The sequence below is a fragment of the Nerophis ophidion genome, linkage group LG16, assembly GCF_033978795.1.
Source record: "Nerophis ophidion isolate RoL-2023_Sa linkage group LG16, RoL_Noph_v1.0, whole genome shotgun sequence".
Lineage (NCBI taxonomy): Eukaryota > Metazoa > Chordata > Actinopteri > Syngnathiformes > Syngnathidae > Nerophis > Nerophis ophidion.
The window spans coordinates 21,800,226-21,931,552 of record NC_084626.1 but is presented as its reverse complement, the minus strand read 5'-3'; the positions used below and the strand labels follow the sequence as shown (position 1 = coordinate 21,931,552).

Genomic DNA, 131,327 nt, shown 5'->3' with positions numbered 1-131,327 from the left:
ATGGATCGTAACAGTACTTGAGACAAGAGCTACAGTGATGCATAGTTGGTTATATTTTGAACTCATATCCAACAATTGCGAGAACAACTTTTTATCTTCAATAAAATGGTACTAGGGACGGCGTGGCGCAGTGGGTGAGTGGCCGTGCGCAATCCGAGGGTTCCTGGTTCAAATCCCACCTAGTACCAACCTCGTCACGTCTGTTGTGTCCTGAGCAAGACACTTCACCCTTGCTCCTGATGGGTCGTGGTTAGGGCCTTGCATGGCAGCTCCCTCCATCAGTGTGTGAATGTGTGTGTGAATGTGGAAGTAGTGTCAAAGCGCTTTGAGTACCTTGAAGGTAGAAAAGCGCTATACAAGTACAACCCATTCATTTATTTAATATCGGCTTCATTTTTTTGGTTTTCTGCTGGTGGTGTGCCTCAAGATTTTTTCAATGAAAAAAATGTGCCTTGACTCAAAAAAGGTTGAAAAACACTGCCATAGTGCAGTGGTTCTCAACATTTTTTTTCACCAAGTACCACCTCAGAAAACAGTTGGCTCTCCACATACCACCATACTGTCCAACATTAAAACACAGTAGGCCTAAGTATTCATCAACACAAGGCAAAGGTTGTGTTTAACATTTGTAGCCACTGTACCAATACACAAATTTGGACTGTAACTCTGTGCTTGAATATAGGGAAATAAAACCCTAATTTATTTATGACTTCTAAAGTTTGGGAATAATAGATATGATCAAAATAGTATAAATCTCACAGAGATTCCCAGGCCAATTTGAGAGATTATGAGCAAACCAGTCACATGTTCGAATGACGTAGAATTAGGAACCAAAAATCCTTCCCCATCAACAACAGCGCTAATCAAGCTGACGTTTTGAGAGCCAACAACAATTACTTTGGGGGAAATTATGATCCAGAACCTTAGATTTTTGAGCCCGAGCACAAAGAGGATGAACAATAAGTATTAGAAGCTGAGTGCAAAAGAGATTAAGCTTTATTGTGACATTATATAGCATCAGCCGGGTGCTAAAATACGCACAAATGATAATAAAACAAACACTTGCGGTACTATCTCCACTCTTGCTGGGATGCCGACCGACGGGACGCTCCCATAATCCCGTTTGGATGAAGATTCAATCGCAATCCTCACGAAGGGTTGAAAAAAAGTTGCAGCAACTCTTGTCTTTTTCACCATCTCGGGAGATGTCAAATGGACCAGCCTCTTGGACCATGGCCACATTTGTCCACGACCAGGTGAGAGATGCATGAATTACAATCTCGAATTTACTTTTAGCGAGTTTGGGACGAAGGAGCCACCGGCTTAGTGTGTCATCAATGGCAGTGTAAGCTAGCATTAGCTCGCCGCTAAAATGGGCCGCCTGCATTGGCGCTTATAATAGGAATATCACTCATATTTGGTTAATTTACAGGTCTCAACATGTAAATGGGGTATCGTTGGGGGTTTCTGGATGTTTTAAGAGGCTATATAATGGGCACAGGAGGGTAACCTCGATCTGTTGACTCAGTTGTTAGCTCTTAACAATTTAGAATGCATAAAAAAGCCAAGCATATGTGTGCTTGTCTTACATAAGGATTGTGAATGACAAACAGCACATATCTTTCCAATTTTTTCGTATTTCCAGTATGATTGATCTGAAACTATGGTCAGAGTGCAGAAAGCAGAAGCGATACCAATGTGACGTAGAATCTTCGGAAATTGCCATAGATACCTAGTGTGGAATATTTTAGATTTTAGATTTAAGTTTATTAGTCCCCGTTGGGGAAATTCATTTTCACTGCCGTACATTTAAACATGGGCTTCACGGTGGCCAGAGGGGTTAATGCGTCTGCCTCACAATACGAAGGTCCTGCAGTCCTGGGTTCAAATCCACGCTCGGGATCTTTCTGTGTGGAGTTTGCATGTTCTCCCCGTGAATGCGTGGGTTCCCTCCGGGTACTCCGGCTTCCTCCCACCTCCAAAAACATGCACCTGGGGATAGGTTGATTGGCAACACTAAATCGGCCCTAGTGTGTGAATGTTGTCTGTCTATCTGTGTTGGCCCTGCGATGAGTTGGCGACTTGTCCAGGGTGTACCCTGCCTTCCGCCCGATTGTAGCTGAGATAGGCGCCAGCGCCCCCCGCGACCCCGAAAGGGAATAAGCGGTAGAAAATGGATGGATGGATGGACATTTAAACATATAGACTTTACACATCACAAAACAAAAATATATCATACATTACCAACACATTTACAAGCTATATCAGACGAGACGGGCCTGCTTAAGGGCGGCTATAGCTGCAGGGATAAGGCTTTTCCTGAGGCGGGCCCTCCGGTATTTGATGGTTCTGTACCTGCACCCTGATGGTAGTGGGATTATGTATTTGTGTAGTGGGTGACTGATATCCTGGACTATCATTTTTGCCAGTTGAATGATGGACCTGTTGTTTAAATCTGAAATGTTGGGTGTGGGTAGGCTGATGATTTTAGCTGCTATGTTTGTAATGCGTGTGAGTTTGGTCCGGTTGGTTACAGAAAGCATGGTGAAAAAACACATGGAACAGTACAGAAGGATGGCTTGAACAATGCTTTGGTAAAGTAATAACCGGAGATGAGGTGCAACGTATAGTCCTTTAAGTTTTCGGATGGCTGACAGTCTTTGTTGACTTCTTTTTTGAATGTCCGTGGTGTGCCGATCAAAGGTGAGTTTATTGTCCAAAGTTACGCCCAGGTATTTAAAGGTGTCATATTCAAAATGGCGAACTGAATGTGTGGCATTTTGTGATGTTTAGACGGTATTTTTACATACTCTGCAGATTAAAAATACGAAAGTATATGGTCTAATAAATACAATTAAGTATATACAGTCAACTTGTTTTTCCACTCTACTGCTACTTTAAGTCAGGGGTCCCAAACTTTTTTTCCACCAGGGGCCGGTTTAATGTATGCATTATTTTCATAGACAGGCTTTCCATGTGTGGCGGATAAAAACAGCAAAAGTAATTACAATTAAAAATCAATTCACTATAATGCTGAAGTTGTGGGAGCCTTACGCGTGTTTTTTTGCCAAGAAATGGCCCCCCGCATGTTGATGGTGTATACTGAATAGCAGTGGTTCTTAACCATAAGGCCGGGGCCCAGTGCTGGGCCGCGAGTGCCCCCTAGAATGTAATAAATGTGTTTTTTCAGCTGTGATCTGCATAGGCATTAGCGGTACTCAGGTGTAATACACGTTACCACCACTTGTGGCAATAATGACAATATCAATCAATCAATGTTTACTTATATAGCCCTAAATCACTAGTGTCTCAAAGGGCTGCACAAACCACTAATCCTCGGTAGGCCCACATAAGGGCAAGGAAAACTCACACCCAGTGGGACATCGGTGACAATAATGACCCAGTGGGACGTCGGTGACAATGATGACTATGAGAACATGATACTGTGATACTGATGATACTGATGACTATGAGAACATATGAGAACATGATACTGTGAAAGATCAATCCATAATGGATCCAACACAGTCGCGAGAGTCCAGTCCAAAGCGGATCCTACACAGCAGCGAGAGTCCCGTTCACAGCGGAGCCAGCAGGAAACCATCCCAAGCGGAGGCTGATCAGCAGCGCAGAGATGTCCCCAGCCGATACACAGGCGAGCAGTACATGGCCACCGGATCGGACCGGACTCCCTCCACAAAGGAGAGTGGGACATAGAAGAAAAAGAAAAGAAACGGCAGATCAACTGGTCTAAAAAGGGAGTCTATTTAAAGGCTAGAGTATACAAATGAGTTTTAAGGTGAGACTTAAATGCTTCTACTGAGGTGGCATCTCGAACTGTTACCGGGAGGGCATTCCAGAGTACTGGAGCCCGAAATGAAAAAGCTCTACAGCCCGCAGACTTTTTTTGGGCTTTGGGGATCACTAATAAGCCGGAGTCCTTTGAACGCAGATTTCTTGCCGGGACATATGGTACAATACAATCGGCAAGATAGGATGGAGCTAGACCGTGTAGTATTTTATACGTAAGTAGTAAAACCTTAAAGTCCCATCTTAAGTGCACAGGAAGCCAGTGCAGGTGAGCCAGTACAGGCGTAATGTGATCAAACTTTCTTGTTCTTGTCAAAAGTCTAGCAGCCGCATTTTGTACCAACTGTAATCTTTTAATGCTAGACATGGGGAGACCCGAAAATAATACGTTACAGTAGTCGAGGCGAGACGTAACAAACGCATGGATAATGATCTCAGCGTCTTTAGTGGACAGAATGGAGCGAATTTTAGCGATATTGCGGAGATGAAAGAAGGCCGTTTTAGTAACGCTTTTAATGTGTGCCTCAAAGGAGAGAGTTGGGTCGAAGATAATACCCAGATTCTAATATAAAACAAACAGATAACGTTTGGCGCTAATGTCATATAGAAATTTCTTCAGCGGAAAAATTATGACTAAAGTGGTGAAGCTGTATTTTCAGTTGCATTTTAATTTGATTGACAGTTTAAGTAAGAAATATATGTATTATTAATTTATTTTTAAGTAAGAAATATATGTGTTTTTCTAGCACATGTCCCATTCAAGGTAACGGGGGGTAGCTAGAACCTATCTCAGCTGCATTCGGGCAAGGTACACCCTGAACAAGTCGCCACCTCATCACAGGGCCAACACAGATAGGTAGACAACATTCACACTCACATTCACACACTAGGGCCGATTTAGTGTTGCCAATCAACCTATCCCCAGGTGCATGTCTTTGGAAGTGGGAGGAAGCCGGAGTACCCGGAGGGAACCCATGCAGTCACGGGGAGACATTGCGGTGGCCCCGCCCGGGAATCATTTTTGGTGATTAAACCCCCAATTCCAACCCTTGATGCTGTGTGAAAAACAGGAAGAAAATGGGTCCCATTTTTATAGTCTTTACTGAGCCAGGGTTTGAACTCACGACCTACCAATCTCAGAAACCATCCATCCATCAGCAACTAAATGGTATCAATTGTCTTTAAAATTGTTCAAATATACACCTGCATAACATTGTACTGTTGTTAACATTTAAGTCAACAAAAAAAGAAAGGGGGGGGGTTCTTTTTTGGTGCACTAATTGTAAGTGTATCTTGTGTTTTTTATTTTGATTTAATAAAAGATAAAAAATAAATTAATAAAAAATTCTTCTGCGGCCCAATACCAATCGTTGGTTGGGGACCACTGGTCTATAGCATATTTCAAGTCAATCAATTTGCCTGAAATTTAAAAATGATTGAAACCATAAAAAAAATTAACCATTTGATGCTGAAAAAACCCAATAATAAAACTCAATAAATATTCATAAATTCAAATTGATCAACAATATCATATATATATATATATATGTATATATATATATATATATATGTATATATATATATATATATATATGTATATATATATATATATACATATGTATATATATATATATATATACATATGTATGTATATATATGTATGTATGTATAAATATATATATATATATATATATATATATATATATATATATATATATATATATATATATATATATTAGGGCTGTGGATCTTTGGGTGTCCCACGATTCGATTCAATATCGATTCTTGGGGTCACGATTCTATAATATATCGATTTTTTTTTATTCGATTCTCGATTCAAAAACAATATTTTTCTGATTCAAAACGATTCTGTATTCATTCAATACATCGGATTTCAGCAGGATCTACCCCAGTCTGCTGACATGCTAGCAGAGTAGTAGATTTTTTTTTTAAAAAGCTTTTATAATTGTAAAGGACAATGTTTTATCAACTGATTGCAATAATGTAAATTTGTTTTAACTATTAAACGAACCAAAAATATGACTTATTTTATCTTTGTGAAAACATTGGACACAGTGTGTTGTCAAGCTTATGAGATGCGATGCAAGTGTAAGCCACTGTGACACTATTGTTCTTTTTTTTTTTTTTTATAAATGTCTAATGATAATGTCACTGAGGGATTTTTAATCACTGCTATGCTGAAATTATAACCAATATTGATACTGTTGTTGATAATATTTATTTTTTTCCCACTACTTTTGGTTTGTTCTGTGTCATGTTTGTGTCTCCTCAATTGCTTTGTTTATTGCAGTTCTGAGTGTTGCTGGGTCAGGTTTGGTTTTGGAATTGGATTGCATTGTTATGGTATTGCTGTGTAGTGGTTTGTTGGATTGATTAAAAAAAAATTGTAAAAATTGAAAAAAAAATTGAGAAAAAAAAATCGATTTTTAAAAAAAATGAGAATCGATTCTGAATCGCACAACAGAAACGATTCGATTCGTATTCAAATCGATTTTTTTCCCACACCCCTAATATATATATATATATATATATATATATATATATATATATATATATATATATATATATATATATATATTTACTTAATTTCTGTAGTTTAAAACAATTTAAACTACAAAATAAACATTTTGTGCTGTTTGTTTTTTGGTTGTTGTTTTTTTATGAAAATGAGGAAGTCAGTCTAAATAGCCACAATGAGCACTGAGTGCACACATTTTTTTAAAACATTTTTATTTGAATCAGGACAATGTATATTCATCAACATAGAGCATCAATAGCTATTTATTTATTTCTTTGCACAATAGCTACTAATAATAGCTAATATTCTTCCGTTGTCCTAAGGCAGGTTTATACAGTAAACATTCAACAAAATGATACAAAAGAATACATAAATCACAAGAAATTACACATTATGAGCATACCATAAGCACGGACCATGGACAAAAAAAAAAACAAAAAAAAAAAAAACAAGTGAATAATCTAATTGTGCGTGCATGTCTGATTAGTTTTCAACCACTGTTTCAGTGCAGTTTAAAATGTTAAATAGGTGTCACAATTTCTGACATGGTCTGGCAGCCTGTTCTTTTTTGAAGCGGATTTTTAAAGTTTGAAAGGGTTCCAATATTTTTTTTTTTGATCAAGCACGAATTGAGAAGAACTGTACTAAATTAATTATTTCATAAAAACACACAGAAGGAAATATGGGAGCATACAAGTAAGTAATTGTGTGCGTTATTGACGACCACATTATAAAGATTTTGGATTACTTTGATTACAACCACATTGGATTTGTCACGCCCATGGGATTATGTTTTGTTTTCGTTAGTTCCTGTTCCTGCACTTCCTTGTTTTCTTTGTTACCATGCCAACTCATTAGTTTTCACCTTGTCTTCATGTCACGCCCCTGTCTTCATGTCTCACACCTGTTTGCACTTATCATGTTCATTATTTAAACCTGTATTTGACAGGTGGTCAGCCTGGCGACTTTATTCCTCGACTATTTTCATGCCAAGCCATGCTGTTTAAACATTCTGTCCATGCCACGTAAGTATTTGGTTTGTTTTTAGTTCTGCCTATGTGCTTTGTCTGTGTTCATAGTCTAGTTTTGTACCGCCATTGTGCGCTCCTTTTGTTGTAGTTTGTTAGTGTTAGTAATAAATAAATATATACTTACATTCACGTCTCGCTCGTGCCAACCTTCCTTTGCATCGGAAAAACAATCCAAGTCATAGTCTAAGTCCTGACAGGATTTAGCTCCTGTGAATGTTGTCTTGTTTGGTAAATATGTTTTAACTTGGACATTGTGTTTTCACATCATGCTAACATTATCTGAGTTCCCTGTGGAGAATGTGGTCGTTAAACTGAGGGCGGTTATTGATTTAAAAATAATGAATAGATAAATAAATAAAAAAAATCTCAAGAGTAGATCCAACATTTGTGCCTAAAGCGTCATAACAACATCACAGATTTCATGGCTATCAAGTTTCCGCAGATGTTGGATCTTTCCCACATTTATTCCCACATATAAAGTCAGTGTTTGCACAACATACTCAGACAGCTTGCTATGCAGGAGCGTGCATTCATATTGGAACATAATATTGACATGAGCAAAGTGTTTATTATAAAATATTTCTGTGCCAAAAATCCCTTTCTGACATCTTTAAAGGCTTTCTTTGCATGTCTGTTCTTTTCAAAACTTTATGCATAATAATAATAATTATAATAAAAAGCATGGTAGCTAATCCCATTAGAAAACAAAAACACTGAGCCATGACTTGATTTCTTTTCAAGTTTATTTCTAAGAAAAACATTAAACAATATTAAGAATTTATAAATAAATACAGGACTACTACTGCGGATACTGATACTATTGAATTGAAATGGCAGGATGATTGAATCATTTTCTGAACTGGCTTCTATTTTTGAGAACATGGACTTGCTTATTAACATCACATAGGTGTAAAAAGAAGTTCACCAACAATCTTAAAAAGCAATTCAATGATCCATACTAATAGTAATGGATTATAGAATAATCTATGTAAGAAAAAACAACTAAAATCCGGACAAAAAACGTATCCATATCGCAAGCTCTGTGGCTCATTTTGTACAGTGACACCTAAAACTCACGGATTCAGACACTGCACCATCTATCTAATATAGACGACGGCTTTCGGCGACCCCCGGTCGATACTTTTGACTTAAGATGGCAGGATAATTAAATAATTTTCTGAGAACATGAGAAATTGAATTGAGAACATGGACTTGCTTTACCATGAACTGATTAACATGGACCCCGACTTAAACAAGTTGAAAAACTTATTCGGGTGTTACCATTTAGTGGTCAATTGTACGGAATATGTACTGAACTATGCAATCTACTAATACAAGTTTCAATCAATCAATCAATCTGTAATGAGAAACTGGAAATATGAGAAATTGTTTCAGTTTCACAAATTCCTCAGTGAATTGCCCCAAAACGTCACTGTGGAGTTAGTGAGCCTATTGATTGATTGATCAATTAATTGGAGAGCTAGCTTCCGCAGCAAGTGGGTCCATGACGATGACTTGTGTTTTGTTTCATCAGCTGTTTTACTGCCTTATTACAGGCATTGCTTGGAAACAATTAAGGTACATAAATAAAAATGTAGAGCATATTTCTGTGTAAATACCTCATTTCACAACGTATTCATCTGCGGCTTATAGTCCAGTGCAGGTAATATATAAAAGAAAATGTTCTTCTAATATAGAGTGGTTACAGCTTGTAAGCTCGGAGCGCTCTATAGTCCGTAAAATAGTTTTTTTAAGTGACTTCACTACAAAATAATGAATGTAATGTATATAATTACATGGCACGTAATAATGAGCGGCGTATAAATATATATAATCCATTTGTATTATCATTAATTAATTTCAACCCACAAAAAAGCAACTTTCATCATTAAAAATGTCAAATAATTCCATCCAGCCATCCAGAATGATTGATTGATCGATTAATCCGAGAGCTAGCTTCCGCAGCAAGTGGGTCCATGACTATGACTTCTGTTTTGTTTCATCAGCTGTTTTACTGCCTTGTTACAGGCATCGCTTGGAAACAATTAAGGTACATAAATAAAAATGTACAGCATATTTCTGTGTAAATAACTCATTTCGCAACGTATTTATCTGCGGTGTATAGTCGGGGTGCAGGTACTATATATAAAAAAAATGTTCTTCTAATATAAAGTCGGTACAGCTTGTAAGCTCGGAGCGCTCTATAGTCCGTAAAATATGTTTTTTAAGTGACTTCACTACAAAATAATGAATGTAATGTAATGTATATAATTACATGGCACGTAATAATGGTCGGTGTATAAATAAATCTAATCCATTTGTATTATCATTAATTAATTTCAACCCACAAAAAAAGCAACTTTCATCATTAAAAATGTCAAATAATTCTATCCAGCCATCCAGTTTCTACCGCTCGTCCCTCTTGGGGTCGCGTAGGTGGCTGGAGCCTACCCCAGCTGCAAAGGCGAGCTACACCCTGGACTATTCGCACCTCATCCAAATTTTGACAAGAATAAAGAAAATAGGTTTTTAATATTCCTGCAAAAACATAAGCAATATGCTGTTTTTTAAACTTAATTTTTTTCAAACCAGTTTTTCCCCCATATGAATTAATTTTTGTCATCAAATGAAATTAAAGTTTAATTTAAAAAGTATAAAAATGTTTTTTCCATAACTAAAAACATGTTATAGGGGTTACTACACCAAAAACAAATTGTGCTTGTTCTTGTAAATTCATACCACCTCATCAAATTCCGGGCAGTTTTAAAACTTTGTCTCATGTTAGGTTTTTATTTCATAGGTTTATCCTGTGAAAGTATAAGTAGGTTAGATATAAGTATTGAATATGATTCAAATCCAGAGTAAGATTTCTAATTTAGTCTTGATATTAGAATGGGTCCCGACCCCCTCTGTAGTGGAAAAATGTTGGCCTTCGAGCTCAAAAAGGTTAAGAACTCCCGTATTAATTACTTCCAATTTTATTTTTCTATTTATGTTTATGTTCAACTAATGAATGAAGGAATTTATGTTCATGTATATACTGTATATTACATCACTTTGGCACAAAGTGAACCACCCTAACATTTTTAATCACTTCCCAGACACAACTTTTTCACTTCCGATACAATACCGATATTGAATCTTTGACTATTGGCCAATTCACTGAAGGACACCTATTGTGAATGTCTAGCTTGTGTGCTACTGAGTGCTTAGCTGTTGGGTAGCTGCTGGCTCCTAGTAGCCTATAGCCTACCATGTTCACTTTTTGTAAATGTATTGAGTAAAACAGTAGAAAAGACCTAACTTGTGTGCTTATTGAAGGACTTTTAGATGTTAACTGGGTGTCCAGGACTGCTTGTATCAGACATGATATCACACTTTTTACATGTAAACAATGTCATCCTTACTTGTTTTTTTTCCAATAACATACAGTATTGGGTCAAATGTAATAATTAATTTACATACCAAATAATACATTTTAACATCACACAGGTGTAAAAAGAAGTTCACCGACAATATTGAAAAGCAATGAAATGATCAGTAATAATAGTAATGGATTATAGAATAATTTTAACTAAAAAAAAGAAATAAAATTCAGACAAAAAAACATGTTAGAAGTTTAGGAGTGTTTGGCAAACTTCTGGTCCTGTTTGTTCACCTCTGACCTCACAGCCCGAGGATGTTTTTCATTTGCTTCTTCCCGTCCCAAGCTGGAAAAAGTGAGCAAGTTTGTTTATGTGATAATTACTGGAAGATGCAGCATCTGTGCAGTCAGTGCCACGCTGCATGTCTCATCTTTGCATGTTTCATGTTTTCATGTTTGCATGTTTCATGTTTTCATGTTTGCATGTTTCATGTTTTCATGTTTCATGTGTCATGTTTCATGTGTCATGTTTCATGTGTCATGTTTGCATGTCTCATGTATCATGTTTCATGTTTGCATTTTTCATCTTTAATGTTTGCGTGTTTCATGTATCATGTTTTTATGTTTGGGATGTTTCATGTTTTATGTTTCATGTTTACACGTTTTATGTTTCATGTTTAATGTTCCATGGTAGCATGTTTCATGTTTAGATGTTTGGATGTTTCATGTTTAATGTTTACATGTTTCATGTTCCATGTTACCCCAAAAGGGGATAAGCGGTAGGAAACGGATGGATGGATGGATGTTCCATGTTGGCATGTTTCATGTTTAGATGTTTCATTTTAGCATGTTTTACGTTTCATTTTGGATGTTTCATGTTAGCATGTCTTATGTTTCATTTTTGGATGTTTTTGGAATCATGATCCAAAACCTTAGATATTTGAGCCTGAACAAAAAGAGGATGAGCAAAAACATTTAGAAGCAGGGTGAAAAACAGATTCAGCTTTATTGTGACATTTTATAGCATCAGCAGCATTGCTAGGTGCTAAACATACGAACAAATCATAATAAAATAAAATCTTACTGTACTATCTCCACTCTTGCTGGGATGCCGACTGACGGGACGCTCCCATAATCCTGTTTGGATGAAGATTCAATCGCAATCCTCACAAACGGTTAAAAAAAGTTGCTCAAAAGTAAGACTGAAATTAATTAATTCTCTGAATTGTAAGAAAACTAAGTTTAACAATTAAACAGTAATGTTAAATGTTACATTAAATTATTATTATTATTAAACAAATGACCATATATTAGCACGCAACTACAGAAACAAATATCTAAAATTGGTAGTGTATTGTTTGAAATATGAAAGGTATTATCATATTTCTATCACTGAATAATGTTAGTTATGCAGATGCTCACCAACATCTCTTTCATGTTCATCCAGTATTTGTATGGAATTTGGGCCTCATCCCTTTGTCATATTTTTATGATCAGCATGAGTGTGAACGGAAGAAGTGAAAGGGAGAAAAGTGTCAAAAGTTGTTAGTGTGGCTATGCTAAAATATTACTGCAGTAAACAGAAGAACTGTGTACTATAAACTGTGTATTCACATAAAGCCTGAAAGCAGCTCAATATTTTATATATTCACACTAAAACCTGACTACATAAATGAATACATAAAAATAGCCATTAAAAAAAATTAAAATAAACAAATAAATCCTAAATTGACTAAATAAAAAATGACAAAACTGAATTTCCATCCATTTATTTCTATAGCGCTTATCCTCATAGGGGTATGCTGGAGTTTATCCTAGCTGACTTGGGGCGAGAGGCGGTGTAGACCTTATCCCCTAGAAACCTCAGTCCCTATTCACCCTAGTCCCTGTAGACCTTAGTCCAGAGGTCAGCAACCCGCAGCTCTCGAACTGCATGCATCTTTTTAGTGCCACCTTAGTGGCTCCCTGGAGCATTTTAAAAAAAGGATTAGCTAGGCTCTAGCACCCCCCGCGACCCAAAAAGGGACAAGCAGTATAAAATGGATGAATGGATGGACTACAAATTGAAAAAGATGGGGGGGAAGTTTGATTGGCAACACTAAATTGGCCCTAGTGTGTGAATGTGAGTGTGAATGTTGTCTGTCTATCTGTGTTGGCCCTGCGATGAGGTGGCGACTTGTCCAGGGTGTACCCCGCCTTCCGCCCGATTGTAGCTGAGATAGGCGCCAGCGCCCCCCGCGACCCCGAAAGGGAATAAGCGGTAGAAAATGGATGGATGGATGGGGGGGAAGTATTTTTGTTTTGTTTTAGTATGTTTTTAGTTTGAGGACAAACATGACACAAACCTTCCCAAATGTTAGAAAGCCCACTGTTTAATATGTTTGTGTGTATGCCTCACTGATGAGAGTATTTGGTGAACATCTTTTTGTCCTACTAATTTCGGTATTTTTTTAACTCAGCATAGTGTGGACTGTGACACAACAGTTTGTTTACATGTAAAATCTTCCACTCCTTCTTTGTCTCATTTTGTCCACCAAACGTTTTATACCGTGCGTGAATGCACAAAGGTGCGCTTTGTTGATGTTATTGACTTGTTGGAGTGCTAATCAGGCATATTTGGTCAGGGCATGACTGCAAGCTAATCAATGCTAACATGCTAATAGGCTAGCTGTATGTACATATTGCATCATTATGCCTCGTTTGTAGATATATTTATGCTCATTTCATTTACAATTTATATTTGCATGTCTCAATCCATCCATCCATCCATCTTCCGCTTATCCGAGGTCGGGTCGCGGGGGCAGCAGCCTAAGCAGGGAAGCCCAGACTTAGGCTGCTGCCCCCGCGATTTGCATGTCTCATGACACTTTATCTGTATGTAATGTTGGCTGCATTTCAGAAAGTTGTTTGTGTGCCATGTTGTTCCAGACCACAGCAAACATTACCCAGCTTGGAAAATATTGTAACAAACCTATTAAAAGAAGACAGCCTGCCGTTTTCTTTAACTTGAACACACACATTTATATCCAGTCATTTCCAGGAGTTATCTCACCTTCTGAGTAGCCTCTGATTTACTAATGGTTTTTAATGTTGTAAAATTGTGTAGAATAAATATTACATTTCAACATTTCTGTCAACAAAGATTTGCTTCAGCCTGCGGCGCATAATTACTTTAATAGTAGGCTATTATAGCTGATATGGACACTTACGCCATGTGTTGCCTTCATTATATAAGACTTTTAAAGTAATTTTGATAGTAGGCTAATATAGCTAATATAGACACTTACGGTATGTGTTGTCTTCATTATAACACTTATAAAATACTTTTACAGTCATTTTGATGATAGGCTAATATTGCTAATATAGACACTTACGTCATGTGTTGTCTTCGTTATAACACTTATATAAGATGTTTTAAAGTCATTTTGAAAGTAGGTTTGTTTTTTTGTGTTTTTGGTCCAATATGGCTCTTTCAACGTTTTGGGTTGCCGACCCCTGCCCTAGTCACTCTCCCATAGTCATCCTAAATCCAAGTTCCTAGAAAGTAGTCACCCTAGGCGGATCGTCAGTCAATTGCAAAGAAAAAGGTCAACTTCGAGATGGAATTCTAGAGTTTTAGCGACAAGAGTAATCCACCAGGGACTGAGGAGTTGATGATCAGGTGAAGAAAGACAGGAAGTCAAACAAACACTCAACACGTCATTGAAGTGGGAAAAAAATCAAAACAGGAAAAACCAAAAGTGGATGGTCGAATTTTTTCCTTTGTTTCAAGCTGAACACTTCCCCAAAAGTGATTTTCAACATGTTCTTTGTCATTTCAACATGGAAATTTATGAAACATCTAACACCTTTTTCCCTCATGGCTCTTGGAAAAGACTAAATAACCTCCATGAACCACCGTTCAGCTGCCAAGTGACACAAATACACACAACTATACAGTACATACGTTCACAGAACAAAATACACGCAAATACTAACAAAATGCACGCAAATACACAGAAAAACAATCTGTCAGGACTTTTACTTGGATTTGTTTTGTTTCTTCAATGCAGAGAATATTTGGAACGAGCCAGGCGTGGACGTGAATACATGTTTAATTTTTACGCACTAAAATACAAAACAGGGAAAACAAGGACACTTTCAATGGTGGATAATAAATTAGGCTATGAAATAAAAGACTAAAACCGAGGCTTTAATAAAAACATGAAACCAAAACACTTGCTCAATGGCATGAATAACAATAAACTAGAAACAAAACTAGCACAATGGCATGACTAAAGACATGAACCAAAACTTGCACTGAGGCATAAATATAAAACTTACTTGGACCGAAACAAGGGGCATGGATAGCAAGGTGTTCGAGGACATGAAGGAGGTGCAGCATGGGTAGGTGTGTAAAGTTCCCAGGCCGAGAAACAGAAAACAAATAACTTGAATACTAGCTGTGGTAATTGGAAACAGGTGTGAGAGCTGAGGACCGGGTCGTGACTAGGAGACCAAGTGGAAACTAATGGGTTACTATGGAAACCAAAATAAAACCAGGAAGTGCAAAACAGGAAACAAGAGTCCAAAAAACAAAACATAACATGATCAAACATAAGACCTGCTTCACAGGCATGACACAATCCAAAAACAGCTCCTCACATCTCTTAACATTTTGATCTGAAATGACAAGCAGTAATAGAAACAAAGTAATTGATTTCCAATCAGAATCGTTTGTATCAATTATTGTTTTTGTCTTTCACAACATCAAAAAGTAACACAATAGCTAAGGTCAAAAGGTCACGTTTTTAATGACAAAATGATATTGTTGCTGGTTCAAATTTGTTTTGTTTTTAAAATAACATAGCGATCTTACATGATAATAATTCCTAAAGATGTAAAACTTTTGTTTGTATTTTTTTTATTTCAATGTATTTACAGTGTAATATTTCATTTTCATATGTACTGTTTGGATCCTAAAAGAAGAACCATAATATTAATTCCTAAATCTATAAAAACAAAATCTATCTACATTACATAATACATTTTGATGAGATATTACTGTATGAACCTCTGCTTAATGTAACTCAAATCCACCCAGTGAGCACAAAACACCCTTTTAAAGTCATAACCACCAACTCTTATCTGGGATTAAAATAGTTGAACAGGAAAGGCCTGAAATGTGCTATCATTCATAAAAACAACAGTTTAATTAAAAAAAAACAAAAAAAAAACTTGTGGGAAAATATAAGGCATGGGTTAAGAAAACATAATGTGCTCTTTTTACGGATGTTTACTTTTCTGGCATACGTGCTTTTCAGGAGCCGCTAAGTCACACGACATGACAGATATTACACCCGATTAGCCTCCACGTCCATCTTTTATTTCCAACAAAATTAGAGGAAGTGAACTTTTAAGCAACATTTGTCAAGCAAACACTGCATTTGACTTTTAACCAGCAAACAAGCCATCAGCAAACCTTCTTACTTCACTATTCTTTTTACCGTATTTTTCGGACTATAAGTCGCAGTTTTTTTCATAGTTTGTCCGGGGGTGCGACTTATACTCAGGAGCGACTTATGTGTGAAATTATTAACACATTACCGTAAAACATCAAATAATATTATTTAGCTCATTCACGTAAGAGACTAGACGTATAAGATTTCATGAGATTTATGGATTAGGAGTGACAGATTGTTTGGTAAACGTATAGCATGTTATATATGTTATAGTTATTTGAATGACTCTTACCATAATATGTTACGTTAACATACCAGGCACCTTCTCAGTTGGTTATTTATGTGTCATATAACGTACACTTATTCAGCCTGTTGTTCACTATTCTATATTTATTTTAAATTGCCTTTCAAATTTCTATTCTTGGTGTTGGGTTTTATCAAATAAAATTACCCCAAAAATGCGACTTATACTCCAGTACGACTTATATACATTTTTTTTCCTTCTTTATTATGCATTTTCGGCAGGTGCGACTTATACTCCGGAGCAACTTATACTCCGAAAAATACGATACTACAATAAGTCAGCTTGGATATACTTCAGAGTAGTACAGCTTGTATATTAGTATCGATTTACAAAACCCAAAACCAGTGAAGTTGGCACGTTGTGTAAACGATAAATAAAAACAGAATACTATGATTTGCAAATCCTTTTCCACCTATATATAATTGAATAGACTGCAAAGACAAGATACTTAACACTGAGTGGTCGGTAGTAGTGGGTTTCAGTAGGCCTTTAAGTTCGAACTGGAAAGCTTTTTTTTGCAAATATTATTTTGTTTGGAATTTGATGCTTGCAGCATGTTTTAAAAACGCTGGCAAAAGGATTGAGGGAGTTGAGGAATGCTCATCAAACACTTATTTGGAACATCCCACAGTGAACAGGCTAATTAGGAAAAGGTGGGTACCATGATTGGGTATAAAGGCAGCTTCCAGGAAATGCTCAGTCATTCACAAACAAGGATGGGGCGAGGGTCACCACTTTGTCAACAAATGTTTGAGCAAATTGTTGAACAGTTTAAGAACAATATTTCTCAACAAGCTATTGCAAGGAATTTAGGGATTTCACCAACTACGGTCATTAATACCATCAAAAGATTCAGAGAATCTAGAGAAATCACAGCACGTAACATTGAATGCCCGTGACCTATGATCATCAAAAAGCGACATCAGTGTGTAAAGGATATCACTACATGGGCTCAGGAACACTTCAGAAAACCACTGTCAGTAACTAGAGTTTGTCACTACATCTGTAAGTGCAAGTTAAAACTCTACTATGCAAAGCGAATGCCATTTATCAACAACACCCAGACACGTCACCAGCTTCACTGGGCCCGAGATCATCTAAGATGGATCTTTGGGTGGACATCCAGCCATACTTGCCAACCTTGAGACCTCTGAATTCGGGAGATAGGGTTGGTGGTGGGGGTGGTGGGGGGGTATATTGTAGCGACCCGAAATAGTTAGTGCTGCTAGGGGTTCTGGGTATATGTTCTGTTGTGTTTATGTTGTGTTACGGAGCGGATGTTCTCTCGAAATGTGTTTGTCATTCTTGTTTGGTGTCGGTTCACAGTGTGACACATATTTGTAACAGTGTTAAAATTTTTCATAGTACGGCCACCCCTCAGTGTGACCTGTATGGCTGTTGAGCAAGCATGATTGTGTGTGTGTGTGTGTGTGTGTGTGTGTGTGTGTGTGTGCGTGCGTGCGTGCGTGCGTGAGTGAAAGCCGCATATATTATGTGACTAGGCACGCTGTTTGTATGGAGGAAAAGCTGACATGACGACAGGTTGTAGAGGACGCTGAAGGCAGGGGCTTTAAGGCACGCCCCCAAATTCGGCTAGCCTTGAGAGAATGGTTCGGGAGGGGCACTGAAATTCAGGAGTCTCCCGGGAAAATCGGGAGGGTTGGCAAGTATGCATCCAGCCCCTGTTTTCCAGGCAAGAGTTTCTTTCCACCAGAACCTCCTCTGTTTTCAAGTCAACTGTGTAGGTCTGTGCAAGTTTGTTTACTCAGCTATCATCTGTGCTCGCTTTTCCATGCAACAACATTGTCCTCATGTGTTTGGGCCATTTCATGCTTACTAAAAATGACTAAAGCGTTCTTCCATTTCCACTTTCAACCATTTAGATGTATTGAGTGTTTGTTGTGTAATTGTAATACAGTGCCAAAAAGTTGTGAGCAAAAAGATTTTGCAAGTGCAAAAATTTGTTGGCTCGCACACTTGCATCTAGGAACCTAGAGGGGGCTAAGCCCTCCTGTTCTTTGGACCTAGTGACGCCCCTGTTTCACTTCTGGGAGGCACGGCCCTGACAGACTGACAATCGCTCAGATTAAGTCTAAATACATTGTGTTCTTCAAGGTGTTTTTGAAACGGAACCTATTTTTTCCTCAGAGGTGTTTTATCAAGAGGATTATTTGTGATTTGTACATTTTCAGAATGTGCTTGTTTTATTTTGGGCCAAACTAAAACAAAGAAAAACAATCTGAAGTTGTGGTAGTTGTATTTTTAAAGGGGAACATTATCACCAGACTTATGTAAGCGTCAATATAAACCTTGATGTTGCAGAAAAAAGACCATATATTTTTTAACCGATTTCCAAACTCTAAATGGGTGAATTTTGGCTGATTAAACGCCTTTCTATTTATCGTTCTCGGAGCCATAACGTCAGAACGTGACGTCACCTAGGTAGTCAAAGCCATTTTCTCCACCACATTACAGGCAGCAAGTCGAATCAGCTCTGTTATTTTCCGTTTTTTTCGACTGTTTTCCAGTACCTTGGAGACATCATGACTTGTCGGTGTGTTGTCGAAGGGTGTAACAACACGATCAGGGATGGATTCAACTTGATTTACGTAGAATGTGCATCGATTAGCACGGCATCCTAATCGATGCTAACATGCTATTTAGGCTAGCTGTATGTACATATTGCATCGTTATGCCTCATTTGTAGCTATATTTGCATCCAGCCTTTCCCTCCATCCACATTTAATGCCAAACAAACAGTTACCAATTGACGGATTTAAGGTGCTCCAGTGTCAAGAAATGTGAAAGTCCCTCGTTTGGTTTTTACCGGCAATTCTACGACAGATATGGCAAGAATGTCTGGATATCCTGCGACACTCATTTTGTATGTCACTTTGTATGTCTTTACTTGAAAAGAAATTGACAAATAAAGCTGACTTGACTTGACTTGACACTCAAAGCAGATGCATTCCAACGATAAAGTCAACAAAATCACAAAAGTGAGTTTTGTTGATGTTGTTGACTTATGTGCTAATCAGACATATTTGGTCGCGGCATGACTGCCAGCTAATTGATGCTAACATGCTATTTAGGCTAGCTGTATGTACATTTATAGCTGTATTTGCATCCAGCGTTTCCTTCCACCCACATTTAATGCCAAACAAACACTTACCAATCGACTGACTTAAGTTGATCCGGTGTCACAAGATGCGAAACTTCCGATCGTTGGTCTGCACATTTTACCGGTGATGCTAAGGCAAACATGGCCGAATAGCGTCAATAACTATTCGCTCAATAGCTTCAGTTTTTTCTTCAATTTTGTTTTCGCTATCTGCCTCCATACTCCAACCATCCGTTTCAATACATGCATAAACTGTTGAATCCCTTCAGCCGCTGAAATCCGAGTCTGAATACGAGCTAATGTCGCTATATCTTGCTGTGCTATCCACCAGTTGTTTGTATTGGCATCGCTATGTGACGTCGCAGGGAAATGGATAGTGGCTTCGTAGATAGCAAAAATCAGGCACTTTAAAGCTTTTTTTAGGGATATTCCGGGAAGGGTAACATTTTGAAAAAAACTTCGAAAAATTAAATAAGCCACTGGGAACTGATTTTTATTGGTTTTAACCCTTCTGAAATTGTGATAATGTTCCCCTTTACGTTTTAATGCCATGATGTTAACCGTCCGGCCCACGCCGGAATAGATTTTCCTCCAAGCATCACCTGAGCTAAAAAGAGTTTGAAACCCCTTGTTGTACACTGACTACTTTCAAACTCTCTATCCAAGTTGACATCCTCTAGTAGTGTCCACGGGGAAGACATACAAAGATGTTAGTGGCCTGTGGTCATGTGACAAGAGACATGCTGTGAATGGCTCAGTAAATACAAGTCAATTAGATTTTAGCCTCTTACATCATATTTATATAAATATATCAGATCAAATGTTTACTCTTGGGGACTGCAGCTGTAATTGAAATCAGATGTTTTCACATGGTATACATTACAAACAATGCACTGATGTAAACAATCCTCATACACGACACGTTGAAGTGAAGGTCGCTGCTCATGCTGACATGACTAACATGACCCCAGTTTGCAGCACACATGCTTCAGTTTACACCCACTGCTGCTTCATTCTTGTGCAAGCTGTTCTGCTTTTTCTCATTCAACTTGTGACTTATAATATATATATATATATATATATATATATATATATATATATATATATATATATGTATATATATATATATATGTATATATTGTGGTGTCTCACTCAAGCACAGCCTGACAGGTAAGAACCTCACAGGGGAGGAGCCAGGGCATAGAGGCAGAGTGAAACATGGAAGACAACGCCCCACCCTTGGCCGCATCTTCGAGGGGCGGTACATTCCCCTCTACCTGTTCAATCAGCCTGAAGGGCCACCAGCTGTGGGGCCAGGTGGGGCCAAGCAAACCTTCCTTAACTCTGCCTCACTCAGGTCTGGCTCTCCATCGTGTCAAGGCAGGTGCATCAGGTGGTAAGTGAGACATCCACTAGTTCCCCAGTAAAAACATTACTAGTTCAGCACTGAGGATTTGTTCCACCTGTGACTTGTCCTTGCCGGATACCAGCAGGGCCAGATCATCCGCAAACTTTAACAATTCACAGTCGCATGCTGATGACATGTCATTTACATTTATTAGGAACAGTAAAGGTCCTAGTATACTGCCTTGGGGACTCCACAGCTTACTGAGAGGGGAGGGGACACGGTGCCGTTCACCTCTGCCACCTGTTTCCTCTTCTCCAAGTAAGATTGCATCCAGCTCGATGAGGTTTCATCGAATCCGATTGCTCGGAGCTTATCCAACACTATAGCGTGGTTAACGGTGTCAAAGGCCTTCTGAATGTCCAGCATGACCATGCCGCAGTATTTTCCCGCGTCCACCTCATGTTTGATGTGGTCAGTCAGATAGAAAAGGCATGTGTCAGTGGAGTGGTTAGTTCTGAAGCCAGATTGGAATTTGTACATTAGTTTATTAGTAGAAAGGTATCTATCAACCTGTTCATAAACTATTTTTTCCACATACTTTCGAAATGGAACTGAGAATAGAAACAGGTCGGTAGTTACCAGGTTCTAATTTGCTTCCTTTTTTATAAAGGGGGGTTACTCTTGCTATCTTGAAATCCTTGGGTACTTGACCTTGTTTGATTGAGAGGCGTATTATATGTGTGATTATTGGGGCAATGGTGGTGGCAGAGTCCATGAGGAATCTGGAGGGGATATTGTCAAGGCTGGTGGCCTTGTTTGGGTGGAGCGCGCTCAATTTATTAAGCACCTCGTCAGCTGAGACCATTTCTAATTTTAAATTGTTGTAGTTTTCAGTTGAAGGCTTTCATGTTATTTACACCAAAGCGACCAGAGTGATGGGACAGCTTGTTAACGAGATTGTGGCTATGCTGGTGAAAAAGGTGTTAAGTCTGCTTGCTACCTCCATTTTGTCTGTAATGAGGGAGTCACCCTCCTTGATGTTGATGTTGGTGAATCTGGTTTTAAGTTTCTGGCTGCATCCAGGAAGCTGGTTGTTGAGAATTTTCCAGAGCTCACGTGGCTTTCTTGTGTTTTCCTCTATTTTGTCGTTGATGTAATTTTTTTTAAGGATTTAGTCAGGTTGTTTGTCTTATTTCTTAATTTATTGCATTGCTTTTTGAGTGTTGAAAGGGGTGATTTGAGGTTATTATTATTGGGTTGTTTATCTACTTCGGTTTTACACTTTCGGTATTCAAAGTATTTTTTGTCTCTGTCTTTTATGGCAGCTAATAGGTCTGGATTGATCCATGGTTCAGAGCGGGCTTTGATCCTGACTGTTCTCACAGGAGCCATATCATTTAGTATCGCTAGGAACGCTGTTTTGAAGCGATCCCAAGAGTCTTCAACCAGGTTGCTTTTGAGCACAAGGGACCAGTCCCACTCACCTAATTTAATCAATCAATCAATCAATGTTTACTTATATAGCCCTAAATCACTAGTGTCTCAAAGGGCTGCACAAACCACTACGACATCCTCGGTAGGCCCACATAAGGGCAAGGAAAACTCACACCCAGTGGGACGTCGGTGACAATGATGACTATGAGAACCTTGGAGAGGAGGAAAGCAATGGATGTCGAGCGGGTCTAACATGATTTAATTTAAGGTTGAAATGATCACTGGAGTATGTTTTAAGGGATGTTTTAAAGACAATATACTCTTCATTGCACATGTAGTATATCACTATACCCATGATTAAATGCTTTATGATTCCACGAGAGTTTTGCAGCTGAACACGCACGTCCGCGTGCGTTATGTAGGCACTTAAACATGCAACATGGTTTTCTTGGCTCGTTAGTGCGTGCTGATTTTAGAGATAATGTACACTTCACTGCACATGTAATACATCACCATGTTGCTAAATATGTTATAATTCTATCAGTGTTGGGTTTCAGCAGCACAGGCGTGCATGCGCGCTTTAAACATTGGAAAAAAAAAGAGATAATAATGTTCCCAGGGCTCTGTGTATGTGCAGGTCAGTTTTAAAGATAATGTACAGGTCATTGTACATCCAGTACGGGGGTCAGCAACACGTGGCTCTCGAACCGCATGCAGCTCTCTAGCGCCGCCCGAATGGCTCCCTAGGATTGAAAAGTGAATAAGATGGGGAAAAATATATTATTTTTTCAGTATTGTTTTTGTTTGAGGACAAAAATTACACAAAACATTCCCAATTGTTAGAAAGCCCACTGTTTAATATGTTTAAAATGAGTATTTGGTGAACATCGTTTTGTCCTACTAATTTCGGCGGTTTTTGAACCCACCATAGTGTGGACTGTGGCGCAACAGTTTGTTTACATGTAAAATCTTCCACTCTTTCTTTGTCTCATTTTGTCCACCAAAAGTTTTATACTGTGCTTGAATGCACAACGATGCGCTTCGTTGAAGTTATTGACTTGTTGGAGTGCCGATCTGGCTATTTAGGTTAGCTGTATGTACATATTGCATCATTATGCCTCATTGTAGGTATATTTGAGCTCATTTGATTTACTTTACTGTTATCGTCTTTGTGTATAATGTGGTTTCGCATGTCTCATGGCATATTATTTGTATGTAATGTTGGCTGCATTTCAGATAGTTGTTAGTGTGCCATGTTGTTCCAGACCACATTTATACCTTTAGTGAAGTGAAGAGAATTATATTTATGTAGCGCTTTTCTCTAGTGACTCAAAGCACTTTACATAGTGACCCCCAATATCTAAGTTACATTTAAACCAGTGTGGGTGGCACTGGGGGCAGGTGGGTAAAGTGTCTTGCCCAAGGACACAACAGCAGCGACTAGGATGGCGGAAGCGGGAATCGAACCTGCAACCCTCAGGTTGCTGGCACGGCCACTTTACCAACCGAGCTATACCGCCCCATTGAACCATTAAAAGCAAGTAATTTCCAGGAGTTATCTCCCCTTCTAAGTAGCCTCTGATTTACAATTTTTTTCCAATGTTGTAAAAATGTGTAGAATAAATAAAACATTTCAACATTTTTGTCAACGAAGATCTGCTTCAGCCTGCGAAACATAGTTATTTTGAGAGTAGGCTTTTATAGCTAATATAGACACTTATGTCATGTGTTGCCTTCATTATAAGACTTATATAAGGCTTTTGATTTTTTGCGGCTCCAGACAGATTTGTTTTTTGTATTTTTGGTCCAATATGGCTCTTTTAACGTTTTGGGTTGCCGACCTTTGAGCTAGTATATCAAAATAAACATAATATAGGTATAATTCCAACAAGATAGCTGCGGGTGTTTTTTTCAGACTTCTGATTGAACAAATTGTGCATGACAGCAGGTGTATGCGTTTATGTGTAGACATAGGCAGTTTTGAAACTGCACGTGTGTGGATGTAGATCGTTTTAATCCCAAATATGCGTTTTTGAGACTGTCTGTGTTTGTGTGGACATGGCCTAGGTCGGCCGACCCCAGACACTAACTAAGTTGATGATTAAAAGGTTTACCAGTCACTTCCACTTGAATCAGCCGACTACGAGCGCTACCACTCTCTTATCAGCGTCGGATGGGTGCTACAAATTTTCAGTTCAAATACTTTATTTCTTAATTTTTTTCACATTAAATATGTTTTTTCACAATCATGTTAATTCTGACAGTACCATGTAAGATATGTTTTAATTGCTGATTAAGGTTTATTGATTTTTAAATGTGCCCTTATCATTACATGGTCACTACTGCCTAGTTTCTCCTGTTATATTCTTATTGTACTGTTATATTCTTATTCTCATCGTTACTTTTTATTTTTATTCTTATGGTAATATCATTCAATGTTTCAATGTTTATTTATATAGCCCTAAATCACAAGTGTCTCAAAGGGCTGCACAAACCACAACGACATCCTCGGTAGAGCCCACATAAGGGCAATGAAAAACTCACACCCAATGGGGACCGAAAGCAATGGATGTCAAGTGGGTCTAACATAATTCTAACATGATATTGTGAAAGTCCAATCCATAGTGGATCTAACATAACAGTGATGAGAGTTCAGTACAAAGTGGATCAAATATAGTAGCAAGAGTCCCGTCCATAGTGGAGCCACCAGGAAACCATCCCAAGCGGAGGCAGATCAGCAGTGCAGAGATGTCCCCAACCGATACACAGGCGAGCGGTCCATCCTGAGTCCCGACTCTGGACAGCCAGTACTTCATCCATGGCCACCGGACCTGTGTCCCCCCGCTTTCCCTTAGAGCGGGACGGATTCTATTTTGTTTCTATTTATACCCCCATTATTTACTTTTTACTTTTTAAATTTGATCTCAATTCTGGATGTAACCTGGTTGACAAAACCCCATTAAATAACCTCATTTAAATATCCTTTTAAAACCCCATTGAATATTATTTCTAATTAAATATCTTTCTATTTAAATATCATTTTACTTAAATATCCTTTCTATTTAAATAACCTTTCAAACCCCATTAAATATCCTATTTATTTTCGGTTTCTTAGCGGTCCGTGCGTGCGTCATTACGTCACCTGGTCACATGACCACGTGCGTCATTGCGTCACGTGGTCACGTGACCTATTGCGGGAAGCATAAAATCCAGTAGTGGGCTGCTTCCAGGAAGAGCGCGAGGGACGTTGCTGCAGGTATGTGACTCGGTTTTGATGCCTTAGTTGTTAACTAAGCTCTTAACTGAAATGTAATGTCGAACTGCAGGAGCCAACTACTAAAGCCGTGGGTCGTCTTGCGAGAGTGTTAAGTGTGATTTATCTGCGGAATTGGTTTTGAATGGAGCTGTTAGCATCTACTTATATGCCTTTTTCTTTGAATATAGTAAACTGAATGAAACGTTAGCACCGTTAACAATTGTCTGATTTGTTTCTGGGTTGTGTTGTTTGATGGATGTCAATGCTATGCACCCAATGCATTTTATGATGCAGTCCAGTGAACCACTGTCTGCTATGCACTTTATTTGTGGATGCAATTGGTAGATTTTGATATTAGAAAATCAATATTTCGATATAACAATTATTATATTATTTATTCTAATTGGATTCATGTATTATTTATTGTACAGTATTAAGAAATATACTTGCTATTTGAATACAGTAGTATTATTTAGTAGTTAGTATTTGAATGTATTTTGTGTGTGCGCACTAGAAAATTGACTGGTCCTGCCCTTGTTGTACAGGCCATGTTGAATGGTGAGCTAGAGCCTGAACTAGAGTCTGAAGCTTTATGCCTGGAACCAAACCAACCGAACTGAATCCACCCAACCGAGCCCCGGGCGGGTAGGAGGCTCCTCAGCAGCCGCTCTGTTTTTTCCCTTTGGTTTTTCATAACGCAACGAGTTCATTTATGTCATCCTGAACTTTCACATTTTCCCTGTTACATTCATTAAAACCCCTCTGGACACTGCCACCACAACGTGGACTTTGCGAGGTCATTTAATGAACTGTCGTGTTGCGCTTATACCATTCTTGGTAAAAACAAGGACTGAATAAAGTACTGTATCACATTGTAAATATTGAACGTTCTGTAATTTATGTTGAAAATGTGAATGGCCATTTGAATTTACATGTCTGTTTGTTGTTTATTTTTCCTATAATTCTTTAATATAATTTGGTACCATTTAAACTTAAAACCTGTCTTCAGTCTTCATTACACTCATTCCTAGAGCTGAATTTAGTTTCTTCTGATCTAGCCCAGTTATATAATTCATTGTTTACTTAATACTTGTACACTGCTGCTGGAATTTTTATTTTCCTGAGGGAACTCTACTGAAGGAATCAATAAAGTACAATCTATCTATTTTTGTACACTGTTGAGGTGATTCAATACGAAGTAGTGCGCAAGTGTGTTTTGTTTACTATCTCCAGCCGTGGTCATGTGGTGACATTAATTATCATATTTTGAGAGGTATTTATCGAAGTCGAACAAAGTAGGATAACAGTGAAAGCCTAGGTGGGAAACGCCACTGATCTATCTTTTTCTTCCTGACGCCACCGTTTCTTTTTTATTTCAGCCAGAGTTCAGTTCTCGGAGACAGGGCAATGACATGAATCACTCTGCTGTACACTTGAAACTGGTGACTTTTCCAGGGTGTACTCCGTCTTCCACGCAAGTACAGCTGGGATAGGCTCCAGCACCCCCCCGACCTCAAAGGAAGAAGCGGTAGAAAAAGGATGGATGGATACTGTGTGTGCATATTTACAAACACATTATCAGCTTGTTTTCTTTGTTTTCATTGTTGCTAGTTTGTCTCTATTGTGTCTTTTATTTACATAAAAAGTGATACTTTGTCTTTTTCAGTACTTTTCCTGTCTTTGCTTTAAATTGGACACAAGCTTAATAGTTATTTTTCATTTTTTGGAGCAGCAGTGTTACTGTCATGATTATGTTTATTACTTCCCTGTGCTTTGTGGTTTCCACTTGTGCGCTTTAATTTCCGGAGCGCTGCCTTCCTCACCTGTCCTTGATTACCAATTATCACACACCTTTCCCTGATTGCCAATCAGGGTGTTCTTACCTCTTCAGGTGTTTTTGTGCAGCTACACTAGTTTTCATTTGTACTTGAAAAATGATTATTATACTTGGACGCCGTCTCCCTATCTTTGCACCCTGGGGTCACCATAACAACGCCAAACGAGAATTGTAAATATTTCTGAATGTAGTTAGGTTGCAGTGACGGGCAAACTACTTAGAAAATGTAATCAATCAATCAATGTTTACTTATATAGCCCTAAATCACTAGTGTCTCAAAGGGCTGCACAAACCACTACGACATCCTCGGTAGGCCCACATAAGGGCAAGGAAAACTCACACCCAGTGGGACATCGGTGACAATGATGACTATGAGAACCTTGGAGAGGAGGAAAGCAATGGATGTCTAACATGATACTGTGAAAGTTCAATCCATAATGGATCCAACACAGCAGCGAGAGTCCCGTTCACAGCGGAGCCAGCAGGAAACCATCCCAAGCGGAGGCGGATCAGCAGCGCAGAGAAGTCCCCAGCCGATACACAGGCAAGCAGTACATGGCCACCGGACCGGACCAGACCCCCTCCACAAAGGAGAGTGGGACATAGAAGAAAAAGAAAAGAAACGGCAGATCAACTGGTCTAAAAAGGGAGTCTATTTAAAGGCTAGAGTATACAAATGAGTTTTAAGGTGAGACTTAAATGCTTCTACTGAGGTGGCATCTGGAACTGTTACCGGGAGGGCATTCCAGAGTACTGGAGCCCGAAATGAAAAAGCTCTATAGCCCGCAGACTTTTTTTGGGCTTTGGGAATCACTAATAAGCCGGAGTCCTTTGAACGCAGATTTCTTGCCGGGACATATGGTACAATACAATCGGCAAGATAGGATGGAGCTAGACCGTGTAGTATTTTATACGTAAGTAGTAAAACCTTAAAATCACATCTTAAGTGCACAGGAAGCCAGTGCAGGTGAGCCAGTACAGGCGTAATGTGATCAAACTTTCTTGTTCTTGTCAAAAGTCTAGCAGCCGCATTTTGTACCAACTGTAATCTTTTAATGCTAGACATGGAGAGACCCGAAAATAATACGTTACAGTAATCGAGGCGAGACGTAACAAACGCATGGATAATGATCTCAGCGTCTTTAGTGGACAGAATGGAGCGAATTTTAGCGACATTACGGAGATGAAAGAAGGCCGTTTTAGTAACGCTTTTAATGTGTGACTCAAAGGAGAGAGTTGGGTCGAAGATGACACCCAGATTCTTTGCCGAGTCGCCTTGTTTAATTGTTTGGTTGTCAAATGTTAAAGTTGTATTATTAAATAGAGTTCGGTGTCTAGCAGGACCGATAATCAGCATTTCCGTTTTTTGGGCGTTGAGTTGCAAAAAGTTAGCGGACAACCATTGTTTAATTTCATTAAGACACGCCTCCAGCTGACTACAATCCGGCGTGTTGGTCAGCTTTAGGGGCATGTAGAGTTGGGTGTCATCAGCATAACAGTGAAAGCTAACACCGTATTTGCGTATGATGTCACCTAGCGGCAGCATGTAGATGCTGAAGAGTGCAGGGCCAAGGACCGAACCCTGGGGAACTCCACACGTTACCTTAACATAGTCCGAGGTCACATTGTTATGGGAGACACACTGCATCCTATCAGTAAGATAAGAGTTAAACCAAGACAGGGCTAAGTCTGACATACCAATTGGTGTTTTGATACGTTCTAATAAAATATTATGATCGACAGTATCGAAAGCAGCGCTAAGATCGAGGAGCAGCAACATTGATGACGCATCAGAATCCATCGTTAGCAATAGATCATTAGTCATTTTTGCGAGGGCTGTCTCCGTGGAGTGATTTGCCCTGAAACCGGATTGAAAGGTTTCACATAGATTGTTAGACGCTAAGTGTTCATTTAACTGCTCCGCAACAATTTTTTCGAGGATTTTTGAAATAAAGGGAAGGTGAGACACCGGTCGGTAGTTTACCATGAGGTCAGGATCGAGGTTAGGTCTTTTAAGAAGAGGATGAATAACTGCTTTTTTGAATGCTAGGGGAACAGTGCCCGAGGAAAGTGATAAGTTTATAATATTTAGCACTGATGGACCTAATAATACAAAGAGCTCCTTGATCAGTTTCCCAGGAAGAGAGTCAAGTAAACATGTTGTTTGTTTTATTCCATTTACATGTTGTAACAATTCCTCTAATGTTATTTCCTCAAAACGAGAGAAACTATTTTGGAGGGCAGTATCCGCCGTATATACAATCATGTCAATGTTAATAGAACCCCGTTGTAGTTGGGACGCATTGTCTTTAATCTCCTTTCTAATGACTTCAATTTTCTTACTAAAGAATTGCATAAAGTCATCAGCTGAGTGGGTGGAGCTACTGGAAGGGGTCCCTTGTTGGGTTAGCGATGCTACCGTACTAAACAAAAATTTCAGGATCGTTTCTGTCACGGTGGATGAGATTTGAGTAATATTTAGCTTTAGCTAAGGTAAGCATGCGTTTATAAGTTATTAAACCATCACTCCATGCTTGATGGGGCACCTCAAGTTTAGTCGTGCGCCATTTGCGTTCCAGCTTTCTGCATAATAATTTCTGAGCTCTAGTTTCTTCTGTAAACCACGGGGTGCGCTTTTTTGGAGCCTTTTTTAACTTTAGCGGTGCTATGTTATCAATAGTTTCGCGCAGGGCGTCGTTAAAGTTGTTAGTGAGGTTATCAATAGAGCCCACATATTTTGGGAATGGTGCCATTACCGAGGGCAGTAGGTCAGCAAGAGTTGTCGTTGTAGCTGTATTAATGTTGCGGCTGCTATAGCAGTTATTATTATTATTAGTTTGACGAACATGCGTCTGAACCTCGAATTTTATAAGGTAATGATCAGACAATACTTTAGTACACGGGAGTATCGTAACTTTGGAAACGGTGATACCCCTGACAAGCACTAGGTCTATCGTATTACCGTTGCGATGCGTGGGTTTATTTATTATTTGTGTGAGACCACAGCTATCAATTACAGTCTGGAGCGCTACGCACGGTGGGTCTGATGGGGTATTCATATGGATATTAAAGTCCCCCATTATGATTATATTATCGGCGTGTGTCACTAGATCAGCAACGAACTCTGAGAATTCATTGATAAAGTCCGAACAGGGCCCTGGGGGGCGATAGATAACAGCCAGGTGTAGAGGCAGCGGTGTGACAGACCTCATAGTAAGCACCTCAAACGATTTATATTTATTATTTATGTTAGGACTAAGGTTAAAGTTTTTGTTGTATATTAGTGCGAACCCCCCACCCCTTTTAAGCGGACGGGCAATATGCGCATGTGTAAAGTTAGGAGGACATGCCTCATTTAGCGCAAAAAAGTCGTTTGGTTTAAGCCAGGTTTCGCTGAGACCGATGACATTAAGATTGTTGTCTCTGATGATATCATTAACTAACTTTGGGAGACAATGATCTTATGTTTAAAAAACCTATATTATAGGTAGTGGGCTGTTTTAGGGAATTTTTGATCAAATTGTCCGAAGTAGCAATATTAATAATGTTGTGTTTATTATGCCCAGTGCATTTAGTATAGTTACGACCATATCTAGGAATTGATACGACGGGAATTTTCCGATTGTTTGATTGTTGCTTTGATAAACTGCACGCATCATAGTTTTCCACCTCGGTAGAACACATGTCCAACTCTGAAACACTCAAAGCAGAAAAAACTTGTTCTAATTTAACTGACTCCTTACCCAGACCAGTAGTCTCGCATCTTTTATTTAAATCCGGCTGCAGGATGGAGGGAAGTGGTGTCCTGTGGGGATTAGCCTTCTGCTTTGTTTTAAGCCCCGCTCGACATCCGCGTTTCCGATCACACCACTGGCGTCTGCTCCGTAGACGGCCCCCGCTGCTACTATACTCCCCTGCTTCACAGGCCGCTGGATGTAGCCGCCGACGTATTCCCATGCTAGTTAGCAGGTTTAGCACGCACGCGTCTATCAGTCCAAAACGGCCCGATATGTCCACATCCAGAAGTGTCTGGCGGTCGTACGTGATCACGGAGTGACCACGATGCGAGCCAGCCATGAAGTCTGCAGAACTGTCCGGCATTTCCGCCAAATGTTCCATCTTTAGCAAGAGCTCCGCAATGTCGCAGCCCGTCCGGGCGCCGCCATCTTGGATGTATGCAGATACAAGTTACTCTCAGTTAAATATAGCTGAGCTACAGGGAAGCTATCTAGGAGAATTGTATAGCAAACTGTGCTACAGGCTACATGAAAAAAGTAGCTCGCTACATTTAATGGCATATTTATCTATGAGCCCACATGTATATTATCAATGTTAATGTAGCTGAGAGTGTACGAATGGACCCAATAAGGGTCCAATACTATTAACAGTCATGTAGCTTGGGACTCCACTACAAATACCTGTAGGGGTCCCCACACCCCAGTGAATGTATTTATTTGGCTTGCCTTTTCTTTGTCTCACCCCTTGTAATGTTTTTAATTCTCTCTACCTAAAGTAAAAAAAGCAGCATCCCTCTATAGTTTGACAAAGAAAAAACGAAGACTTATGTGTTGTTAGGGAACAGTTGGTATTGGTTATCTGCAGAAAAACTTTTCATGAACTCAACACATCAATAGATGTGTGTTCCTTAATTTGTGTAGGACATTTTAGATAAAGAGAGCAGTTAAAATTTTGGTTTATAAAGAAAACAACTGAAAACTAAGGTTTTGGGTATTGTCTCTAAACACATACATTTGTCCATCTATGACCAAGGAAACTCATTATTGTGCGTTTCCTGCACGTTATCTTCATTACTAAAGGAAAAATTGAATCCGCGGGAGAGATTTTCTCTGCCATTTTCAAGTATGTTTTTTTTTTATGTGAGTGGTCAGCTTAATATGTCCCTCTGTCTCCGACTTCCTCTTCGTCATGTGACATGAGAGTGTAACACTTTTTTTTTTTTTTTTTTTTGCTTCCTGTCTTCCATGACACGACTTATCGTGCCTCTGATTGGCCAGTCTGTAATGTTTCACCATAACCTTAGCCAATTGTGACTCATCATACGAACACCAAATAATCATCATGGATTTTCTCCTTATATATGGATGTTCTCAGTCTTCCAGGTCATTGTATTTTGTCCATATTTTTTATGGCCTGGATTCACAGTCCATTTTCTTTCTTTGTAGCTTGTAGCTTTGATCTAAGCTACCTAGCTCCATAGGTCTAAAAGTAGCTAAGCTAAAGGAAAAACTACTCATTAAAAAAAGTAGCTCAGCTACCGCCGAGCTACTAATGTAGTTAAGCTACGTAGCCTAGCTAAGCTTGTTACTGCCATCACAATTAGTTAACACATGCCTAAAAATATCTCAAACTAAATTTAAAAGCCTGAATTAAAACTAATTAGGTGTACACATAATAATCTGGGTAGTTTATTGTTAGTTGATTACTAGTCGACTATAAAAATAGTTGTTAGTTGCAGCTGTATACCATTGTGTTAAAGGTGCCATATGTAGTAATGTGGCCAGAGATGGTACTGCAATCACAGTCAAAATTCTGTATTCCTCTCCCACTCGTTATGACTGAGGTTGCCAGATATGCAGCCAAGTCCGAATCCTACTCCAAGGAACTACAAATGGCAATCGACGAGTCCTACGCTGTAGGTTTCTCTTGTTTATGCTTCTTGAAAGATGTAATTATGACATGAATTGATTCACGAGGACCCCGACTTAAACAAGTTGAAAAACTTATTCGGGTGTTACCATTTAGTGGTCAATTGTACGGAATATGTACTGAACTGTGCAATCTAATAATAAAAGTGTCAATCAAGCAATCAAACACATTTTACTGATGTCGTTTAGCCAAATGTATTTGTAAAGTTAAGCAGCAATATTGTCATCGGGAGTCAGGACAGATTTTTGGCATTACCCTGCATCATCAAAATAATTATACATAATATATTTTATATCGAATAGGTCTACTTTGATGGCAAGCCAAGGCCAAAACTAAAATAACTGCCACATTTCATTCAGCGTAACTCCATGTTGCATCCTACCTGATGCACTGCATTCTCTTCCATGTACGCACATCAAAGGAGCATCATACACAAATACAAATGGATGGGGTAGACATTGAAAGGGTAAAATAAACTACATTTTTGGGTGTAATTCTAGATGATAAAATTAACTAGAAATGTCATACACAAAATATGCAACATAAGGTGGCAATTAATATTTTAATAACGAACGAAGCAAAATATGTTTTGGACCAAAAATCTCTCCATATTCTCTACTGCTCGCTAGTGTTTCCATATATGACTTATTGTGCAGAAATATGGGGAAATAACTACAAATGTGCACTTCATTCAGTAATGGTGTTACAAATAAGATAAGTCAGACCAGTGGGCCCCAACCTATTTGTAGCTTTGGACCGATCAACACTTGATAATTTGTCCCACAGCTCTGGGGGGGGCGGTTGTCATGAAAAAAGGAGTTTTTTTGTGTTGGTGCACTAATTGTAAGTGTATCTTGTGTTTTTTATGTTGATTTTAATAAGAAATAAAGAAATAATGTAAATAAAGCCGCGGCCCGGTAATGGGGACCACCGAGTTAGACTTGTACATAATGTTGGCTAAACATTATGTATATGTAAAAACAACATAAAAACTGTTTTTTTTATTGAATCAAAAATATTGAAATTCAACAATTTGGTAAAATTGCAAACAGCTAAAATGATGAACAAAGCAAACTATAACCTACTACCCAAGAATGTACAACGATTCTTCTCAACTAAAGAGGAGAAATATTTCCTTAGAGGAAAAACTAATTTAAAACATTTGTATGCACGTACAACATTTAAGACCTTTAGCATATCAGTATGTGGAATTAAAGTATGGAATGTATTAAGCAAAAAAGTTAATGTACTGATATGATCCAGTTTAAAAGGTTGTTCAAATGAATAGTGCTTACAAAGTACAAGGAAGAAGAATTATGAGAAATACCTTCAGCCTCATTGAAAACAGGATATTCTTCATCTCATGTTTATCATGACTGACTTAATTATATATTGCAAGAACTGCTGTATTAATCATTCACTGATGTAATTGTCTTACAAAAAGAAGACAGTAAATGAACATATGTATTTGTACTCTGAAGTGGGAAAGGGGTAGGATCAAATAAGCTTTGCTTCTCCCTAATCCTCTTCGGACATGATGTAAAGAGAGATGTTTTGAAATTATGTGATATATTATACTGTAATTGTGTTCATGTTGGAAATAAACCATCCATCCATTTTCTACCGCTTATTCCCTTTTGGGTCGTGGGGGGCGCTGGCGCCTATCTCAGCTACAATCAGGCGGAAGGTGGGGTACACCCTGGACAAGTCGCCACCTCATCACAGGCCCAACACTAATCTCAATCAATCACCATCTTTCAGTTCAGATTGGGATTCTGTGAGCCAACCCATGTTACGCATAAATCATATAACCTACTACCATGTCAATACACAAAGTAGAAAATTTTTACATGTAATGCATTATATGAGCAAGTTTGGCGTCAGATGAAAAAAGCTTCACCGCCTTCAATCGTCTCCATCTTTCAAAGGCATCCCTAATACAAATCCACGTTTTGTTCCTGGCTTTGTCGTGAATAAGTTGAGAATTGTAACGACGCCTTTTAGATTTACTAAGGTCTGACATCTTTAGTAACTTTACCAGTGGCATTAGCTAGACAAGATGGCGGAGCATGACCAGCAACCTGGATGTGACACACTCAGATTTTGTAATTGGTCAAACGGGGGACGGGGCATCTAAATAAAAACAAGATTTTGGGGCTGTAAATCAAATTTTGAAATGAGGATATCCTGGCTGAACTACCGTTATTAGTTATAAAGGTATTCCAAAAGAACATGATTTATTAATGCCTTTTGACATATCAGGGCCATTTAAAGGCCTACTGAAATGAGATTTTCTTATTTAAACGGGGATAGCAGGTCCATTCTATGTGTCATACTTGATCATTTTGCGATATTGCCATATTTTTGCTGAAAGGATTTAGTAGAGAACATCGACGATAAGGTTTGCAACTTTTGGTCGCTAATAAAAAAGCATTGCCTTCGCTGGAAGTAGCAGACGATGTGCGCGTGACGTCACGGGTTGTAGGGCTCCTCACATCCTCACATTGTTTACAATCATAGCCAGCAGCAGCTAGAGGTATTCGGACCGAGAAAGCGACAATTTCCCCATTAATTTGAGCGAGGATGAAAGATTTGTGGATCAGGAAATTTAGAGTGGAGGACTAGAAAAAAAAAAGGCGATTGCAGTGGGAGCGATTCAGATGTTATCAGACCCATTTAGTAGGATAATTCTGGAAAATCCCTTATCTACCAATTGTGTTGCTAGTGTATTAGTGAAATAAAATATTAGCTGAAAGTCGGAGGGGTGTGGCCAGGGGTGTGATGACAACAGAGTCTCTGAGGGAAGTCACGAAGCTGCAGCAGGACGGAAGCTCCGCTGATGTCTCTGGTAAGAGGCGACTTATTACCACTATTTTCTCACCGAAACTGCCGGTTGAAATGTCGTCGTGATCCATGTCCGCTTGACCGCTCTGATCCATAGTAAAGCTTCATTTTCGGGAATTTTAAACAAGGAAACACCGGCTATGTTGTGTGGCTAAAGGCTAAAAGCTTCCCACCTCCATCTTTCTACTTTGACTTCACCATTTATAATTGGACAAATTGCAAAAGATTCAGCAACACAGATGTCCAGAATACTGTGTAATTATGCGATTAAAGCAGACTACTTGTAGCTTGGATCGGTCTGGAAAATAATGTCCGCTACAACCCGAGACGTCAAACGCACAAGTCATCATACCGCGACGTTTTCAACACGACAGTTCACGGGAAATTTAAAATTGCAATTTAGTAAACTAAAAAGGCCGTATTGGCGTGTGTTGCAATGTTAATATTTCATCATTGATATATAAACGATCAGACTGCGTGGTCGGTAGTAGTGGGTTTCAGTAGGCCTTTAATGACGACTTGGCATGAAATTATTACATATGGCTCCTTTAACATCCTTTTACACTTGCATCACGCTTAGGAATGTGCCATTTTTACTACTAAATCTTAAATGAAGGTGACAGTTTGACCCTGGAACAGATTGTTTTAAAGCATGAGCAGTGCAGCGAGTGAAACGTGAAGCGCCACAAATTGAGCATGTTTTGTGGGTGTGGGTGACGAAGGAAATGTTTATTTCTTGACTTGTGAGATAAAAGCAACGGCAGTTTTTCCCAGAGGAAGAAAAGGGGCGGACTCTGGCCTGGTTGTCATAAAGTCTCAGAGTCAAGCAGACTGGACTCAGTGAGACATGAGGACACATGATCATCAGCAGCATCAAAGGTCAGTTTCCAGATGTAATCCTACGTCTTCCTGGGTTTATTTTTTTTCTGTCTCTGCTTTGAGCAGCTTCACCATGTGACCCCCCTCCTGGCGCCACCATGGAGGACTTCCTACCTGGTCCCCACAACGTGTCCTGGTCCAACTGCACCAATGCCACCAGGGCCAACCCGTTGAAACGCAACGACGAGGTGGCCAAAGCCGAGGTGGCCGTGCTGGTTCTGGTCCTCCTGCTGGCCCTGGGCGGCAACCTGAGCGTCCTGTGGGCCGTGCACGCCGCCAAACAGCGGCAGTCTCGGATGCTCTACTTCATGTGGCATCTGAGCATCGCCGACTTGGTGGTGGCGGTCTTCCAGGTGCTCCCACAGCTCATTTGGGACATCACGTTCAGGTTCTACGGGCCCGACGTGCTGTGCCGGCTGATTAAGTACTCCCAGGTGGTGGGCATGTTTGCGTCCACCTACATGCTGGTGCTGATGTCCATCGACAGGTGCTTGGCCATTTGTCAGCCGCTCAGACCGGCGCACACCACAAGGGACCGCATATGCGTGGGCATGTCCTGGCTGCTCAGTCTCATCTTCAGCACGCCTCAGGCGTACATCTTCTCCCTGCAGGACGTCGGGGACGGCGTGTACGACTGCTGGGGGGACTTTGTGCAGCCGTGGGGGGCCAAGGCCTACGTGACCTGGATGAGCCTGAGCATCTACATCCTCCCTATGGGCGTCCTCAGCGTCTGCTACGGTCTGATTTGCCTGAAAATATGGCAGAACTTCAACCTCAAGACCAGGAGGGAGCACTTCCTGGCTCGGGCCCCCAAGGGCGCGCACCACCTGTGTCGGGTGAGCAGCGTCAGGCTCATCTCCAAGGCCAAGATACGCACTGTCAAGATGACTTTTGTGGTGGTGCTGGCCTACGTCCTGTGCTGGACTCCTTTTTTCTTTGTCCAGATGTGGTCTGCCTGGGACCCTGCAGCTCCCAGAGAAGGTAGGACACTCTTTACACCAGGGGTCACCAACCTTTTTGAAACCAAGAGCTACTTCTTGGGTACTGATTAATGCGAAGGGCTACCAGTTTAATACACACTTAAATAAATTGCCAGAAATAGCGAATTTGCTCAATTTACCTTTAATAAATAAATCTATATATTAAAAAAAAAAAGGGTATTTCTGTCTGTCATTCCGTCGTACATTTTTTTTCCTTTTACGGAAGGTTATTTGTAGAAAATGAATGATGAAAAACACTTAATTTAACGGTTTAAAAGAGGAGAAAACACGAAAAAAAATTAAAACTAAATTTTGAAACATAGTTTATCTTCAATTTCGACTTTGAAATTCAAAATCCAACCGAAAAAAATGAAGAGAAAAACTAGCTAATTCGAATCATTCTGAATAAGTTCAAAAATGAATTTATGCAACATCATTAGTAATTTTTCCTGATTAAGATTAATTTTAGAATTTTGATGACATGTTTTAAATAGGTTAAAATCCAATCTGCACTTTGTTAGAATATATAAAAAATTGGACTAAGCTATATTTCTAACAAAGACAAATCAATATTTCATCTAGATTTTCCAGAACAAAAATTTTAAAAGAAACTCAAAAGACTTTGAAATAAGATTTAAATTTGATTCTACGGATTTTCTAGATTTGCCAGAATATTTTTTTTGAATTTTAATCATAAGTTTGAAGAAATATTTCACAACTATTTTTCATCGAAAAAAAAGAAGCTAAAATGAAGAATTAAATTGAAATTTATTTATTTTTCTTTACGATAAAAAATAAAAAATACTTGGACATTGATTTAAATTGTCAGGAAAGAAGAGGAAGGAATTTAAAAGGTAAAAAGGTATATGTGTTTAAAAATCCTCAAATAATTTTTAAGGTTATATTTTTTCTCTAAAATTGTATTTCTGAAAGTTTAAGAAGCAAAGTAAAAAAATAAATGAATTTATTTAAACAAGTGAATTTAAATATTTAAAATATTTTCTTGGATTTTCACATTCTATTTGAGTTTTGTCTCTTAGAATTAAAAATGTTGAGCAAAGCGAGACCAGCTTGCGAGTAAATAAATTCAATTAAAAAAAATAGAGGCAGCTCACTGGTAAGTGCTGCTATTTGAGCTATTTTTAGAACAGGCCAGCGGGCTACTCATCTGGTCCTCACTGGCTACCTGGTGCCCGCGGGCACCGCGTTGGTGACCCCTGTTTTACACTCACCTCTAATACATTTTTTACATTCATTATGACAAAAAAGGTTGAACCCTAGATTAATAAAAGTTAAGAAACTAAAAAACTGGCGGTGTCCCTAGACAATACTGATATCGGTCCAATGTCAGAAAAAAAAAGAAGTATGGGTTTATATCCAAGACGCTCAATACAAGAACTACGATACAAGAAGTTTGTTCTGCTCTTGCTAAAATCACTTCTTGCTTGCCTGGCAAACAAAGAACAGCTTTTCTTCATTTGACAACCTTCTAATAGTTTTTCCTTTAAAACACTATGTCAATACAACTTACATGAAATACATAATTATGTGTAACAGTACAATGTAAAATAAATGTATTCAAATAAATGTGCTAGCTCAACGCTAATTGGATATTCCATAGACATTCCACAGATTAGCATTACTGATTTTACATTGTGATTTCAACACCTCCAAATGTGTTGATGAAAACTACACCTAAGATACACATTAAAAGTATAACAGCTGGTATGTATTAAGTACAGTACTTAGAGTACAAACACTTTGTAGTTCTCAACAAAAGACAAGACTGGCATATTCAACTTAATGGCAAAGACTACTTCCTGAATGCGGCAACACTCCTGACAAACTGAAATTAATAAATGCTTGAAAGTTATACTCCAATGTGTATGAAAACAAAATAAAATGACCAAATATACACTAATCACAACAGCGTATCACTTGATATCCAAACCAATCCAATACACTTTTTTTATACAGGACATTTAAAAGTTTCACAAAGTGCTGCACATGAGTTAAAACCCACAATTAGAAGCAGGGTAAAACTAAGGACAGTCAATTGTAAACAAAAACAAAAAAAATAACCTTTTAACTGAAAAGAGATACATAAAAGATAAGAAAAAAGACTAAAATCAATAAAACTCTCATGCTGGTTTAAAAGTCAAAGAGTAAAAATATGTTTTAAGACGGGATTTAAAAGTCATTAAAGATGGAGCGGTCCAAATAGTGAGAGATATACCGTTTCAAAGTTTTGGAGCAACATCAGAAAATGCACACTCTCCTCTGGATTTAACCGGTCGGGTCTTTGGGACGACAAGAAAAAATTGATCAGCTAACCTCAGAGAACTTGTGTTGTTTTGTACAAGGTCTGACATATATGTTGACTTTAGACTTTAATCTATTAGGAGATTTAAAAACAAACAATAATTTCACATGATCTGGAAGCCACACTGAAAAAACTGAAATCCAAGCAAGATTAAATATCTCAAATAAGGGTGATATTTGCTTATTTTCTGTCTGATAAGATAATTCCTCTCACTAAGCAGATTTTGTGTTAGTGTTTTACTTATTTTAAGGGTTTTGGTCCTAAATGATCTCAGTAAGATATTACAACTTGTTGCTGAGATTGGAGATTGTATGACTTATATTAAGTAAAACATGTTTGAAACTAGAATATCAACTGTTGCGAAGCTGTGTCAATCACAAGTGTAAAACTGCTTATTAAAAGTAATGATTTCTTATTTTAAGTATGAAATTAAAAATCATGACTTTGACACAATTGTCTCATAATTAAAAGAGATGCCAGCCAAATGGACTAATATTTTTCAACATACTTATATTTGTTTTTTCTATCAAGAAAAGAGCACTTGTAATTAGTAAAAATATACTTATTTTAAGGTATTTTGGGGTTCATTGAGGTTAGGTAATTTTACTTGTTTCAGAAAACAAGCCAACTTTTCTTGTTCTATTGGCAGATAATTTTTACTAGGTAAAGTAAAATACCCATAATTTTTGTATATTTTTTCCTTTGTTTTGAACACTGAATTTTTGCAGTGCAGTGAAGGGATGCTGAAATGGGGGTAATGTTTTTTTCTGCCAGTTAAAAAGGCGAGCAGGAGCATTTGGGACGAGCTGTAATCAAGCAACTGAAGCCTGGTTCATTCTAACCCAGCGTGAACTGCAGTAGTCCAAACTAACAAATTAAGGCCTGCGGCCACATGCGGCCCATTAAGATTTTCAATCCGGCCCGCCGGACATTCCCAAATCATTTTTTTAGGCCATTAAGATGGAAAGAAACTGTAGCTGCCATTATGATGTGCAGTGATGTTTTCTAATGACCGGAAGTCTTGAACTATACAAAGTATTTTTAAGGCCTACTGAAATGAGATAGGCGCCAGCGCCCCCCGCGACCCCAAAAGGGAATAAGCGGTAGAAATGGATGGATGGATGAAATGAGATTTCCGTTTGGGCGACCCCAAAAGGGAATAAGCGGTAGAAAATGGATGGATGGATGGATGAAATGAGATTTCCTTATTCAAACGGGGATAGCAGGTCCATTCTATGTGCCATACTTGATCATTTCGCGATATTGCCATATTTTTTTGCTGAAAGGATTTAGTAGAGAACATCCACGATAAAGTTCGCAACTTTTGGTCCTTAATAAAAAAGCCTTGCCTTTACCAAAAGTAGCAGACGATGTGCGCGTGACGTCACGGGTTGTGGAGCTTCTCACATCCTCACATTGTTTATAATCATAGCCTCCAGCGGCAAGAGCTATTCGGACCAAGAAAGTGACAATTTCCCCATTTAATTTGAGCGAGGATGAAAGATTCCTGGATGAGGAAATTTAGAGTGAAGGACTAGAAAAAAAAAAGGTAATTGCAGTGGGAGCAATTCAGATGTTATTAGACACATTTACTAGGGATAATTCTGGAAAATCCCTTATCTTTCTATTGTGTTGCTAGTGTTTTAGTGAGATTAAATAGTACCTGAAAGTCGGAGGGGTATGTCCACGAATGTGTTGACCCCGAGTGTCTCTGAGGGAAATCACGCAGCTGCAGGATGACAGAAGCTCCGCTGATGTCTCCGGTAAGCGCAGAGTTATTACCACAATTTTCTCCCCGAAAACTGCCGGTTGACATGTGGTCGGGATCCATGTTCGCTTGACCGCTCTGTTCCATAGTAAAGCTTCAACTTCGAGAATTTTAAACAAGGAAACACCGGCTGTTTGTGTGGCTAAAGGCTAAAACCTTCCCACCTCCATCTTTGTACTTTGATGTCCAGAATACTGTGACGTTCATATGTTGTCAATATTCAGTGTTTTATCGGTCATAGTTAATATTGTAAATCCCACATTGTTTATTTTAATGTACAAACTGGGTGTCTCATTCAGTAAAAAAAAAAACCCTCAATATTATTGTCAGTTTTTGTATTAGTGTTCCTAAAAATCAGATATACCGGCCCCCAGACACATTTTTTTCTCTAATTTTGGCCCCCTGAGGCAAAAAACCTTAACCGCTCAAAGTCGTGAAAAGATCAAACTTATCAGATTTTTGCTAAAAGTCTTTAATGAACAAAATGGATCGAAAAACAAGAGTTAATCTGCTGTTCCAATTTAAAATCACTGTCAAACATAAGATCAAGATTTTAGACTGTGGGTTTAAAATATGGCATCAGGAAGTCCAGGTCACTGGGGTGAGCATCCTGGTTTACTTTTGAGAAAAATAAAATTATAAAGATACTTTTTATAACATTATACACTACAAAAAAAATCAAAAGTATTTATTATGATCGGTATCAGACAATAGTCAAGGTAACGTATCAAAAAGTCATAAAGAAACCCCAATAAAAGCACTGGAGAATAATAGCAACTTTGATGATCAACTTTGTTTTGAAAAATTATCTAATTAAAAAAAATTAAATTTTCCCTAAATAAATAATAAGGATCACAGAAGTTGTTCTCTATTGAAAACAAACAAAGACCAAACGTGTTCAGCTTGACTATTACTCAAACCAATCAATAATAATATTCCCAATAACAATGGACCATGCAGAACATAGTTTATTATTGTAAAGGCTCATGCTATTGGTACTTTGTGTTGATTGTGCGGGTGTCCCTTATGTTGTGGCCAAATGAAGGATATTCCAACAATTTCCCCGGCTCGCATAAGATAAGACCTTCATGTTCCAAAGTATTGTGTAACTTTCTTCCCAAGAGTGAAGGAGTGTTATCACCCAAAGAAGTCCTGCTGAGCCTCTGGGAGAGGAAATGTGTCCGCACATCAAAGTGGGTTTGCTTCCATGAGAACATCACAAAAGAAATATAATATTTACATAGTTGTTGTTGTTGAGAAGCTGGTATTTCATTACAACATTACAGTGTAATATAAAAGAAAAAACGTGAAAAAAATAATATAATTTTGGAGGAATCTTAAACCTAACCTGTGAATTAGGGCAACAACCACAAGGGGGGGTCACATAAACTTAATATTTTTTTTTCCTTTTAATTAAATCAATCAATTATAAAGGATGTCATTAAAAGCTAATAAAAGTCAATTTGTTGTCAAAGTTCAGCATTTTTGTTTGCGTCAAATTATGAATATGTAACATGTCAAATACAAAAACGCTTCATTCCCTCTAGTAGCAGAAAACCCTGCATGAAAACTTAACTGTTCATTTAACACAAACGTCATAACGCCATCAAAGCTCACATTTATGCATTCAACACAGATGTCATAAAGCCATCAAATCTCATACTTATGCATTCAACACGTACAAACCCCGTTTCCATTTGCGTTGGGAAATTGTGTTAGATGTACAAACGTTTGTACAATTTAATAAATCAGAAACTGATTACATAGTGCTGTATTTTACTTCTTTATCTCTTTTTTTCAACCAACGATACTTTGCTCTGATTAGGGGGTACTTCAATTAAAAAAATGTTCACAGGAGGTACATCACTGAAAAAAGGTTGAGAACCATTGGCCTAGTGGTTAGAATGTCCGCCCTGAAATCGGTAGGCTGTGAGTTCACACGCCGGCCGAGTCATACCAAAGACTATAAAAATGGGATCTGTTACCTCCCTGCTTGGCACTCAGCATCAAGGGTTGGAATTGGGGGTTAAATCACCAAATATGATTCCCGGGCGCCGCACAACTGCTGCCCACTGCTCCCCTCACCTCCCAGGGTGTGATAAAGGTTGGGTCAAATGCAGAGGACAAATTTCACCACACGTAGTGTGTGTGTGACAATCATTGGTACTTAAAACTTTAACTTTTATGCATTGAACACAGACGTCATAACGGCATCGAAGCTCACATTAATACTTTCAACACATACCTCATAACGCCATCAAAGCTCACTTTTATGCATTGAACACAGACGTCATAATGCCATTTTGCATTGACCACAGACGTCATTAAGCCATCAGAGCTCTCATCTATGCATTCGACCCAGACATCATAAAGTTATGCATTCAACACATACCTTATAATAACGCCGTCACATTACTTCCGTTTGCACAATTTTTCTTTCTTTTCTTCCTATGTTTTGCATATTTGTAGACTGCAGCACTGATACTGGAGTTGCTTTTAATCTTATTGTACAAACCCCGTTTCCATATGAGTTGGGAAATTGTGTTAGATGTAAATATAAACGGAATACAATGATTTGCAAATCCTTTTCAACCCATATTCAATTGAATGCACAACAAAGACAATATATTTGATGTTCAAACTCATAAACTTAATTTTTTTTTTTGCAAATAATAATTTACTTAGAATTTCATGGCTGCAACACGTGCCAAAGTAGTTGGGAAAGGTCATGTTCACCACTGTGTTACATCACCTTTTCTTTTAACAACACTCAATAAACGTTTGGGAACTGAGAAAGCTAATTGTTGATGCTTTTGAAAGTGGAATTCTTTCCCATTCTTGTTTTATGTAGAGCTTCAGTCGTTCAACAGTCCGGGGTCTCCGCTGTCGTATTTTACGCTTCATAATGCGCCACACATTTTCGATGGGAGACAGGTCTGGACTGCAGGCGGGCCAGGAGAGTACCCGTACTCAGGGGCAGGGGCGTCCATGATAACTTGCTTGGATGACAACATATATACCATTCAGCATAATGGTGCCTTCACAGATGTGTAAGTTACCCATGCCTTGGGCTCTAATACACCCCCATACCATCACAGATGCTGGCTTTTGAACTTTACGCCTATAACAATCCGGAAGGTTATTTTCCTCTTTGTTCCGGAGGACACCACGTCCACAGTTTCCAAACATAATTTGAAATTTGGACTCGTAAGACCACAGAAAACTTTACCACTTTGCATCAGTCCATCTTAGATGAGCTCGGGCCCAGCGAAGCCAGCGGCGTTCCTGGGTGTTGTTGATAAATGGCTTTCGCTTTGCATAGCAGAGTTTTAACTTGCACTTACAGATGTAGCGACCAACTATAGTTACTGACAGTGGTTTTATGAAGGGTTCCTGAGCCCATGTGGTGATATCCTTTACACACTGAAGTCGGTTTTTGATGCAGTACCGCTTGAGGGATCAAAGGTCCGTAGTATCATCGCTTACGTGCAGTGATTATTCCAGATTCTCTGAACCTTTTGATGATTTTACGGACCGTAAATGGTAAAATCCCTAAATTCCTTGCAATAGCCCGTTGACAAATGTTGTTCTAAAAATGTTCGACAATTTGCTTACAAATTGGTGACCCCCGCCCCATCCTTGTTTGTGAATGACTTGGCATATCATGGAAGCTGCTTTTATACCCAATCATGGCACCCACCTGTTCCCAATTAGCTTACACACCTGTGGGATGTTCCAAATAAGTGTTTGATGAGCATTCCTCAACTTTATCAGAATTCATTGACACCTTTCCCAACTTATTTGTCACGTGTTGCTGGCATCAAATTCTAAAGTTAATTATTATTTGCGACAAAAAAAAAGTTTATCAGTTTTAACTTCAAATATGTTGTCTTTGTAGCATATTCAACTGAATATGGGTTGAAAATGATTTGCAAATCATTGTATTCCGTTTATATTTATATCTAACACAATTTCCCAACTCATATGGAAACGGGGTTTGTACCAGTGTATAGTGACAATAAAAGGTATTCTATTCTATTCTAATAAAGCTCACTTTTATGCGTTGAACACAGACGTCATAACGCATCAGAGCTCACTTTTAAGCATTCAACGCATACCTCAATGTTTTCAAAGCTCACTATTATGCATTGAACACAGACGTATTAACGCCATCAATTTGTGAGCCAGTGCAGTTTGGTTGGTTGAGCAGCCGTGCCAGCAACTCAAGGGTTCCAGGTTTGATCCTCGCTTCGGCCATCCGAGTTACTGTGTGTCCATCCTAGTCACTTGTGTCCTTGGGCAAGACATTTCACCCACCTGCTCCCAGTGCCACCCACACAGGTTCAAATGCAACTTAGATGATCTGTTTCACAATGTAAAGTGCATTGAGTCACTAGAGAAAAATGCTACATGAATCTACTTCACTGTACATCAAAGCTCACGTTTACGCATTCAACATAGACGTCATAACGCCATCAATGCGCATGATTGTGCATTCAAAACAAAGCACCAACTTTTGGGATCCAGGAGAAGATGAGTGAAGAAAGTGTGTCAACATCGGACAAAGTCAGGTTTAAGTTTCACTTCCGCATCATTTTATTGTACTTTTTAAATGTAATGACAATACATCCATCCATCCATTTTCTACCTCTTTTTGGGGTCGTGGGGGGTGCTGGAGCCTATCTCACTTGCATTCTGGCGGAAGGCGGGGTACACCCTGGACAAGTCGCCATCTCATCGCAGGGCCAACACAGATAGACAACATTCACACTCATATTCACACAGTTCTATTTTATTTGATTCTATTTATGCGTTCAACACAGACGTCATAACGCCATTAAAGCTCACACACAGCAACACTATTTTGGGTAACAAGGAAGAATAAATGTAAATATATAATATATTATTAAGTAATTACATTTTACTTTTGCATTTCATAGCTCATAACTGTGGTACATTCAAGAACACCTTTTTAAAAAGATAATTCAGCTACTCTCTAAATTGAATAATGAGGTAAAGGAAAACTTGACCTACACTATATCGCCAAAAGTATTTGTCCACCCATCCAGGTGTCTTAATCACCTTGCCCGGCCACAGATTTATAAAATCAAGCACTTAGGCATGGAGACTTTCCGTTCTCAGGAGCTCAGTGATTTCAGCATGGAACTGTCATAGGATACCACCCGTGCAACAAATCCGGTCGTGAAATTTCCTCGCTCCTAAATATTCCAGTCATATAAGAAATATAAGAAAATGGAAGAGTTTGGGAACAACAGCAACTCAGCCACTAAATGGTAGACCACGTAAACTGACAGAGAGGGGTCATCGGATGCTGAAGCACATAGTGCAAAGACTTTCTGCACAGTCAGTTACTATAAAGCTCCAAACTTCATGTGATCTTCCAATTAGCGCACTTACAGAATGCAGAGAGTTTCATTGAATGGGTTTCCATGGCCAAGTCATCACCAAGTCCCGTGCAAAGCGTCAGATGCAGTAATGTAAAGCACGACGCCACTGGACACTAGAGCAGTGGAGACACTCTCTGGAGTGATGAATCACGCATTTCCATCTGGCCATCTGATGGACGAGTCTGGGTTTGGAGGTTGCCAGGAGAACGGTACATTTTGGACTGCATTGTGCCGACTGTGAAATTTGGAGGAGGAGGAATAATATTTTTTCAGGAGTTGGGCTTGGCCCCTTAGTTCCAGTGAAAGGAACGTTGAATGCTCCAAGATACCAAAACATTTAGGACAATTCCATGCTCCCAACCTTGTGAGAACAGTTTGGAGCGGGGGCCTTCCTCTCCCAACATGACTGTGCACCAGTACACAAAGCAAGGTCCATAAGACATGCATGACGGAGTCTGGTGGGGATGAACTTGACTGGCCTGCACAGAGTCCTAACCTGAACCTGATAGAACATCTTTGGGATGAATTAGAACGGAGACTTCTCGACCAACATCAGTGTGTGACCTCACCAATGCGCTTTTGGAAGAATGGTTGAAAATTCCTATAAACACACTCTGCAACCTTGTGGACAGCCTTCCCAGAAGAGTTAAAGCTGTAATAGCTGCAAAAGGTGGATCGACATCATATTGAACCCTATGGGTTAGGAATGGGATGGCACTTCAAGTTCATATGTGAGTCAAGGCAGTTGGCCAAATACTTTTGGGAGTATAGTGTATTTATAATCATATTTAAGTGAACAATAATAACTTGTTTTATGATTATTAAAACTTACATTCTGGCTACTTTATTATTATTATTATTATATTTTGTTGTAAAGATTTTTGTGATACAAAAACAAATAACAAAATATTAAAAAAATAAAACACAAAATAATTTAGGGGGTTTTAAGAATAATTTAAGTTGTTTTTAAACCCCTGAAAAGGTCAAATTACGCCACTGGTTGGATCGCCTAAAGAAAAACATTATTGATTAAATAAATAAATGTTTTTACTTGTTTTAAAAGTGAATTCATTTTTAGAGTCATGGAGCCTGGAAAATGTCTTATAAAAAAACAAACGTTTTCTTCTTTTTAAAATAATTCTCGCAAGTGGATGATGATGCTTTTCATCACAAATATGTGAGTATTAAAAGGCTGTAAAAATAATTGAAAGTAAGTGAGGGTCTGTTAAGAACTCCAGAGGCACTTTTTTGAGTCATCAGTCATCAGCTCTCCTTTTCTCTCCAGTCACACACTTTTGGCCTTCACAATAATTACGCTACACATTACATCCTGTCCAACTTTGCTAACAAAATGATGATCTCCAAAAAATGGCTTACACTTTATTAAATGTTGAGGAATGTTCCTATTAGTTACAGTCAAAGCATTAGATCAGTTTGTATGCTGGTTTCTAACAACATGCTAAATGTTGTTTTTCCAAATATTTTTATTGGATTTTGCAGACAGTACAATATCGTTTCTCATGGCAACAACAAGTTTAGGTATCTGCACATTTTAAGATATGTAACATAATAAACCCAAGAACAATTACATCTCTCCAATACCCTTGCAGTACCCACCCACTCAGTTCCCAAAGTAAGTGCCTATTACAGATATAGATACACATGGATATTTGCAAACATAGATTTAATCCAACAAAATGTATTAAAAACAAATAAATGAATAGATAAGGTAAAATAAATAACTACATTAATAAAATATATAAGATATATAATAAAAGATAAAGTACTGAAAGTTGTTTTTGTTATGTGGAGGGTCTGAATATCTCGGCTTCCCTTGGGTCCCCAAATGACTAAATGACGTTAGCTTCAGGGGGGATGGGCCCTTTAGGACAGTGTTTTCAACCTTTTTTGAGCCAAGGCACATTTTTTTCATTGAAAAAATAAGGTGACACACCACCAGCAGACACGTTAAAAAATGAAACTCCACCAGGTTGTCTTTTTTTTTTTTTTTAGTTCCTGTGTGTAGTACATTACTTCCTCTCTCGCGCTGTTATTTTAGTGGCTTTTCCTGTTTTGTTGGTGTTTTCCTATAGCAGCTTCACGCCTTTTCCTTGAGTGCTATTGCCTGACCTGCTTTGTATTGGCAAACAAGACTATTTCAATTGTGCGGACGCTATATCCTTCTTTGTGGGGACATGTTGATTGCCATGTCATGTACGGACACACACTGTACGTCTTTGCTGTCGTCCAGCATTCTGTTTTTGTTAACTATGTAGCCAATTCAGGTTTACTTACGTTTTGCATAGCCATCCCTATGCTTCAGTGCCTTTTCCTAGCGGGACTTGCCTATTCTTCATTTTTGATTTAAGCATTAAATACCCTTTTACCGGGCTTCACGATGGCAGATGGGTTAGTGTGTCTGCCTCACAATACGAAGGTCCTGAGTAGTCAGAGTTCAATCCCGGGCTCGGGATCTTTCTGAGTGGAGTTTGCATGTTCTCCCCCTGAATGCGTGGGTTCCCTTTGGGTACTCCGGCTTCTTCCCACTTCCAAAGACATGTACCTGGGGATAGGTTGATTGGCAACACTAAATTTGCCCTAGTGTGTGAATGTGAGTGTGAATGTTGTCTGTCTATCTGTATTGGCCCTGCGATGAGGTGGCAACTTGTCCAGGGTGTGCCCCGCCTTCCGCTCGATTGTAGCTGAGATAGGCACCAGCGCCCCCCGCGACCCCAAAGGGAATAAGCGGTAGAAATGGATGGATGGATACCCTTTTACCTGCACCTGTCTCCCGCTGTCCTCTGTATATTGGGATCACGACAAACCATCCTCGACGAGTTCCGACTTCTACAAAGCAATGAACTACTTGCTGCCACCTATTGGAGTACTACATAGTTACCCTGCCAAGATCTATACGGCACAGACACTAGACAACGGCACATTATTTGCAGATTATTATTATTGATTTGCAAAAAACATTTTTTGGACCAATAAGGTGAAGTTGCATAATTTCCCTCGGCACACCAGACAATATCTCAGTGGTTGAATAACACTGTTTTAGGATTGTAATAATAATAAAAAAGTAATATTCAAGACCAAAATGAAGTCACAAAGAAAATCATGTTCAGGGCCCCAAATATTTTAGAGTCCTACAATGAAGGCACTGCAATTGTTATTTTAATCTGATTGACTTCCTGTCAACACGTGTCGCTCACGCCTCTGTTGTTAGTCACCAGGATTCTGGACCACTTGATTATTTGGACAATCTTCACTTGCCAGCACGCTCCAATGACTTCTAAGTCCATTTTTTGGGGAACCATGTATGGAAGTTGACTTGAATGAGCTCAACCGGGCCTCAACGCCAAATGGGATTTGTGCACTCATGCAGTGTTTGCTTAAACTCCTCGTCTTTGATATGCGCTCGCTCCTAATGGAATAAATGATGGCGCGGTAATCTCGACATGACCTCCTCTCCGCTTGTACAGAGGTGTTAAATGGAGGGCAGAGCGCGGCACGATAAGAATGTAGGGTGGTTTGAGGTATTTCTTGCATGGAAAGTGTTTCTCGTCTGACAATTGGAAGCGGGCACACTTGAGGATGTCAAAGCTGCTTCTCGCAGGTCAGCACCTTCAGAGGAGAAAAAAATCCTCTGCACTCCATTAGGACTTAAAAACCGAATGACATCTCGTCTCTTTCACCGTCTCAATGGTAAACCCCCTCCCACCTCTAAGCCTCCCCCATGTCTTCTGTGCCTCCCACAACTGGAATTGTAATCAATTCCATAAATAACATAACAGGACATTCGAGAAGACTTTTAACATATTTCCTTCTATAGAAAAGTGTGTGCCGGTTGACTTATAAGGCCAGATGTTGCTGCGCTTCAACAATGATTTGCAGTGTCAGCACATCTGTGTCTCATCTATACTTTCACATTCAATGTCAGCTCTCAATTTGGAGAAATTATCCGAGTTGGCGATGTAAAATATTTTACTTTCTGTTTGGAGTTTGTTACGGTTAAATTTCTCTATGAATATACACGCTCAGTGTTATGCACTAGGCCATGGGTGTCAAACTCTGGCCCGCGGGCCATATTCGGCCCGCCGTGTAATTTAATTTGGCCCTTGAGGCAATATCAAATTAACATTAGAGCTAGCCCGCCGCTGTAACACCGCATTCCGCGCTAATACTCTTACTTGCCAACCCTCCCGATTTTCCCGGAAGACTCCCAAAGTACAGTGCCCGTCCCAAATTTCATCCCGGACAACAATATTGGGGGTGGCCCTTAAAGGCATTGCCTTTGGTGTTCTCTACAACCTGTCGCCACGTCCACTTTTCTCCCATACAAACAGCGTGCCGTCCCTGTCACATAATATATGCAGCTTATACACTCACTCAAGTGAATGCAATGCATACTTGGTCAACAGCCATACAGGTCACACTGAGGGTGGCCGTATAAACAACTTTAACACTGCTACAAATATGCGCCACACTGTGAACCCACACCAAACAAGAATGACAAACACATTTCGGGGGAACATCCGCACCGTAACACAACATAAACACAACAGAACAAATACCCAGAAACCCTTGCAGCACTAACTCTTCCGGGACACTACAATATACAACCACCGCTATCACCAAACCCCGTCCACCTCAACCCCGCCGCCGAAAAGAGATATTCAATTTTTATTTAAATTTTGATATGCCATTGATATTTTTTGATTATTATTATTTGAAACTCGATTGTGCATGTCACTATAAAGTTATGTAAGCCTTGCTTGTTCAATATTCAATGCAAAACTTGTTTGGGTCCCTATTGAAAGGTTAATTTGTTCAACCTCAGCCCGCGGCTTTGTTGCGTTTTAAATTTTGGCCCAATCTGTATTTGAGTTTGACACCCCTGCACTAGGCAAAGGGAAGGAGGCGACAGCAAGGCAGAACTGTGTTTTGAAGGTTTATTTAAACCTTTAATGAATGTGTGGGATGTGTATGCTACCACTTGTGAGTGAATGCAGACTATGTGTGGAATTAACCAATGTGAATTTACCAGGGGTTGTTGTCGGTGCGTGTTGGATGTATCGTTCGTCGAAATCCAAAAGGGGTGAGGCGAAGGGGCAGTCAGCGGGAAGGCAAGCAGTCAAGGAGCTGGAGAGAGGCAACGATGTCAGGGTCCAAACCGTGGTCAAGGATCGGGGAAGGCAAGCAACAATCCGGGAGGGCAAGGACACGATCACTGAAGACACTGTGGAAGACACAAAGGACATCAAGACAGGAACGAGGAAAACACAAAGAAGGCGAGCAAGGAACGTGGAAGAGGTGCCAGACGTGATGCTTACTCAGCTGAGATTGGCTACGTTCTGGCGAAGGTCTCTTCTTCTTCTTCTTTTGTTTTTATGGCGGTTGGCAAGCAACCTTCTGGTGTGCATTACCGCCACCTACTGTAATGGAGTGTGGACCGAGGTGGATCCCTACTCTATATTATTTTATTTAACCCAGTGTTTTTTAAATATGTGTATATTTCTTTGTATCCTGTGTTTTCTGAATGCAATCCTAATATACTTCCCACTTCTAACCTAATATTTTCTTTTTCTAACTTATTTTCCAGTATTTCTCTTTCTCTATTGTATTTCCTACATTGTATTAAAACATGGTCAACATTCTTTATTTGATGGCAAAAATCACACAGCCCTGTAGTATGTTTTCCTATCAATTTTAGTGAACTATTTAGATATGTATGTCCTAATCTCATTCTAGTAATAATGTCTTCTTCTTTCCTATTTCTACACCCTCCTCTCATGACACCTACTCTCCTCTGGACTTTGTAAAACTCTCTACCTTTTGTTTCCTTATTCCAATTATCCTGCCACTTTTTATTGTGTTCTATCTTAATTATGCTCTTCACTTCTTCTTTACTGTGCTTAATCTCCATGTTTACTTCTGTTTTAGTGGTTGCTTGTTTTGCATATCTATCAGCTAACTAATTTCCCTCAACTCCTACATGAGCAGGAACCCAGAGAAATGTTACCACACCTCCCGCTTTATTTATCCTGTAGATTGCCTGAACTATTTCATAAACTATATCTAGTCTTGTGTCTGATGCTATGTTTTTTATGCTCGTCAATGCACTGCTGGAGTCCGAGCACACGACTGCTTTCCTTGCTTTGTTTTCCTCTATCCAGTTAACTGCCATATAAATTGCTACCAATTCCCCCGTAAAAACAGATAGTATATCACTGATTCTTTTAGTTAACACTATATTTCCTTGTAGGATAACTACAGCAGCTCCTACTTTACTATTTATAGTTTTTGATGCATCTGTGAATATCATGATGTTATCAAAAAACATTTCCTCAATCCAATGCTCTATCTGGTAACTATTTAAATTTCTATTCTCCAGTAATTGCATGTTTACCTTTGGGTTTTCATACATCCACGGTGGTATTGCAGGAATTGGTACTGTAGGGCTAACTTTAATATTGTCAATTTGTGCTTTGTTACATATATCTCCTATTATCCACCCAAAACTATTCCTTTTTTTCTTCTCGTTTTCTTGGCAGTTTATTAGCACTTGACGGGTTGGATGTCCTTGCTTGGATCCTTTTAAGTTTGCCCAATAAACTGCTGAGAGTTGATCTCTCCTCATGTCCAAAGGTTTTTCGTTCATTTCTACTTGTAATGCTGCCACTGGAGTAGATTTAGTAGATCCACAACATAACCTTAAAGCCTGCGACTGGATCCGGTCTATTTTCCCAAGTAGTGTTTTTGAAGCAGGTTGATAAATAATGCATCCGTAGTCAATAACAGATCGAATTAAAGTGATATATATTGTTTTCAATGTCAACCTATCAGCCCCCCAATCTTTACCCCTCAAAGCCCTCATTATATTTAACACCTTTTTACTTTTCTCCACTATCTTGCTGATGTGGGTTGACCAGTTAATATTTTTATCAAACCATATTCCTAAATATTTAAATACTTGTACCTCTTCTATGTTTTCTCCATAGAGTTTTATTTGGAGCTTGTTTTGTACTTTCCTCTTCGTAAAATTTATGACTTTTGTCTTTCCAACAGAGAATCTTAAACCCCAAGCCGCCCCCCAGTCTTGAACATTATTTACCGCTTTTTGAATCTTCTTTTCTATATGATTTGTATTTCTACCTCTCTTCCACATCACTCCATCATCAGCAAACAATGCCACCTGCACTAACCCTTCCACTTCACTAAAAACTTCATTTATCATGATGGAAAATAGTACTGGACTTATTATACTCCCTTGTGGGGTCCCATTTTCCACTTCGTATTCTCTGCTATATTCATTCTCTATTTTTACTAATAATGTTCTACTTGTTAAAAAGTATTTTATCCATCTGTACATTCTTCCTCTAATCCCAATCTTATTTAGTTTCATCAGCAACCCCTGTTTCCACAACATATCATACGCTTTCTCTATGTCAAAAAATACCGCTATTATACTTTCTTTATTTATATGTCCCTTTCTAATTTCCTCTTCCAGCTGCACTGCTGGGTCATTTGTGCTTCTTGCTTTGCGAAAACCACTTTGGTTGTTTTTTATCATTTCTTTTGACTCTAAATAATATATTGATCTTTCATTAATCATTTTTTCCATTACTTTGCCCAAATTTGAGGTCAATGCTATCGGCCTATAATTTCCTGCCTCTTCCGGATCTTTCCCTGGCTTGCATATTGGAATTATTACAGCTGTTTTCCACTCATCTGGTAATTTTCCTTCTTCATATATCCTATTATATAATTTCAAGACCACTTCTTTGCCGATGCTACCTAAATTTTTGATCATTTGATAACTCACCAGGTCTTTCCCTTGCGTCGTATTTTTAACTTTTTTTAAAATTCGAACCATTTCATCCAAAGAAAATGTCATATCCATAGTGTTGGTAAAACTATTATCGTTGTCTTCCTTCATTTCCTTAATATTTGAACTAATTGTTTCTTCTCTCTTTTGTTTTTCTACATTTCTCAAATTATCATTACTGTGCACGTTAACAAAGGTTTTTGCTAAAAGTTCTGCTTTTTCTTTATTTCCTACCACACTCCGCGTTCCATCTTTCATCACATGATTTTTATGTTCTTTTCTGACCCATGACATTCTCTTGATCATTCCCCACACTTGGCTTAAAGGAGTATTTAGTGTTTCACAAAAAGTTCTCCAATGGTGTTTTCTTGTTTTTTGAATAACATACCTTACTCTAGCTTGATGCCTTTTATATTGGATCATGTCTTGGAAATTGTGTTCTTCTCAATATTCTAAATGCTCTATTCCGTTCTTGTATTGCATCTGTGCACTCTTGTGTCCACCACGGCACTATCTTCCTTCTTCTCCCTATACTATTCCTTGGTATGCTCTGTTCGGCTGCTTCTATTATGCACTTTGTAATATCTGTATTTAATTGTTCAATATCTTGATTTATATCTACTTCCCTTAAAGTTATGTCGGTAATTTCCCTAAATTTCCCCCAGTCACCATGACTATACTTCCATCTTCCTTCTATCCTAGAGCTTTCTGTCCTATGATTTATGTTTATGTGAATGAAGATTGGATAGTGATCACTTCCCATTGTGCTGTATTTATTTACTTCCCACTCCATCTTTCCTGCTAACCCTTGTGACACTAGTGTTAAATCTATTGCTGTTTCTTTACCCGTGACGACATCTAACCTTGTTCCCGACCCATCATTCACACACACCAGTTCTTTTTCCTCCAAAAGTGCTTCCAATGTATCCCCATTCCAGTCATCCCTTTCACCCCACATTGTGCTATGTGCATTAAAGTCACCACACCAACTAATATTGCCACTCCAGTGCTCGATTATTGTTTCTAGTTGGTGAATTTCTAATTTCTTGCATGGATTATAGAAGTTTAGTACTTTGTATCTTTCTTTATTATTCCATACTTCTACTCCTACTATCGCTAGTTCTTGTTTTACTTTTAATATTGAATAATGCATATCTTCCTTAATAAATATGGCACATCCTCCTCCTTGCCCATCATTCCTATCTTTACGTATCGTTATATATCCTTTTATTATAAAGTTTAATTTTGGCTTCAGCCATGTTTCTTGAATACATATTATATGTGGTTTATTTTTCATATTATTAATATATCCCTTTAATTCCTGTCCATTTGCTATCAAACTTCTGGCATTCCACTGAACAATTAACATGGCGTTGGATTGTGGTAACATGACTCGGTCTCGTCTACTCTCTGTAGCTCACCTTGCACCTGTTCCCAGGATAGTTCTTTTAAATTTAAAAACTTTGCTGCTGCTTTGACAATTATTTTGATTTTCTCAGTCTTGTTTCTAGCCTGTTCTGTACAGTTTATTACGTAAGCCAGGAATAAAACTAGTTTGTCCATGGAAATTCCTGTATTTGCTGCCTCTTGTTTTTTATTTCTTGAACTATTTTCACTTCTGTCCTGTTCTGCACTTTCTTGATTTCTTATTTTAACTGCCTCTGCATATGTAATATTTCTTTCAACTCTGATTTGCTGTACTTCTGTTGCCTGTTTTCTTATGATGCAGCCCCCATACGCTGCTGTGTGATTCCCGCCACAATTACACCACTTGGCCTGTCCATTTTATCCACATTGTCCATATTCATGCTCTCCTCCACACCTTCCACATCTCATCTGAGCATGACACACACTAGCTATGTGCCCATAGCGTTGGCACTTGAAACAACGTACTGGGGGTGGCACGTAAGCTCTAACATAGAAGCTTAAATACCCAATCATGATTCTCTCTGGTAGGACCTCCTCTGCAAATTGCACTAGCACGGATTCGCTCTCAGTCTTTTCACCGTTCCTAAATGCCATCATTCTTTTCATCATAGTGACGGTTCCTCCTTTTATTTCTCTTTTCAGATCATCTAAATTTTCTCCTCTTGGGATTCCTGTCACGACTCCTCTTGCTCCCTTTCGTTCTCCCACTTCGATTTTTTCCTTTATTTTGTTGCACAGTTTTTGCAATCGCATTGCTTTGTTCTTTTACTCTCCATTTTTGCATTTAATCAACAGCCGTCCGTCCCTGAGCACCTTCGCTATCTCCACCTCTCCAATGTCCTTATTTAATCCCTTAACCAGTGTCATCAAACTAATGTCATTCATATCTTGGTTTGATTTAAATGTATAAATTATCTTATATTCATCCACCATAACCCTTTTCCTCTTATCAACCTCTTCATCGTCTTCATGCACTCTTTTAGCACTCGACTTTCCTTCACTCCCTCCTCTCCCCTTCTTTCCTCTCTCCCCTCTAGTCCTATCCATTTCCATACTATCCTCATACATCCCGTCACTATCCCCTTCCATCTCGATCCAGTCACAAAACAGCTTATGCTCAACCGCCAAAACAGATTTAGACACTCTCGCCGCCGCCAAATTCACTCCAAATGTTTCACTACTAACCCTCTCCGCCCGATACCGCCCTCTCGGCGAAGGTCTCCTGGCTACACTGGTCTTTTATGCCGCTCCCTCTCGTCAAGTCCAGGTGTGTTAATTATTGATCCTTTGCAGGCTCGTTGCTGCTTGGGCGTGCTGTGCTCAGCACAAGTGGAGGCGAGTCTGTGTACGCTGTCAGCAGAGGCACGTCTTAGCGCGCTGTCAGAGGAGGCGCCTGCCGCCGAAGGAAACGCGGGTTCGACTCCGCATCGTGACACTCAGAGACAAAAACATGTGAAAGTATGGTTGTGTTACGGCTCCCAGAAAATAGAGTATATGTAAAGTAGAGTTGTACGGTATACCGATATTAGTATAGTACCGCGATACTAATGAATCATATTCGGTACTATGCCGCCTCTGAAAAGTACCGGTAAAATGTGTGACATCATGTCTGATACGAACTTGGACAGCCAGTTAACATCTAAATGTCCTCCAATAAGCACACAAGGCTGTTTTTTTTTCTATTTTATTGAAGTCATTTACAAAATGACCTATTTTGTTTTATATCCTATTTAAAAACAACAGGAACTATATATATTGTCACTTTAGTAGGTAGACATATTCACGTTGCACTTTACTGTAGTGTTTTCTTTTTCTTTTTGTCTACGCATGGGAGAGTGAGAAACATAATTTCGAGTCCTTTGTATGTCTTACATGTAAAGAAATTGACAAATAAAGCTGACTTGACTTGAAAAGGTAAACATTGTAGGCTATATAGGCTATAAAGAACTAGCAGCTACACAACAGGTAAGCACACAATAGCACATAAGCTAAGCAAACAACTATAGTTGCATATTACTTGCACATACAAAGTCTTCAAGGCAGAAGCGTATTAGAAAGTATCCGGTAACAAACGTGTCAGCCTCATGCAACTTATTGCTTCATGACGAGCTTAACTGCTTGAATTATTGTAGCCATTCGGGTTTTGCCAAAAAAAGTCAATTACCACTCCATTTTAACTTAAAAACAGCATAAGTCCATTCCAAACGGTTAAGAGTAAATAGGGTATATTTTTCCTGCATGCCACTGTTCTCGGTTTGACTCATTTTACTTGATCAAGCCTTTTCTAGCATCCCACACTACAACATATAAACTATGTATGAATCTTGCTGATATCCTATTGCATCAATATTAAGTATTGGCCAATTCTCAAGCCTCCCAATATCAGTGTCGTTTCGGAAGTGAAAAAACTACCAATATTAATAAAAGTATAATTACAGTTAGGCTATAATATAAACAATAATGATAATAGTTTTGTTTTTTTAAATCATATTATAAGCATATTTACTTATTGCCATCGTAGGCTCTAGCACCCCCCCCCCCCCCCCCATATTTTTGTAGTTCAGTGGTTGTGCATATTTACCAACATTAAACAATTACATTTTTTATCACAATTATAATCAGATATGGTGATGAAGAAACAATATCTTATTAAATATTATTTCCTCATTCCCTTTTATTACAATGTTTTGAGTAGAATGAAGTCCATCCATTTATCCCTTTTACTCCCGCTTGTCCCTCCTCGGGGTTGCTGAGGTGGCTGAAGCTGGGCTGCAGGGCCAACACAGATAGACAGACAACATTCACACTCACATTCACACACTAGGGCCAATTTAATGTTGCCAGTCAACCTATCCTCAGGTGCATGTTTTTGGAGGTGGGAGGAAGCCGGAATACCCGGAGGGAATCCACGCAGTCACGGGGAGAACATGCAAACTCCACACAGAAAAACCCTAAGCGGGTCTCAAACCCAGGACATTCGTATTGTTAGGTCCTGAAATTATGAGAAAAAAATACATTAAATATAATTGGCCCCATTTGTCCATACTACAACCAGTTCTTGCGCTCACAATTGTCATTTTCCTTAATACAATTTTTCTGTTTTGTGGAGAAAAGTTTGATGTCCGATTGTGACTTTAGCTGCAGTGGCAAAGAGTTCCACAGATGTGAGTACTTCACTGAGAACTCAGACTGACCTAGAGTCGTCCGGTACCTTTTCACTCTACATCAGGGGCTAACCCATTAAGACACTGAAAAGTAGTTATTCAAAATGAGAAATTTATAAAATTATCAAAACTCATCATATTATATTTTGTGGTAATACTGCAGTGATGATGCTTCATTGGTTTTTGGTCAAATATCTTCAGTGTTTGTTTATACAATGACAACAGAGGCTTCACTACACATTGTGTGGCCTGTCCCCAGACCGTTGCACAAAAAAATCACTGCAAGCATGTAAAGGTAAGCAGCTTGAACAGATAAACAAGGTCTAATACGCCTGAAACAACTTCTATTTCTTTTTATGGTCTTAGTCTTTTTTTTAATATGGCCATCAAATTTTAGCTTAGTCCAAATTAACACCCATATATTTAAATTCCTTTACCTGCTCTATTTTATTTTGGTTAATGTTGACTTGAATTTCATTTAATGATTGTTTCTACAAAGAGAAACACATTAAGACGGTTTTGTCATAATTTAGGGTTAAACTGTTATTTTGAAGCCATGTTGATACTTCGGCTAATTGTTCATTATCTCTGAAGCCTTTTGAGGAGTGTTGGCTACCATATAAATGACTGTATCATCTGCAAATGTTGGAAAGGTAATGTATATATATTTACTGAAAAGCAGTGGACCCAAATCGGATCCTTGTGGCACACCCAAAAAAATATCCATCCATCCATCCATCCTTTTCTACCGCTTATTCCCTTTAGGGTCACGGGGGGTGCTGGTGCCTATCTCAGCTACAATCAGGCGGAAGGCGCTTTATACCCTGGACAAGTTGCCACATCATCTCAGGGCCAACATAGATAGATAGACAACATTCACACACTAGGGCCAATTTAGTGTTGCCAATCAACCTATCCTTAGGTACATGTCTTTGGAAGTGGGAGGAAGCCGGAGTACCCAGAGAGAACCCACGCATTCACGGGGAAAACATGCAAACTCCACACAGAAAGATCCCGAGCCCGGGATTGAACCCCAGACTACTCAGGACCTTCGTATTGTGAGGCAGACTCACTAACCCCTCCTCCACCGTAAATCCTCCAAAATATATATATATATATATATATATATATACTAAAAAGCAGTGGACCCAAAACGGACCCTTGTGGCACACCCAAATCCCAATTTTTTATGTTTGATTTTACACCATTTATTTTAACACATTGATGTCGCGATACAAGATATGATTTGAACCAGTTTATGGTCTATTTTGATACATTAAATTGTCATCAACATTAGGTGATTTACAGTGTCAAAGGCCTTTCTAAAATCTAAAAATACTGCTCCAACACCCTTGTCCAAACTACATTTTTATTATTCGATGAGCCGGCACATGTTTGGGCCTGTATTAAAACGGTTTAGGATTTAGTAGGTTATTTTAATCTAAATGGGTCATCAATTGTTCAGCCACCAGCTTCTCAAATACCTTTGAAGTCCCAGGCACAAATGTGATTGGTCTGTCATGATCCCTTGCACGGATCATGTTTTGTTTAGTTATAGAGACTACCTTAGTTCTGTTTCAGCACCCCTGGGTTTGTTTGTGTTTTGGTTACCATGTGTGTTGATGAGTTTCACCTGCCTCTGATTAGTGTTTGGGATGCTCACCTGCTTCCGGGCACTAATCGGAGAGCTACTTATTCCTGTTTCCCGCCACAATCAGTCTGGCTGTCTTATTTTCTCCATGCAACAGTTACGCGTGTTACTACTTGATTCCTGAGCTAAGCTTTGCCCTTTGTTTGCTATGCTAAGCTTTTCTATCCCATCCATTTTCTACCACTTGTCCCGTTCGGGGGCACGGGGGTGCTGGAGCCTATCTCCGCCGCAATCTGGTGAAAGGCGGGGTACACTCTGGACAAGTCGCCACCTCATCGCAGGGCCAACACAGATTGACAGACAACATTCACACACATTCACACACTAGGGCCAATTTTAGTGTTCCCAATCAACCTATCCCCAGGTGCATGTCTTTGGAAGTGGAAGGAAGCCGGAGTACTCAGAGGGAACCCACGCAGTCACTGGGAGAACATGCATCTTGTTAGCTATTCCATTAGCTTCCCGTGCTATAAGCACGCTTGTTTTGTTTGTTTTGCATCCTGTATACTTTATGAGGATAAATCATTTTCTCACTTGCACCTTGCCTCCAGAATTTCCGTCTACATTCTGGGAGAGCGACTCCTCGCATAAACATGCGACCACGACGTGACATGGTCGATAATTGAATGCCTCATCTGTTGCACCAGATTTAGAAATTGGTCTCACAACAGCTGTTTTAAAACTTCGTGGTAATTCACCATTTTAAATGGATATATTTACTAGGCCCTGTCTACATTAAGTATAATATTGTGTTGTATCTTGGTTTTGATAATGTTGTAGCATCCTTTTTGATCAAAGAAGAAGACATATTTTTCGCTTGAATTGTTCAGATGACTAATAATTTTTATTTATTTTGTTGTGATTAGCCAGTGTCATGTGAAAAGATTAGGGTGAATATTTCATATCATTGCATGGTTTTGGTCTTGGGATCAAACTGGCTGCCAGTTGTTGAACAGAGTTAATAAAATATTAATTAAATTGATTTACAACTTCTGCTGCATTACTGACAATTCCATTAGTATTAATAAGTACAGATCAGCAGTGTTCGACCTATGTCCCAAGGGCCACAGGAGTATTTGATTTGGCCCAAGAGGCGTCACTTATCTAATTATGAATTTGGCTGCAGGGTGATTTTGCTCATTTTCAAAGTCATTATATGTGTTAAATCTGTGGATAATATGAGTAACTAAGCGCTATGACCACTTATGCTTTGATCAAACATTATGCAGCATTTATTTATATCACCCAATGCAAACAACCTTACCAATAGTCATGGTGCAGAAAAAAAATCGAACCAACACAAAGACAGACATGGTCATACAAAACACAATATACAACAATTTGTGGCTATTATAAACAATGTCCATGCACCATAACAAAATTCAGAATTACTCCCATTTAAATCCATTGCAAAGCATGCTGAGAAAAATGCAAAACCCTATCTCCACACTTATCCATGTTTGGTGCATTTCAGCTACTTGATATATTCTGATTGATTATAAAGGAGGATTTCATGGATGTTAACAAGGTATGAGTCCAACTTTCACATACTGTTAATATCCAAGTGGCCTCCAGGGCAAAAAAGCCTGGACACCCCCGGTTTAGATACACAAACGTTTGTACAATTTTGGGAGTGGTTAATTGAAAAATTTGTTTCTAAATGAGTGAACTATTTCCTCAAGAATCAGCAAACGTCTGCATGAAGTAAAAAGAAAGGGGACCTTTTCAATTCACTCACCACTTTAAGTCTTAATGCTTTAAAAACGAGTACATATCTGTATGTAGCTGAGTTTGAAGTATCTTTTCAGTGCTAAGTCCCACTTTTCACAAGCTGAATAATGGTGTTGTTAACTTAGGCAAACAATATATTTTTCCATTGTTTTTTAGAGTGCAGGTACATTTCTGAATATTATTGGAATTGATCACACCACTAGTCTACATTTTCAATTTGAATGACATCATCCCAATTAATGTTTTTTCAAAGTGGGAAAGTTTGTGCTTTGCAATTGCCATTTTTTCTTTATTAACATTAGAAATAGAAAAATACATTTGGTAACCGTTTTTTAGTCAGTTTTCTTATCATCATGGTAGGTTTGTATGGTATACCCGTATCAGTATAGTACCGCGATACCAATGAAACATATTCTGTACTATACCGCCTCTAAAAAGTACCGGTCCCCCACCCCTTGTCACGTCGTTTTACGAGCAGATGAGCATGTTCGGCAGCGCAAAATCACAGAGTACTTACAAACAGACACAGTGTGTAGACAGAAAAGGGAGAATGGACACATTTTGGCTTGAAAACTAAAAATAAAGGTGAAGTTATAACACTGAAATGCCCTCAGGAGGAGGTGCTGTAAGACATGGCTAGCTAGCGGCTAAAGTCCATCCACAGTCCGCAGTGTTTTAGCTACTTCTAAATCACTAATCCTCGCCTCCATGGCGACAAATAATGTAAGAATCTTACAAGTATCATCCCTGCAGGACGAGGGATAGCTAAACATGCTTCACTACACACCGTAGCTCACCGGCGTCATCGCTAATGACGCCATTCCTGAATGTAAACAAACACCATTGGTGGAGCTACACCTGATATCCACTGTAATGAGCGTATCTAGTCGATACTAATATGATTACCTTATTATTATTTAGCATCACAAAATCTTTTTGAATTTTTATTAAATGTATATTATGTTTATAAACTCAGGAAATATGTCCCTGGACACATGAGGACTTTGAATATGACCAATGTATGATCATGTAACGACATGGTATCGGATTGATACCCAAATTTGTGGTATCATCCGAAACTAGTGTAAAGTATCAAACGAGAAGAATAAGTGATTATTACATTTTAACCGAAGTGTAGATAGAACATATTAAAGGAGAACAAGTAGATTAATTATTCTACCACTTTTCGACCAATTTTTCCACATTTTCTACCACTTGTCTTTAATTATATTTGACAAAATAATAGAATGGTAAATGACACAATATGTTACTGCATATGTCAACAGACTAATTTGGAGCCTTTGTTTGCTTAATTACTACTAAAAGACAAGTTGTCTTGTATGTTCACTATTTTATCTAAGGACGAACTTACAATAAGAAAGATATGTTTAATGTACCGTAAGATTTGTTGTTAAAATAAAGCCACTAATGCCATTTTTTGTGGTCCCCTTTATTTGGAAAACTATCAAAAAGTATCGGGACAACACAAAATCAGGGTCATATCGTCATCTAACAACCCTGTCACAAAGTTATATGTCTAACGACACGTTCTGGTTTGTTTGTGAAGGTAAAATCTGATCAGGTTTGACTGCTCCTCTTAGGATATTTTATGAATTGGCACAGTTTATGTTTTGATACTAAATGTTTAAATGCAATTTTTTTTAAACTTTTGTACATCCAATTTATATTAAAATCAATAAAATGTGTTTCCTTTTTTGGACTAAATTGCTTCAGCATTTCATCAAAATGAAGATGAAAATATGTACTTTGTACTATATAAATCTAAAATGTTAAATTTAATTGTGGGGGACATTTAAACATTGTATTCAATCCTGATTGTATTAGCTTCAGTAATAAAACATTTAAATCTCTCTCTGATATAAATGGGAACCCTCTTCCATTTTGACGATCTTTCCTGAGACACGTGTGCCCAAGAAGATTGATCATGCTGGATGGGATATAATCAAGTAACCAAATTCCATATTTGAGTTGCTCAGTAACAAGTTAACCTCATTAAAGTTTGAATATAGACATCAAATGTTAATATGATTTTGAGTTGTTTTCTTGTTTTCTTCTAAGAATCCTTCGCAAGTATGCATTCATTTCGGTTTGTCGTAGTCAGGAAGTAGTCTTTGCCATTATGTTGAATGTGCCAGTCTTGTCTTTTGTTGAGTTTTACAAAGTGTTTGCACTGTAAGAATACACACCAGCTGTTTGATTGTAACGTGCATTTTAGTTCTAGTTGTCATGATCCGCTACTTGGATCATGTCATGTTCTGGTTTAGTTCTGTTTTTGTATCACATCTGGTTAGTTTGTCGTCCTTAGTTCCTGGTGGCACTTCCTGTTTGTTCCGTTCCCTTAGCAACGCATTTGTGTCACCTGCTCTCTGTTTGTCCCTCGCACCTGCTTTTTGATTATTCCCTATATTTAAGCCTGCCCTTTTTGTTCCTTCGGTCTCGCAGTGTAATTTGCTCTTGATGCAACGGGTGACGTCGCGATCCCGCATTGTGGCAAATACCCTTTTGAACTCGATTAGCTTCCACGCTATTTGTTTGTTTATTTCCCTAGCTCACATGCTAGCGTCTTTTGTTCCTTTTAGCTCACATGCTAGTCCAGTTGGTTTTGTCTATAGTGCCTTTGTGCAAGTGTTTTGTTCTTAGTTCGTTTTTTAGCATAAATAAATCATTTCTTACCTTATCCGACTGCCTAATTGAGAGAACGCAACCGCATCACCACAATGCCAGCGAAACGTCACACTAGTTTTTGTAGATGTTACAACCACCATGTAAAACCACTAATCCTAATCAGTAACATGTATATGGCAAATCCAATGTAAATTAGCATTAAGCAAGCACAGTATCCAAAGAGGAGCTTTACTTTTTGAAAATGTCAAATTGTGTTTTCTGACAGACGCAGCCTTCATCATCGCCATGTTGCTGGCCAGTCTGAACAGCTGCTGCAACCCTTGGATCTACATGTTCTTCGCGGGTCACATGTTCCAGGGCGTGACGCGGGGCTTCGTCTTCTGCTGCTGCTCTTGCAGCCGCTTCCTGTCCGCCTCTTCAGGCAGCCGCCATCACAACATCAACACCAGCAGCAAACAGAGGAGCTCGGCACACACATCCAGCACACACACGGACGCAACATAACAAATATTCTCCCATCATTTTTCATATGATATGAATGCCAAGACAAGTTTCAAAATAATAGAAATATGAAAAATGATTATTATTGCTGTAAATTGATCATGGTTACAGTATAACACACATGAAGTCCTACAAGATGCAATAGACAGTAAATTACTGAGAGGTGTCCCTATTAATGTGCCCATCTCCCTGGGACAAAGTAAAAAAAAACTCCCCTTATGAATCAGTACCTCCAAGTCCGAGTCCATGGTTCTCGTCCGGAAAAGGGAGGAGATCTTGTTCAAGTACCTCGGAGTCTTGTTCATGAGTGAGGGAAGAGTGGATCATGAGATCGACAGGAGGAATCGGTACGGCGTCTTCAATAATCCGGACGCCATATCGATCCGTTGTGGTGAAAAAGGAGCTGAGCCGGAAGGCAAAGCTCTCAATTTACCGGTCCATCTACGTTCCCATCCTCACCTATGGTGGTGAGCTGTGGATTATGACCGAAAGGACAAGATCCCGGGTACAAGCGGTCGAAATGAGTTTCCTCTGCCGGGTGGCGGGGCTCTCCCTTAGAGATAGGGTGAGAAGCTCTGTCATCCGGGAGGAGCTCGAAATAAAGCCACTGCTCCTCCACATCGAGAGGAGCCAGATGAGGTGGTTCAGGCATCTGGTCAGGATGCCACCCTAACACCTCCCTAGGGAGGTGTTTAAGGCATGTCCGACCGGTAGGAGGCCACGGGGAAGACCCAGGACACGTTGGGAAGACTATGTCTCCCAGCTGGTCTGGGAACGCCTCAGGATCCCCCAGGAAGAGCTGGACCAAGTGGCTGGGGAGAGGGAAGTCTGGGCTTTTCTGCTTAGGCTGCTGCCCCCAGGGCCCCGACCTCAGATAAGCGGAAGAAGATGGATGGATTGATCTAAAGTTTGCCGACTTCATTCTCTTTCTGTATGACAGATATTCCTATTATTTATGCAATAAAAAATGTAAACAATTGATCATTACATTGTTGGTTGTTTTGAAGTGCTGGCCAAAAACATCTTAATAAAATTATTACTGTATTTTCCGGACCATAGGGCGCACCGGATTATAAGGTGCACTGCCGATGAATTTTCATATATTAGGCGCACCGGATTATAGGGCAGATTAAAGGAGTCATATTGAAATTTAGTTTTTCTAAATGGAAAACACTTCCTTGTGGTCTACATAACATGTAATTGTGGTTATTTGATCAAAATGTTGAATAGATGATGTTTTACGGATCATCTTCAAGCCGCTTTCTGACAGTTACTTCCGGATGCACCGTTTTGTGGGCGGTCTTATTTACGTGGCTCACCTTTGGCAGTGTCTTCTCCCCGTCATCTTTGTTCTAGCGGTGTAGCATGCAAGGACGGGAGTGGAAAAAGTGTCAAAAGATGGAGATAACTTTACTTCAATCAATATCGGAGCAGCATCTCCTCATCTGGAAACAGCAACACCAGAAATGTGTCCCGTGAAAAACCGACGGATCGGAACTCTAATGACTAAATTTCCCTAAGTGAATAATGTAAACTGACTACACCGGTATGTTTCAGTACTTTCATGACGAGTTTACTGACATACGTATATAAGTAAGAACTTTACACTACTGACCTACTCAGTGACCTAGTGGCTAGAGTGTCCGCCCTGAGATCGGTAGGTCGTGAGTTCAAACCCTGGTCGAGTCATACCAAAGACTATAAAAAAAATGGGACCCATTTCCTCCCTGGTTGGCGCTCAGCATCAAGTGTTCGAATTGGGGGTTAAATCACCATAAATGATTCTCGGGCGCGGCACGGCTGCTGCCCACTGCTCCCCTCACCTCCCAGGGAGTGATCAAAGGGATGTGTCAAATGCAGAGGACACATTTCACCACACCTGGTGTGTGTGTGACAATCATTAACTTCTTTAACTTAACTTTATATTAGAAATGTCAACAGCGGAGGATGAATGTCCCGTAACAAGAAGATAGAGAAAAAGAAGAAGTTTATCGACTACGGGGTCGACACGGACTACAAAGGCGGACATTCGCAATTTTTCAGGATTTATGCAGATCCCAAATACAGATCAGCAGGTACCAGAAGATAAGAAAAGTTGCTTTTGCATATTATTGCGAAACGAAACGCCAGATAATATGTCTTACCTTATACACACACCATAATAATACTTGTAGGTTTAATGCGCCGACAATCCATCAAGCGGTGCGGCTTCATCGCTTACCAAAGTCGTACTAAAATATTTTGATAGATTTTTGAGCGTGTGTGTAATGTTCTATAATTTCAATTGGAACATTTAAAATGTTGGTGCTGTTTACTTGAGACATATTGCCATCACAGAGCAGCCCACACATATCTCTTATGTTTGACTGCCATCCAATGGTCACTCTTATCATCACACCATGTACCAAATAAAATAGCTTCGAGGTGGGTAAGTTCCACCAATCTTATTCCTTACATTAATCGCACCGGGTTATAAGGCCAATGTCGAGTTTTGAGGGGAAAAAAATATTTTAAGTGTGCCTTGTAGTCCAGAAAATACGTAAAAATGTATGATATAATAGCTATGTTTATCATTGCTTATACGGTAGCTGTCTGAATTTTTGTCACATCCCTTTGTCATTGAATTATGTAAGCATCTTTTGACTGGCACTGTTTACATGATGTAAACATAAGAATTATGTTTGTTGTTGTTTTTTCAAATACCCCATATATTTCCATGTGAAAGTTACTTTGTTAGCTATTTGAAGCACGCAGAAAGGTTGTTATGTTTGCTGAGGTGTGAGCAAAACAGTAAATATGATCTCAAAATTCAACCATAAGAACGTCCGCTTGGCAAAAAACAAAAGAAAAACGTGTCAATTCTCTGCCAGGTGAACGCTGAAGCTGCCACAGCATCGTCCTGTGCTAGTCAGCAGGGGGCGCACCAAGACGTCCAGCGTCGCCTTCCACAGGCTCTGCAGCCAGCGAGTTCCCATCAGAATGGCCTGCATGCTCGGGCGTATCATCCTGCACACGACACAGTCATTCATCTTCAAATAATCACTTCATTTGTTCTCCGTTTCCCGCTTGGTTCTCTAGGGGTCAAAGGTCACACTTTGCTGTTTTCCAAGGTCTAATTTTACACTTGATGTGGGGGGAAAAATGTAGTAAATATTCTTAATATTTTATTTTGAAAAGAATAATGAATTAATGTGAACACAGTGTCCACCCTGAGATCGGTAGGTTGTGAGTTCAAACCCTGGCCGAGTTACACCAAAGACTATAAAATTAGGACCCATTACCTCCCTACTTGGCACTCAGCATCAAGGGGTTGGAATTGGGGGTTAAATCACCAAAAATGATTCCCGGGCACAGCCACTGCTGCTGCTCACTACTCCCCTCACTTCCCAGGGGGTGATCAAGGGTGATGGGTCAAATGCAGAGAATAATTTTGCCACACCTAGTGTTTGTGTGACAATCATTGGTACTTTAACTTTAACTGAACAAATAATAAAATAATAATATTTGATTAGTTCAACATAAATTTCATATGAGTATGATACAACTTTTCCACTTCCAATAGATATTCAATTGGTTATTGGATGATACTGATATCAATCCAATATGATATCAACATCCATCCATCTATCAATTTTCTACCGCTTATTCCCTTTCGGGGTCGCGGGGGGCGCTGGCGCCTATCTCAGCTACTTGATTTGTAGTGTGGGATGTTAGAAAATGTTTCATCAAGTGATATTTAGTTGTCATATTTTGTTTTATTACATTTCTGAAAATCTTTTGTTGCATTCAGGTTGGTCTTTGCCATCAACTTGAATATGCCACTCTTGTATTTTGTTGAGTCCTACAAAGTGTTTAAACTGTAAGTAGTGTACTACACACCAGCTGTTTGACTGTAATGTGCATCTTAGTTGTAGTTTTCGTTAACACATTTGGAGGTGTTGAAATCGCCATAAAATTCGCTCCATTCTGTCCACTAAAGACGCTGAGATCATTATCCATGCGTTTGTTACGTCTCGTCTCGATTACTGTAACGCATTATTTTCGGGTCTCCCCATGTCTAGCATTAAAAGATTACAGTTGATACAAAATGCGGCTGCTAGACTTTTGACAAGAACAAGAAAGTTTGATCACATTACGCCTATACTGGCTCACCTGCACTGACTTCCTGTGCACTTAAGATGTGACTTTAAGGTTTTACTACTTACGTATAAAATACTACACGGTCTAGCTCCATCCTATCTTGCCGATTGTATTGTACCATATGTCCTGGCAAGAAATCTGCGTTCAAAGGACTCCGGCTTATTAGTGATACCCAAAGCCCAAAAAAAGTCTGTGGGCTATAGAGCGTTTTCCTTTCGGGCTCCAGTACTCTGGAATGCCCTCCCGGTAACAGTTCGAGATGCCACCTCAGTAGAAGCATTTAAGTCTCACCTTAAAACTCATTTGTATACTCTAGCCTTTAAATAGACTCCCTTTTTAGACCAGTTGATCTGCCGTTTCTTTTCTTTTTCTCCTATGTCCCACTCTCCCTTGTGGAGGGGGTCCGGTCCGATCCGGTGGCCATGTACTGCTCGCCTGTGTATCGGCTGGGGACATCTCTGCGCTGCTGATCCGCCTCCGCTTGGGATGTTTTCCTGCTGGCTCCGCTCTGAACGGGACTCTCGCTGCTGTGTTGGATCCGCTTTGGACTGGACTCTTGCGACTGTGTTGGATCCATTATGGATTGAACTTTCACAGTATCATGTTAGACCCGCTCGACATCCATTGCTTTCCTCCTCTCCAAGGTTCTCATAGTCATCATTGTCACCGACGTCCCACTGGGTGTGAGTTTTTCCTTGCCCTTATGTGGGCCTACCGAGGATGTCGTAGTGGTTTGTGCAGCCCTTTGAGACACTAGTGATTTAGGGCTATATAAGTAAACATTGATTGATTGATTGATTGATACAAAATCGCTAATGCTAATCAGTAGCCTGTATATGGCATGTACAATGTAAAGTAGCATCAAGCAAGCGTATTTGTTTGAATGCACTTATTTCATGTTGGAATGTCACAAAAGTTATTATATATAACAAACTTGATTTCTGCACACAAAAAGAATAGGCCCTAGTGTGTAAATGTGAGTGTGAATGTTGTCTGTCTATCTGTGTTGGCCCTGCGATGAAGTGGCGACTTGTCCAGGGTGTACGCCGCCTTCCACCCGATTGTAGCTGAGATAGGCGCCAGCGCCCCCCGCGACCCCACAGGGGAATAAGCTGTAGAAAATGGATGGATGGATGGATTTCTGCATGTTTACTTTTTTGATGTTTTGAAGAAAAAACTCCTAAAAGGCTCTCAAATGGGTACAAGCTGTTATCTGTCCGCTAAGCTAGCAGTAAGAGACGTTAGCGGGAGCAGAATACGACTTCTTGTATCGGAGTTATTATATGATCGATATTTTCCGATACCAGTTTCTTGCTGATATCAGAATATCAATATCAAAGCAGGACACTGCAGGCATCAAAATAATGTTTGGTGGAGAACTGAAAAAAAATGCTTAAAATTAAGCATTTTTACGTTAAAATGTTGAACAAATTTTTTTCTTTCTTTCGTAAGTATTCATCCAATAAAGCAGGGGTGTCAATCTCATTTTAAATCAGTGGCCTAATGGAGAACAATCTACTCCCAAGTTGGCCGGACTGCTAAAATCACGGCACGATAACTTAAAAATAAAGACAACTTCCGATTGTTTTCTTTGTTTAAAAGTAGAACAAGCACATTCTGAAAGTGTACAAATCATAATGTTGTTTATTTGTCGTTATTCAGATTTTCTGAATAAATGATGTGATAATGTTGATCAGTCAACTCATTGGTTAATTCTTAATCAAGATTAAAAAAAATGTAATCGAAATCAAAATACAGTATGTTGTTTATGTAGTTTGATCGTTTTCCTCAACTAATGTACTAACATCATGTGGTTTGTTTTGTACATATGTAGCATCATCTACAAGGATACAAAGAATTGCTATTGTGACATCTAGTGGACACATTTAGAACAGCAGTTTCTTTCATTCAAGAATTTCAGGTTAATTTTTATACTTAGTGAATTCATCCCGCGGGCTGGATAAAATCTGTTGGCGGGCCTGATCCGGCCTTCGGGCCGTACGTTTGACACCCCTGCAATAAAGTATTACAATTAACAACTGTAATACCGATGATTGACTGAGTCAGTGTTCAATGTTGACTCTACAATGTTTATGTTACACACAAATCAATCCATTCATTTTAAATCAACTTATCATTTTGTGTGAAACAAATGATTATAACATAAAAAGTATAGTATAGTCCTCTTTACTGTTTTTTGTTCGTTTTTGATATTAGTATATATTCCAACACAAGTTGAGGATTGGTCCACTAAATAGTTTAAAGTATATTTTTTTCCTTATGTCTTTATTTTGCAGCCCTTTGAGACACTTGTGATTAAGGGCTATATAAAAAAACTTTGATTGATTGATTGATTGATATTTTGTCATTGTCTAAGTGGGCGGGGCTTGTGTCCCACAGGAAGTTGTGGAAGCGGCTGACACCAGGAGTGAAAATGAAAACCGTGCTTGGGGTTTTTTTGGCTGCTGTCAAACGTACCAGACGTGGAGGTAGCTGAGGACGGCGAAGAGGAGCCCAGAGAGAAGAGACATGGGAAGGGCCAGAAGCACTGTGAACGCCCGGTACATCCACACTCTGCATAGCTCGAAAAGGGCGTGGCTCCAGATCCAGACTCGGTCGCCACTGCGCACTGACAACGGCTCTGCGATAACGTCCTCAAAGGTCACCTGCACACACACACACCAGAAAATAAAAATTACACATATATATATATATATATATATATATATATATATATATATATATATATATATATATATATATATATATATACAGTATATATATATATATATATATATGTAGCTGAGATAGGCGCCAGCGCCCCCCGCGACCCCGAAAGGGAATAAGCGGTAGAAAATGGATGGATGGATGGATATATATATATATATATATACATATATATATATATATATATATATATATATATATATATATATATATATATACAGTATATATATATATATATATATATATATACATATGTATATATATATATATATATATATATATATATATATATTAGGGCTGCAAATCTTTGGGTGTCCCACGATGTGTTTCAATATTGATTCTTGGGGTCGCGAATCGATAATATATCGATTTTTTCAATTCAACATGATCCTAGATTCAACAACGATATTTTTTTCGATTCAAAACGATTCCGTATTCATTCAATACATAGGATTTCAGCAGGATCTACCCCAGTCTGCTGACATGCTAGCATAGTAGATTGTTAAAAAAAAGTTTTTATAATTATAAAGGACAATGTTTTATCAACTGATTGCAATAATGTAAATTTGTTTTAACTATTAAACAAACCAAAACTATGTCTTATTTTATCTTTTTGAAAATTTGGACACAGTGTGTTGTCAAGCTTATGAGATGTGATGCAAGTGTAAGCCACTGTGACACTAAAGTTCTTTTTTTTTTATTCTTTATGAATAAAAATGTCAATGAGGGATTTTTAATAACTGCTATGCTGAAATTATAACTAAAATTGATACTGTTGTTGATAAGATTCATTTTTGTTTTACTACTTTTGGTTTGTTCTGTGTCGTGTTTGTGTCTCCTCTCAATTGCTCTGTTTATTGCAGTTCTGAATGTTGCTGGGTCAGGTTTGGTTTTGGAATTGGATTGCATTGTTATGGTATTTCTGTGTAGTGGTTTGTTGGATTGATAAAAAAAAAAAAAAGAGAGAATCGATTCTGAATCGCACAACGTATTCGAGTGATTCGTATTCGAATTTATTTTTTCCCCACACCCCTTATATATATATATATATATATATATATATATATATAAATATATATATATATATATATATATATATATATATATGTATACATATATATTTATATATATATATGTTTATATATATATATATATATATATATATATATATATATATATATATATATAAATATATATATAAAGAGTGTGTCAATGTTGAGATATTACGCCGAGTTGGTAAGTCCATCTGTTTGCTAATAGTAGCTACTAGCCGTACCCATGTTTTTTTATGGGCGGTTAGCATCGGGTTTTAATCCCGTTTCCTCCAATGTATCTGATCCGATTGAATTTATATTTATTTCGAGTCTTTATTTTGGGTACTTAAATATAATGACTGAGTATTGTGGCGTTTTAAGGCCATCTGCATTTTTTATGCTACAGTAAAGACAATGAATGAACACGGCCGCTGGAGCGCGGTTACACCTGTCATAGTGACAACACTGTGTTACACCTCTCATAGTGACAACACTGTGTTACACCCGTCATAGTGACATCACTGTGTTACACCTGTCATAATGACAACACTGTGTTACACCTGTCATAGTGACAACACTGTGTTACACCTGTCATAGTGACATCACTGTGTTACACCCGTCATAGTGACATCACTGTGTTACACCTGTCATAGTGACAACACTGTGTTACACCTGTCATAGTGACAACACTGTGTTACACCTGTCATAGTGACAACACTGTGTACTGTCGTGTTTGTTATTTCTACATACATGTGATTATTTAATATTGTTAATGTTAGCAGTATTATCGCTAATAATGATAATAATAAGTGTAATTTATTTATACTATACTATACTAGCTAAAGTACCTGCTACATTAAGTTAAAGTACCAATGATTGTCACACACACACTAGGTGTGGTGAAATTTGTCCTCTGCATTTGACCCATCCCCATGTTCACCCCTTAGGAGGTGAGGGGAGCAGTGAGCAGCAGCGGCAGGAGATCATTTTTGGTGATTTGACCCCCAATTCCAACCCTTGATGCTGAGTGCCAAGCAGGGAAGAATGCTGGTATGAGCTTTTATACATAACCCGTTAACTGCTGCCAATCAAATGGTGAATAAGATACTCTATAGGGTTCATATGTTTATAAATCTGACTGTGATGAAGTCAGTGCCTCAACAGCCATTAACCTCACCGCACGTCACTGATATAAATATATATATATATATATATATATATATATATATATATATATATATATATATATATATATATATATATATATATATATATATATATATATTAGGGGTGGGCAAATTAATGCGTTAATTACGAGTTAACTCATCAATCTATTAACGCCGACAATTATTTTATTGCACATTTGCGTATGTTGTTTACATGCTTTTATTTTGTTAACGCCTTTTCTTAACAAGATGGCGACGCCTGGACAGGCTTCGGCGTCGAGGGGCTCTTGGTAAAGATGGAACATTTGGCAAAAATATTGGACAATTCTGCAAATTTCATGGCTGGCTTACAGCGTGGTCACTCCGGGATCACTTTCGACCGCCAGACAATTCTGAATGTGGATAGATCGGGCCGTTTTGGACTGAATGACGCGTGCTTGCTAGACCGGCTATTTAGCATGGGAATACTTTGCCTGCTACATCCAGCGGCCTGTGAATCAGCGTAGTGTATGTGTTGTCTGTCTATTTATGAATAATGCAGACGAGGAGTGTTGGCTGAGTTCTTAACGTTTGCTTTCAGAGCGTGCATATCACAACATACAAGATGCCGTCATGGCGACACACAACCTATACCGGGCTACCGCGCATGCTCGTCACTCCTGTTGCATGCTGGGTAGGGTAGTTTTTTTTTTTCATTGGCTCATAACATCACAATATAGTACCATGTATATGATGCGTTCAGTTTATCAAAGCACCAAGCAAACAATCGGAAAACTCCCATCATATCAATTCCTAGATATGGTCGTAATTATTTTAAGTGCACTACGCAGAATAAACACAACAATATTAATATTGCTACTATGGATAATTTGATAAAAAAATTCCCTAAAACAGCCCACTACCTGCAATATAGGTTTTTTAAACATAAGATCCCTGATTAAACAAACTGTTTCTGCTGTCACCTCAGAAATTGCATGTTCGGATGTTATGATTGTGGCTCAGAGATTTGTATGTAGATTATATTTATTTTCCATAACAAACAGGATAACTTAAATATCATGGCAGTGGCAATGATCTTAAATGTTTGTATTTACATTTTTTGAGTTGATTTTCATAAAATATGCTAATTAACTGCTACTGTTTAACAAGTACTGATTTAAATTGTGTTTGCACAACAAAAGTTTTGGCGCTTTTGTTCATGTGGGAGAATATTCCACACTACTTTTGAATTCATTATTGGGCTTTGCGTATACAATGCAGTTAATCGCGATTAATCAGAGAAATGGTGCGATTAACTTCGATTAAAATTTTTAATCGTTGCCCAGCCCTAATCTATATATATATATATATATATATATATATATGTATGTATATATATATATATATATATATATATATGTATATATATATATATATATATATATATATATATATATATATATATATATATATATATATATATATATATATATATACACCCTATCTCCCTTAGAGATAGGGTGAGAAGCTCTGCCATCCGGGAGGAGCTCAAAGTAAAGCCGCTGCTCCTCCACATCGAGAGGAGCCAGATGAGGTGGTTCGGGCATCTGGTCAGGATGCCACCCGAACGCCTCCCTAGGGAGGTGTTTAGGGCACGTCCAACCGGTAGGAGGCCACGGGGAAGACCCAGGACACGTTGGGAAGACTATGTCTCCCGGCTGGCCTGGGAACGCCTCGGGATCCCCCGGGAAGAGCTAGACGAAGTGGCTGGGGAGAGGGAAGTCTGGGTTTCCCTGCTTAGGCTGTTGCCCCCGCGACCCGACCTCGGATAAGCGGAAGATCAATCAATCAATCAATCAATGTTTATTTATATAGCCCCAAATCACAAATGTCTCAAAGGACTGCACAAATCATTACGACTACAACATCCTCGGAAGAACCCACAAAAGGGCAAGGAAAACTCACACCCAGTGGGCAGGGAGAATTCACATCCAGTGGGACGCCAGTGACAATGCTGACTATGAGAAACCTTGGAGAGGACCTCAGATGTGGGAAACCACCCCCCCCTCCCCCCCCCCCCCCCCCCCCCCCCCTCTAGGGGACCGAAAGCAATGGATGTCGAGCGGGTCTAACATGATACTGTGAAAGTTCAATCCATAGTGGCTCCAAGACAGCAGCGAGAGTCCCGTCCACAGGAAACCATCTCAAGCGGATCAGCAGCGTAGAGATGTCCCCAACCGATACAGGCGAGCGGTCCATCCTGGGTCCCGACGAGCGGTCCATCCTGGGTCTCGACTCTGGACAGCCAGTACTTCATCCATGGTCATCGGACCGGACCCCCTCCACAAGGGAGGGGGGGACATAGGAGAAAGAAAAGAAGCGGCAGATCAACTGGTCTAAAAAGGAGGTCTATTTAAAGGCTAGAGTATACAGATGAGTTTTAAGGTGAGACTTAAATGCTTCTACTGAGGTAGCATCTCGAACTGTTACCGGGAGGGCATTCCAGAGTACTGGAGCCCGAACGGAAAACGCTCTATAGCCTGCAGACTTTTTTTGAGCTCTAGGAATCACTAATAAGCCGGAGTCTTTTGAACGCAGATTTCTTGCCGGGACATACGGTACAATACAATCAGCAAGATAGGCTGGAGCTAGACCGTGTAGTATTTTATACGTAAGTAGTAAAACCTTAAAGTCACATCTTAAGTGCACAGGAAGCCAGTGCAGGTGAGCCAGTACAGGCGTAATATGATCAAACTTTCTTGTTCTTGTCAAAAGTCTAGCAGCCGCATTTTGTACCAACTGTAATCTTTTAATGCTAGACATGGGGAGACCCGAAAATAATACGTTACAGTAATCGAGACGAGACGTAACAAACGCATGGATAATGATCTCGGCGTCTTTAGTGGACAAAATGGAGCGAATTTTAGCGATATTACGGAGATGAAAGAAGGCCGTTTTAGTAACGCTTTTAATGTGTGACTCAAAGGAGAGAGTTGGGTCGAAGATAATACCCAGATTTTTTACAGAGTCACCTTGTTTTATTATTTGGTTGTCAAATGTTAAAGTTGTATTATTAAATAGAGGTCGGTGTCTAGCAGGACCGATAATCAGCATTTCCTTTTTTTTGGCATTAAGTTGCAAAAAGTTAGCGGACATCTATTGTTTAATTTCATTAAGACACGCTTCCAACTGACTACAGTCCGGCGTGTTGGTCAGCTTTAGGGGCATGTAGAGTTGGGTGTCATCAGCATAACAGTGAAAGCTAATACCGTATTTGCGTATGATGTCACCCAGCGGCAGCATATAGATGCTGAAGAGTACAGGGCCAAGGACCGAACCCTGGGGAACTCCACACGTTACCTTAACATAGTCCGAGGTTACACTGTTATAGGAGACGCACTGCATCCTATCAGTAAGATAAGAGTTAAACCATGACAGGGCTGAGTCTGACATACCAATTCGTATTTTGATACGCTCTAAAAAAATATTATGATCGACGGTATCGAAAGCAGCGCTAAGATCGAGGAGCAGCAACATAGATGACGCATCAGAGTCCATCGTTAGCAATAGATCATTAGTCAATTTTGCGAGGGCTGTCTCAGTCGAGTGATTTGCCCTGAAACCGGATTGAAAGGTTTCACATAGATTGTTAAACGCTAAGTGCTCATTTAGCTGCTCTGCAACAATTTTTTCGAGGATTTTCTAAATAAAGGGAAGGTGAGACACCGGTCAGTAGTTTACCATGAGGTCAGGATCGAGGTTAGGTCTTTTAAGGAGAGGATGAATAACCGCTTTTTTGAATGCAACGGGAACAGTGCCCGAGGAAAGTGATAAGTTTATAATATTTAGCACTGATGGACCTAATAATACAAAAAGCTCCTTGATAAGTTTCCCAGGAAGTGGGTCAAGTAAACATGTTGTTTGTTTTATTCCATTTACACGTTGTAACAATCCTTCTAATGTTATGTCATCAAAGCGAGAGAAACTATTTTAGATATTTGCAGTATCCGCCGTATATACAGTCGTATCTGTGTTACTATAACCCAGTTGTAGCTGGGACGCATTGTCTTTAATCTCCTTTCTAATAAGTTCAATTTTCTTATTAAAGAACTTCATAAAGTCATCTGCCGAATGGGTGGAGCTACTGGAAGGAGTCCCTTGTTGGGTTAGCGATGCTACTGTACTAAACAAAAATTTTGGATCGTTTTTATTAATGCGGATGAGATTTGAGTAATAATTAGTTTTAGCTAAGGTAAGCATGCGTTTATAAGTTATTAAACTATCACTCCATGCTTGATGGTGCACCTCAAGTTTAGTCGTGCGCCATTTGCGTTCCAGCTTTCTACATAATAATTTCTGAGCTCTAGTTTCTTCAGTAAACCATGGCGTACGCCTTTTTGGAGCCTTTTTTAACTTCAGCGGTGCTATACTATCAATGGTTTCGCGCAGGGCGTTGTTAAAGTTGTTAGTGAGGTTATCAATAGAGCCCACATACTTTGGGAACGGTGCCATTACCGAGGGCAGTAGGTCCGCAAGAGACGTCGTTGTGGCAGCATTAATGTTGCGGCTGCTATAGCAGTTATTATTATTATTAGCTTGCCGAACATGAGTCTGAACTTCGAATTTTATAAGGTAATGATCGGACATTACTTTAGTATACGGGAGTATCATAACTTTGGAAACGATGATACCTCTGACAAGCACTAGGTCTATCGTATTACCGCTGCAATGCTTCGGTTCATTTATTATTTGTGTAAGACCACAGCTATCAATTATAGTCTGGAGCGCCACGCACGGTGGGTCCAATGGGGTATTCATATGGATATTAAAGTCCCCCATTATAATTATATTATCGGCGTGCGTCACTAGATCAGCAACAAACTCTGAGAATTCACTAATAAAGTCCGAATAGGGCCCTGGGGGGCGGTAGATAACGGCCAGGCACAGAGGCAGAGGTGTGGCAGACTTCATAGAAAGCACCTCAAACGATTTATATTTATTATTTAAGTTAGGACTAAAGTTAAAATATTTCGTTGTATATTAGTGCGACACCCCCTCCCCTTTTGAGGTGACGGGCAATATGCGCATTCGTATAGTTAGGAGGGGATGCCTCATTTATCGCAAAAAAGTCGTCTGGTTTAAGCCAGGTTTCGCTAAGACCGATGACGTTAAGGTTGTTGTCTCTAATGACCTCATTGACTAATAACGTTTTGGGAGACAAAGATCTGATGTTTAGAAAGCCCATATTATAGGTAGTGGGCTGTTTTAAGGAATTGTTGATAAAATTATCCGTAGTAGCAATATTAATAATGTTGCGTTTATTATGCGCAGTGTACTTAAAATAATTACAACCATATCTAGGAATTGATATGATGGGAATTTTCAGATTGTCTACTTGGCGCTGCGATAAACTGAACGCATCATAATTTGCCACCTCAGTAGAACGCATGTCTAACTCTGACGTAGTCATAGACACAGTAGAAAAAACATTTTGTGAGTTGTGTATTATTCTACGAAAATTGCTATGTGTACAGGGATCATCCAGCCTGGCGCTGGCTAGTTCTAACTTAACTGACTCCATACCCAGGCTAGCAGGCTCTGTAATTGCCTGTGACCGGGCTTGCTCTAGTGCAGTTAGTCAGATGTGGCTCAATGCGAAGTCTATGTTCCGAGACAAGAGGATAGCGCCTTCCTGGTTAGGGTGAAGGCCGTCTCTCCTCAGCAAGCCAGGTTTGCCCCAGAAAGAGGGCCAATTATCAATAAACGTAAATCCCTGTTGTCTGCAGAAGCTATCCAGCCACTTGTTAAGAGAGACTAATCTGCTATATCTCTCATCATTGCCTCTCCCAGGCAGGGGGCCAGAGACAATTACTCGATGCCTGGACATCTTTCTGGCGAGATTAGAAGCCCTGGCTATGTTTCTCTTTGTAATCTCTGATTGTCTCATCCTAACGTCATTGGAGCCAACGTGTATTACTATATTCGCATAACTAGTGGTGACCTCGGACTATGTTAAGGTAACGTGTGGAGTTCCCCAGGGTTCGGTCCTTGGCCCTGTACTCTTCAGCATCTACATGCTGCCGCTGGGTGACATCATACGCAAGATGATGGATGGATGGATGGATGGATATATATATATATATATATATATATATATATATATATATATATATATATATATATATATATATATATATATATATATATATATATATATATATATATGGCTGCGAAACTTTAGGTGTCCCATGATTCGATTCAATATCGATTCTTGGGGTCCGGATTCGATAATATATAGGTTTTTTCGATTCAACGTGATTCTCGGTTCAAAAAGGATATTTTTTCGATTCAAAACAATTCTGTATTCATTCAATACGTAGGATTTCAGCAGGGTCTACCCCAGTCTGCTGACATGCTAGCAGATTAGTAGATTTTTTTTAAAAAGCTTTTATAATTGTAAAGGACAATGTTTTATCAACTGATTGCAACTTATTTTATCCTTGTGAAAATATTGGACACAGTGTGTTGTCAAGCTTATGAGATGCGATGCAAGTGTAAGCCACTGTGACACTATTGTTCTTTTTTTATTTTTATAAATGTCTAATGATAATGTCAATGAGGGATTTTTAATCACTGCTATGCTGAAATTATAACTAATATTGATACTGTTGTTGATAATATTCATTTTTGTTTCACTACTTTTGGTTTGTTCTGTGTCATGTTTGTGTCTTCTCAATTGCTCTCTTTATTGCAGGTCTGAGTGTTGCTGGGTCAGGTTTGGTTTTGGAATTGGACTGCATTGTTATGGTATTGCTGTGTATTGTTTTGTTGGATTGATTAAAAAAAAAAGCGATTTATTTTTTTATTTTTTTATTTTTCTTAAATGAGAATCTATTCTGAATCGCTCAACGTATTAGATTAGATTCGAATTTGAATCGCGATTATCACGTTGTGCGATTCAGAATCAATTCTCCTTTTTAAAAAATCGATTTTTTTATTGTATTTTTTATTTTTTTTATCAATCCAACAAAACAATACACACCAAAACAATGAAAACCTGACCCAGCAACACTCAGAACTGCAATAAACAGAGCAATTGAGAGAAGACACGACACAGAACAAACCAAAAGTAGTTAAACAAAAATGATTATCAACAACAGTATCAATATAAGTTATAATTTCAGCATAGCAGTTATTAAAATTCCCTCATTGACATTATCATTACAAATGTATAAAAGTTTAAAAAAAAAAGAACAATAGTGTCACAGTGGCTTACACTTGCATCGCATCCCATAAGCTTGACAACACACTGTGTCCAATATTTTCATAAAGATAAAATAAGTCCTATTTTTGGTTCGTTTAATAGTTAAAACAAATTTACATTATTGCAATCAGTAGATAAAACATTGTCCTTTACAATTATAAAAGCTTTTTACAAAAATCTTCTACTCTGCTAGCATGTCAGCAGACTGGGGTAGATCCTGGTGAAATCCTATGTATTGAATGAATACAGAATCATTTTGAATCAAATAAAAAATATATCATTTTTGAATCGAGAATCGCGTTGAATCTAACAAATCCATTTATAATCCAATCGCGACCCCAAGAATTGATATATTGAAACGAATCGTGGGACACCCAAAGATTTGCAGCCCTAATATATATATATATATATATATATATATATATATATATATATATATATACAAACCCCGTTTCCATATGAGTTGGAAAATTGTGTTAGATGTAAATACAAACGGAATGAAATGATTTGCAAATCCTTTTCAACGCATATTCAATTGAATGCACTACAAAGACAACATATTTGATCTTCAAACTCATAAACTTTATTTTCTTTTTTTGCAAATAATAATTAACTTATAATTTCATGGCAGCAACACGTGACAAAGTAGTTGGGAAAGGGCATGTTCACCACTGTGTTACATCACATTTTCTTTTAACAACACTCAATAAATGTTTGGGAACTGAGGAAACTAATTGTTGAAGCTTTGAAAATGGAATTCTTTCCCATTCTTGTTTCATGTAGAGCTTCAGTTGTTCAACAGTCCAGGGTCTCCGCTGTCGTATTTCACGCTTCATAATGCGCCACACATTTTCGATGGGAGACAGTTCAGGACTGCAGGCGGGCCAGGAAAGTACCCGCACTCTTTTTTTACAAAGCCATGCTGTTGTAACATGTGCTGAATGTGGCCTGGCATTGTCTTGCTGAAATAAGCAGGGGCGACCATGAAAAAGACGGCGCTTAGATGGCAGCATATGTTGTTCCAAAACCTGTATGTACCTTTCAGCATTAATGGTGCCTTCACAGATGTCTAAGTTACCCATGCCTTGGGCACTAATGCACCCCCATACCATCACAGATGCTGGCTTTTGAACTTTGCGTTGATAACAGTCTGGATGGTTTGCTTCCCCTTTGGTCCGGATAACAATTTGAAATGTGGACTCGTCAGACCACAGAACACATTTCCACTTTGCATCAGTCCATCTTAGATGATCAAGGGCCCAGAGAAGCCGGCGGCGTTTCTGGATGTTATTGATAATTGGCTTTCGCTTTGCATAGTAGAGCTTTAACTTGCACTTACAGATGTAGCGACAAACTGTATTTAGTGACAGTGGTTTTCTTAAGTGTTCCTAAGCCCATGTGGTGATATCCTTTAGAGATTGATGTCGGTTTTCGATACAGTGCCTTCTGAAGGATCGAAGGTCAGGGTCGTTCAATGTTGGTTTCCGGCCATGCCGCTTACATGGAGTGCGTTCACCAGATTTTCTGAACCATTTGATGATATTATGCACCGTATATGTTGAAATTCCTAAATTTATTGCAATTGCACTTTGAGAAACGTTGTTCTTAAACTGTTTGACTATTTGCTCACGCAGTTGTGGACAAAGGGAGGAACCTCACCCCATCCTTTCTTGTGAAAGACTGAGCATTTTTTGGGAAGCTGTTTTTATACCCAATTATGGCACCCACCTGTTCCCAATTAGCCTGCACACCTGTGGGATGTTCCAAATAAGTGTTTGATGAGCATTCCTCAACTTTATCAGTATTTATTGCCACCTTTGCCAACTTCTTTGTCACGGGTTGCTGGCATCAAATTCTAAAGTTAATGACTCTTTGCAAAAAAAAAAAGTTTATCAGTTTGAACATCAAATATGTTGTCTTTGTAGCATATTCAACTGAATATGGGTTGAAAATGGGACGGCGTAGCGCAGTGGAAGAGTGGCCGTGCGCAACCCGAGGGACCCGGGTTCCAGTCCCACCTAGTACCAACCTCGTCACGTCCGTTGTGTCCTGAGCAAGACACTTTACCCTTGCTCCTGATGGGTGCTGGTTGGCGCCTTGCATGGCAGCTCCCTCCATCAGTGTGTGAATGTGTGTGTGAATGGGTAAATGTGGAAGTAGTGTCAAAGCGCTTTGAGTACCTTCAAGGTAGAAAAGCGCTATACAAGTACAACCCATTTATCATTTAAAATGATTTGCAAATCATTGTATTCCGTTTATGTTTACATCTAACAAAATCTGCCAACTCATATGGAAACGGGGTTTGTATATATATATATTTATAAATATATATATATATATATATATATATATATATATATATATATATATATATATATATATATATATATATATATATATATATATATATATATATATATATATGGCTTCACGGTGGCAGAGGGGTTAGTGCATCTGCCTCACAATACGAAGGTCCTGCAGTCCTGGGTTCAAATCCAGGCTCGGGATCTTTCTGTGTGGAGTTTGCATGTTCTCCCCGTGAATGCGTGGGTTCCCTCCGGGTACTCCGGCTTCCTCCCACTTCCAAAGACATGCACCTGGGGATAGGTTGATTGGCAACACTAAATTGGCCCTAGTGTGTGAATGTGAGTGTGAATGTTGTCTGTCTATCTGTGTTGGCCCTGCGATGAGGTGGCGACTTGTCCAGGGTGTACCCCGCCTTCCGCCCGATTGTAGCTGAGATAGGCGCCAGCGCCCCCCGCGACCCCAAAAGGGAATAAGCGGTAGAAAATGGATGGATGGATATATATATATATATATACTCCTCTCTGAGCTGACACCTTAACGTGGTAGAGGAGTTTGCATGTCCCAATGATCCTAGGAGCTACGTTGTCCGGGGGTTTTATGCCCCCGGGTAGGGTCTCCCAAGGCAAACGGGTCCTAGGTGAGGGATCAGACAAAGAGCAGCTCAAAGACCTTTATGAAGAAGACAAATTGTGAACCCAGATTTCCCTCGCCCGGACGCGGGTCACCGGGCCCCCCCCCCCTGGAGCCAGGCCCGGAGTTGGGGCACGATGGCGAGCGCCTGGTGGCCGGGCCTGTTCCCATGGGGCCCAGCCGGGCACAGGCCGAAGAGGCAACGTGGGTCACCCCTCCAATGGGCTCACCACCCATAGCAGGGGCCATAGAGGTCGGGTGGGATGTGAGCTGGGCGGGAGCCGAAGGCAGGGCACTTGGCGGTCCGATCCTCAGCTACAGAAGCTAGCTCTTGGGACGTGGAACGTCACCTCACTGGAGGGGAAGGAGCCTGAGCTAGTGCGCGAATTGGAGAAGTTTTGGCTGGATATAGTCGGACTCACTTCGACGCACAGTTAGGGCTCTGGAACCACTTCTCTCGAGAGGGGCTGGACTCTCTTCCACTCTGGCGTTGCAGACAGTGAGAGGCGACGGGCTGGGGTGGCAATTCTTGTTGCCCCCCCGGCTCAAAGCCTGCACGTTGGAGTTCAACCCGGTGGACGAAAGGGTAGCCTCCCTCCGCCTTCGGGTGGGGGTACGGGTCCTGACTGTTGTTTGTGCTTACGCACCAAACAGCAGTTCAGAGTACCCACCCTTTTTGGGTTCACTCGAGGGAGTACTGGAAAGTGCACCCCTGGGTGATTCCCTTGTCCTAATGGGGGACTTCAACGCTCATGTTGGCAACGACAGTGAAACCTGCAGAGGCGTGATTGGGAAGAATGGCCGCCCGGATCTGAACCCGAGTGGTGTTTTGTTATTGGACTTTTGTGCTCGTCACAGTTTGTCCATAACAAACACCATGTTCAAACATAAGGGTGTCCATATGTGCACTTGGCACCAGGACACCCTAGGCCGCAGTTCCATGATCGAATTTGTAGTGTCGTCATCGGATTTGCGGCCTCATGCTTTGGACACTCGGGTGAAGAGAGGGGCGGAGCTTTCTACCGATCACCACCTGGTGGTGAGTGTGCTGCGATGGTGGGGGAGGATGCCGGACAGACCTGGCAAGCCCAAACGCATTGTGAGGGTCTGCTGGGAACGTCTGGCAGAGTCCCCTGTTAGAGAAAGTTTAAATTCCCACCTCCGGAAGATCTTTGAACATGTCACGAGGAAGGTGCTGGACATTGAGTCCGAGAGGACCATGTTCCGTACCTTGTCGAGGCGGCTGATCGGAGCTGTGGCCGCAAGGTAGTTGGTGCCTGTCGGGGCGGTAATCCTAAAACCCGTTGGTGGACACTAGCGGTGAGGGATGCCGTAAAGCTGAAGGAGTCCTATCAGGTTCTTTTGGCTCATAGGACTCCGGAGGCAGTGTACGGGTACCGACAGGCCAAGCGGTGTGCAGCTTCAGCGGTCGCGGAGGCAAAAACTCGGACATGGGAGGAGTTCGGGGAAGCCATGGAAAACGACTTCCGGACGGCTTTGAAGCAATTCTGGACCTCCATCCGCCACCTCAGGAAGGGGAAGCAGTGCACTATCAACACTTTGTATGGTGCGGATGGTTTTCTGCTGACCTCAACTGCGGATGTTGTGGATAGGTGGAAGAAATACTTCGAAGATCTCCTCAATCCCACCAACACGTCTTCCTATGAGGAAGCAGTGACTGGGGAATCTGTGGTGGGTTCTCCTATTTCTGGAGCTGAGGTTGCTGAGGTACTTAAAAAGCTCCTCGGTGACAAGGCCACAGGTATGGAAAAGATCCGCCCGGAGTTCCTTAAGGCGCTGGATGCTGTGGGGCTGTCTTGGTTGACAAGATCCCGTAGACATCGGGGGCGGTACCTCTGGATTGGCTGACAGGGCTGGTGGTTCCTCTCTTTAAGAAAGGGGACCGGAGGGTGTGTTCCAACTATCGTGGGATCATATTCCTCAGCCTTCCCGGTAAGGTATATTCAGGTGTACTAGAGAGGAGGCTACGCCGGATAGTCGACCCTCGGATTCAGGAGGAACAGTGTGATTTTCGTCGTGGAACTGTGGACCAGCTCTATAATCTCAGCAGGGTTCTTCAGGGTGCATGGGAGTTTGCCCAACCAGTCTACATGAGCTTTGTGGACTTGGAGAAGGCATTCGACCGTGTCCCTCTGGAAGTCCTATGGGGAGTGCTCAGAGAGTACGGGGTATCGGACTGTCTTATTGTGGCGGTCCGCTCCCTGTACGATCAGTGTCAGAGCTTGGTCCGCATTGCCGGCAGTAAGTCGAACACATTTCCAGTGAGGGTGAAACTCCGCCAAGGCTGTCCTTTGTCACCGATTCTGTTCATAACTTTTATGGACAGAATTTCTAGGCGCAGTCAAGGCGTTGAGGGGTTACGGTTTGGTGGCCGCGGGATTAGGTCTCTGCTTTTTGCAGATGTTGTGGTCCTAATGGCTTCATCTGGCCGGGATCTTCAGCTCTCACTGGATCGGTTCACAGCCGAGTGTGAAGCGACCGGAATGAGAATCAGCACATCCAAAAGGGTTGAATGCCATCTCCTGGTTGAGGAGGAGACCCTGCCCCAAGTGGAGGAGTTCAAGTACATAGGAGTCTTGTTCACGAGTGAGGGAAGAGTGAATCGTGAGCTCGATAGGCAGATCGGTGCGGCGTATTCAGTAATGCGGACGTTGTACCGATCCGTTGTGGTGAAGAAGGAGCTGAGCCAGAAGGCAAAGCTCTCAATTTACCGGTCGATCTACGTTCCCATCCTCACCTATGGTCATGAGCTTTGGGTCATGGCCGAAAGGATAAGATCACGGGTACAAGCGGCCCAAATGAGTTTCCTCCGCCCAGGGGCGGGGCTCTCCCTTTGAGATAGGGTGAGAAGCTCTGCCATCTGGGAGGAACTCAAAGTAAAGGCGCTGCTCCTCCACATCGAGAGGAGCCAGATGAGGTGGTTTGGGCATCTGGTCAGGATGCCACCCGAACGCCTCCCGAGGGAGGTGTTTTGGGCACGTCCAACCGGTAGGAGGCCACGGGGAAGACCCAGGACACGTTGGGAAGACTATGTCTCCCGGCTGGCTTGGGAACGCCTCGGGATCCCCCGGGAAGAGCTAGACAAAATGGCTGGGGAGAGGGAAGTTTGGGCTTCCCTGCTTAGGCTGCTGCCCCCGCGACCCAACCTCGGATAAGCGGACGAGGATGGATGGACGGATGGATATATATATATATATATATATATTTATATATATATATATATATATATATATATATATATATATATATATATATATATATATATATATATATATATATATATAAATAAATATATATATATATATATATATATATATATATATATATATTTGCGGGCCGATTTAATGTGTCCCACAAAAAACTTGTACAAAATGATGAGGCTGTTCTTGTTTCAATCATACTACTTTGTAGTTAATGCTGAGTAGTGACCAGAGGCTAATTGTTTTACGCCAAGGGTGTCAAACGTATGGCCCGTGAGCTGGATCCGCCCCGCAGGATGAGTTTGTGAAGTATAAAATGAGCCGACATTTTTTAAATGAAAGAAACTGCTGTGCTAAATGTGTCCACTAGATGTTGCAATATCTTTGTAGATTATACTACATATGTAAAAAAAAAACAAAAACACATGATGTTAGTGCACCAGTTGAGGAAAGTGAACAAACTACATAAATAACATCCTGTAATTTGATTTTGATATTTTTTTTTCTAGATGGATTGAAAATTATCACCATTGACTCGACTGATTAACATTATCACATAATTTATTCAAAAAGTACAAATAACGACAATTTAAAGATAGAATACTATTAACCACAACATGGAAGTGTAAAACAACCCCAACAACATTATGATTTGTACATTTTCAGAGTGTGCTTGTTCTATTTTTAAACAAAGAAAAAAATCTAAAGTTGTCTTTATTTTTAAGTTATCGTGCCGTGATTTTACCCCTCCGTCCAACTTAAGTAGATTTTTCTCCATGTGGCCCCCGATCTGTAAGGAGTTTGACACCCCTGTTTTACGCCTCCCTTGGCGCCCTGCCCAGTCATCCATCCATCCATCCATCCCTTTTCCTCATTGTGCCACTTGGGCGGAAGGCGTCGTACACCCTGGACAAGTCGCCACCTCATCACAGGGCAGACAAGATTCACACTCACAATCACACACTAGGGCCAATTTAGTGTTCCCAATCAACTTATCCCCAGGTGCATGTCTTTGGAGGTGGGTTGAAGCCATGCAGTCACGGGGGAAATCCCCACAGAAAGACCCCAAGTCCGGGGATCGAACCCAGGACCTTCTCGCTGTGAGGCACAAGGGCTAACTACTGCAACAGCGTGCTTCCTCTGAACACAGACTTTTATTTACACATTAAACACGACAAAGCAAAGAGAAATACAATATCCAAGCATAAAACCCATTACTTTTATTAATGACACAAATAAAAGGAATACAATGAGTAAAAAAGACTGTTAGTCCACTTGCATGCAGAGATGTGGATTTTTATGTTTTTTTTTTTTAATAACCTTTTCATGTAACCCAATAAATTACATGCAGCTATGTGGGTCTATACTCATTTTATGGATAATATGCAATTTAATTGGAAGCAGTTTGATCATTCATCATCCAGGGTCAGTCTATCTCTCGTGTCCTTTGTTTCATTTTCACTCTCACACGACCTCTGCAGTCGCTCATTGGCGTGGTGGAAGTAATCGCGATAGTCAAAAAGTAACGCTGGTCTACAAGAGAAGAGGCGAGTTTTTATTTTTATTTTTAAAGGCTGTTCATACGCCCCTTGGCCCCTCTCCCCCCACCTCTGTTAGTGACAGACAGCTGGTGGGTGTGGCTGGCTTAACCTCATATTCTGCCTAGCAACAAGTCAAACAGTAAATTGTCACGCACAAATGAACAAAACCCCTCCGAATACCTGCTCAAACCTGCTCAGTGGCCTTGTGGTTAGAGTGTCCGCCCAGATATCGGTAGGTCGTGAGTTCAAACCCCGGCCAAGTTATACCAAAGACTATAAAAATGGGACCCATTACCTCCCTGCTTGGCACTCAGCATCAAGGTTTGGAATTGGAGGTTAAATCACCAAAATGATTCCAGGGCGCGGCCACCGCTGCTGCTCACTGCTCCGCTCACCTCTCAGGAAGTGGAGCAAGCGAATGGGTCAAACGCAGAGAGTAATTTCACCACACCTAGTGTGTGTGTGAGTATAAGTTGTACTTTAACTTTAACTTTAAAATGTCCATTAATGAATGACAGGTCGCTTGTCATGAAATTTTACTCCAAAGATATTCCTTGCACCTTCCTGCTCTGTCAGTGACAACAATGTAATGGCAAATGTTCCAAGACATTCTCACTGTCCCCCGTGGGGCCTGGTCTTAGAACCAAAGGTACTGGGTTTGAATCCGGTGGTGGATAGGAAGATTTGTAAAGTTATGTTTTGATTGTGGTCACTAAGTTATTTTGTAATCAAAAATCTTTCCCATTGTTTTTTTGTAGAAAACATGCACCAAATTAAATTTGCTTTTCAAAAAAAAAGTGTGTCAATATGCAGTATACCTTGATGTTTCAGAAAAAAGACCATATGTTTTTTTAACCAATTTCGAACTCTAAAAGGGTGAATTTGGCGGTTTAAACGCCTTTCAATTGTTCGCCTGTCGGAACAATGTCCTTTCACCTGTGACGTCACGTCGTGAAGTGACCCACCGTTTTCTCAAACACATTACACACACCAAGTCAAATCAGCTCTGTTATTTTCCGTTTTTTCCACTGTTTTCCGTACCTTGGAGACATCATGCCTCGTCTGTGTGTTGTCGGAGGGTGTAACAACACGAACAGAGACGGTTTGAAGTTGCACCAGTGGTCAAAAGATCCGAAAGTCCCTCGTTTGTTCTGCACACTGTCCCGACGACAGCTATGCTACGACAGAGATGGCACAGAGATGGCAAGAATGTGTGGATATCCTGCGACACTCAAAGCAGATGCATTTCCAGCGATAAAGTCAAATCACAAAGGTGAGTTTTGTTGATGTTATTGACTTATGTGATAATCAGACATATTTGGTCACAGCAGGACTGCAAGCTAATCAATGCTAACATGCTATTTAGGCTAGCTGTATGTACATATTGCATCATTATTCCTGATTTGTAGCTATATTTGCATCCAGCCTTTTCCCTCCACCCACATTTAATGCCAAACAAACACATACCGATCAATCGTTGGTTAGAAGGCGATCGCCGAATTCGTCCGCGCTTCCTCCCGTGCCGCTGTCTGTCGTGATATGGCTCAAAAGCTTCTGTTTCTTCTTTAATTTTCTTTTTCGGTACAAGCCTCAACACTCCAACCATCTGTTTCAATACATGCGTAATCTGTTGAATCGCTTGCGCCGCTGAAGTCCGAGTCTGAATCCGAGCTACTATGCTATACCTTTCTGTACTATCCGCCATGTTTGTTTCTGGTGGCTTCACGCAGTGACGTCACAGGACAATAGACGGGTGGATATAGCGATGGTGTAAATCAGGCATTTTGAAGCCGTTTTTCGGGATATTGCGTCATGGGTAAAATTTTGAGAAAAACTTCGAAAAATAAAATAAGTCACTGGGACCTGATTTTTATTGGTTTTAACCATGTGCTAATGTTCCCCTTTAAATCTCTGTATGGCGCTGTTTTTATTTTATACCATTTTGTAGTTCATGCAGAGTAGCAACAGACAGAGTAGTGGGCATGCCCTCATAGTCTGCCTAGCAACAAATGAGTGAGCAGGAAAAAGAATGCAAACAATTTTGATCATGTGTGCTGTTTTTGTCAAGTTAACTAAAAGGACCTTTTAGCGGTGTTAGCACGTTAGCATGGTTGCATGTGCTACCTTGAGGCAGTCGTTGATCCCTCGAGGGTCTCTGATATTGAGCAGAGGTTTGGTATCGCTGATATCCACCAAAGAAGACGTATCAATGTTTTCCTCTTCGTCCCGCAGGTCAGGGCGGGTCCTCCATGGCGCCTCCGCTCGCTCCCCGTCGTCGAGATCCTCCGCGTCACTGGAATCCTCCAGGTCAATCTCCACTTCCTCCAGATTGCCCCTCTCCTTCTGGAAGTCCATTTAAACAAGTGAGACCAACACAGTCCAGACTGCAGAGTCTCCGAGTGGGGCCCCTTCAGCCGCCTGCAGAAAAGTTAGTTTAGTTATATTTGGAAGGCTGCGCTGGCCTGGATGGTATTTACAGATCACTTTGCTGTGCTGAGAGGGTTATAAATACCACACACACACACACACACACACACACACACACACACACACACACTATACCCACTTGATAATATTAAGTGACTAAAGTGGGAGTGCCACACAGATGGTGACATTCTATATCATAAAGCTGAATTGACATTAATAGTTTTAAGAAATATCAAATAATCTTTACATATATATATATATATATATATATATGTATATATCTCCTGATGATTGAGGGAACCCCTCATGAAACAGATCTGTAGAGATGAAGTAGTCTTGTGATTTTTTTCCCACACCTACATATATGTATATATATATATATATATATATATATATATAATTTTGTTATTGAGCACTAGATTGTTCTCTAGCTATATGTATGTGTATATGTACTGCATGCATGATATGGAACTGACTATGACATACTCAATAAATACTCATCACCATCCAATATTCATCACCATCACGCAACGAACCAGCGCTGGGCCTAAGAAAGCTCCTGATTGTTCATCAGGGACAGGTGAGGGAACCAGCGCTAAGAGCAGAGGTCAAGTAACATTAAGACAAGCCAAAACAGGAAGCGGGGGGTTTCACGTTGTTCCCAGAGGGTTGAGTTTTTTGTCCTGCCCTGATGTGGGATCTGAGCCAAGAATGTCATTGTGGCTCGTGCAGCCCTTCGAGACATTTGTGAATAAGGACTATATAGGTAAACTTTGATTGAGTCATCAGTTGTCACGGAAGTAAAAAAGGTAGGATTTTAACTTTCACATCCTCTTCAAAACCAAATATAATAATTATTAAAATCTATATCCATTATCCATATATATGTATATATAAATATACATATATATGGACGTATATATTATATATTAATATATATTAAATATAATATACTTGCACATATATATGTATATTTATATATACATATATATATATATATATATATACATATATATGTATATTTATATATATATGTATTTATATATACATATACATATATATGTATTTATTTATATATATATATATATATATATATATATATATATGTATATATACATGTATATGTGTGTGTTGGTTATAAAACAGGGTGTGTGTGATGCGTCAGAGCAGTAGCACTGCGGAAAAGTGCTTGTATTTAGCGCATGTTGCATGCTGCTTCTGCCTGCTACTGTGTGCTTTCAGCTACTGCCACTGGCTAGCCCTCCTTACAGGGGGTGAAAAGAGGAGCTAAGCGCCTAAGCCTCCTCTTGCTGTTACACAACATCTCCACCACCAAGACTCCTACAGTGCCTCCTCGCGGCCACACACGGCAACTGGGACCTCGCGATGTCAAGCTAAACTGTAGGGGAACTCGGAGCAGCAGTGGGCCCCAGAGGCGAAGGTGTGCAGGCCCACCGGTGTGTGGACACGCCCTGGCATCCGCCAACCACTGCCCCACCTATGGGTCAAATAGTCGTCATCCTTCCTCACCCCCACCCACTGCCTTGTGGTACTTTTGGGTGAAGGAAAGGCTATGGGAGTAAACCCAGACAGAAAATCCGGAGTGGAGCCCCTGGGGAGGCTGGGTGTCATTGCTGACCCCCTGCCGGCAACTCCTGCAACCAAGCCGATGCCAGATGTATTACCTTGCTTTCCTCTGGGCCACATCGTCAAGGCAGGATCTTGATGACTGGGCATCTCAGGATCTCCATACTTTCTGCCCAGGCTTGCGTCACGGCGAGGTTACTCCAGCCTTCTCCCTAAAGGGAGGAAACAACACCGAAGCTGGCAGTCTTAAGTTCCACTCGATTGGCGCCAGCTTCGACGGTGGGAGGAAGAACACCCCCAGGCGTAACCCATCATCACTACTGACGAACGGATGCCTATAATAATAATTAAAAACATGTATGTATATACATACATATATAAACACACATATATATATATATATATATATATATATATATATATGTATATATATATATATATATATATATATATATATATATATATATATATATATATATATACATATATATATACATACATATATGTATATATATATATATATATATATATATATGTATATATATATATATATATATATATATGTGTGTGTGTACGTATATATGTACATATATACATACATATATACATGTATAAATACATATATATGTATTTATATATATACATATATACCTATATATATATATATATATATATATATATATATATATATATATATATATATATATATATATATATATATATATATATATATATATATCCATCCATCCATTTTCTACCGCTTATTCCCTTTCGGGGTCGCGGGGGGCGCTGGCGCCTATCTCAGCTACAATCGGGCGGAAGGCGGGGTACACCCTGGACAAGTCGCCACCTCATCGCAGGGCCAACACAGATAGACACACAACATTCACACTCACATTCACACACTAGGGCCAATTTAGTGTTGCCAATCAACCTATATATATATATATATATATATATATATATATATATATAAATCGATTTTTTTGATTCAACGCGATTCTCGATTCAAAAACGATATTTTTCCGATTCAAAATTATTCTGTATTCATTCAATACATAAGATTTCAGCAGGATCTACCCGTCTGCTGACATGCTAGCAGAGTAGTAGATTTTTTTTAAAAGCTTTTATAATTGTAAAGGAAAATGTTTTAGCAACTGATTGCAATATGTAAATTAGTTTTCACTATTAAACGAACCAAAAATATGACTTATTTTGTCTTCGTGAAAACATTGGACACAGTGTGTTGTCAAGCTTATGAGATGTGATGCAAGTGTAAGCCACTGTGACACTATGGTTCTTTTTATTTTTATTTTTATAAATGTCTAATGATAATGTCAATGAGGGATTTTTAATCACTGCTATATTGAAATGTATATATGTACATATACACATACATGCATACATACATACATACATATATAAATACATATATATGTGTGTATATATACAGTATATATATATATAGAGAGAGAGAGAAAGAAATATATATATATATATATACATACATACAGTACATACATACATGTATAGTTCGGTTGGTAGAGTGGCCGTGTCAGCAACTTGAGGGTTCCAGGTTCGATCCCTGCTTCTACCAACCTAGTCACTGCCGTTGTGTCCTTGAGCAAGAGACTGGTTTAAAAATGTACCTTAGATATTGAGTTCTTTGAGTCACTAGAGAAAAGCGCTATATAAAAATAATTCAATTAAATTCAATTTATACATATACATTGGACACTTCTGTTGTAAAGTATTGAGAATTAGAAATACATTGAAATCCAAATGACGTACATTTTCCTCACCTCTTGTTCACTTAATCCTGAAAAATGCGTTGCCATGGCAATTGCTCAATATCAATAAACACATGTCCACATTAGCATACAAGCAGATCATGTGCTGTGTTGGGCCCACACAATATGATCACATCAAACACGAAAAAAGTCCATCATGTATAATCACAGATTCATTGTGTAATTTGTTATGAGCGCACATGTTGTTTTACCTTAACAGTGGGTGGTTACCTGAAAGGTGTGTTGATACACGTCAGGGATCAGGTCAAAACACGTCTTTACTCCAAGACTGCTGACATAAGTAGTTTCTGGAAGATGCACAGAGGCCACGCCCCCACATGAGATCTATTGGGTGTGAATCTCAGGCCCCAGTGTCCACCACAGGGTCTTTTTTAAAGCTATTTTGTTATGATCCGCTGCCCGGAACATATTTTGATTTAGATTTTGGAGTCTTTTTGTGCTTTCTGTTGGTTTTGGACTCATTTGGTTCCTGTGTGTGCACTTCTCAGTTGGTTTCTATGGTTACTTATTATTTTCACCTGCCGCTTGTGTTCCCGACGCACACCTGTTTGTCATCATTGAGATTATTATTTAAGCCTGCCTTTGCCAGTGAGTCGGTCTAGCTTCTTTGTTTTGCACCACGCGACTGCCACGTAAGTTAATCTCCTCCCTTAGCCTCTGTTAGTAGTCTTAAGTCAATGCTAAGTGTTAGCCTTAGCTTCCGGTGCGTTCGGCACGCTATTCTTTCATTGGTTTCTGTCTGTTTTGTACCAGTGCTGTTATTTTTTCCATTAAATCAAGCCCTTACCTGCAAGTCCTGTCCGAATCGTCCTTTGGATCCCTGGGAGAACAAAATCCCGACCGTGACATTTTTAAACTATGCCTTCCATTAATTAACTGCGATTAAACGCGATAAAACAAAATGCAAAAGTGTGATTATGCTAATGTGAAAAATGTAATCACTTGTTTTTTGTTAGTTTTTAACTGTAATTGAAGTGAAGGCTAAAAGTCGTGATGATGAAGTGAAGATTCTTTAGGAAAGATGGAGCCTTCAATTAGACGCTCAGGTGTTTTTATAACATAACCCTTTTAAAATCTAACCAAACCATACTAAAACCTAACTTAACCCTAATAAAATGTAACTAAACCCTAATAAAACCTAACTTAACCCTAATAACCAGCATGAAAAGTACGCCAAATGGCAGAAACATGCTGAGGCTTTCATCCAGCAGCGGACTGACAACGGCTGATGATGATGATAACCCTAATAAAACCTAACCTAACCGTGATAAAACCTACCCAACCCTAATAAAATCTAACTTAACCCCAAAAAAACCTAACCTAACCGTAATAAAACCTAACCTAACGCTAATAACACCTAACCTAACCCTAATAAAATATAACTTAACCCCAATAAAACCTAACCTAACCGTAATGAAACCTAACCGAACCCAAATAAAACCTAAATTAACCCTAATAAAATGTAACCTAACCCTGATCAAATCTAACTTAACCTTAATAAAATCTAACCCTAATAGGACCAAACTTAACCATAACAAACCCCAACCGAACTCTATTAGAACACTATCTATCCAACCTGGCTGGTCCACAGAGCACAGGTGGTGCTGACCACATTCTCAAGGATGGTAGACATTTAAAGTAATAATGATAATAACAATAATAATAATAATAATGATATCCATATCGTGTCCTTAGAGGCTGTATAGACAGACACTTGCAAGATGTCTGCTGGGAACTGAAAATCAAAGCTGAGCTCAATGACCAAACTAATAAACTTCATGATGTATTGAAGATCTCACAACAAACTTTATGACTTTATGAAGATTTCACAACAAACTTTATGTCTCTAGGAAGATCTCACACAACTTTATTAATATCTCACAACAACTTTACGAAGATCTTACAACTTTCTGACTTTTTTAAGATCTCACAACAAACTTTATGACTTTATGAAGAGCTCACAACTTCATGAAGATCTCACAATGACGATCTCACAACAAACTTTATGAAAATCTCACATCAAACTGTATGGCTTCTTGAAGAGCTCACAGCTTTATGACTTTAAAATCTCACAACGGTATGACGTTATGACAACAACCTTATAACTTGAAGATTTCACAATACCTTTATGAAGATTTCGCAAATGTCTTAAGAGTTCACATCAAACTTTGACTTCATGAAGATTTCACAACTAACGTCATAACTTTATAAATATGTCACAACAACTCTATGACCTTATGAAGATCTCACAAAAAACTGTATTTTTGAAGATCTCACAACTATGAAGATCTCATAACAGTGACTTTTTCAAGATGTCACTACAAATTAGGGTTGTACGGTATACCGCTAATAATGAATCAAAAACGGTACTATTCTGTTTTTGAAAAGTACCAGTACCCGCGTCGTCACGCCATGACATTTCTGGTTTCCGAGCGGAGGAGCATGTTCGGCAGCGCAAAATTAAGGAGTACTTACAAACAGACACAGAAAATGGAGACGCATTTTGACCAAAAAACTAAGGATAAAGGTAAAGTTATAACACTGAAACACCCTCAGGAAGTGGTGCTTTAAAACATGGCTAGCTAACTAGCGGCGAACGTCTATCCGCAGTCTGCAGTGTTTTAGCTACTTCTAAATCACTAATCCCCGCCTCCATGGCGACAAATAAAGTATGTTTCTTATAAGTATCATCCCTGCAGGACGAGGAATAGCTAAACATGCTTCACTACACACACTACAAAAAGTCAGTGTTCAAAAACAAGAAAAAAATTACAAAAATGAGGCATATTTTACTTGAACTAAGCAAAATTATCTGCCAATAGAACAAGAAAATTTGGCTTGTCAGGACTTTCCAAAACAGGTAAAATTAGCTAACCTCAATAAACCCAAAATACCTTAAAATAAGTATATTCTCACTAATAACAAGTGCCCTTTTCTTGGTAGAAAAAAAAAAATCTGACTTTTTTGCTCAATATGTTGAAAAATATTTTTAAATTAAGGTCCTGTATGGCCTGGTTTTGTAGGCTGTCGGTACTTTCAGACCCCACACTGCAACAAGTCAGTGTTCAAAAACGAGAAAAATAATACAAAAATGAGGGGTATTTTACTTGAACTAAGCAAAATTATCTGCCAATAGAACAAGAAAATTTGGCTCGTCAAGACTGCCCAAAACAAATTAAATTAGCTAACCTCAATGAACCCAAAAATACCTTAAAAAGAGTATATTCTCACTAATAACAAGTGCACTTTTTTTTGGTACAAAATTTTTTTTGACTTTTTTGCTCAATATATTGAAAAATATTCTTAAATAAGTAAATGCTAGTGCCTTTATCTTAACATAATGATATGCGCTTAGAATCATGATTTTTTTTTCATGCTTGAAATAAGAAATGATGACTTTAAAAAAGTAGTTTTATACTTGTGAGTGTTGATGACACAGCTTTCCATCCATCCATCCATTTCCTACCGCTTATCCCCTTTAGGGGTCGCGGGGGTCGCTGGCACCTATCTCAGCTACAATCGGGCATTGCAACACTTGATATTCTAGTTTCAAGCATGTTTTACTCAATATAGGTCATTACATCTCAGCAACAAGCTGTAATATCTTACTGAGATCATTTAGGGGCAAGACACTTAAAACAAGCAAAGCACTCTAACATAAAATCTGCTTAGTGAGAAGAATGATCTTATCAGACAGAAAATAAGCAAAAATCTCCCTTATTTGAGATATTTAATCTTACTTAGAGTTCTGTTTTTGCAGTTCACCGTAGGAGGATACGATAGCTAACCGCTAACAGCAAGCTGGCACTCTGAATGTAAAAAAACGCTATGGGTGGATACACCTGACATCCACTGTAATGATACCAAGTACAGTAGCGTTTATAGTTCAAGGTTCAAGGTCTTATTCGTCACATGCAGAGTACACCACAGTGAAATGCTTTTTTCCATGCTCTTCAGATATTACGTACTACTTGCGATACTACTATGATTATTTCTATATGTTTTGTCAACACAAAATCCTTTTTCCTTTTTAAAAAAATTCCTCTTATGTTTATAAACTCAGGAAATATGTCCCTAATATGACCAATGTATGATCCTGTAACTACTTGGTATCGGATCGATACCTCAATTTGTGGTATCATCCAAAACTAATGTAAAGTGTCCAAACAACAGAAGAATAAGTGATTATTACATTTTAACAGAAGAGTAGATAAAACATGTTGGAATGGAAAATAACCTGATATTAACAGTAAACGAACAAATGAATTAATAATTCATTTTTACAGCTTGTCCCTCATAATTTTAACAAAATAGAATGAGAAATGACACAATATGTTATTCCATATGTCAGCAGACCAATTAGGAGCCTTTGTTTGCTTACTTACTAATACAAGACAAGTTGTCTAATATGTTCACTATTTTATTTAAGGACAAACTTGCAATAAGAAACATAGGTTTAATGTACCCTAAGATTTTTTTTTTGTTAAAATAAAGCCAATAATGCCATTTTGTGTAGTCCCCCTTATTTTGAAAAGCACCAAAAAGTATCGAAATACATTTTGGTACCGGTTCAAAAATATTGTTATCGGGACAACCCTATTACAGTTTTTATGAAGATCTCACAGCTTTAAGAAAATATCACAACGGACTTTCTAAGATCCCACAATAATTTTTCTGATGATCTGACTACTGCAACCTTGAGGAGCAGCCATCAAGAGTTGATGATACAAATAGGATATTACACACAAATATACAGAAATAATCAAACAGTTTAAGCCTGACATCTGCTGGTCATAAGGAGAACAGTCCACAAGTAACTACTCCTAAAGTTTATTATTGGCACATATGTAGTGAATCAATAAGACAAAAAAAAGACAACAAACGGATATCGTTTATGTGCGCATATATACACACGCATGGCCACAACATTAGGCACACCTGCCTGTGTTGTTATGATAGTGTAGCAGCACTAACCAGCAGGAAACTTGGTCCTTTAAAGATTTATACATTGGAAGACACCAATTTCAGATGTAAAACATGATTATTGTTATCTATTTGTATCGTTGGGCAGGTGTAGCTAATGATGCGGCTGATGAGTCAAACAGTGAATATCCAGCTTAAGTATTACTTTTAAGAAAAAGGGGTTAAAACCCGTCTTCGACCTGGGCTCCTTCAGGCACCGCCAATGCAGAGCCAGCAGTTTTTCTCGCTGGGACAGAAGACGATAAAAGTTGTGAGGTTTGGTGTTCACGTGGTCAGTGAGAGGTGTAAAAGTCAATAGTGTTCTTGTCAGCGCAGCAGGGGATACTTGACGTGTGCACACCTCCAATGGGAGACTTGTGGAGTTCTAAACATCAAACACTTTGTGTCGGTCTCCAAGTTACGTAACACTTTCTACATGTTTTTTTTGTTAAAAAGTGCATCCTATAAAATAGTTAGAAAATAACCTAATGCAAGCACTACTTGTCTAGTGAAGATTCCAGATTAGCAGAGGCGCCTCTTCACAGTTACGGTACACACACACGCACGCACGCACACACACACACACACACAGGCAGACGAAGAGGATGAAGGCCGGGGAAGACATCATATCGATGAGTTTTCAGCCAGGAGTGATGCCGCATCCATGCCAGTTTTGTGTTCTTTAACCAAGCCAAGTCTCTTCTTCAACAATTTGTCCTCGTTGTTCAACTTGGTTCTGATGGCTGTTTTGATTTGGCTGCTATCCACGGCAAACTTACCCGCCACGTGATCTGGAAGAAGAGACGCGTTTGTTAATGCTTTTAAAAGAAAAGTCAATGCTTAGAAATTGAGAACGAAAAGAACTGATGACTATAACGTTGCCTCAATGACCGTAGCAAGCTTTAACTAGTGGTTAGACCAGGGGTCACCAACCTTTTTGAAACCAAGAGCTACTCCTTGGGTACTGATTAATGCAAGGGGCTACCAGTTTGATACGCACTTAAATAAATTGCCAGAAATAGCCAATTTGCTCAATTTACCTTTAACTCAATGTTATTCTTAATAATTAATGATATTTATCTTTGTGGAAACACTGATCATCTTAATGATTTCTCTCAATAAATATATATTTTTGATGACATGTTTTAAATAGGTTAAAATCCAATCTGCACTTTGTTAGAATATATAACAAATTGGACCAAGCTATATTTCTAATAAAGACAAATCATTATTTCTTCTAGATTTTCCAGAACAAAAATTTTAAAAGAAATTCAAAAGACTTTGAAATAAGATTTAAATTTGATTCTACAGATTTTCTAGATTTGCCGGAATATATTTTTTAATTTTAATCATAAGTTTGAAGAAATATTTCACAAACATTCTTCGTCGAAAAAACAGAAGCAAAAATGAAAAATTCAATTAAAATGTATTTATTAATCTTTACAATAAAAAAAATTAATTTACTTGAACATTGATTTAACTTGTCAGGAAAGAAGAGGAAGGAATTTAAAAGGTAAAAAGGTATATGTGTTTAAAAATCCTAAAATCATTTTTAAGGTTGTATTTTTTCTCTAAAATTGTCTTTCTGAAAGTTATAAGAAGCAAAGTTAAAAAAAAAAAAAAGAATGAATTTATTTAAACAAGTGAAGACCAAGTCTTTAAAATATGTTCTTGGATTTTCAAATTCTATGAGTTTTGTCTCTCTTAGAATTAAAAAATGTCGAGCAAAGCGAGACCAGCTTGCTGGTAAATAAATAAAATTGAAAAAATAGAGGCAGCTCACTCACTGGTAAGTGCTGCTATTTGAGCTATTTTTAAAACAAGCCAGCGGGCGACTCATCTGGTCCTTACGGGCTACCTGGTGCCCGCGGGCACCGCGTTGGTGACCCCTGGGTTAGAGTGTCCGCCCTGAGATCGGTAGCTTGAGTTCAAACCCCGGCCGAGTCATACCAAAGACTATAAAAATGGGACCCATTACCTCTCTGCTTGGCACTCAGCATCAAGAGTTGGAATTGGGGCCACTGCTGCTGCCCACTGCTGCTGCCCACTGTTCCCTTCACCTCCCAGGGGGTTGGTTATCAAGGGTGATGGGTCAAATGCAGAGAATAATTTCGCCACACCTAGTATGTGTGTGTGTGTGACAATCATTGGTACTTTCCCCTTTAAACTTTTAGCAGCTGTGACATGACTGCAATCTGATTGGCCGCCTAGTAAGTGCTATGATCCTTCAGCAAGGATACTGTAGATCAGGGGTCGGCAACCCAAAATGTTGACAGAGCCACATTGGACCAAAAATACAAAAAGAAAAAATCTGTCTGGAGCCGCAAAAAATTAAAAGCCTTTTATAAGTGATATAATGAAGTCAACAGATGAAATAAGTGTCTATATTAGTCTACTATCAAAATGACTTTGTGTCGCAGGCTGACACAAATGTTCTTTGTTAATATGTAATATTTATTCCACGCAATTTTACAACATTAGAAAACATTAGTAAAATTTCTCAGAGGGTGATATAACGCCTTTAAATTACTGGCTTCGAATGGCCAAAGGTAAAGATGTGTGTGTCCAAGTTGAAGGCCTACTGAAACCCACTACTACCGATCACGCAGTCTGATAGTTTATATATCAATGATGAAATATTAACATTGCAACACATGCCAATGCGGCCTTTTTAGTTTACTAAATTGCCATTTTAAATTTCCCGCGGAGTTTATTGTTGAAAACGTCGCGGAATGATGACGCATGCGCGTGACGTCACGGACCGTAAGGAAATATTAGCGCTGCACGACTCGCGGCTAAAAGTCGTCTGCTTTAGCGGACATTATTTTCCAGCCCGATTCAAGCTATAAGTAGTCTGCTTTAATCGCATAATTACACAGTATTTTGGACATCTGTGGTGCTGAATCTTTTGCAATTAGTTCAATTAATAATGGAGACTATAAAGAAGAATGATGTTGGTGGAAAGCGGTGGATTGCAGCTGTCTTTAGCACCGAGACACAGCCGGTGTTTCTTTGTTTGTTGTGAAGCTTTAACACAGAGCGGTCAAGCAAACATGTTTTCTCTACGTCAACCAGCATGTCTTTGGATGGGAAAATTGTGATACTAAGTCTTACCGGAGACTTCAGTGGATTATGGGACTTACTCCTGCAGCTCAAAAACGCAGCTGTGATCTTGGCTCCTCCATTGGCTTCTCTGAGAGTCACTGGCGTTCACCGCAGCCATCCGACTTTCAGGTATGTCTTTAGAATCTCACTAAGACGCTATTAAAACAATAAGCAGATAAGGGATCTTCCAGAATTATCCTAGTAAATGTGTCTAATTACATCTGAAACGGCGCCTGCCGTCGCCTTTTCTTTTTTTTCTTCTTTTTATCTAGTACTTCACTCTAAACGTCCTCATCCACAAATCTTTCATCCTCGCTCAAATTAATGGGGAAATTGTCGCTTTCTCGGTCCGAATTGCTCTTACTGCTGGTGGCTCCCATTATAAACAATGTGATTATGTGTGGAGCCCTGCAACCCGTGACGTCACGCGCACATAATTCCGGTAAAGGCAAAGCTTTTCTATTAGCGGCCAAAACTTGCAAACTTAATCGTCGATGTTCTCTACTAAATCCTTTCAGCAAAAATATGGCAATATCGTGAAATTATCAAGTATGACATAGAATGGACCTGCTATTCCCGTTTAAATAAAAAAAATCTCATTTCAGTAGGCCTTTAAAGGAAATGGATTCATAACAATATATGCAAGCTGGGTTACGTTTAAATAAATGATAAATGGGTTGTACTTGTATAGCGCTTTTCTACCTTCAAGGTACTCAAAGCGCTTTGACACTACTTCCACATTTACCCATTCACACACACATTCACACACTGATGGAGGGAGCTGCCATGCAAGGCGCCAACCAGCACCCATCAGGAGCAAGGGTGAAGTGTCTTGCTCAGGACACAACGGACGTGACGAGGTTGGTACTAGGTGGGAATTGAACCAGGGACGCTCGGGTTGCGCACGGCCACTCTCCCCACTGCGCCACGCCGTTTGCTGTGGTCTATAACGGCACACAAAGCACTATCAGAAATATTGGCAATATTACATACAGATAATATGTCAAGAGAAATGCAGACATAAATCAAATACATACAGGAATTAAATGAGCTCAAATATTCCTACAAATGAGACATAATGATGCATACAGCTAGCCTAAATAGCATGTTAGCATCAATTAGCTGGTAGTCATGCACTGACCAAATATGCCTGATTAGCACTCTACACAAAGTCAATAACATAAACAAAGCTCACCTTTGTGCATTCGCACACAGTATAAAAAGGTTGGTGGACAAAAAGAGACAAAGAAGGAGTGGCATAAAACTCATGTTTCTGTGGCATCGTTAAAGAAGGATCGCCAAAATGAGTAGGAAAAAACGGCGCGCACAGGCAAATGGAGGCTATACACACCACTGAGCCAAAGTATGAGTTGTTTCAAGCAATGTTTTTCAACATTTTTTGAACCAAGGCGCATTTTTTCATTAAAAAAATCTGGCGGCACATCACCAGCAGAATTAATTAAGAAATTAAACTCAGTAGACAATAAAGAGTTTAAACAACCATGGATCAATATAGCTCGTCTCAAAGTACTGTCACGACCTGTCCTATTTGGAGTTTGTTAGTTGTGCTCCCATGAATAGTGTTTTAGTTCTTGTCTTGCGCTCCTATTTTGGTGGCTTTTCCTATTTTTTGGTATATTCCTGTTGCAGTTTCATGTCTTCCTTTGAGCATTTTTCCCCGCACCTGCTTTAGCAATCAATACTATTTCAGTTTTTGCTATCTTTTTTTGTGTGGACATTGTTGATTATCATGTCATGTACGGATGTACTTTGTGGACGCCGTCTGCTCCACATGCCAAAAGTCTTTGCTGTCGTCCAGCATTCTGTTTTTGTTTACTTTGTCACCAGTTCAGTTTTAGTTTTGTTCTACATTGCCTTCCCAAAGCTTCAATGTCTTTTCTGAGGGGCACTCACCTTTTGTTTATTTTTGGTCTAAGGATTAAGATACCTTTTTACCTGTACGTTGCCTCCCGCTGTTGTCTGCATATTGTGATCACCACAAACCGACATCTACAAAGCAATCAGCTACCTGCTGCCACTTACTGATATTGAGGAGAATAACGTGGTTCCTCTGCCGAGCTCGGGACAGCACCGACACTCAACAACACATAATTTGCAGACTATGATTACTGGTTTGCAAAAAATATTTTTAACCCAAATAGGTGAAACTACATAATCTCCCACGGCACACTAGTGTACCACGGCACAGTGATTAAAAAACACTTGTCTAGAGTACATGCACAAATATTACGCAAGGCTGTGATGTCATTTTTCTCGCTTAAAGTGGATATTGTAGAAAGCACATACGGGCAAGTGGAGGCTAAAAACACTACTGAGCCACAGTATTTGTTGTCAGGAGTAAATTCACAGGTGTTTAAATTGCTTTGAATCCTACTTCTAATGCTGAGACAGTGTAGGGAGTTCATACCGGCCATATAGTTGTATTGACCAAAAAAGCTTACAAACCTACCGATGATACTTCTGAGGATTTCTGGCGGCAGCTGAGGTTTGTGGCACTCCTCGCCAGTGATGGTGTTCCTACGTCCCTGCAGAGAGTGCGTGGCCAAGGTCTCTCTGTCAAAAAGCATCATTAGCAGCGCTGAGGTGTACTTCTTGTAGTCTGCAATTTCTGCCACGCGCTCATAAAGATTTCTTGGAACTCTGAGGTTCTCGGCGAGGTACAGGAAGTCGTGATTGTCCTAAGGGTAGAAAACAATCAGTCTGTGGCAAGAGCTTAACGTGACGACAACGGGCGAACGAGCGCTGACCTCCGGCATGTCGCCTACCGCTACCATGTCAGCCTCGTGCTCCGCCAGGAAAGACATGGCTTCGTCTTGAGAGTTGTGCGGCGCCATCACCGGGTCGCCGCCGTGGAGGACGTGATCCAAAGTGGCTCGCAGCTCGTGAGCCGTGTGTCTCATCTGCATCATGAGCGTGTTCATCTCTGCACAGAGCGTCACAACATTATTATTAGTGCTAGCATGTGGTTAGGCTAAGAGACTCTAGCACAATACTTTCAAAATAAAATAAATATAGGGATTGGTGATATGGCCTGAACCAGGGATGTAAAACATGCGGCCCGCAGGCCGGATCAGGTCCTCGAACGGGTTCGATCTGGCCCGCGAGATGAGTCAGTGTAAAATTGAGTTGCATTTTTAACTTAAAGCAGGGGTCTCAAACTCAGTTTGCCTTGGGGCCACTGGATGCAGAGTCTGGTTGAGGCTGGGCCGCAGGAAAAGATTTCTTCTAAAACAATATTTTTAAATGTCTATTTTTTATTTTCAACATAAAATAAAATATTAAAAAAATTAACCAAATGAGAATTAAGTAATGTGAAGCAATGCAAATTAAACAATAAAAAAAGACAAATAATGGTTTGAATTGTTCCAGGTTATCGGGGACTGTTATTACTCACGGACAGGTGTCGCGGCGTGACTGCAGCCAGGCACGTAAGAAAACCCTCATCTCCACGGCAATTTTACTGTTGCTTTCACTCATTTTGCCGCTTTTCCACTAATGCAGGGGTAGGCAACCCAGAATGTTGAAAGAGTCATTTTGGACCCAAATGACAAAAATCATCTTGCCGTGGAGTTTACAGTCACGGTAGCACAATTATCCCCGAACTGCCTAATGTCACGACTAACGTGTTACACGTCCGATTCGCCCAGCGACTCTCTGTTGGAGTATCAGCGCTGGGGTCCAGCGCGCCACGGTTTGGTATTGTTGCTCGGACCGCTCGTCTCCCCGGCCCGGACTGCTACAGCGGCGCCGGGGGAGGGAGCGAGAGAGAGACACACACACACAGTGACAGAGAGCGAGCAAGCGAGCGAGGGAGGAGGAGGGCCTGCGGGTCTAGTGGAAAAGCAGCAAAATGTTTCTCTGCTTGTTCCGCCCTCGAGAGCCATATACCACACCATGATTGGTAGATTCCTTCAGCTCCGCATACAACGCTGTCAAGCGCCATTCATATAAAACCTGCGGTCCGCACTAACATTAAACTTTCATATAAAGGTGGGGGCTGCAGAATAATGTTGCGGCCCGCGGGCCGCGTGTCTAAGACCCCTGACTTAAAGAAACTGTTTTTCTTAATGTGTCCACTGGATGTCGCAATACCAACTGTGTTGGGCAAGCAAAGAGTTTATACCGGGGCGAGCAAATATAAAATTGGTAACCCGACTTAAAATGCTGCATGAGACACTGCACATTGATATAGTTTGTGAAAATAATTGTCTTCTGTGCAAATTTAAAGAAAGTGAACAGGGGAAATGACAAATTAAATGGGTTGTACTTGGATAGCGCTTTTCTACCTTCAAGATACTCAAAGCGCTTTGACAATACTTCCACATTTACCCATTCACACAATGATGGAGGGAGCTGCCCATGCAAGACGTTAACCAGCACCCATCAGGAGCAAGGGTGAAGTGTCTTGCTCAAGACACAACGGACGTGACGAGGTCGGTACTAGGTGGGGATTGAACCAGGGACCCTCGGGTTACGCACGGCCACTATACCACTGCTCCACGCCGTCCAAATGCGGTGGTAGATGCATAGAAGAGTTTTTATATATGCTTTATTATGTCTATTGTTCAATCCTAGATGGGCTGTGACTTAGAGTTGACTTGCTTTGTAGATACACTGATGTTAAGTCTAAGTTAATTGTGTTCATCATGGTGTTTTTGAAAGTGCACCATTTTTTTCCTGAGAATTTTCAACTAACTTGAAATGTTTTGTTAAAAGGATTATATTGTGATATGCCTTTTTTTATAATGTGCTTGTTCTATTTTGGGCCAAAGTAAAACAAAGAAAACAAGGTGAAGTTGTCATAGTTGTATTCATAAATTATTATGCCATGATTTTACTAGCCCGGCCCGAGTGGGAATACATTTTCCTCCATTATACAGTATTTGTTGTGGTGGAACAGGGGTTAGTGCATGTGCCTCACAAATACAAAGGTCCTGAGTAGTCCTAAATTCAATCCTGGGCTCGGGATCTTTCTGTGTGGAGTTTGCATGTTCTCCCCGTGACTGTGTGGGTTCCCTCCGGAAAATCCGGCTTTCTCCCACTTCCAAAGACATGCACCTGGGGATAGGTTGATTGGCAACACTAAATTGGCCCCAGTGTGTGAATGTGAGTGTGAATGTTGTCTGTCTATCTGTGTTGGCCCTGCGATGAGGAGGCGACTTGTCCGGGGTGTATCCCGCCTTCCACCCGAATGCAGCTCCAGCACCCCCTGTCCCCCCGAAATAAGGACAAGCGGTAGGAAAGGGATGGATGGATGGATATCAACGTTTTGTTTATTTTACGGTTAATTTGCAAGTGCGCATGCAACGTAGCATTGGATGGCAAACTCTTCCAGAACACCGGCAAAGTTCATGTTTATTTTCATTTATCGTTGGATTAATCGATTGAGGCATGAGAAGTTTAAGCCTCCCCCGTACTTGTTATAAATTGAACGTGTGGTCAAAGACCGATTTAAACAAGTTGAAAAACTTATTCTGGTGTTACCATTTACTGGTCAATTGTACGGAATATGTATTGAACTGTGCAATCTACTAATAAAAGTCTCAATCCAAGAGAGCCAGGTTTTCCTATCCACTTTGTCATGCACTTATAAAGCAGGTTAAACCCAGATTCCGATCTAACAAAGGTCTTAACTCATTCTTTTTTTATGCCACATCAATGTGGAATGCACTCCCAACAGGTGTAAAAGTAAGTGCATCTCTATATATATTCTAAACCGCTTTAAAACAGCACCTCCAGGCAACTTCAACCCTTTACTAATACCCTCCTCCATTCACATCCCATCTCCCCGGATTATAAATAACCTAATGTAAATAATCAAATGTACTTCTAATGTATTTACTTGCTCTTATGCTATCTGAACTCACTATGTTCTCTGCTCGCTGTACATATCCTACTAAGTCAGACCTACACTGTTTCAATGTCCATTTCTTTGTTGATGCAATTGTTGATGACTGAAGTACTGATATCAACCAAAGCTCCTCATCCCCCCCCCAAAAAATTGTCCATCCATCCATCCATTTTCTACCGCTTATTCCCTTTTTTTGGGGTCTCGGGGGGCGCTGGCGCCTATCTCAGCTACAATCGGGCGGAAGGCGGTAAATAATGTGAATAATTCAATGTATATACTATGATGATTAACATGTGTGATGACTGTATTATGCTGATAGTATATATTTGTACCATCCATCCATCCATCTTCTTCCGCTTATCCAAGGTCGGGTCGCGGAGACAGCAGCCTAAGCAGGGAAGCCCAGACTTCCCTCTCCCCAGCCACTTCGTCCAGCTCTTCCCGGGGGATCCCGAGGCGTTCCCAGGCCAGCCGGGAGACATAGTCTTCCCTTAGGTATTTAGGTGGTATCCTGACCAGATGCCCGAACCACCTCATCTGGCTCCTCTCGATGTGGAGGAGCAGCGGCTTTACTTTGAGTTCCTCCCGAATGGCAGAGCTTCTCACCCGCCACACTGCGGAGGAAACTCATTTATGTCGCTTGTACCCTTGATCTTATCTTTTCGGTCATGACCCAAAGCTCATGACCATAGGTGAGGATGGGAACGTAGATCGGCCGGTAAATTGAGAGCTTTGCCTTCCGGCTCAGCTCCTTCTTCACCACAACGGATCGGTACAACGTCCGCATTACTAAAGACGCCGCACCGATCCGCATGTCGATCTCATGTACCATGAATTGATTAACCTGGACCCTGACTTAAACAAGTTGAAAAACTTATTCAGGTGTTACCATTTAGTGGTCAATTGAACAGAATATGTACTGAACTGTGCAATCTACTAATAAAAGTATCAATCAATCAAAATCAAAACTCCAGATCAGGAGTGAACTTATGGCGCATATAAATTTAGGTCAGTGGTTCTTAACCTTGTTGGAAGTACCGAACCCCACCAGTTTCATAGGCGCAACCACCGAACCTTTCTTTAGTGAAAAATATATATATATTTTATCGAATTCAAGACAAAGTTATATGCTTTTTTTTTTACTGCTGCACAAAATGAACCGTGGATGAACATCACCTTGTTCCAAGAACAAAACCAACATAGTGGATGAACTCACAACTAATTACACTCCTGCAAATCAGATGGAACATTATTGGGAACATTGTATCCATAATACGCTGATAGGGAGAAGTTTTTATTTACACGAAGAGGCTCCACCGAACCCCTGAGGCCAACTCACCGAACCCCTAGGGTTCGATCGAACCCAGGTTAAGAACCACTGATCTACAGTTGTGATCAAAATTATTCAACCCCCCACACAATTTGGGTGTTTTAGCAAGTTGGACATTTATTCTGTATTTTGTTTATAGTCATATCAAATAAAGATGTGTCAAATGGACAAATGCAACTTATATTGTAACACTGTATTTTACAAAATACCAAAAAAGGACATTTTCCTTAATATCTCATTGACAAAATTATTCAACCCCCTAGTTACATGCATCTTTAGTACTTAGTAGAACACCCTTTGGCAGTAATTACATCCTTCAAACGTGATACATAACCGGACACAAGCTTCTTGCAACGATCTACAGGTATTTTAGCCCATTCCTCTTGGGCAAAGGCCTCCAGTTCATTCATATTCTTAGGCTTGCGTGCAGTAACTGCCTTCTTCAAGTCCCACCACAGGTTTTCTATAGGATTTAGGTCTGGTGACTGTGAAGGCCACTCCAGAGTCTTCCAGCCCTTCTCCTGCAACCACTCTGATGTGTATTTGGAGGTATGCTAGGGATCGTTGTCCTGTTGGAAGGTCCAGCGTCTCCCAAGCCTCAGCTTCATCACTGACTTCATGACATTTGCAGCTAATATATCCTGGTAGGAAATATAATTCATAATGCCTTGAACGCGCTGGAGATTCCTGGTACCTGAGGCAGAGAAACAGCCCCAGAGCATGATTGACCCTCCACCATGCTTAACAGTAGGAAAGGTGTTCTTCTCTTTGTAAGCTTCATTTTTTCTCCTCCAGACATAACGTTGATTTATAGGCCCAAAGAGTTCCAGTTTTGTCTCATCACTCCATAGAACAGTTTCCCAAAACCTTTGGGGTTTTTCCAGATGATTTTTGGCATACTGGAGTCTTTTTTTTCTTGTGCCTGGTAGTCAGAAGTGGGGTGCGCCTGGGAGTTCTGGCATGGAGGCCTTCATCTCGTAGTGCACGCCTTATTGTCTGGGACGAAACCTGCGTTCCCCCTTCTGCAATGTCCTGTTGTAGTTCCTCAGCTGTTACCTGTGGGGTTTTCACCACTGTACGCTTCAAATGACTGCTCGCTGACTGCCCTTGTTGCAAAAAAGCTAAGTATCGTTCTATCTGTGTGATTTTAACTGTTTTGCAGCTTTATTTACAACTTCTCGAATAGTTCAATTTAACTTGCAAATCACCCGATCTCTGTCTCACCACTTCGCCCTCAGCTAGCTAGCTGCTAAGCTAACGAGGCTAGCGGAGAAAGGCAGCGCCGGTCTGAAGGAAGCTTCTCCCCCGCCACCGTGACCACCACTTCCCGAAGACAGCTGGCACCCCACTCGGCGACGGAAAGTTTCTGTGAGTATGGCTTCCTGCGCTTCGTGCACTTTACTCATGGATAGGTTGGCTTTGCTAGAGAGCCGTGTCCGCCAGTTAGAGCAGTGTAATTTCGTAACTTTAGATGTTGCGGACACATGTACTAGCGTTAGCTGTAGCGAGCTAACTAGCTCAGCTTGTAGCAGCCCTAACCGGCCTACAAGCTACGGTGTACCGGTTGAGACGCATAATAGATTTAGCCCTTTAGCTAGTCCTACACCCCAGTCTACCGGGCACCACACTTTAGTCATAGGGGACTCCATCACCCGAAACATAAAGCTTAGCAAACCAGCCACAATTAAGTGTATTCCCGGGGGCAGAGCACCTGATATTGAAGCTAATCTTAGGGAGCTAACTCGCAACAGGTCTAGTAAACACGTACGGCAGGCTAACCGCACCACTAGTTATGCGAATATAGTAATACACGTTGGCTCCAATGACGTTAGGATGAGACAATCAGAGATTACAAAGAGAAACATAGCCAGGGCTTGTAATCTCACCAGAAAGATGTCCAGGCATCGAGTAATCGTCTCTGGCCCCCTGCCTGGGAGAGGCAATGATGAGAGGTATAGCAGATTAGTCTCTCTTAACAAGTGGCTGGATAGCTTCTGCAGACAACAGGGATTTACGTTTATTGATAATTGGCCCTCTTTCTGGAGGAAACCTGGCTTGCTGAGGAGAGACGGCCTTCACCCTAACCAGGAAGGCGCTATCCTCTTGTCTCGGAACATAGACTTCGCATTGAGCCACATTTGACTAACTGCACTAGAGCAAGCCCGGTCACAGGCAATTACAGAGCCTGCTAGCCTGGGTATGGAGTCAGTTAAGCTAGAACTAGCCAGCGCCAGGCTGGATGATCCCTGTACACATAGCAATTTTCGTAGAATAATACACAACTCACTAAATGTTTTTTCTACTGTGTCTATGACTACGTCAGAGTTAGACATGCGTTCTACTGAGGTGGCAAATTATGATGCGTTTAGTTTATCGCAGCGCCAAGTAGACAATCTGAAAATTCCCGTCATATCAATTCCTAGATATGGTCGTAATTATTTTAAGTACACTGCGCATAATAAACGCAACATTATTAATATTGCTACTACGGATAATTTTATCAACAACTCCTTAAAACAGCCCACTACCTATAATATGGGCTTTCTAAACATCAGATCTTTGTCTCCCAAAACGTTATTAGTCAATGAGGTCATTAGAGACAACAACCTTAACGTCATCGGTTTTAGCGAAACCTGGCTTAAACCAGACGACTTTTTTGCGATAAATGAGGCATCCCCTCCTAACTATACGAATGCGCATATTGCCCGTCACCTCAAAAGGGGAGGGGGTGTCGCACTAATATACAACGAAAACTTTAACTTTAGTCCTAACTTAAATAATAAATATAAATCGTTTGAGGTGCTTTCTATGAAGTCTGCCACACCTCTGCCTCTGTGCCTGGCCGTTATCTACCGCCCCCCAGGGCCCTATTCGGACTTTATTAGTGAATTCTCAGAGTTTGTTGCTGATCTAGTGACGCACGCCGATAATATAATTATAATCGGGGACTTTAATATCCATATGAATACCCCATTGGACCCACCGTGCGTGGCGCTCCAGACTATAATTGATAGCTGTGGTCTTACACAAATAATAAATGAACCGACGCATCGCAGCGGTAATACGATACACCTAGTGCTTGTCAGAGGTATCACCGTTTCCAAAGTTATGACACTCCCGTATACTAAAGTAATGTCCGATCATTACCTTATAAAATTCGAAGTTCAGACTCATGTTCGGCAAGCTAATAATAATAATAACTGCTATAGCAGCCGCAACATTAATGCTGCCACAACGACGACTCTTGCGGACCTACTGCCCTCGGTAATGGCACCGTTCCCAAAGTATGTGGGCTCTATTGATAACCTCACTAACAACTTTAACAACGCCCTGCGCGAAACCATTGATAGTATAGCACCGCTGAAGTTAAAAAAGGCTCCAAAAAGGCGTACGCCATGGTTTACTGAAAAAAACTAGAGCTCAGAAATTATTATGTAGAAAGATGGAACGCAAATGGCGCACGACTAAAATTGAGGTGCACCATCAAGCATGGAGTGATAGTTTTATAACTTATAAACGCATGCTTACCTTAGCTAAAACTAATTATTACTCAAATCTCATCCGCATTAATAAAAACGATCCAAAATTTTTGTTTAGTACAGTAGCATCGCTAACCCAACAAGGGACTCCTTCCAGTAGCTCCACCCATTCGGCAGATGACTTTATGAAGTTCTTTAATAAGAAAATTTAACTTATTAGAAAAGAGATTAAAGACAATGCGTCCCACCTACAACTGGGTTATAGTAACACAGATACGACTGTATATACGGCGGATACTGCAAATATCCAAAATAGTTTCTCTCGTTTTGATGAAATAACATTAGAAGGATTGTTACAACGTGTAAATGGAATAAAACAAACAACATGTTTACTTGACCCACTTCCTGGGAAACTTATCAAGGAGCTTTTTGTATTATTAGGTCCATCAGTGCTAAATATTATAAACTTATCATTTTCCTCGGGCACTGTTCCCGTTGCATTCAAAAAAGCGGTTATTCATCCTCTCCTTAAAAGACCTAACCTCGATCCTGACCTCATGGTAAACTACCGACCGGTGTCTCACCTTCCCTTTATTTCGAAAATCCTCGAAAAAATTGTTGCAGAGCAGCTAAATGAACACTTAGCGTTTAACAATCTATGTGAAACCTTTCAATCCGGTTTCAGGGCAAATCACTCGACTGAGACAGCCCTCGCAAAATTGACTAATGATCTATTGCTAACGATGGACTCTGATGCGTCATCTATGTTGCTGCTCCTCGATCTCAGCGCTGCTTTCGATACCGTCGATCATAATATTTTATTAGAGCGTATCAAAATACGAATTGGTATGTCAGACTCAGCCCTGTCATGCTTTAACTCTTATCTTACTGATAGGATGCAGTGCGTCTCCCATAACAGTGTGACCTCGGACTATGTTAAGGTAACGTGGAGTTCCCCAGGGTTCGGTCCTTGGCCCTGTACTCTTCAGCATCTACATGCTGCCGCTGGGTGACGTCATACGCAAATACGGTATTAGCTTTCACTGTTATGCTGATGACACCCAACTCTACATGCCCCTAAAGCTGACCAACACGCCGGACTGTAGTCAGTTGGAAGCGTGTCTTAATGAAATTAAACAATGGATGTCCGCTAACTTTTTGAAACTTAATGCCAAAAAAACGGAAATGCTGATTATCGGTCCTGCTAGACACCGACCTCTATTTAATAATACAACTTTAACATTTGACAACCAAATAATAAAACAAGGTGACTCTGTAAAAAATCTGGGTATTATCTTCGACCCAACTCTCTCCTTTGAGTCACACATTAAAAGCGTTACTAAATCGGCCTTCTTTCATCTCCGTAATATCGCTAAAATTCGCTCCATTCTGTCCACTAAAGACGCCGAGATCATTATCCATGCGTTTGTTATGTCTCGTCTCGATTACTGTAACGTATTATCTTCGGGTCTCCCCATGTCTAGCATTAAAAGATTACAGTTGGTACAAAATGCGGCTGCTAGACTTTTGACAAGAACAAGAAAGTTTGATCATATTACGCCAGTACTGGCTCACCTGCACTGGCTTCCTGTGCACTTAAGATGTGACTTTAAGGTTTTACTACTTACGTATAAAATACTACACGGTCTAGCTCCAGCCTATATTGCCAATTGTATTGTACCGTATGTCCCGGCAAGAAATCTGCGTTCAAAAGACTCCGGCTTATTAGTGATTCCTAGAGCCCAAAAAAAGTCTGCGGGCTATAGAGCGTTTTCCGTTCGGGCTCCAGTACTCTGGAATGCCCTCCCGGTAACAGTTCGAGATGCTACCTCAGTAGAAGCATTTAAGTCTCACCTTAAAACTCATCTGTATACTCTAGCCTTTAAATAGACCTCCTTTTTAGACCAGTTGATCTGCCGCCTCTTTTCTTTCTCCTATGTCCCCCCCCTCCCTTTTGGAGGGGGTCCGGTCCGATGACCATGGATGAAGTACTGGCTGTCCAAAGTCGAGACCCAGGATGGACCGCTCGCCTGTATCGGTTGGGGACATCTCTACGCTGCTGATCCGCCTGAGATGGTTTCCTGTGGACGGGACTCTCGCTGCTGTCTTGGATCCGCTTGAACTGAACTCTCGCGGCTGTGTTGGAGCCACTATGGATTGAACTTTCACAGTATCATGTTAGACCCGCTCGACATCCATTGCTTTCGGTCCCCTAGAGGGGGGGGGGTTGCCCACATCAGAGGTCCTCTCCAAGGTTTCTCATAGTCAGCATTGTCACTGGCGTCCCACTGGATGTGAATTCTCCCTGCCCACTGGGTGTGAGTTTTCCTTGCCCTTTTGTGGGTTCTTCCGAGGATGTTGTAGTCGTAATGATTTGTGCAGTCCTTTGAGACATTTGTGATTTGGGGCTATATAAATAAACATTGAAATACCGGACAGCAGTTGCACACACGCCCAGGTAGTGTTTCCACTGTGCCTTTAGCTTTAAACTTGCGAATTATACTCCCAACTGTGTCTCTTGGAATGTGTACTGTCTTTGCTATTTTCTTATATCCATATCCTTTTCTTATTAGAGAGAAATTACCTCTCTTGACTTCTTTGACCACTCCCTGGACTTCACCATGTTGCAAATACATCATTGACCATCTACAAGTAACTGAGCGTCACAGTCTTTTTCAATCAGTTTAATTGTTGCTCGTAATGGTTCTAATCACATTTACAGGTGTTTTCAACACCTGATTGAAAATACCTTATTCAAATTCTGTTCTTAAGAGTTATGATCTTCAAGGGGTTGAATAATTTTGTCAATGACATATTAAGAGAAATTACACTGTTTGGTATGTTACATTACAAAATATAATGTAATTCAAGTTGCATTTGTCTATTTATCCATCCATCCATTTTCTACCGCTTATTCCCTTTTGGGGTCGCGGGGGGTGCTGGCGCCTATCTCAGCTACAATCGGGCGGAAGGCGGGGTACACCCTGGACAAGTCGCCACCTCATCGCAGGGTCAACACAAATAGACAGACAACATTCACACTCAAATTCACACACTAGGGCCAATTTAGTGTTGCCAATCAACCTATCCCCAGGTGCATGTCTTTAGAAGTGGGAGGAAGCCGGACTACCCGGAGGGAACCCACGCATTCACGGGGAGAACATGCCAACTCCACACAGAAAGATCCCGAGCCTGGATTTGAACCCAGGACTGCAGGACCTTCGTATTGTGAGGCAGACGCACTAACCCCTCTTCCACCGTGAAGCCCATTTATCTATTTAATGCATCTTTATTTGATATGACTATAAACAAAATACGGAATAAATGTCCTACTTGCTAAAACGCCAAAATTGTGTGGGGGTTGAATAATTTTGATCACAACTGTAGGTGAATAAACAACAAAGTGTTACTTTCGTTCCTCCTACCTTTCAGCTCCCTCAGCTCTCTCTCTGCCAAAATTCGACACCTGCGTTCATATTTGAGTTGGGCCTGCAGCTGTTCTATCTTCATCAGCAGGCTGATGGTGTCGGTTCTGACGCCAGGACCCGAACCTACTTCGATCTCTTCAAATTCCTGCAGCCGAAAGAGAAAGGGAAAGTATATTGACATGTTCATGCGCAGTGGAAGCTAAACCTCATCGCACCTCGGTGCCGAGGAAGGGAGAGTAAGCGGACTCTTCGTTCAAGCCGAACTTGTCCTCCATTGGACTAGCCTCCTCTGGGACCGTGTTACTCTTTAACATCTTTGCCGGTGCTTGAGATGGAGACTCTCCGGCTTCTCTCTTGGGCGGCATAAGGCTTCGAGGAGAACCTGCGAGGAGAAGACTCATTCGGTCAAGGAGGGCAGTTGAACTCACACCAAGATGGAAAGTTAACTCCTCAGCTCGACCCTCCTCTGCTATTTAATTAGCTCCCAGACACAAACAGAAACTCCATCTGGATTAAAAGCCATAAATGCCTTTTAGTGGCGGAAATGTTTTAAATAAGGCTCACCTGGCCTTTCACTTTGCCTTGACGAATAACGAGACCCACAGAGGACAAAGACAATGCAATAAATGGTAATACTGCGTAGTGGAGGAAGTAGTAGTACTACTGCAGTAGTACAGTGCATGGATCCTGGGGTCCTAATGTCCACCTTTTTATCAGCAGCACTAAAGGTTTGAAGCAAAATTAATATAGGAAACGTGTTGGATTTATTTAGAATATGTGCAAGGTGAAAGTGGAATGAATAAGCTTGTTGTTTGATTATTCTTTTTCAGGCGGAACAAAAGTAGCGACTCGTGTCTCCCAGGGGGAAGTATTTTTCCCCAGGACTATTTCCTGCCATCCCAGAGATGTTTTAAACACCAATAGAATTTTAGGATTTACAAAAAAAAAAGGAGGATTCAACGGTGCCTTAGCCAATGAGAAGCAAGTACTACTTCCGCTTGGTTTGTCTAGTTGGGTTGAGCTGCGTGGTACACATGTGGATCCAATGTTGACTTAAAACCCGAGGAAGTTTTGATTTGTGTTAATTTCGGCTTCACGCTTTTCACAATGTCTTCGTCTTTCTTTATAAAGACGTCGAAAAAAAATAAATTGGCAAAAACGGGGAAAAATGCCACAAAAAACAAGCATAAGGTAAGTGTGGTGGGCTGCTAGCAAACTCTGGCTAAATGTTGCTCGCATGCTTGTGACTTAATTGTTTTTTTTTAAATGCACAGATTTTTTTTTATATATTATTTTTCAAATAGGGTGACGGTGATTTAGCTGGTAAAGTAAAAAGCAAGAAACAGAACAAGTATAACGAAGAGATATCGAGTGACTCTGAGGGAGAAAGGTAGAAACACAAGTGAAGTAAAACAGTGGTGCTTTGCTTCTAACAACAACAACAACAATTGTGTGATCAGTCCCGTAGTTGGCAAGAAAAGGCAGTCCAAAGAGGAACCTGAATATGATGAGACACCACAGGAGAAGAAGCTGAGGTTGGCTAAACTGTACCTCAATCAGCTGAAGGATGAAGGTAAGCCTCATATTTAGCTCTTAAAGCTATACCAGTACATGTCTACATCGCCTTTGCTTTTGTCTTAACTTGCAGAAAACAAGGCAGAAGACGAGTCGTTTGAGACTGATCTGATTGCTGGGAGGCTTCAAGAAGAAGTGGTAAGAATTGTATTAGCTCAGGGGTGCCCACACTTTTTCTCCAGGTGAGCTACTTTTCAATTGACCAAAATTGAGGGGATCTACCTCATTCATATATATCATTTATATTTATCTATTTATGAAAGAGACGTTTTTGCTAACAAACAAAAAATGTTTAATGATTATACAAGCATGTGTAACACATATAAATGTCTTTCTTTCATGAAAACAATAATATAAGTTGGTGTATTACCTGATTCTGATGACTTGCATTGATTGGAATCAGACATTATATGATAACGCCCACATTTTCGAATTGAGGAGAAAATAAGTCCTCCTGTCTGTACAATACCACATGAAAGTGGTTGGTTTTTGGCATCTTATTTATCCAGCTTCCATACACTTTACAAGAAAAACATTGGCGGGAAATTCCGTAGCTTGCTTGATTGACATTCACGGCACCCAAAGGTCTTGTGAGATGACGCTGGCTGCTGCGAAATCATTATTATGAAAAAATGACGGAGAGGAAGGTGAGAAACACTTTTTATTTCAACAGACTCTCGCGCCATACCTGCCATCAAAAGCCTAAAGACCGACTGCCCATATCCTATCTTCACAATAAAAGCCCTGCTTCATGCTGCCTGCGTTAACAAAATAAAGAGTCTCGGAAAGCTTTCCGAGCGATCGCTTGTGCACGCCAGCTTTCCGAGACTCTTTATTTTGTTAGCGCAGGCAAAATGAAGCAGGGCTTTTATTGTGAAGATAGGAAATGGGCAGTCGGGCTTTAGGCTTTTGACGGCAGGTATGGCGCAAGAGTCTGTTGAAATAAAAAGTGTTTCTCGCCTTCCTCTCTGTCATTTTTTCTTAATAATGATCTCGCAGCAGCCAGCGTCATTTCACAAGACCCTCGGGTGCCGTGAATGTCAATCAAGTGACGTCTTGGTGAAGATTGATGATCGCTAATTTTTTAGGTCTATTTTTTTAAAAGCGTGGCTGGCGATTGACTGACACACCCCCCGTGGTCGACCGGTAGCTCGCGATCAACGTAATGGGCACCCCAGTATTAGCTATTCTATTAAGCCAGCCCTTACAGGGACATGGAGGCAAAAAAATGTTTTGCGAGATCTTGCAAAATGTTTTTTTTCCTATGTCAGTGAACCGGAAGTGAAACAGACAGAGCGATGGAGGAGCCTACCCATCATCCGTGGGAGAAGTTTATTGATTTCTATTTTAATATCGGCCTAACATATAAAGACATCAAATCGTATTATGGTCCCACAACAGAGCATAGCTGATGGGTAGGCTCCCGCATGCTCCCGCTCCTCCATCGATGTGTCTGTTTCACTACCGGTTCACTGACATAGGAAAAACACCTTCTGCGAGATCTGGCAAAAAGTATTGCGAGATATCGCAAAAGATCCACGTCCCTTTCGGGGCTCCGTAGCAATTCACATACAGGGAAAATAATTGTGTGTGTTCATTGTGTTGTTCTTTACAGCTTGAACAAAAAGGAAAACTTCAACGATTTATTGCCAAAGATGTAAGTATTATAAACAGTTGTCATGGTAGAGGTGGGTTTCTTTTACATTTTTTATTTGTCCTTTAGCTACTGCCACCCGATGCTTCTGAAATCCGTCTGTTAAGAGGACATAAGCTGCCTATCACCTGCCTCGTCATCAGTCCCGATGACAAAAGCATCTTCTCAGCTGCTAAAGACTGCTCCATCATTAAGTGTGAGTACTTTAAAGGGAACCAATTATGCAAAACCATCGTTTTTTACCTATTGGTACCAGTTTTTGTGTGTTTAGGATCTTCATAAGTCTTGAAAATTTGAAATCAAACCTTGGAGACATTGCAGAGATATTTATAAAACAATCTTGCTTTCCTTCATACTGCCTCCAAAAAAGCCGTTTTGGAATTTGTTCTTTGGGCTTTGCACAAGTCATTGTAGTCTGACATTGTAATCAATAAGTTCATTTATTTTCTCTTTCCTCCTGTTGGGGGGCATATTAGCTTGCACATGCATCCTCTGCTTTTGCCATTTCTAATAAGTAGCGTAGAGTTCTAACATATATCCATTGGTAGACTTGCTTTTTGAGTACTAAAACTACAACATGGCTGACGGGGAGGAGAGACAGTCGTGGTGGCACGTAAAAAAGACTGCCGACAAAACGGCACATCCTGTAGAAGCGGTCAAAAAGAGTCTCTTTTGAAGACTGTAAAACAGGGGCGAGCAATCTTCTTGAAATTCGACAGACGGGCCTGCGATGAATTTCAAAGCAAATCATATCTTTTGAGAGTAGACTTCCCAAACATTGGCTATACATCTATTTTCAACAATATCATATCAGAACCTCAAAGAAAAACACAAAGGGTATTACAGGGTTAACACATTCTCTTTCAGTGGGAGCAATGTTGTTGATCACCCTTTTTTGCCAATTCGACAAAGTCTAGTATCAGTTTTGTTGCGGCAATTCTCAAAACAAAGGTTTGCTTAATTTTGTTCTAAGATTTGGCGGGCCAGATTAAAAAGACCAACCGGCCGTAGTTTGCCCATCCCTGCTGTAAAACATAATCTATGCAACGTTTTGACCTTAGAACCACCATTACATGTGATGTAGACCACAAGCAAGTATTGTAGAAATAAAAGGTAACTGCACTTGTGTGTTAATTTGGACCAACATGCGCGTGCGTGTGGCCCTTGACCAAGTATGCTTTGCATTCACTTGTGTGTGTGTGTTTGTGTGTCTAATTAACATGTTAAAGGTGTTTAAACAAATACAACAAATTTTAAATGCATGTAGATTCCCTTCTTTTTTTTAGCTTGCTCTAGCTTCTCGAGTCCCGCATTTTGTTAACACAGGCAGGTTAGAGCAGCACTTTTATTGTGAAGACAGGAACTTAACAGTTGGTCTTCACACTTTAAACAAGTGTTTTTCGCCTTCCTGACGGTCGTGATTTCCTTCATACTGAGCTCACACCAGCCAGCGCCATTTCCCAATACGCTCGGTTGCCGTTTATGACAATCAAGTGACCCATGTGGCGTCATAGTGAAGATTGATGTTGGGTGATTTTTGGTAACATTTTTTCAACGCCTGGGGATCGATCACCCTAATGGGCACCTATGGTCTATGAGAATCTTGCGATTATTCTGCGAGATCTTTATTGGGTTTTTTTACGTCACAACTTTGGGAAGGACCTGACCCCTTGACACCTACACCATTCACGGCATTTTATGAAAAAAGACTTGCAGTATTCCACTGCTATCAAACATACATTTGAAACAAATATTTGTTTTCTCTTGTGTTATAAGGGGATGTTGATAGCGGTCGAAAGCTGCGAGTTGTACCTGGTGGAAGGAAAGGTACGGAGGATTGCCATGTTGGACATACAGCTCACATCCTGTGTATGTCCATATCCTCAGATGGCAAATACTTGGTGAGGACGCGGGACATTAAAGACTGAAGAGTAGCAGTGAGCTCTGAAAAAAGTTTAACCTGGTTCTCCTTTCAGGCCACTGGGGACATGAACAAGCTGATCATGATTTGGGAGGCTGAAACCTGCAAACATCTCTACAAGTTCACAGGACACAAAGGCCCCGTGTCGGTATGTCGCTTAACAAAAAGAGCAGCAAAGGATTTCACGGTGTAATTATTGTTACATTGTTGTTTGTTTTCCAGGGTATCTCGTTCAGGAAGGGTACTCACGACCTGTACAGCGCCTCACACGATCGCTCCGTCAAAGTGTGGAACGTAGATGAAAATGCCTACGTGGAGACTCTGTGAGTTAACGCAAATGCACACCCCGTGGGCAATTCATTAGGGACACAAAGAAAATGCTCCATTTTGATTGACACTGTCATGTCACAGACATATTCACCTTAGAGCAGGGGTAGGGAACCTATGACTCTAGAGCCAGATGTGGCTCTTTTGATGACTGCACCTGGCTCTCAGATAAATTTTAGCTGACATTGCTTAACACGATAAGTAATGAATAAATCCGCTGGTAATCACAGTATCAAAAATAACGTTCAAAATATAAAAAATTCTCATGCATTTTCATCCATCCATCCGGTTCTACCGCACCTGTTCAAGAAGTCGCATTAATGGTAAGAAGTATTTTATTTATTTTTGGCTAGCCTCAGAATAACAACGTTATTAAAAAGAATAATACTCTAAAAATGTTGGTCTTTCTTAAAAATTTACGCGTGTAGTTGTATTCAGTGTGAAAAAAAAAAAAAAAAGTTGTATGGCTCTCACAGAAATACTTTTAAAAATATTTGGCTTATATGGCTCTCTGTCAAAAAGGTTCCCGACCCCTGCCTTAGAGTGTTTAATATTGGGGTTTATGTTTCTAATGTTCTCACTAACTTTATATATTCATTCTGCATCGTTTATTGTGACATACGACACATCGCAGTAGTTCAAAACATGTAATGGTGGAATAAGGAAACAGAAAAATTGCAAACATTCTTACTGTCAGCTACTAGAAATACCTGATTTCTCACAAGGCGATTATCTAAAATTGTTTTTCTTTATGTTGTCACTGCAGCGCTTCACTTAACTACAGAGAGTAATATGTGTCTCTAAGCAAAACCTATTAGCTGGAGGCTTTGAATTTTGCATTTGCATAGTTACAATAATAATGTATTGCATAGGCACATATTACTTAATAACTTTAATATACAGTTTCACTCAAGTTTCACTCAAAACTTATTGTATTTTTTTAGTTTATAAACCTGCTCTTTGATGTTTTAAAAAAATATATATTGAATACATTTAATTATTTCACAAAAAATGTTCGTATAATGAATGTATATTATGTTTCTATAGTTTAGAGATTTTCTTGATAAATATATTCCCGTGGGAGGGATTGTGAAAGGCTAAGCATGACATTTTGCTTTTAAACTGAAAGGTTCAGCTTTACAGCAGGCATTTCTGTTGTGGTGATAGTATCTTTATTGTCTTCACCATCAGCGTCATTATTATTACTTTTATTAGTAGTACTAGAATCTTTGGGCACCTCACCATTCTATTTCAATTCGGCGGTTACAATCAAATTATAAATCAATTGTTTACATGTTATCTATAATTACATTGTTTATTATTATATTATATTGCATATTGTTATTGTACGGTATATTATTATTGTATGTTGTAAATGTAATACATTTAAAGTTAAAATACCAATGATTGTCAAACACACACTAGGTGTGGGGAAATTATTCTCTGCATTTGACCCATCACCCTTATTCACCCCCCGGGAGGTGAGGGGAGCAGTGAACAGCAGCGGTGGCCACGCCCAGGAATCATTTTTGGTGATTTAACCCTGATTATGTCTACAAGGCTCCTCCTTTGGCTATTGACCGATGAAGTATTGCGTTTTTGAATGTTTGCGTGCGTGTCTTTTTAGTATGAACTGTAGTAGCCTGCTAAGTGATGAAATAAACGTCCCTACTTGGTGAGCAGGCATAGGCATCCTTGATTTAATTTCTGTGCCTTGTAAAACCACAGAATGTTCAGACGTTTTGGCCCCATTTACCATAAAGACTTGTGTCATCTGGCTACTCCTTCGTATTTATGCCTAAAAGTGTTAGGACCTCTAACCGCACTGTTTGGATATTATTGTCTCTCCTGACTTATTCATCTACTTGCTCATTTCTTCTTAGGTGGTCACTCTGTGCTGTAAAGTGGTTCCTATTAGTCTTCTGTTGAGGTGTAAAAAACATTAATTATTTTCTGGTTTTAATACTTCCTATCCAAGCTTGCTTAGTGCCGCGGATAGTATAGTTTGTCCTTTAATCCTCCCTTCTCTGTGTGTGTGTCCGTGCTAACACGTACCATTAAAAGAATGTTAGCTTATAGTTAGTTACAACCAAACCGAGAACTAACGTTTACAGAATTTAAGCAATACTGCATTTTAGCATCATCTGTATTAGTTTAACATACGTAAATAATCGATGTTTGGGCATTTGTCCATCGGTAACTGATGCACCAACATTCTAATCGAGATGCATTGGAGAATCCCTCATTTCTCCAACCTGTAATTGTTATCATTATCAATGTTTCAGCTGCTGTTTTTTCCCTGAGGGGCAAAGAGGCTTTTATTTATTCAAGTGGACGATTATTTGGAGGAAAAAAAGCAAATTGCATGTGTCGATCAAATGTATTTAATCTTTTTTGCTATCATTAGTCATTATCACGTTTTGTATCGTCCTAAAGCTTTGGCCATCAGGACGCCATCACTGGACTCGACAGTTTGAGCCGAGAGCGCTGCGTCAGCACCGGCGGGCGGGACCGCACCATGCGAGTGTGGAAAATCGCGGAGGAGTCGCAGCTTGTATTCAACGGACATGAGTAAGTGCGTATCTAGGGGCCACCAGCACAGGGACCGTGATTTCCTGTTTAATACTGCCATGCTTTTATTTTGAAGTTTGCGTTGCATTGAACATGCAGTGAATGTGTAAATGCTTTATTAGTTATGTTGTTTTTTAGTGATAATAAAGTCAATGATAATATTAGTTGACCTTTTTTCCTTAGTGTTTGACATCATTTATGTCGACATCAATTTAAGTGGGAACTTCTTAGTCCGAAGAAGAATGCAGTGGACCGTGACTTGTCAACAAATGGACATAATGATGAAATATCACCATGTCTGTTTGTTGCAGGGGTTCTATTGATTGTGTCCAGCTGATTAACGAGGAGCACATGATCACGGGCGGGGACGACGGGTATGCGATGGCACCATCAACATGACTACAAATCCGTGTTTTGTCAACGCATTGTTGCTTAATGTCTTTAGCTCGGTGTCTATTTGGAACGTCAACAAGAAGAAGCCGCTCAGCACGGTAAAGCAGGCTCATGGTTGCCGTGGTGACGCCGGACTGGAGCAGCCTCACTGGGTGGCCGCTGTGGCCGCGCTTCAGAACTCCGACGTTGTAGCCTCAGGTGCTTCTGGCTGTGAGAGTACACACCGTACACACAAACACACACACACACACACACACAGGGACATTGATTAAAGATTCAAAATGAATGCAAAAACATTCAGTAAATATCTTGCTACATGTTTGGTTGCTGAGTATTAATGTCCATGCTTCACAGGTTCCAGCAACTCTCAGGTGCAGCTGTGGAAGTGCGGTCAGAATTATCGAGGACTGCAGCCTCTCTTTAGCATCCCCTTGGTAAATAAACTTTACTCCAAATATCTTCCTCTTACGCCGGTGCTTAATTTGTGTCCTCCTTTTCTTTCCTGCTCAGGTGGGTTTTGTCAACAGCCTGAAGTTTTCACACTCTGGTCAGTTCTTGGTGGCAGGAGTAGGACAGGAACACAGGTATTTCATGCTGCCGTTTCCATAGCAACCACCTTTTATACACCAGTGTCCACTAGATGGCACTTTTGTCCTTTGTCCTCAGGGGGAAATGTGTTACTTGGTAAACACTTACTATTCAGGATTTAACTTGTGGTCATTACACTTACACCATTTTTATTAGTAGTTATTATTCATGAATTGGTATGATCAATAATTATACATGAACTGATTATTATTAATAGTTATTAAATATTTTTAGTTATGAAATTATTATTATTGGTGTTATTCCTTTTTAAGTATCATTATCTGTCATTATTGATTTATTACTGTAAGTAATTTTAATAGTTAAATTTTCTAAAGTTATTTTATTACTGTTAGTTATTGGTTATTCAATTATTATTATTCATGTACTTTCATACTTAGATGAAATGTATATTAGTGTCTTAGTTAATTTATGAATATTTAGTTACTCATTGGTTGGTTATACAATTATTACTATTAATTAATAGTATTATTCATGTATTAGTAATTTTTCATCTATTATTTAGCATTAAATTATTCTTTTAATTTTTATTCATGGCAGCCCGGGGCCAATACACTTGGACAAGTAGATTTTGTGCTGCCACTTTCGCGCTTGCTCATAAACACTTCATGATGGGACTGTCTGAATTCAGCTTGTTGTAACAAGTGTGTACAGTACATTGCATCATAGGTCCCTTTCTTCCATCCATCCATTTTCTTAATTAACAGAAGTCATAGCAGGGGTCAATGTTGCCAACCTAGAAACGATAACCCATATATGTACAGTACTTTTTAGCAAGTTTTACAAATGTACAGTATTTTTTAGCGAGTATTACAAGCTTGTTCAGTGTTTGGAGCAAGTTTTACAAGGGTACTGTATATTTAGCAAGTATTATACATGTGTACTGCATATTTAGCAAGTACATATATGTACCGTATATTTTGCAAATATACATGTGTACAGTATTTTTAGAAATTATGACACATACGGTATATCTATTTTAGCAAGTGTTGCCCATACTGTATATGTACATTATTTTAGCAAGTATTCTGTATGTACGGCATTTTAGCAAATATTTTTAGCAAGTAATATGCATATCAAAAACACTCACAGGTTTGCGATTTTAAAAAAGGGCCAGAGAAGAAAGTTATTTAGCATTTCTAAGCATATTTGTTTGCTTTCATGTTTTTTCTCTCTTTTATGCAAATTAGACAAAGATGTTGAGCTCGGATGAAGAATACATGAATGAAAATGTGTCAATAACTTGATGCTAGAATGCATGCCAGATATAAAATGTCCTACAAGCTGTTCTTACTTCATACAGGTTGGGTCGATGGTTGCGATTTAAAGAAGCCCGCAATGGAATTTGTATTATTCCTCTTCCAAGGAAACCTTCTATCCAAGAAGAAGAAAATCTGGACAACTGAACTTTTCTTTTTTACATTAAAGGCTCCTCAAAAACATACATTGGCATTTATTTCTTACTGCCAGTGCTTTCAAGTAATACCTAAATGTGACTAGCACACTCACTGGCTGTATTGACTGTGTAGTTACTTAACGGACCAATCTGCTAGACTAAAGTCACTATATTTGCACTGCAAAGGAAATTTATAGCAAATATAAATAAATAAATGATAAATGGGTTGTACTTGTATAGCGCTTTTCTACCTTCAAGGTACTCAAAGCGCTTTGACACTACTTCCACATTTACCCATTCACACACACATTCACACACTGATGGAGGGAGCTGCCATGCAAGGCGCCAACCAGCACCCATCAGGAGCAAGGGTGAAGTGTCTTGCTCAGGACACAACGGACGTGACGAGGTTGGTTCTAGGTGGGATTTGAACCAGGGACCCTCGGGTTGCGCACGGCCACACTCCCACTGCGCCACGCCGTCCCAAATATATTTAATTTTTGAACAAATTTTTCAATTGAAAGAAATGTGAGAGATACAACCCAGTTAAATGTGCTGAATAGTAAACGAGAAAAGAAAATATACTTTAGCTGGGGCGCTAAAATCAAAATCCTACAGAATTTTACTGCAAAATTCTGGCAACGGAGCTACCGGTTTTGTTATTTTAATCTACACATCTGACAAAGCAGTGAATTGTGTATTATATTTATAGCTGGGGGTGGGTCAGAGGTGCAATCACCTCCAGCAACAATAAATAAACACAAATAATTAGTGTGGAGCATTTTGATATTCCAAAAAAAGTGGTTTATTTCCATGAGTTTGAGAAAAGCACATACAGTATATAACACATCTAATTTTATACATGACGTCACCAGGGTTCACGTTGGAACACATGGTGTGAATCATGAAGTTTACTGCGCACAACAACAATGACCAGTTAGGACAAGGCACGGTGCAAAGTCACATGACCCTGTTCTCAACACAATTTAATACCAAAATGTATGATTCAAATCATGTGGTTTTATTTACTTTTTTTTTTTTTATTCAAGTGGTTGACTTCTTGTTTACACTTGTCAACATCTTTCTTAAACCTTGGCCGTACAGTCAAGTCATGTCAGCCACAGTTTGACCCTGGAACAGATTATTTCTGCAACAGATGCCTAACTTTTTGTACGATTTCCTACTAAATTGTTGCAAAACACGTCGAGCACATCTAAGTGCCAACATATAAGAGCATATTAAAACTGTACTCATCTATGGCAAGAAATTTGTGTCTTTGTATGCAACCAAACAGGTTTTGTAAAATGTATTATTTTCAAAGAAAATACAAGTTTTGGTTACAACTCAACTGTTAAAGAACCTTTTTATTGGTCAGTATTTCTCCTCTTGTATGCTTCCATTGCCTGAAGAGCTATGCCGGCCCGTCTGAAGTCTAGAACTCCTGGTAGGGCCACCTAGGGCAGACAGGTCGACGGGTAGAGGCCAAACGAAGAGAAGCCAAGCTGGTCCTCCAGGGTGGGGGTTGGGCAATGGGCTAGTTTTTCATTCCCAGAAAAACAAATTTACTAGAAAAACAGATAAAAAAGAACAGGTTTCGGAGTACTGACTTGCCAGGTTCCTGAGGATGACAACGTCCACCAGAGCGTACTGGCCTCATTGGATCAAAGCCGAATTGAAGCCCATCGGCTGTTGACGTCACTTACCATACCTCGACGCAGGGGTAAGCAACCCGCAGCTCTCGGGCTCCATGCCATCCGGGGGGGCTCCCTGGAGCATTTTGTTTAAAAGTATTGAAATGGAAAAAGATGGGGGGGAAATATTTTTTTTGATTTGGTATGTTTTTTGCTTGAGGACAAACATGACACAAACCTTCCCAATTGTTAAAAAGGCCACTGTTTAATATGTTTGTGTGTATGCTTCACTGATGAGCGAATTTGGTGAACATCGTTTTGTCCTACTATTTTTGGCGGTTCTTGAACTCACCATAGTGTGAAGTGAATTATATTTATATAGCGCTTTTCTCAAAGTCACTAAAAGTGCATGACTGTATCAATGCTAACATGCAATTGAGGCTAGCTGTATGTACATATTGCGTCATTATGACTCATGTGTAGGTATATTTGAGCTCATTTAATATCCTTTTATTCTCTTTGTATATAATTAAGTTTTGCATGTCTCATGACATATTATCTGTATGTTATATTTGCTGCATTTCAGATAGTTGTTTGTGTGCCATGTTGTTCCAGACCACAGCAAACATTACATTGCTTGCCAAAGATTGTAATAAATCCATTAGAGGAAGATAGCCTGCCGTTTTCTTTAACTTGGACACACACATATATACCTTTGGCGATTCATAGCCAGAAATTTCCAGGAGTTATCTCACCCTCTGAGTAGCCTCTGATTAACTAATGGTTTCTAATGTTGTAAAAATATCTACAATAAATATTACATTTCAACATTTCTGTCTGTTCAACCTGCAACACATAGTTATTTTGATAGTAGGCCAATATAGACACATCATGTGTCAACTTTATTATAACGCTTATATATGACTTTTAAAGTGAT

The 131,327-nt window shown here is 39.8% G+C and overlaps 4 protein-coding genes and 1 long non-coding RNA gene across 8 annotated transcripts; 3 read left to right on the top strand and 2 right to left on the bottom strand.

Annotated features, from left to right (window-relative positions):
- Positions 1 to 25,588: 25,588 nt before the first annotated feature.
- LOC133535667 (uncharacterized) lies at positions 25,589 to 27,254 on the top strand. The gene is made up of 3 exons (XR_009802282.1): positions 25,589 to 25,648; positions 25,719 to 25,783; positions 26,194 to 27,254. It is a non-coding gene; the product is annotated as an uncharacterized LOC133535667 (long non-coding RNA).
- Positions 27,255 to 36,784: 9,530 nt separating this feature from the next.
- LOC133535138 (isotocin receptor-like) lies at positions 36,785 to 67,312 on the top strand. The gene is made up of 3 exons (XM_061874657.1): positions 36,785 to 36,875; positions 36,942 to 37,856; positions 66,071 to 67,312. The coding sequence occupies exons 1-3, from the start codon at positions 36,854 to 36,856 to the stop codon at positions 66,307 to 66,309; spliced, it is 1,176 nt and encodes a 391-aa protein (XP_061730641.1). The 5' UTR covers positions 36,785 to 36,853; the 3' UTR covers positions 66,310 to 67,312.
- LOC133535139 (caveolin-2-like) lies at positions 66,368 to 94,443 on the bottom strand. Of its 2 annotated transcripts, XM_061874659.1 has the most exons (4): positions 94,428 to 94,443; positions 92,440 to 92,733; positions 72,925 to 73,112; positions 66,368 to 69,312 (listed from the first exon to the last, which is right to left on the bottom strand). In XM_061874659.1, the coding sequence occupies exons 2-4, from the start codon at positions 92,668 to 92,670 to the stop codon at positions 69,162 to 69,164; spliced, it is 570 nt and encodes a 189-aa protein (XP_061730643.1). In that variant the 5' UTR covers positions 92,671 to 92,733; positions 94,428 to 94,443; the 3' UTR covers positions 66,368 to 69,161. The 2 variants fall into 2 exon arrangements, with proteins under 2 accessions (XP_061730643.1, XP_061730642.1); XM_061874658.1 differs by lacking the exon at positions 94,428 to 94,443 and having other exon boundaries at positions 92,440 to 92,814.
- A 6,511-nt stretch (positions 94,444 to 100,954) lies between these two features.
- LOC133535137 (uncharacterized) lies at positions 100,955 to 119,164 on the bottom strand. The gene is made up of 6 exons (XM_061874656.1): positions 118,881 to 119,164; positions 118,532 to 118,698; positions 118,314 to 118,461; positions 106,976 to 107,151; positions 106,678 to 106,906; positions 100,955 to 101,893 (listed from the first exon to the last, which is right to left on the bottom strand). Exons 1-6 carry the CDS (start codon positions 118,996 to 118,998, stop codon positions 101,727 to 101,729), a joined length of 1,005 nt encoding a protein of 334 aa, XP_061730640.1. The 5' UTR covers positions 118,999 to 119,164; the 3' UTR covers positions 100,955 to 101,726.
- On the top strand, positions 118,369 to 128,805 carry LOC133535136 (U3 small nucleolar RNA-interacting protein 2-like). 3 transcript variants are annotated; one of them, XM_061874653.1, is made up of 16 exons: positions 118,369 to 119,044; positions 119,147 to 119,507; positions 119,621 to 119,706; positions 119,777 to 119,889; positions 119,965 to 120,029; positions 121,507 to 121,548; positions 121,615 to 121,741; positions 123,322 to 123,446; positions 123,522 to 123,614; positions 123,689 to 123,789; positions 126,230 to 126,364; positions 126,676 to 126,738; positions 126,810 to 126,967; positions 127,112 to 127,191; positions 127,268 to 127,341; positions 128,667 to 128,805. In XM_061874653.1, exons 2-16 carry the CDS (start codon positions 119,424 to 119,426, stop codon positions 128,767 to 128,769), a joined length of 1,449 nt encoding a protein of 482 aa, XP_061730637.1. In that variant the 5' UTR covers positions 118,369 to 119,044; positions 119,147 to 119,423; the 3' UTR covers positions 128,770 to 128,805. The 3 variants fall into 3 exon arrangements, with proteins under 3 accessions (XP_061730637.1, XP_061730638.1, XP_061730639.1); XM_061874655.1 differs by having other exon boundaries at positions 118,371 to 119,044; positions 126,810 to 126,955; XM_061874654.1 differs by having other exon boundaries at positions 118,369 to 119,507.
- Positions 128,806 to 131,327: the final 2,522 nt, after the last annotated feature.

What these genes read in the sequence shown, in the direction of transcription:
- LOC133535137 (XM_061874656.1), bottom strand. Translation starts at nt 118,998, where the DNA reads ATGCACTGTACTACTGCAGTAGTACTACTACTTCCTCCACTACGCAGT. An exon ending in CGGTAGGCGACATGCCGGAG is followed by an intron (nt 106,907 to 106,975) that starts GTCAGCGCTCGT and finishes TTCTACCCTTAG; the next exon opens with GACAATCACGACTTCCTGTA. An exon ending in AATCCTCAGAAGTATCATCG is followed by an intron (nt 101,894 to 106,677) that starts GTAGGTTTGTAA and finishes CTCTTCTTCCAG; the next exon opens with ATCACGTGGCGGGTAAGTTT.
- LOC133535136 (XM_061874653.1), top strand. Translation starts at nt 119,424, where the DNA reads ATGTCTTCGTCTTTCTTTATAAAGACGTCGAAAAAAAATAAATTGGCA. An exon ending in CCACAAAAAACAAGCATAAG is followed by an intron (nt 119,508 to 119,620) that starts GTAAGTGTGGTG and finishes TTTTTCAAATAG; the next exon opens with GGTGACGGTGATTTAGCTGG. An exon ending in AGCCTCAGGTGCTTCTGGCT is followed by an intron (nt 126,968 to 127,111) that starts GTGAGAGTACAC and finishes CATGCTTCACAG; the next exon opens with GTTCCAGCAACTCTCAGGTG.
- LOC133535138 (XM_061874657.1), top strand. Translation starts at nt 36,854, where the DNA reads ATGATCATCAGCAGCATCAAAG. An exon ending in GATCATCAGCAGCATCAAAG is followed by an intron (nt 36,876 to 36,941) that starts GTCAGTTTCCAG and finishes TGCTTTGAGCAG; the next exon opens with CTTCACCATGTGACCCCCCT. An exon ending in CCCTGCAGCTCCCAGAGAAG is followed by an intron (nt 37,857 to 66,070) that starts GTAGGACACTCT and finishes GTTTTCTGACAG; the next exon opens with ACGCAGCCTTCATCATCGCC.
- LOC133535139 (XM_061874659.1), bottom strand. Translation starts at nt 92,670, where the DNA reads ATGGACTTCCAGAAGGAGAGGGGCAATCTGGAGGAAGTGGAGATTGAC. An exon ending in GGATCAACGACTGCCTCAAG is followed by an intron (nt 73,113 to 92,439) that starts GTAGCACATGCA and finishes GTGTGTGTGCAG; the next exon opens with GTGACCTTTGAGGACGTTAT. An exon ending in CTCAGCTACCTCCACGTCTG is followed by an intron (nt 69,313 to 72,924) that starts GTACGTTTGACA and finishes TGTCGTGTGCAG; the next exon opens with GATGATACGCCCGAGCATGC.